The sequence below is a fragment of the Epinephelus lanceolatus genome, chromosome 17, assembly GCF_041903045.1.
Source record: "Epinephelus lanceolatus isolate andai-2023 chromosome 17, ASM4190304v1, whole genome shotgun sequence".
Lineage (NCBI taxonomy): Eukaryota > Metazoa > Chordata > Actinopteri > Perciformes > Serranidae > Epinephelus > Epinephelus lanceolatus.
The window spans coordinates 29,680,845-29,825,023 of record NC_135750.1 but is presented as its reverse complement, the minus strand read 5'-3'; the positions used below and the strand labels follow the sequence as shown (position 1 = coordinate 29,825,023).

The 144,179-nt window shown below is 41.0% G+C and overlaps 1 protein-coding gene and 1 long non-coding RNA gene across 2 annotated transcripts; both read left to right on the top strand.

The window, feature by feature from the left end:
- The first annotated feature begins 15,529 nt into the window (after positions 1-15,529).
- Positions 15,530-16,645, top strand: LOC144458395 (uncharacterized). Its single transcript, XR_013487886.1, has 2 exons — positions 15,530-15,718; positions 16,205-16,645. It is a non-coding gene; the product is annotated as an uncharacterized LOC144458395 (long non-coding RNA).
- Positions 16,646-40,148: 23,503 nt separating this feature from the next.
- wdr11 (WD repeat domain 11) lies at positions 40,149-107,331 on the top strand. Its single transcript, XM_078176163.1, has 29 exons — positions 40,149-40,359; positions 41,435-41,546; positions 44,735-44,888; positions 45,095-45,268; positions 45,614-45,815; positions 53,387-53,552; positions 57,529-57,631; positions 58,294-58,492; positions 59,550-59,650; positions 63,057-63,233; positions 70,562-70,646; positions 76,501-76,607; positions 80,067-80,142; positions 82,660-82,768; positions 83,546-83,667; positions 85,896-86,043; positions 88,397-88,503; positions 88,797-88,911; positions 91,827-91,998; positions 92,226-92,334; positions 96,292-96,354; positions 96,682-96,747; positions 98,025-98,214; positions 100,096-100,191; positions 101,563-101,728; positions 102,113-102,210; positions 102,550-102,695; positions 103,494-103,576; positions 105,252-107,331. Exons 1-29 carry the CDS (start codon positions 40,274-40,276, stop codon positions 105,449-105,451), a joined length of 3,732 nt encoding a protein of 1,243 aa, XP_078032289.1. The 5' UTR covers positions 40,149-40,273; the 3' UTR covers positions 105,452-107,331.
- Positions 107,332-144,179: the final 36,848 nt, after the last annotated feature.

Sequence of the window (144,179 nt, the reverse complement as noted above, 5' to 3'; positions counted from 1 at the left end):
GGTTTGAATTGGTTTTTTGGCATTTTTTGGGTAAATAAAACCTTATTTTTCCAACCAAATCCTGTTTTCCTCATTGCTTCACTGCTTGGTCCCTGACAACTGTGTTGGATTTTTCAAAACAGAGGTACAAAAGTAATCCCTCCCAGTCATCACTTGTGACCCACTAGAAGTGTGTGGCTGTATGTTTTCTGCAAGGAGCCTGCCCTCTGCAGTATTTTCAAATGTTTTTGTTCTGCTATGTTCAGGATGTTCCTGAGTTGCTACCTTGGGGCAGTGGTGTGTAGCCCCCAGCCAATAAGAGCGTGCAGGTGAGGTCAGGACTTCATGAAAAGGTAGAAACCAGTTGTCAGACAGTAAGTAGCATGCATCCCAGAGGGGGGTCAATCCTTTGCTCTTGTGTTCCCCTGTTTTATATTGCACATAAAGTGAACCTGAGAAAGATGTTCCTCAGCTATGTTTTCACTTAATATGATGTGGTTTAGGTGAGGAGACTAAAAGCATGACTGTGAGAATAATTGTACTAGTACAGGTCTTTGTCTAAATATAGCTGCTCTTTCTGTTAGGAGAACTATTAAGGAGAACAACGAACACGTAACCAATTAAGGAATGAAAAAAGGGCTTACTAAGTTTTAAAAAGGAGGTCTAGCACTATGTTTAATGAACACATTAAGGTTAGGAGCGAGGTCAAAGGTCAGGTTAAGGTGAGGTATCTATAACAACTGACTAATTTCAGCTCCGAACAGGTTGAGGTTTGAAAAAACAACCTGGAAAGTGGGTTTAAAACCTTTATATGCAATCTTACAAATCAGTTTTGATACATTTGTGGCTCATTGTCTGATATGTCTTATGTATTGACATGCAGAGTAAACCACCCAAAGCTATTTTAGGGACAGAGAGTGACAAGAAAGGGGCATGAACACAGTAGAGAGGCTGATGTGTTTCACAAAATATTGATTTGAGGAACATAGAACCTTGGAAAAATGGGACCCTGGGAACATAGGAACCTTTGTCATGTTCCCATCATGTGCCAGATACGCTCCCCAAGACGAAGCTATGAAAATCACCAACACAATGCTGGAAAAGAAATGCAAATCTAGCAAGGCGAAACTCCAAACACAATGAATCCAGGGTTGGCTTTCACATTCACTGCACAGCATACCTCTAACATACCTAAAATAGAAAGTATGCAAATAATTGGTAATAACGTTGTGTATCTTGTCTTTTTAAAATTTATATTTTCCTTGTAGATCACTTTTTTTTTTCATCTATTAAGGGTGTTTTATTCTGTTTTTAAAAGGTGATTATAATGTTGTTGTGCATACCATACATTTATGGTAATTTTGACAGACTTTTACTAAAACTTGCACTGACCTGCACCTCACTGTGTGCTCATTGTCAAAGTCAGAATCATGTTTAGGAACTTAAACATGCTCATTTTGCAACCTAGAATTCCACCCACATGGCACCATATTGGTCAGATGCATATCAGTATTTAGAATGTGTATGTTTGTTTATAATGTGATAGTATTGATCTCAGTAGAGCACAAACTTAATTCATATTCAGCAGCAGTAATACAGTGATGCAACTGAAAAATGTTGTGATTTAAAGACATTTTGTGCATTTTTTTTCTTTTGTAGGAAAAGTCATTGGACATCAAATATTTGGTAAGTGTTACAACCAAGATTTCAGCTCTCTATTCTACATGACCCTGAGATACTCAAACACCAAACAGCATGCTTTGAGTTGTACACTTTTCTTTTCTTTTTCATCATGCAGGAAGTCAAACAACATTTTGCTGAGGAAATGATCCACATTTGTGTAACTGTTCATCTTGCTGACACTGATGATTTATTTAGGAGCTGCATTTCAAAACGACATATCTGCCAATGTGAAATCAACTCAGCTGACAGCACAAAATTGTAAATTATCAGTCTAGAGGGAGAAAATGATAGCAGGTAATTTCTATCTGCATTTGACATATGGTCGGCACCTCTACTGGCTGGATCATCTAGTGTATATTTTTCAGATACTGAGTGATCAGGTAACTCAATTTTAGAATAGATCATTTAGTAAGATGAGTCATTTTTGTAGACAGGATCTCTCTCAGATCAGTCTCTTTAAATCTGTGTTGAGGCTAAAGTTTAATCAACACTACTGAAAGATGGACTTATCTGCTATCTGCAGACCTGCAGGATGAAGGTGCCCCAGAGAGGAGGCATTTATCTCAGCTCCACCAACCTCTCCATCTAAACACCATGACTGATGACTCCTCTTTCTGATTCTCTGTTTGTGGTGTGTGCGTACGTCTTGTGCTTTCATGTAAATATGAAACACTACAGGAGATTTTCACATTGATGTGATGTGGCAGATCTTTTGAAATCTCCAACAGAATACAGATGCTTGTACATCTCTGTGCATCAGAGAATAAAAGGGCTGAAGTGTGCGGGAGAAAACCCCAGTGTGGAATAAATAAATATTTCATGATAACCAAGCGTTATGGGCAAACATAAACAGGCTGGCAGACCTGACTGTTAATGCAGAGGTGGATTCTGGGAGTCCATACAAACCCATAAAGGCAATTCAATCCTGAACACCTATAGTGATTGTGCAGATACTGTATGTTAAATCAAAATTCAAATCGTCATAGAAGCACAAGGTAGCAGAATTGACTGTCAGATGTATCTCCTTTTATATTCAGCTGAGACATCTGCAGTCATCCACATGCGACATGCACTGTGGGGAAATTGAAACAAAAATGCCCTTTCCAATATCAGCTCAAAATAAAAGAATTTTTCTATGCACCAGAAGTTAATGTTGTAAGTTTTTTAGGAGCATGTATTGGCAGAGATGGTATATGGTATTCATAACTATGTTTTCATTTATTTATATTCACCTGAAAATGAGAATCAGTATTTTTTGTTTCTTTAAGCCCAGTTTAGACAAATAATTCATGACGAGACTAAACCGTTTTAGAACTTTGCAGAAAAAAGTTGCAGCGGTGTGAACTGGCCGGTCTGAGCTTGACTCAAGCCGGCTGATGGCGTCACCTGCGACTCAACTGGTCAAATCGTTGATGTAAAGCAAGTCACCTGTTTCAACATCGGCTGGTCCTCTCTCATGGAGTTTGCCATTTTGTTCCACAGTAGCCCAGAATGGACAAACCAAACACTGGCTCTAGATAGGACCATTTGTGTTTTCACGTTTTTTGCATTTTTATGTCAGTCAAGTAGTTCTCCTAAACACTTAGCACATTGGAGAAGTTTCAATTCTGCAACCTCACTGCTAGATTTCACTAAATCCTACACACAAGACCTTTAAAACAATTTGCTCACATTCCCGTATGTACATGGTAAGAGTTACTGGTTGCTGTAAATGTTCTTCCTGCCCATACTGGCTGTATAAAGATCCCATCCTAACATGATTTAAATGTAAGTGATGGGAGACAAATTCCACAGTCCCTGCCCCCTACACTATAAGATATTGTCACACATCAACGTTTATATTCACAGCCCTTTTGCTGTTTTCATTTATAAATCTGATATTCAAAGTAAAGTAAAGTAAAATACGGGATCCCCTAAAACATTCAGGTGCCTGTCTGTAAGAGGCTTTATGGCAAAAGCTCTGAAAATTATTCTGTTCCAGATGAATGAATCAGGCAACTGTGGAAACCACAGAATTACCTGTCAACCCATTAACAGACACACTGACTCTGAGGATACAATATGCAAGTCTCTGTGCATGCATACGCATACAGTATGCATACATTTGGCCGAATGTGCACTCACGCATGTCTGTGTCTTTTTGTCCACCTGCCAGTCTGCCAGTGGGCAGGGGAGACCTACAAGGAATGAGAAATCGAAGGTGAAAAGAATAACTAGTTTGTTATGAGCAGCACCATCTGCCTCTTAAAAGCAGAGAAACATCAATAATTCAACAGGTACAATCGCTCATCCCAGGTTACAAACCTGTGTGTCTGGTTGAATCTCTGCTTTACAACATCCTGCCTCTGTCTCTTTCACTAGCACACTGAGCACTGAGCACCCTCACAAACAACATACTTTTACCAATTCTTGAGCACATCTTTTCCTGTATCATGACCCTAATCACAGCTTATGTGATGGATGCTGTCACATCCACTTGTTGCAACATAACATCATGTTGGATTTACACTGAAAACTACCAATCATGTTTCAAGATTATAGGTATTTGTGAATGAACTGCATGGAAAAAAAACAGCAGAAAGACAGTCTAGCTTTATGTTTAGTGTGGTTCAGTTGCTTGAACATCTTCATTTCACTTTCATCAATTTTGCTTTTTTCTTTCAGCCTCTCTCTAGGTATCTGCTTGGCTGGCTCACTGTTGGTTTAGTGTTTTATTATGAAGACTGCTAAGGCACTTTGGTGTAATAACAATCTGTTACATCTTAAAAGAATAGCTTGACGGTTTGGGAAATGCGCTAATTGGCTTTTTCTTGCCAAGGGTTAGATGAGAGGAGTGATGGAGCTTCCATCACTGTGTTTTAAATATAAAGCTACAGGCAGTCAGTTAGCTTAGCTTTGAAGAGTGGAAATGAGTGAGAACAGCTAGCTTGAATCTGTGTGACAGTAACAAAATCCAACGACCAGCCCTCTTAAGATCACTGATTACGTAACATGTTATATATTTAATTTGACCCATTAAAAAAAAAAGAAGAAAAAAAAGAAGAAAATGTAAAAATGTAATTTTGTAATGTAATGAAATAATGTGTAGTGTAGGTGGGGTCTTATTGGGAGGTTATGTTCCAAACTATTTCTTGGCAGGATACAGTGACTTCCTGGAGTCTTGGCTGGTTCCCTGCTAACCGCAGGATGACGACATGACTTAAAGGGATAGTGCACCCAAAAATGAAAATTCAGCCATTACCTACTCACCCATATGCCAATGGAGGCCCTGGTGAAGTTTTAGAGTCCTCACATCCCTTGCGGAGATCGGCGGGGGGGAACGGCTAGCACACCTAATGGCAGAAAAAGTTGTTTCGTCATATGATCTCTGTTTTTAGCCTCACTGTAGCCTGTAGCTCTGACTGCTTCTCTGTGCTCCGTGCTCACGTGTGCGCGCTCAGGGTGATCGGTGATGCACGGTCTCTGAATAGCAGCAGTCTCGTCAGTACTGATGTCCAGATTCTCAAGTGCAGGCATCGCCAATTCCCAGTCTGAGCAGCAAAGACTTTCCTCACCCGTTGGCATTGCTTTGCATTTGAAACAACTACACCACCAGGTTTCCAGTGCTCGACTCCGGTATTCTGCGGCTGGCTGAGGGTTAGGCTCATGAGCTGCGGCGGCTGCTTCATCCAGTAGCCTGAGTTCCGCGTCTGTATACTCGGACTCAAACAAATACGGCTCAAGTCTTCAGACATGTTGGGCTGTCCTTTGCTAAAAGACCGTAGTGCAAATTATCTTTTAGCTACTGTGGTTACTGCTGTCTCCCCCTGCGGTGCACGTGTCACGTGATGTAAACACGGGTGAGCAAAGCTCATGCTTTCACTGGTCTCGCGCAGGTGCGCACACGTGAACGCGGAGCACAGAGAAGCAGTCAGAGCTGCAGGCTACAGTGAGGCTAAAAACAGAGTTCATATGACGTTTTTCGAAACAACTTTTTATGTCGGGGCTTCAGGACACTTGGATCACTACGGATGAGCATGTTGGAGATACTTTGTGGATTCAATTTTGTGTTCTTGGACGCTAGTCTGGGGTGCCGTCTGCCATTAGGTGTGCTGGCCGCTCCCCCCACTGATCTCCGCAAGGGATGTGAGGACTCTAAAACTTCACCAGGGCCTCCATTGGCATATGGGTGAGTAGATAATGGCTGAATTTTCATTTTTGGGTGCACTATCCCTTTAAGCTGGTTGATTCCAGCCTGGTCTCACTCCCAAGGCGTCAACGACAGCTAGGCCAATAGCTGTCGGCGTCTTATTCTGATGCACAAGACACCTTTTAGTTTCTTTATGTGTTCAGCCAACTCTGATGTAAACCCATCTGTGCCATTATCAGACATTCAGAACAATGGACACAGTGTAAAGAGTGCAAAAGTCAGCTGAAGGCAAAAGAAACTGCATCAAAGAACAAATGGCGATGAAGGCGCACTGTTGACCCACTACGAAATAAGGTGAGAGATGCTCACCTACATTAGCTTGGTGTGTCAGGGCCCTTAGGTAGATGGATGGGTTCAAACAGGCACAGGACTTTGACCCAGGACATTGGTGTGTGTGTCCCGTGTGAGACTAAAAATCAACCCTAAGCTATTTTGCTATATCAGTTGCTTGTCATGTCAGTCAACTAGCATAAGCAGTGTAACCACAATCTTTTCCTAACTATAATCAAAAAGTTTAGTTACCTAAACCTAACCGCTGACCTCCTGCATCAAGGTTATAATATGATAGCTTTATGTTTAGTGGACAGGATGCAGTTAGTTTATCTTAGCACAAAGACTGGGAAAGGTGGGTACCAGATAGCTGAATTTTCTAACCATTGAGAAGTTGCCAGAAAAACACGTTTAGTGTGTTAGAATGGCACCAATCTATTTTAAAAAATGTCAAACTATTCTTTTCAATAAATTCTCCTAAAAATTTACAGGTTTAATTTGTCACATGCTTATTTAATATGTGCAGTGAAATGCAGGGTGGCATTCTCTTGATGCTCTGAAATAAAACACTACACTTAGCCCACTCCTACACCTGTGGGTTGAGACAGTAGAAGTAATGATAGTGTAATGGTGAAAAGGTGAAATAACCTCTATGTCAGACTTCATCAGTGCACTCATAATAGGTCTGAGATGAGACTTTGGGCCTGTAGAAACGGTTTAAAAGGTTTTCAATCACTGATACAATACACCAGGCATTGGTGTTTGGTACTATACTGCTTTGATGAGGGAAATTTATGTGTCTAAAGCTGCTAAACTCCCACGGCCAGTGAGGCAGCGAAAACAAATACATCTTCTAACTGAAGAACTGATTTGTGGCCGCTCAAAGCAACAGTGGGTCCTATCATATCCTTGAAATGACAATGACTGCTGCAACTTCTTACACCGAAGTCACCCAGATTTATGCTCACTAAGAAACGTGGAGCACGTACAGCATTCATGCAACTGTCACTTTTTCTTATAAGATAAAAAGCCAATGGGAAAGGCGATCATAAATTCAACCAACCTTGGAAAAAGTTGAGCTGAGAGGCTACAAAAAAACATCATGATGAAGAATCTGCTGTGTGTTTAATGGTCCTGGCTCATGAAGCATGACTAGAAAGAGCCTAAAAAGAGATTTTGATTTGTACTGTATTTTAATAAACCAGAAAAAGTCTTGTGCACAGTACAAAGCCTAATCTTGCCTGAGGCACAAAAAATTGTCTCAAAATGTTTGTCCCTGAAAGAAAGTGCCTCATTTCAGCCTGCCAGCTCCACTGCCCCAAGGCTCCCCGAAGCTCTGTCTCTTTCACGCTTCCTCTCAGGAAACATCAGACCTCACTGGCAAAGGTAAATATCACATTAAGGAATGCACCTATATATATTTCAAAAATTATTTAAATGATGAATTATGGATAACTGGTGTTTGTTTTTTCAGTCACTGCTGCTGGTGGTGTGTACCTTTCAACACAAAGCAGCAAAAGAGAAAAGCAAAGACAGCATTCAAGAAATATATCTTCAGATCATCGATGAAGCTACACATCAGTTCTAAACAGATATGTCTTGAGCAAAGGGACTCAGCAGACAGGATAAATATTTAAACTGTCTCTCTCCTTTCCTTATTTATTCATTTTATCCATTTAATTGGCTTTCAGTCCCTTTTCCTGGTTCCAGTTGATGAATCACAGATGAATCGCAGTCTGTTTCTCTTCCCTCTGAAGAGCTTGTGAAATAAAGTTTGTCAAGGAATTTTCAGCCTGTTCTCCCACTAAGCAGGCCATGGTTTTCTCCAATTGTTCACATTTTCAAAAACTTTTCATGTCTTCTTGTGAGCAGTGGCTATAAGTGTCAGTCTGGGATTTTCCTTATTACACAACTGTTGTTTGTTTGTTTTTTCCTTAACAATAGCTGCGCAAACTGTGATAGAAATGATGTCTTTGTATGCATGAGAAACCAACTTAGAGATACAGGAAGTCTAAGTTTTTAAACCAGCAACCTTATGAGCAAGAGTTCAAAGATTAAATTGCCTTCTCACGTCAAAAAAGATAATTGCATCTTCTCTGCATCATTCAGGTGGAAGAACTGTATAAGGTTTGTTTGCATTGGGCCTTTTTATACACAAAAATGATATTCATGAAATCTCTAATTGCCTCGCTTAGTTAATTGTATACACACAGACACAGACAGATTCTCTCACACACACAGACGTAAAAGCAGTCGGCCAGCCCTCTGAAGTGGAGATGATGTGTGAATCTGGGGCATGAACTGACTGATGTTCAGTGCTGATGGGCATTGGCACCGCCACTCTGCCAAGCCCACAAGGCGCCCGGCACAGGAGAGGGGCTACAGCTGGCCTGGATAAGATTCTCCATCAAGAGCGACAGCAACCTGGCTTCAGTGGGAGTAGGAACACATGGGCCATCCAGGGACACTTTGAGGATGCTGATGCTGCTGTCTTTTACTCTGTGAAATACTCTGTGAAAAATGGCTTTCACTTTGTGAACACTACAACCTGGGAATTGGGTAAGGACATAGGAGAGGAAGGTTTACTGCAAGTTAAAAGACAAAAATAAAATAAGTTGCAAGCCTTGAGAAGAGAGAAATCCAAATCAGAGAGTTGGTCTGGACCAAATTGTCAGCAGAGATTATATGATTGGATATTGCATGGAGGATTACAGTCTGCCCAATACATTTGATGACAACTGATACTGTATGATATTAATTCAGCATCTGAGAACAACTCATGTGGTGTGTGGGGATCACAGATTTATGCCAACAATGGAAACAAGCCAATAATAGATGAGTTCACAGTGAGGCTGTTTGTCTCTGTTTTTTGTTATACTGTTCAGAGGGTTAAATAATTTAAATATATGAGAACCCAGCAGGTTTAGCGTCAATAGATGCATGCCTGAAAGACAGTTTTGTGAAAGGTTGTTGTGTGTGGTTGTTTGTCAATCAGTTAATCTGCTCCAGCTACCCACATGTTGCTTTTAAGATGGGTACTACTTCCCCAACTCTTTGTACTGCCCATGTCCTCTCTATTAAAGCAATTTCCTGGCCCACACAATTAATCCATTGTGAGCTCCCTCTTTCTTTCCACTCCTGTTCAGTGCTGTCATTCCTGTCCTCTTTGTTACAGATGTACACTCAAAGGTACTTGTAGAACCGTTGCTCTTCCAGACTCTACCCTTGATGGTAATAAATGAGGCCCCAAGAAAATGCAGGTCCCAACAATTTCCTGTCTGCTTACAACAGCTCATGAAATGGCAGTAGTCAGCAGCATGCAGGTTTTCATCCTAAACCTGCACAGCTTTTTTTGTTACCAATTGGGACCTGCAGTGCAAGGTATAAACAAACATATATTTTATCACCTTTTGAATTGATGTGCTAAATGAACTGTGTAGCAAACAGTTGTTCATTTACCCACCTAGACATGGATCAACATTTTTTTCACTCTCTTTTGTCTCTTTAGCAGCTAAAAGCTCCACTTTGTGCTCTAGCTAGTTGTCATCTTCCTGCTGGAAACAATGAGAGATGATGAGAGCTGTGAGACTGAAAGTGGCAGACGGTATAACTGAAACAAATTGGTTAAATACACTAAAACACGCCGAAGAGCTGAGAGGAACTGCATAGTCAGGTAATCAGGCACATGCACAGATAGACCCCAGGTGGTGCTCAAGCACCTGCCTTTTTGTCCTCTGACTAGAGGCATTTCTTTTCTATTTATTTTTCTAATAAAATGTTTTTAGTTTTTACATATGGTCCATGGCATCAATTCTCCATTGTTGTAACGCCTGACAACCGCATCTGAGTCTTAATTTTGCCAGACCGCAAGAGCCTCTGTCCCTCCCTCATCCACGTCCCTTGCCACAGTCACTACAGTTGACACGCTTAAATCAAGTGCCCTACAGAGCAGCATCCAGCCTAATTTAGGCAATAATCCACCATTAAACTTAACAAGTAAGCTAGCCTGGCGTAAAATCACACCGTTTCCCTATGACTCTCTGGCTGATTCCAGTTCACCAACTGACCGGTGTGAGTGGAGACAGACGCCCAATAGCTTTCTTGCCTTTACATGTCTTTAAAAAACAAAACTCAACTTGAAATAATGTTAAGATTTCCCACACTGCAGCTATGATTAATCATTTAGATAAATCTAAAAAATCTAAAATGGGGTTTGGTGTTGCACATGCTTTCTGCCAAAAGCGCAGAGGAGGAGAGGAGGAGCGTGAAGCTGCAGCCGCTGTAGGCTGTATTAGTATTAGTAGCCTACATGACTATTTAATGAAATTACAGTGGTTTTCTCATATACACAAACTTTATTGTTTACAAAGTCTTGGTCGGTGGATAAAATTTAAAAAATGTAAATTTAATTTTATTTCTGAACCAACAGGAAATAAAGCGTTTAGCTGGATCGCAGGTTAAATAAAAGGGTTCTGAGGGAAAGTAACATCAAATAACAACAGGTCTGAAGAAAAGAACCATGTTTGTAGGAAGCTGAATTTGATGTGAATGCACCAAACTACTCCCCAAAAGACTCTTTTCTCTTTAGCACTCTATTAACTTCATATCTAATTGAAGAACTTTGAGGTAGAATTCATCCTCCATCGTTGGTGCTTCAGAGCAGCTTCTACTCTGTACATCCAGATGCATTTAAACCTCACTACAGAACACGGTCCCTCATTTATACACAGTAAAATGTGTGTTGACTCAGCAGACAACATAAATTAAGACAAATTGATCTCCAGGGGAATAAGTATTTAAAAGCAGTACAGAATGCCAGAGAGTGTTACTGCATAATATTCTGTTATATTTTCATTTTGATTTGTCACCTGCAGCCTGAATTTTGTTTGCCTTTACATAAATAAGTACATTTCCACCATAAACTGATGCTAATTTTGATCATATGAACTGTTGCTTGAAAATATGTTGACAAGAGACAATTTTCACATACAAGCAGCGATATGATCCACTCTTGATTTGAAACATATTTCTTATAGCTGCTTTAAATGAACACAACAGATAACACTGACTCTGTTCCTCTGTTGCTGAACTTGTATAAATATGACCATGAAGCACCAACTCACAGGCTATATAAAAAGAGCCTGTGACTCCTGTGTACATTTGGGTGATGGAAACGTGGATCACAGGTGTCTCCCCATTCATCACTTATAAGTGCCATTAAGGGAGGGACTGTTGTGCACCTACTGGGCAGCTTTCAGGTATGAGGTATGAAACAGAGGAAGTGACATTGCTGGAAAAAAGTTGTCAGACCAAGTTCACAGTATATCTTCTCCTGGAAAGGTGAAAAAGTTGAGAAATAATTCTTTCCATCCGTTGGACTGACTTGACCCCTCTCGATGTCCGTGGGGCAATAAAACATATTGCCTTTGATTTACAAAGTTAGAGGACTTTGGCCGCTTCAATCATACAGCAAGTCAAAATAAAAACTCTTGACAAGCTATGCCTCCCACACAGGAAGGTCAATTGGCATGAAAACTGGTGCTCTTAACAAGCTCTTCTTGCACTACAAATTTTCCCCAGAGTACATGAGACTGGACTTAATGAAATGCTGTTTCCCCAGCGTTTTGCAATACACACAAAATTTGGAGACAACTGTTATTATTACCAATTAATTGCGCATTAATTGTGGGGGAGCATGTCTACTTGTTGCCTTGGTTACTGTATTAGTGGTAATGAGCTGCAGTTCCACTCCATCAGCCTCCCTGTTGTTGCTCCACTGTAATGGTATTCCTTACAATGGCGTTTAGAAAAATACCATTTCCACCGTGCTTAACCTTTAAGAAGGTTACTGTAGAGTAATAGGCTATGAGACATCAAACCTGCTCTGAATGAATGTCTCTTAATTTGCTTGCCTCAGTCCATTTCCTAATGGAGAGGGCTTTGTTAGCTGTAGAGTATTCTTTCCTTTTGCTTAGCAAACAGGAAGAGATAGGTTTGTTTATCCAGTCATTTCCATTTAGGCCAGCTTGCCTCTCATCCATCTGAGAGGCTTTGTGAAGAACGAGTGAATGATGATGCCTCCAGGCTGGTCGATGGGGCTCTGGCTGCTGAGAGCACCTATGTTCATTATCATACAAAGCAGAAGAAGTATTGGCTCTACACTCAGGCTCAGGGTTTTTACTGCTTATGAGGCTTCATTAAATATGTATGAATCATAACAGTGATTTACAGATGATTTCCTGTCTATGAATCTTCTTTGTACTATGTCATCTGGCAAGTGAAACAACTCCTCTGCTAATCAGTATGAAAAACATGTTACTTTTTTTAGCACCTTGTAGCCTCATTGTCTTCCTTGTAACATCTCCCACATAAATGCATCCTCAAAGGTGCCCGTTTAAGAATGTGCTAGATATACTTCCAAGCACGGATATCAAACTAAGGTTTGCCTTGTTTTGTTTTTTCTGTCATCATTCTGATTTTGAAGGGATGTATGAATACTACATCTGTGTGTTTTGTATTTAAATATCTACTAAAGGTGCTCCAACTCCCCCGTTTAATCAACACTAATTGAGGCCAATTACATTCCAGGCTGTATGGGTGCATGGCTATAAACACATCTGTGGAGCATCCAAGCACCAGTAAACAGGGTGGCCTATGGCAAACATGGGTGGCATACAGTAGTATTGCAACAATCAAGATGCAGCTGCAAATATACAGCAACATGTTTTTTTTCTGAAGCACATCCATCAAAGCACTTGGGAGGAAGAGGAACAGAGAGTGTGTTTTTGAATACACCCTCATGACATGCTAAAACATATTTAGGTGAATAAGCAAGGGTGTATTGTGAGACAATGGGCCCCTGAGCACAGAAATGCAAAGGGCCCCACCACCTCAGGAGCAAGACAGACACACTTTGTGGTGGTTTTGTATTTTTTTTTTTTTTTTTTTTTGTAATCATTACACATCTTTTTGCGCTTTTGTGTCTCTGTGTGGTTGTTCTGTGTGTCTTTTAGGTAATTTTGTGACTTTTTGTCTCTTTGTATCACTTTGTGATCATTTTGAGTCTCTTCCTGGTCAGCTCTTTGACATTTGACATTTTGCAAGTACAGGCAGGGGGCCCCCCTGACATTTTTGGCCCCAGTGCCTGTCCCGATAGCCCCGTTCAGTAATCCATCCATGTAATAAGTAGTAAAAAAAAATTGTTAAACCTAACTCTACCTGCCACCTTTCCATCCAGCAATATTAAGTCCCTGATCTGGATGCCAGTGCAGAGCCTGTCCAGGTTCACAGCTACACTCAGTACAAACACCTCAGCGATATTTCTTGTGAGTTCACACTCATCAGTGTGTATTGCTAATCTTCTTATTCCACTGCCAGTCGGATTACCTGACTGCTGATATGTTGAATAAACCTCCGTGTGTTTTCCCTCTCCTTCTTCCCTCGAGCTCTCTTATCTTGTGAGTGTGTCCGGACAGAAGATGCAGCCAGTAATCATTTAGTTGCAGCTGGTAGCACAGCAAAAATTGCACCATATCCAGAAATTCCATCTCATACCCACCATGAATACTATCTGAAGACATTCACCAACACATTCTGCTCCTCCTCTTGTCTGCCTGAGAAGCTTTGTTTGCTTTGAGTGAGACATTCCTGCAAAAACCGATAATGCATAACAATTACACACACTTCACAGGGATGGATAATCTCCTACATCATACAGTGCTGTGTTTGTTCTTTAAATGAAGCATGCATGCATAATTTGGAACAGGATATTTCTGATGACTTTAACCTTGTGGTGTTAATTATTGCAAAGCCTTGTAGAGTACAACAAATGGCCTCTCACAGCTGTTCTGTAATGTCTGTCTTTGTGTCTGCTCGGTGAGCAACAGTTGCGAGTGGCTGATTGGAAGACAACACTCTCAGAGTGTGTTGCAAACTGGCAAGGACACAGCCCTTCATCAGTATCCCCTGTCAAATATGCATGTATCTACTTACACACATGCACAACAGCAAGCTGGCCTTGTTCCGTTGTCTCACTCTGCATCTAGTATCAGCCTTGAAAATGCATTCAACCCAGCCCCAGCGACTGCATTGAACAAAATGTTTTTTTTGCTAATTTTCTTTTTTCTGTTCTGTTTGGTACTATGGCTAAATTGCTTGCTCATTAGAAGAGATGCGGCCACACAGTGTCCTAAGTCCATCCTGTTCCCCTATGTATGGAAAACGACTCTACTATTAAAAGGGAAAATCATTAAGGGTAGCCATTAGTGAGCGTACAGTGGGGACACATAAAAAGCAAAATAGCACCACACATTCTGGCAGAGACAGACAGTTTCAGTATTACATTATTCTCTCTAGCATCTGGATGGCGGAATTAACATTTGTTTTCCACCGAGGGACACCAGCTTTATCGCAAACACAAAATTCTGGCATTGGTACTCAAAAATAAGGACTTGGCCATATGCATAAGTGATGACAGAAACATGTGTCTTTGTTTTTAGCAGCAATTAGAGCAATGCTTGAAACAGAAATGTCATTAAATATGAGGTGCTTTTCCCATTGGATGCTTCAGCTGGCAAGACATATTGGACTACTGTAAGTGTAGGTGTGCATAGATGATAAAAGGAAGATTTTCAGTCTGACTGGCCAAAAAACAAGGCAAGAATCTGCAGGCATTGTAGCGGCACTGTGAGGCTGTGATTTGCATAGCAATACTAACATGCTGATTTTGATATCGTATAATGTTTATATCATGTTCACCATCCTAGTTTAGCATGTTAGCATGCTAAATTTACAGCTGACAGTAATGGGAATGTCATTAGTTTTGCAGTTAAAGTATTGATGAGGGAGCTAATTTAAAAGCAGCCTGGTCTCAAAGAAACACCTTGAATGACCGTGATCTCTCAACACCGCATTACATAGTGACATGTAATTTGTTAAATTTACATCCTGGGCACAATGGAAACAATAGAAAGTCAATTAGGATCCTTTGTCATAGTGGACACACAAACTCTCTGGAAAACTTGACACCTCAGAGAGAATAAAGAGCGAGAAAGTCCACATAGTGAAGAAGTCGGGGTGGATGGGTCAAACAAACACAGGACTTTCAGCCAGGAGACTGCTGTTTGTGTCCTGTGTGAAACCAAAAGCCAGTGTTGATTTATTTTAATTTACGTACCTATGTACTTGACATAGTTACGTGAAGCAGTTACTAGGGGTGTAATATGACATCAGTGTCATCAATGCAAAGTAAAACAATCGATCCATATCGTCATCTTTAGGATACGCTTTTATTTTGAAAGTCTGTGTCACTGTCAAACAGTGGTAGGTAGACGGCAAGCAGCCAAGACAAAGACGATGAGGACATTATTTACTCGGGAATAAATCAGCAGCGTGGAAATATATGGACTTTGGAAAAAATACAGATCACAGAGAGCATGGTGTGTGTAAACAATGCTGGTCAGGTATCTCATCCTGCTAACTTCTCGCTACAGCAACATTAGCTGGTCAGTTTCAACAATGTTCAGCTGAAAAACTGTGCATGCAGTCTGAAATTCAACTGTGATATTCTGTCGGGAGATGCAGTGACTTAAACCATTGGTGAGTGAGAAAAATAAAAACGTAAAATGTAATCTGTTAAGCTATAAGCAGAGGAAAAAATTCTGCTAGCCCCAAGGCCAATTTATGCGATGTAAACATGCTAAAGCTAATAGTGGCTGACTAGCAAAAAACAATTGTTCTGTCTCTGAACCTTGACAGTTATTACTGAGCTGAATTTGATACTTTTGTTAAATGATGTTACTCCATGTTTTATGGCTGTTGGGAGAAGTTTGCCTTCAGGGCTTTAAGCCAGATTGACCTGAGGTTTCATGAAAAAAATGTGCCCTGCCATGTGCTGTTTTATTTGTGTTAGTGGAGTCAGTTTGAAGCAAACTTCATTGCACTTTAGCAGTTACAGTTACTGTTGGGAATAGAATGATGTTATGTGTTTTACTATAAGTTGTGTTTCACTATATAAGTTTTAGATGTGTGAACAATGAGAATACTGAGATGATTTCAGCTGATCTGAATGTGTTTGCTTTGCAGAAGTGGCGAAGTACAGGAGAGGAAGAGACATGAAGTCTGAGGAGCACATACCGCAATGCTTAGATAATTAGTTTCATATATGGTAAAAAGAATAGAAAGTGATATACAGATAGTAAGGTACAGCACGTGTAGGGAGTTGTGTTGTTCTCTTGTCTTTCAAAACAGGAACCACGCCCCCACCGCCAGCGGGAAGGAGTCAGATTAACACGAGGCAGGGGCGTGGTGTGGTGAAGGAGGAAGTGGAACTGCCATTGAGAAGAGGACAACGCCTTGCGTGCACAATGACACTCTGTTACGCTCAAATATACTGGGTCAGGGAAAGGACAGGAGGTCAGCCTTCGTGAACTGACACACCTTTGTTGTTCGTCAGGGACGTGAAGTTGAGACCCAGAGCTCTGTAATTTTATTCCTTTACTGCTTAATAAACTACATTAACTGAGACCGAATATCTTCTCCTATTGCTTCATTAAAGAACACGCAGGACTGAGCTCACACATAGCACATTAGAGAGTAGGATGAGACTCTTAGTCCATCATTACTTATATTATTTATGTGTTGTTTTTATCTTTTATTGCCAAAAGCAAAAAAGAAAGGGGTGGCAGCTTCTTCTTTAACTGTGTTAAATGGGCAAAGAATACTGTCACATGATCACAGGCCCCTAAATCACATCAAATCAAAATCGTATCGTGGCAGACATGGTAATATCGGCAAATATTGTAGCATTGTCCAAAGAACTGATATCATATCATGATGAAATTGGTGATTTACACCCCTGGTAGATACTGTATGTTCTGTAGTAACGTGCACATTATTATTTTAACCAAAACTACAGTCTCCTCCTAAACCTAATCCTTAACCTAACCAAACTGCAACTGTGCCACGATGTTAACCATGTGTTTAAAACTGCGACCATTCATAACTGACTTTCTATTGTCATTGTTTCCATGGTGCCTACACATAATTTTAACTCATTACAGTACATGCCACCACCACATAGGTGTTAAGAGGTTGAGGTCATTTCATGTATTTCTGTGAGATCAGATTGATGAAAAGTCAGATCACCAAAGTGATTACACTTCATCCTGAGGGGGTCAATCAGTCCAGTGGTTGTTGAGACATTTCACTCAAAAACACAATGGTCAACCTCATGGTGCCACTAAAGGAAAAGTCAGGTGATCACCAAAGTTTGTAAACACAATCCTCCTCTGGGAACCTCAAATGATCTCTACCATATTTTGTATCCATACAGTAGATGTTGAGATATTTCACAGGATAAGTAAAAACTTTGATCTGCTAGAGGCACTAGAATGAAAGGTTGTTGAGATATTTGGAAAAAAGCAGAACAGCAACATCAGTTCACGCTTATGATGGCTTTGTAGCTGAAATGCATCTATTCCTGTTCATTTTGCTCACATCAAATGAATAAATTTATCTTTGAGTGCCAGTGTTCTGTTGTTTTTTGGATCCTTGCCACAACTATGAACCTCTATATATTGTTTAAGATTTTTACAGTTGTGTGTGCTGCTGTTTTTCATCATGTTGAGATATTTGGGCCAAAGTGGTATACCGACCGAACGACTGCACTGAACAAGCAACAGTCCCATCCCTAGAGCCTTGCCGCTAACATGGCTTTTCAGTTAATAATGTGTCGTCTTTTTAGGCCAGCTGCAGTGAGGACAGATCCATGTCTTTGTGAACTTTAACGACTCCTTCCCCACCCACTGAGTGACTAAAAGGTCAGTGCTGCTTCCCCCATCGACACCAGTTAGGCATCCAACTCAGCTGAACTCACTGTGATATCCCTGCTGCAAACTGGTCCTTAATAAGTTCCAAAGCTCACTTTAATAAGCACTTCACTGGGATGAAAGTCAAACACATAATAACTGATGTATACAGTATGGTTAGCTTAGGGGGAAATGTTTTCTTTGCTGCGGCTAATCATCAGTCTCATGCACATTTAAACAGCACTGCTTCATGTTTGCCCATCTAAATGTTCAGTTTGTTCATCTTTCCCTGACAGCTATTTAAAATTGCAAACTTTCCTGAATGACAGCGGTTGTGCAATAAAAAATTCAGATAAAAGTGAAAATTTGCCATATTTCTAGCATGGAAATGGGTTCTACTAACAGCTACACTGCATTCAGGGAGAAAATAAGGCTTATTTGTGTTAATTTCTACTGACAGTGTCAGCCAAGCATCATCTTTTAGAAGGTTATGCACCCTTGTTAATATATCTATGAAACTACACAAAATCAGGATATCCTTGACAAACAATCTATGTACTAAGGCTAGTACGAATTTTGTGATTTACTGGAAATGTACACAGCCAAAATGTTTTTCTCATTATTTATTCCAGTGATATTTTCTCCATAGTCAAGTTTTGAAAGTGTAGATGTCAGTGACCTCTTGAGGTGCACACAAGATCAAATTTCAATGTGCTTCAGCAGCAATACACAGCAAACTGTATAGAAAGTACATCAGCAACATGGCTGAGTTGGGTGTCATGTTTTATGCAACACTCCTGAAAAGAAAATACTTATATAAATAATAAAAACATTTTGGTAGGGTGAGAGATGGTGAAAGCAGGAGGGAGGGAGGAGGAGTCAGCAGAAATTTGCCTTGTTTTGACAGCACTTCAACCTGAAGGTAAGGGTGGATTATGAGACGATGGGCTCCTTGGCCCAGACATGCAGAAGACCCCACCACCTCTTCCCCACAGGAACAAGACACATAGACTTCATAGTCATTTAGCCTCTCTTTACTGTTGCTTTGCATCATGTAGTCATGTCACATCTCTCTGTGGTTTTGTGTCTGTTTGCAGCCATTTTGAGTCTCTTTGTAGATATTTTGCATCTCTGTTGTCATTTTGAGTCTCTCTGTGGTCATTTTATGTCTCTTTTTAGTTCTCATCGAAGGCATTTTGTGTCTTTGTAGTAATTCGGAGTCTCTTTGTAGGCATTTTGAGTCTCTTTGTGGTCATTTGGTGTTTCTTTGTGGTCATTTTGAGTCTCTTCCTAGTCATTTGTGTCTCCTTGCGATCATTTGTGTCTTTGTAGTCTTTTGTTTTTTCTTTGAAGTCATTTTGAGTTTTTTTGTAGTTGCTTTTCATCTCTTTGTAGTTGTTTTGTGTCTCTTTTTGATTGTTTTGCCCCTTTCTGTAGTTGATGTGAGTCTTGTGTCTTGTGTTTTGTGGCTCTTTGTGGTCTTTCTGTGTCTCTCTGTGGTCATGTGGTTTTGAGTCTTTTCCTGGTTGGTATGTGTCTCTTCAAGTACTGTTTTGCAGGTGAGTTGTAGGGGGGCCCTGACACTTTGGGCACATGGGCCTGTGCCTGGTAGGCCCCTTCAGTCATCCATCCATGCCTGAAGGTGCTAAAAATGTACATCTTTAGTGTCCAATATCCGTCTCCAAGGCAGTTGATAGTACATTACAATATTACAGTACAATGTGCTACAAAAAAACTAGTTTGAACAATGTGTGAGTCCAAACAGTCACTTTAGAGCTGCCTTAGTAGCCTACAGATTTATTAAAGAATGTATGCATTCTTTGATTAATTACACATAGACAGCCTTCACACAAACACCTCACTGACTATAAAATTAAAGACCGCCTACAGTACATACACACCTCATATTAATTAGTCTCCCACCTGATCACAAAGTCATCAAGCCCCCGAACAGGTGACAGTGTGACAGGTGATGAAGGGCTGCAGCACACAAATTGCTTCCTGAACTGCTGTACCAGACATAAGCTGCAATCAAAGTGTTTGCAAAGCTAAATAAATCCATTACATGTTCAGAGAAAACACACAGCTCTTATTTTCCTGCACATCTGATGAAAATGCAGATCTGTTCAGCATGTTCTGCAGTCCTACAAAACACTCTGATGTTTAATACTGTTGGGTTGTCAACAACACATTTGGGGATCCACACCACTCTTAAATTTTGAGCAAAGGAGCCACTATTTTTATTTTATCTTGATATTTAAGACCATGTTGAGGTTTAAAGTTTGAGGTTTAAAGTTTAAGCCAAGTTCTTCTGCACTGCTAAGCATTCTGCCACCTTAGCGTTCCCCCTCTGTGTGGGTCAGGCCTCAGTTCCCTGCCTCGTAGGGACGTGATCAAACTTCGCCTTTGTCTTTTCCACTCTGTTGCACTTTATCTCACTAACCTCCGCTCTCCTGCCACCCTGGTGTCTCTTCTCCTCCCCTCCCTCCTTGTCACTGCCTTGAGATCACTGCAGTGGAACCTGCTCTCATCTTAGCACTGAGGTGGGGATGATTGATTACCCATCAGCACCCAGACTCATCTACTCTTACCATCACTGCTGTGCTGCCGCTGCTCGTTTTTTAAGGGCTAGCATTGGTTAGGCAGGTCACCAGAGCCAAAAACAAGGGTGTGACAGACTTCACAGATTTCATTCCAGTGTTGTAAAAACGCTCTAATCTTGGTTGTTACTCTAACCGATTTCACCTCTTGGCTCTCCAAGAGTTGAATGACCTCCCCGCTCTAGTACTGTAAGAAGGATCAAAGTCATTTTTCATCTTCCACAACAGGTAGGTAAGTCATCTTTTAGTCATGAATATTTCACACTTTCTTATGCCATTGGAATATCACCTCTGTTCTGCCTCTTATGACTCTCTTTAAAATTTACTCTAATTTAAAATTACTCCCTCTTTAATCAGGTATTCTGTTTCTTTTCGCAGTACTTACCTCATCATGATAGCTTTTTGGGATTTCATAATAAATACTGATAACAGTACGACCTTGACGCCGGAATTGTTTATGTGCAGTATTGGTGTGTGGGAGGAAGAAATAAGCTGTGATATGATACAGATCTGACTGAAATTATTGTGTGAGTGTTGAGTGCTTGAGGGATGAATACTGTTTGTTGTGTGAATAAATAAAGTGGCTGTTGTGGAGCTGAATTTAAAGTCTGATGACTGATCATTAACTTTGAAGGATCAAGGCATTATGCTGTGATATAAGCCATTTTTACACTGCCTGTTCAAGGCAGGAATATTGTGCTGTCACGCCTCTGAGCCAGGAACAGAGGTAGTACCAGTCCTGAAATGAGGTGTACGTGTAAAACGTAAAACAGAAAAGATGTGACCATGGGTGGAATGGATGTGACGTGTTGATTACATAGTTTGTTGGTGACCCACAGAAGGAAATTTAAAAAGTAGCTGTTTGCAGTTAGCGGCTAACTCAAAGAAGAAGCGCAACGTTCATAAATGTCCACAAATCGGGAAACAATGAGAATTGGGAGCTTTCAGCCGCTATACAACCGAGAAGGGAAATGATTGCGACTGATATGTTATGCCATTGTTGTTGTTTAGAAAGCGCTGCTAACGCATATTATATGTTATACCAGAGGCCAATGCTATTGTGTCACATGTCACGCCCATCATGCCTCTTTTGATTGCAGGATGCTGCAAGTGTATAAACACACACTGGAGCAGAATGATGCCACCAACGTGGTTCTGTGTAAAAATGCAAAGGGGGCATAAACACGGGACTTTGCAGCCCTGTAGCACAATTTCTGTGTGAAAAGTGTGTAGTGTAACAACATGGTGGGCAGACAGAGGATGTTTGACATTAATCTTGGAAGGTTTTTTTTCTTTGTGGCCATTGCCAATGTTTTAAAAAAAAATTGCTTTCTACAATGTGTGTGCATGGCTGCTACAGATGTTTAGGGGTTAAGGAAAGATTCTGATTTTGGCAGTGCACTAAATACAAAGTATGGTTACAGCAAAAATGTTAAAAGCAGGTCTGGGATGGGAGGCAAACTCCTGTCCCCTTCATGAAAGTCAGATATGCTACTGTACATGCCCACCAGGCACTCTGACCTCCAAAACTTTATAATCCGATTTGCTACATTAAGGGCACACTACCTCCTGTGTTGGCACCGAGGATATGGTACTTAATCCTAGCGATACTGGGCCAGTGAGATTGTGTGTACAGATATGGTCTTTCTGTTATAGAGCTTGCAGTTTGAGACTGTAGTCCCAAGAAAAATGACAAGATCAGCCAAGCCCAAAACAACATATGTTACATTCAAGTGACAAAGTTCTCAGCCACAGTGAGAATTTTGACTTTTGTCCATAGAGCAAAGGATGATATCAGGTGACATTATTACTGAACAACAAAGTCTGGAGGATGTTGTTGTAGATGGACAGTTCTGGACCTAGCACTTTCAGGGCCCTGAACAGCCCCCACCACTCCATGTGGCACCCTAGACGGATACTTACGTTGCCTAAGATCTTCTACTGTGGATGGACAGAAAAACAATATGTAAGACTTTACCACAGGACATCACCCACTGTTAGTGCTTTGTTTCCTACAGCTAACGTTGGTTTCTTCCGCAGTCATTCCCAAACATTAACCATGTTAACGATGTTCATATTTTTACCCAAACCACAATGTTTCTCCAAGCCTTACCAAGTTGTTTTAATGCCTAAACTTAATTAAATCTTAACCATAGTGCTGTCACATAATAAAACATTTTTATTTTTCAATGCTGGTTTGTTACTGTTTTTTGAGAGACAAATTATATCATACCACAGATGGAAGCATACGATTATGAAATGCTTGTTCTAAAAGGCTGTTAAAATTGTGTGTTTTTTTAAATTTAATGTGGAGGACTTGTTGGGCAGCTTCAAGTTGAACTTCTTTAATATTTGAGCATAATAAAGATGGCGGTAAAGATAAATACCTTAAAAATATGTGACACAATATAGGCTTTTGTAATAACTTTAGAAAAAAAATTATTTGCCCTGTTTCTTTGTAATTTTGATATACTTTTCTCATTAATTCAGAAAAACAAACTATTTTTCATATAAACTTTTCTCATCATTCAAAGATAATGATTTTGTAAATTCAGGAAAAAGGGGGAGCACATTTTTTCCCTTAAGGGAATACATTAGGCTTCTCTACTTTTCTATCTTAAGATATCTTTTTTTACGTGAATGATTAGATAATTCTGTTGCTGCCAGCCATGCACAGTATAGAGGTTAAAGCAGAGGTTTAATATTAATAATATCAACAGTTGAGTCAGAGAATACAAAGCTCACTGTGTCATAAGCATATAGAGATGGCCAGCCTGTAGGAGAATTAAGGTCTTATCCAGTCAGGGATCAAATGTGCAATAGTCCAGAATGGTTACAAACATTCTCCATTTTCTATCTGTCCATACTGTAATGCATTCAGCCTTCCAGCTCTTCTCATCCTGATTTGACCTGGCAAAGACAACATGTCTGCTCTGACAGGGAAAAGCACAAAACAGAGGAGTTACACAAACAACCTGAGGTGAAAATTTACTTTTACCTTAGGGACTGTAAACAAAATTTTCACTGTTCATCTCTGTTTATTTCTAGTGGCCTTTGCCTGTCTTTGCCACAGATATTGTTATTTTACTCGCTGGCATAGACACACATACACAATCCCACTTGCACCAAGGCATTGGTCAATTAACATTGAGCTGTCATGCATCCTTGCTTTTGGAAAGTAATCTTGCTTAATTGAAACTGGGATAATTAGCACACAATTCATCCCTGGTCCAAGATGGAGTGCCTCTAATTCAAGCCTCATACATGCACCAGTGACCACATGAGTGCACATAATGTGTGCGTATATGTGCATAGCCGCAGATACATGCACAATTAAGGGGTGCACAGGTGAGTTCAGCCGTAACTCTTTATGGTTTATAGGCTGGCTGAATTTACGTTGGAAGTGGGAGAGAGTGGAGTATGGAGAGTGCAGCAGTGCCTCGCTGTGCAGCTAAGTTGTGATAATGAGCATCTGAGCTTACTGTGGATTTCTAGCATTTTTTCCCTCCTTTGCAGGCATCAACCTTGAGCTTCGTTCATTCTCTTTGCGCTCCTCCCTGACTTTCTGCCTTCCATTGCACTTTCACTCCCTTCATTATATTTAGTCTTGATTCAACTGAGCATCAAATCAATATTCTTTATTATTATAAAGCCCACACGATCAATAGCGCCAAAGCGTTGGAATGCAATGAGATGTCACTGAAATAAATAAAAGCATTTCTCCCTTTTTCTTTACGTCTCTCTCTTTCTTTTTGCTGTCTTTGTGTCACCACGTATCTGACAATGATTTAAGTGTATCCCTGGCAACCGGGTCTTTATTGTTGCCATTATGGTTGCCAAGGATGTACTTATTCACTTTCTTTGTGGCGCATGAGAGAAACTAAATCTATAAAATGTCAGTTTATATGAAGTTCATACCTGAGCCGAATAACACAGTTAGAAGGTCAGATAAACTCATATGAGTGCAAGTACATTAATCAAGAATGTGTGTGTGCCCAAGGCTTTTAATGAATGTAATGTTAGGAAACCCAGGGTACAAAGTTTGGATCATAGAAAAATATGCTAGTGATTAACTAATATGATTTGCATGACTGTGAGACTTTTAAAGCTCATCATGTTGTTGGAGATTTGTAGGCTTCATCATCACGTTAAGCTGGTGAAATACTTTCAGAACTGCTCTCAAGGCCTTTACACCATCCCCACGCAACTCTTCCTCGGTGTAACTAATAGGCTGTGAAGCCTCATCTGTCCTGCATGTTGAATATAGTCTTACTGTTTTATTGACACATCACACACCCAAGGTTTAATTCATTTTGTTTATACTCCTCTTGGGAAAAGCTCGTCTTTTTTAACGGCATTCTGTGTCTGACCGTTTCATCACCTTGTCATTTATTAGACCTTAATAAAACATCAAGAGGGAGGCCACAGCAAGACAAGTAATGAGTAATGCTGACAGCCACATCAGCATATGTGGTTTGTGTTGATGAGGCATCGAGCGTGGCCACCACTTATGGTTCTCTCGGGGTCAGGTTTATGTGACAGTATTAGCGTTACATTAAATATTCCTCCTAAGGTTGCTGGGAAATGAAGCTGACAAATGTTGGTTTAAGGTATAAGTGCAATGCATGATTATTATTTGTCTGGGTTTTTTTTTCCTTTGGTGCATTAATTTTCATCACACCGTTTCTCATTGCTGAGTGCTTAGAGGTTTATTGACTCATTCCCTCTAATATTCAAATGGTTTGAGTCTTTAGATAATGGTTCAGAGAGGGCCTAATGGCCAGTGTAATGCATATTTTAACTAAGCTCTATCCCACTCATATCTCTACTATTAGGAAAGAGAATGTCTGTGCATACAGAAAAACTAGAAGGCTTCTCAAATGTCTAATAATGACAGTCCTCAGTTGCTTCCAACACATTAATGTTAGAGAATGATGTGTGAAAACCAGAAGGAAAAAACTTATGTTGGCCCAGATCTCTTTTGATTGTGAAGGACATATGATTTATGATTTGTACATATGATATGTGACATATGATTTATTTGTACATATGATACGTGACATATGATTTATAACATTTTCATTCTCATCAAACCACCATTGAGCCCTCGTGTCATGCAAGAATCTACATTTTTGAAAATGTTTCTCAATTTGTTGATTCAGTTTTTTGATATGATTTTTCTAGCTCAGTCGCCAGAATAAAATGTTGGCATTGTACATTTCTGCACACTATGTACTTAATACATTTTCACGCTAAACATATCAACATTTTGAAATTGACAAATTTCAGATTACATGAATTTGAGATAAGTTTTTTATCAGGAGAATGTAAGAGATGGTAGATGGTGTGACACGCTGTTTGAGACAAGCAAAAGTGGGTGTTTTTTACCGAGATTGGGACATTTCTAGCCAAGTTTGCAGCGACAAAAGTGGATATTTTTTAACGAGAGGTCAGGACATTTTTGACTGTGTCTATAGAGACAAAGTCGACTATTTCCTGAAAAGAGGTCAGGACATTTCCAACTGTGTTTATAGCAACAAATGCATTTTTTTACGAGAGGTTGGGACATTGCAAGCCATGTTTGTAGCAACAAAAGTATGTATTTTTTAACGAGAGGTCAGGACATTTTCAGCCATGTTTGTAGAGACAAAGCTTTGTATATTTTAATCAGAGGTCAGGACATTTCCAACTGTGTTAGTGGCAGCAATTTTTTTTTTTTTCTTACAAGAAGTTGGCTCATTGCCAGCTTTGTTTGTAGTGACAAAAATGGGTATTTTCTAATGAGAGGTTGGGATATTTCCAGCCCAGTTTGTAGTGACAAAAGAAAGTTTTTGTTTTTTTTTACCAGAATGTAGCACATTTCCAGCCATGTTCCTGACAACAACACTGGATATTTTTGAGTGAGAGGTTGCAACATTTTCAGCCTTGTTTGTGTCAACCAAACCAGGTTTTTTTTTTTTTTAAGATATTTTTTGGGGGGCATTTTTAAGCCTTTAATTGATAGGACAGACAAGTGTGAAAGGGGGAGAGAGAGAGGGAGTGACATGCAGCAAAGGGCCACAGGCTGGATTTGAACCCGGGCCGCTGCGGCAACAGCCTTGTACATGGGGCGCCTGCTCTACCACTAAGCCACCGACGCCCCCAAACCAGGTATTTTAAGCAATGATGTTTTACTAACCCTTACCAGCTAATTTTTGTGTCTAAACATAATCACACATTAAACACATCAATGTCAAAACTGAAAGATTGAAAATTGAAACTTTTTGAAAGGTTTTAACATATCTGCTACATATGAAACATACAAATATAACATATCCGTAGTCTGCAGAAATGTGCATTGCCAACATTTATTTTGGAGATTGGGTTGTATTTGTCATCTATCTGTACACACATTCAAATGTTTACATAAAAATCTCACCTCAAGGTCCATTTAGTATCTGAGCTTTTGATCATATCATTTGAGCTTCATGAGCTGCCTCCATCTACTCAGTTGTCATGGAAATGTAAATATGAATACTAAAAGTCTCATAAGTGCTTAGAAATGTTTTTTAAGGTCAAGAAAGAACATTGAAACTCAGCATTGAAATGTGTATTTCAAATGTATTTTGTCTTCCTGTGCGAAAAACACAATAATATGAATCCATTCGCACTATCCTACAAAAGTGCTTTCATTTTTACCTCCTCCTTTGCACTCAGATGTGACACTTTTATTGCTCCACAAAAATACCATACTAATACACGGCCTTCATTTGCACTCAGTTGATGAAAATCACCTTTCTGTATGGGTCATTTTGGACAACTCTGCGGGTAGAATATATGCATGCAGTGCAGGGGGAGCATCCGCTCTTTAGTCTTTAGTAAAATGATGATGCTCTGCAATGAAGCTCATTATACATACATATATTGCCAGCCAAAGGCTATACTCAAGCCTTTTTCACTGTAGTGGTGGTGAAATGGATATTCAGTATTCACATGCAATCAGATGGTAATTCCCAGAGGCCATCAACTCCATCATTTTCTATAGGTACAAGGTTATAATGTTTGTTATAACCCTCATGTCATTATATCCCGTTTATGTCCTCCATGTCACTCAAGAGTCTTCTGTATTTATGATAAACAGAATGTGTCCATTATATGCCATTTTTCCCAGTGTGAAGAAATTATACAGCCTGAGCATAAAATGATGAGTCATTCTGGTGTTGCAAGCCAGCAATTTAGAATCAATTTCATGCCAGCAGAAGTAATAGAAACAGTGCTGCCAGTTACACAGATGACAATGCCTTTACTATACGACTCATTCAGGCTTTCATTAATATTCATATGGCAGATGTTCAATTGCCTGGGTGATGAAAGTAAATCAGGGATATCTCGTGGGGATCTCTCTTCTCAAAGTGTGACATCATAACTCATTCTGACATCTAGTGCTGTAACCATCAAGTGAGACTGTTTGAAATATGGAAGAGAGCTGTTAACACATTCTGGAGGCAGGATTCAAAAGGCCGGTCCGTTCGTGTGGATCTGACATGCTTCATGAGCAACGGAAGGTCTAATCTGGTGATGAAAACTTTGAAAGAAAACATTTTGGCTTTTTTTCCTACTACCTTAAACTTTTCAAGTGAGTGAAGACGTGACACAGTAAAACATTAACTTCAAACCCCCATACGGAGTGCTATGGTTTTAGAGAAATCAATGAGAATTTCATGGGCCTGTTGCCTCTGTTTCATCTTCCCCTTGCCCACTGTGCTCACACAGGGAATTCTGCGGATGTGAAGATCAAGAAGATGGCAGGCAGGATGGCAGAAATGAGAGCACACAGACTTGCAGGGAGCTTGTCATTAATTCTCTGTTTTCTGTGTAACATAAATACACACATAGAGGGGCTGGATTTTGTTTTGTGTCAGTTTAAAGTTTGGAGACCTGATGAGGACTGTGATGATAAGGGAGCCACATAAGCCTTGGCTTTTTGGCTCTGACAGCACATCTGTATTAATCTTTCAGTGTGTTTCAACACATATTATTTTCATTTCATGTTTTGGTTTTCCTTTTTCAATATTGTGCAAAATATATTACACACTGTGCAGTTGGAAACTCCCAATTCTAACGGTGGCAAGTCATAAGTAGGCCTAAGTCTTTTAGTTTTAGATCCTAAACAAGTCATAATTCAGTCTTTACCAAATGTAATGCCATTTTAATGACAGGGAAATAATAATTTAAATATTCCAAGTTGTTGTAGGCATTCAGCTAACTGTGTCTCTGAGTGTAATTTTTTGATCCACGGATTTGCATTCTGCAATTTGTTGTTGATCACCACATACTCTTTGTCTGCTAATAAGATTATCTTTGGTGTCATTTTTTCCAACTAGCAGTGAGTAATGTAACATTAGTTTCTCTCCTGCGACTTGATTGGATGCTGTCAGATTGGTTCAAACAAAGTGGATCTGGGGGATTAAAGGATAACTTCGGTGTGATGACGTCACACAGCCCAGAGGTAAGGGAAACACTTAGTATGCTATTTACAGAGATAGCACTGGCGATCTGAATGGGTCAGTGGCGAAAAAAAGCACTTTTAATGCGCAAACTTATACGGGACACATTTGCCCCCGTTACCGTTTTAGCTCGTTTCGTGGCTCCCGGTTGCATCCGCCTCCCTCAATACTGAACCAATTTTAAAACGAGCTGTACCCATGAGTCATACGCGCACATGGGGAAATAGGGCCCAGGTTGAAAAATACCAAAGTCATCCTTTAAGTGTCAACTTGCTGGGAATAATTAGCGTTAATGTTAGTTGATTCAAAAAATGAAAGGATATGAATTAATTTGTAGCCCCCATTAGTAACATTAGTTTTAATCTTTTGGTTTGGGGAAAGGTATCAACTATTTTCAAGTCCAAGTTAAGTCCCAGGTCATTGGAGCTAAAGCCTCAGTCAAGTTGCAAGTCTATCTGAGTCTATAGTCATGAAATTTGTGACACCAGTCACAATCGAGTCAGAGTCAGGTGACCTGAGTCCCCACCTCTGCCCAATTCACAGCATTGTTATTGTGAAATTTCTCTCTCATTGATGGGCACCTAGGTATTTTCTGCTTGACAGCAGAGAGTGAGAATGATGGGTAATGGTACAATAAGTGCTACAACTACAAGAGCACACTGAGACCTCTCAAGGGACAAATGAGAATTGTTTCCACTAACACTCTACAATACATATAATGGCAATATATATTCAACATTGCGCATGGCCCCTTACCAACAATTAAAATATCAATTAATAGAAGGGGAAAGCTATATCAGAGAGAGCAATATCTTTCTATAGATTGATGATATTAGCTTCCATTAAACATACCAGATCGGTAGCAGTGGAACCCTTGAGTTAACGAATGCACAATGGTATGTTTTGTTACTCATAAATTCCTTTTAATGTTACATAATCCCCCATTAAAGATTCATGATATCCTTTAACTGAAACTACAGTATGGGAATCCACAAAAGCGGCAACATTTATTTAACATCTTATATTCATCATGAGCAAATGTTTGTATATTATTCCCTGTGGGGAACATCATAGAGTCTGTGCAAATAAATAAAGAATGCATGCAGTATAATCAATAAAATATTTCAGCGTGCTCATAAACACATCTGAAGTAAGGGTGGATATACAGATGGGTAGTGGAAATAATGGGGATATTTCACACGGCTGACGGCCAGCAGTCAAGTGCACTCAGAGCACTCTGGCTCTAATTGGGTTTTTACGTGACCCAAAGTGTGATTATCCCTGCTCTCCATTTTCATTACAGAACCTTCATTACACATCACTGCCCAAGCCCCTTGGCCACACAGCCACAGAAACTTAAAGGCAGTTGGAAGAAAAACAAGAGAGAGAGAAATAAAGGACTGATTTATTACCTTTCACTCTGTCACATAATGCCTGTCCTGAGAGGGTAGCCTGACTAAATGCTTTCTTTCATCATGGAACAGGGGAGACCTGAGGTAAGTGAGTGACTGGAGGAGAAAGTTGTGCATCTAGCAAGCTTAAGACCTGAATGTTTTTTACTCAGGAGTTGCTCTTGACCCAAACAGAGCTAAAAGCACAGTGAATATCTCACTTGTCAAGTGGCCAGACTGATCCCTTAAGAAAAACATTTCATCCATTTTTTGAAATGCCCAATAACAACATTGTTTTTACACAAAATAAACAGAATATGATGTGTTGAATAATGAGCTACAGAGGGCTTTTTTTTCTTTGGATAGAGGCAGGCTAGCTTTCTCCCCTTGCCTCCATTTGCTTTTTCAAGCTAAGCTAATGAGCTGCTTGCTGCAGCCTTATGTTGAGTGTTGTGCATGAGAGTGGTGTCAGTCTTTTCATCTGCATCTCAGCTCGTGGGCAAATAAGCATGTATCCCCAAATTTAGCCAAGACATTTTTGTGCCTAAATGTAACAAAACTTGATGGTTTGTTTTGGAAGGCGCTGACAAGTAAGTCATTTTGTCGACACTGGCATCAGAAAACGACTGTCAGTGTCTCTCTAGAAGGCCATTATAAAGAGTGTATTTTGTCATTTATTTGGTAGACTTATTGGTCCAGAAGCCCAATTCTGGTGAGATGCTGTTGTCACTCTGCGTTATTATATCGGTCTTAACAACTCAATTACACAATGGTATGTCAGGCCTGTGTTTTTATAGGTTTGTTTTGTAGTCTTTCTACCCCCTACTGGTCAAGAATAACCCAATACAGCTACAATTTAGTTTAAAGGAATGGTTCACCACTAAAATTGATAATTTGTATGTCAGTTACTCACCCTGTGTTAAATTGAACTCATAAGGAACCCTTTTTTCTCACATGCCTCCATGGTGAATGAAAAACAAAAAACAAAAAAATTTCTCGATGAATTGAAATCTTAGGGGTCTGTGTTCAACAACAGCAAAGCTATTGAAAATCATCCATCTACAAACTCTCACACAACTCGTACAGTATAATCCAAGTCTCATTGATCCAGTCGTATGCTCAGTGCTTCGAACAAATGCATTTTTGCTAAAGCCTTACTTTTAAAAACCCTTCTGTATGAACAGTCTCACACACAGATGAGAAGCATGTTTGAAGTCTGCTCATGCAACCCATTAAAATCCCAACTCCTGTTTGGCCAGAAGTTTTGTTGTCACTCACCCACGTCTGTCACTTCCTGGCAAATAAATGAGCCGGGAGGTGTGATTTCAATGGAAAGCAGGAGCCCAGGCGTGCTACTCTTCCAATATACGTGCATGAAAATGCAGAGATGGGACCAAGTCACACATGTGCAAGTCTCAAGTAAGTCTCAAGTCTTAACCTTCAAGTCTCAAGTAAGTCCCAAGTCATTTTTTCTTGGGCAAGTCAAGTCAAGTCACAGGTTATGTCAAGTCAAGTCAAGTCAAGTCAAGTCAAGTCCTGTAATAGGTCAAATCAAGTCAAGTCAAGTCACAGGTTATGTCAAGTCAAGTCAAGTCCTGTAATAGGTCAAGTCAAGTCACCTTATTATTGTAATTTTACCTGCAGAATCTGATCTTAATAAAGTGAAAAGACAAGATATAAGTAACTGTCAGTAAACATTGACTTCATCGCTGCAATGTTTACTTTGCAGGGACGACCCCCATGCGTGTGTGCACGCGCACACACACACACACACACACACACACACACACAAACCAAGGCAGCGGCCAAAATCACCCATTTAGCTCATTTAACCCTGTGTTGCTCGTTCATAAAACGTTCAACCGGTCTTGTGATGAACCGGTCGGAATGTTCGCTCATGTTTTCTGGGGTTAATGTTAGCAAATAAATTAAAAAACAAGTTCAACCAAACCGACCCACCACCCCACCCCACCCCCGTATCGTATCAAGCTAACGTTAGCTAACTAAGGACTAACCAGATAATATTAGCTAATTGACAAGCACTTACTGGGCAGAATGGCTCTTCAAATGACGAACAAAGTTTGGAGTTGTTGCCTGGCTGTCCGAGATGTTTGTGCTGCATGTCTTGCACTGTGCTGTTCGTCTTTTGCCATCATAATGGTAATTCCAAAAGCCAAAGACGATGACTCTCGGTACCCCTCCCGCTGACATGTTCATGCCTATCTGATATAAGAGGGCCTGTCTCTCCAATAAACACGTAAGGTACGTAGAGAGGGCATGACTGATTGACAAGGTAGTGATCCAGTCATGACAACGCCATTCTCAGCCTGCGCTCCTACCGGGTAATCAACATTATTTTCTAAATTAATTTATTAATTTCATATTCTAACCGAAAACATGATGTGAATAACACTCAAGTCATTCAAGTCAACGTGTCTCAAGTCAAGTCAAGTCCCGAGTCTTTAAAGGGTCAGTGAGTAAAATGGGTTGAAAACAGTGACATCAGTGGTCAAATTCTAGATTGCAGGGCTCACTTGCTCACCCCTCCCGTCGGGTAAATGACGGTGACCTCGTAGGGACAAAAAGCCTTGCGCACGAGTTTTTCAGGAGTAGGTCTATCTAGCCATGAGGTGAATGTTTATTTAGAAATCTAAGCCATGTTACGATATTGTAATGAATCACTCACGAGCAGGAGACCAGAGGAGCGTTCGGGAAAAAGGCCAGTTTATTTGAGCACTCCAAAAACTCCGGTAACACTCCAGGGGGTAAAAGACTCCGTCCCAAACTCTGACTCTTCTGGCGTAACAGACACACTCCATAACTTTACACACACACTCGTTTACCATAGCGAGTGGGGACCCCCCTCCCCTCTCTGCTCCACCAATCTCCAGCCTGCACACTGACTGACAGCGTAGCCGGTAAACAGAGCTCAGCTGTTTATTTAGCCTAGCGATATCTCCGGACTATAGTAGCTGCCATGGATGACTTTGAACGCGATTCTGAAGAGTTTCTTGTAGCGGACACAGACCCAGAGCCATACCTGTTTGAGCCAGAGCATACAGATGAGGAACTCCATGTGTTTGATGCTGAGCAGGCAAGAAGAGAGGCTGAATGCACAGAAACTGCTACCATTGTTGGGGAGATATATCATCAGGAGGAAAAGGGCCGCAGAGAGTGCATCACAGGGAGTGAAGCTGCGTCTTCTTTTCCTCGCAGATGACGGTTCGGGTTCATTCTCTCCTGTTGCGTGGTAAGTGTGGTCAATTTGCAAACTTTATAACTAAAAAAACTTTTCACTACTCTCTATCGACGAATTACTAACACTCTCTGCTGTTTCCTCCTTCTTCTTCCTTCCTTCCGCTGTCTTCGTTGGTTTATTTATACACGCGAAACGCGTTCTCTGGCTGGCTTATATAAAAGCATAATTATAAGGCTACAAAAACCAAACGAATTTTATTTTATAGATTATACACTTGTATAAACATATTAATGGGTAGAATATTCAGATTCAGATTCAGATTGACAATAAACCATGCCAAATATTACACACTGGCCCTTTAACTTCCAAGTCTGAGTCAAGTCTCAAGTCTTTTATTGTTTGTCAAGTAAAGTCACAAGTCATCAAAACAGCGACTCGAGTTGACTCGAGTCCAAGTCACAATGACTCGAGTCCCCATTTCTGTGAAAATGTATGCAAAGTACAGAGCATACGACCTGATGAATGAGACTTGGATTTTACTGCAGAAGTTGTGTGAGAGTTTGTAAATGCATGTTTTGATATAGTTTTGCTGCTGTTAAATGTGGCCCCCTTTTATCTCTATCTTACTATATATAATGACGAAAACTCTGTCTGTGGGTGTGGGTGTGTGTGTGTGTGTGTGTGTCTGTTCCACGTTTTTCTCCTCACTGACTTGGTCAATCCATGTGAAATTTGGCACAGTGGTAGAGGGTCATGGGAGGATGCGAATGAAGCAATATTCAATTGGCCAAAGGGGGGTGCTATAGCAACCGATGGAAATTGTAATCTTTGAATGGGCATATCTCATACCCCATATGTTGTAGAGACATGGAACTTTGCACAGTGATGCCTCTCCTCATGACGAACAAATTTGCCTCAAGAAACCATAACTTCTGGTTATATAGATTTTCCGCCATTTTGAATTTTTTGAAAAACACTTAAAATCGATCTCTTCCTAGGAAGTTTGACCGATCTGCATGAAACTCAGTAAACATAATCTGGGGACCAATATCTAAAGTTCCCTCTTGGCAAAAGTTGGAAAACTTACTAAAACTGAGCTTCTATAAGGCAATGACTTTAACTATCTGCCTTTCAACGTACTACCACAACTACTAATGTACAGTTTTAGCCCACTAACTATCCCACTGTTGGCAATGGTACTACTGTACTTTCAATAAAGCAATCGTATTATCAAATTCACAAAAACTCTGTCTGAATACATTGCTCTTCTTAATGGCTTCAGTTGACTATTTAACCTGCAATTTCCTATGACCTGTATCCCGAACACACACCATGTGAAACTGTACGTGGGCAACTGTGCACTCAATGGGTATGGACTAGTTCATCAAGAATTTTCTGTTTTGGGATATTTCGTCACCATGGACACATGCAAAAAAAACTGTTTTTTTGGGGGTTTTTTTTCTCACAAATTCAAGGTAACATGGGGTGGGTAACTGAAATAAAAATCATTAAAAAGTCATTTAGGGAGTGAAATATTCCTTTAAAACAAACCTTGCATACAACTGTTGAAATAAAATCAAATATGATATGTAATGTATGTTGATGTCAAGATGTAACAAACTGCTACAAATAGTGAGTTGAATTAAGTTATCATAATCAAGTGTAAATCAGGCTCAGAGTCTGAACAAGGTAGCTACACTGACAGCTACACTTAAACAGTAGACTGATGTCCCTCAAGGAATGCTCTATAATAGAAGCCCGGAAGAGTTAGTTTGACGTAAATAATGGATAGAAAATAGTAAAAAGTGACACAAAACATGGGCTGACATTGGTCCTCAGACAGAGCTGAACCACAGATGTCATGTTTGCTGTATATGTTTTCAGACCAATAGCTGACCAGGACAACCCAGACCCATCAGTCTTAAATGGGCACTTTGACATTTTGGGAAATATGGTAGTGGTCTCATGCATTCAGATAAGAGGATCAATATGAATTTTATTTTTCACTGCACCCACTGGCAAAGAAAGAAAGGTTTTGTTTTCATCAAACAAGTATTGAAAAAATATATTCCTATAGACTTGTTTTAAGTCTTTCATCCATACTGCCAAATGTATCAGTTAAAAAAAATAAATGTGGAAATGCATAAGGAAAATCCATTAGACGATGTTCTCTCATATTCCATCTTAATTAAATATCTTTCATGCAAATATTTTTACCATAATGCCTCTAAATATTTACATTTTGACAGAATACCTCTTCTTCATTTTATATAACTGAAGATAAAATGCCCGAAACACTGTACTTTTAAATTGCTGAAAGAGATTTAGTATGCCGCTGTTGAAGCTGCAGCAGGTTGTATCACATTTATCAACAATGTGTTTGAGTCATTACCTGTCAAAATGAGATCCACATCTTTGGTAATCTTGATGTGGAAAACAGATATACATCCGACTAAAGTTTCAAAGATGTGTGCCTCAGGGAAGAGTGAGAAATAGTATCAAACTGTAACTCTGTATCAGCTCAGTGGTGTTCAACAGCAAGCCTGCCGTAATTATGATGAATGGGACAGAGTCTGTGTGTGTACATTGAATGTGCAGAAAACCATGACCGGCAGATAATGTTGACAGAGGTGAGATGCAATCTTGAGTCAATCGACTGACAATTAACATGCAAATCAGAAAAGAGCTGCAGGGAATTCTTCAAAAAAAAAATCCAATAACCAGACATCAAACATGTTCATTTGTTCCATCTGCCACAAAGGCAATATAAGATGATCAGAATTTTTTTCCTCTGTACCTGGATCTGTATATTGGACTTAGCTCACAACGTATCTAGAGCATGAGAATCATTTTGAAAAGTTAAATATGTAAAAATTAACAGTTCAGTTTACTTTCCTGATTTCACTCCATAACACAGATTGTAAATGTAGTTTATGTGTGGATGTTCTGTGACAGCCCCCACGGCAACACAGCCTGAAATAACAACTTTTCTCATTCTGTTATATAATGAAAAACACCATTATCAGTGCTGCATTTGCAACCAGTGAACCATGAGCGAAGAAACTGTTAACCTGAACGTTTTCTGATTGTAAAAGCTTTTGACTCTGTAACATATTTTTTCACCTCCCATGTCAGGGTCTCTACTACAATGCCTCTACAAATGAGAGAAATGTGCTTCATTGTTAGCACAGTGGGTGCTTGTCTTGTTCAATAAGTCACAGTCAGTGGGGGGAAAGAAGATATATCTCTCTTAAAGGCCATCTTTAGTTTTCATCAGTCAAATGCTGTTATCTACCAGTCAATGAAAACTCTTCCTGAAAGGCACTCAATTATGACAGAAAAACTCTTTGCCCATATTCTGATTTATTTATTTTTCTGCACTTTCGGTTCCTCATTAGGACATGTCTTATGTGACTCTATATTTCCATTGTGTTGCACTGCAAGCTCTGCCTCAATTTACCAGAAGAGAAAATCTCGAACTTGAAGGCTAACTTCTTCCAGACTGTCAGTCTGCCATTATCTAGGAACATGACCTATTTTTGCTGTTTAATAGTGGGAGTTATGCATGACAGAACTCAAAATCTGACTGCAGCAATAAGTTTGAATATGTGTGATATAGGCTGTGCAGGAGATGAAAGAATTTCATCAAAAATCATCCAGGACAGGTGTTCGTCCCCCAGAGACATGACTGTCTGTTTCACAATATCAACCAGTGTGCCAGCTTGTGTCACTGCAGGGTGGAAGTGCCATGAAACAAAAGCCAGCAAGATTCGGACGGTTTGAAGTGCCAACATTTATTATATTTAAGTTGCACAGCTGTGGTGGCCTAAAGCTATTCGCTGCTCTCCCTTGTGTGCTGCTTGCAAGCCCATCAGATCAGAATATGACATCATCACCCTCCTGAGGGACAGTGCTCCTTGCAGCATAGCCTCTCTGAACCATGTGTGGTCTCTCCAGTATTTCAGACTCCAATGAACCCAGTGGGCATAAGATCATCAGTGTCTGATGGCAATCACACAGGGGGTAAATTATAATGATGGCTAGCTGCTGGGGCAATTGGTTATAATTAGAGGTTTTTAAACAGTTACCAAGCCATAACTCCATTTCAAATGATGGGATAAACCACACTAATTGAGTCAATGACTCATTTCTGGTGATAGAAAACCTTTTTTTTTCAGGATTCAAAGACATTAAGCTGTAGTTTGCGAATGAAATGGCTTAGATGATACTTCAAATAACAAATTTATTTTATGTATCTATTTTGGATTTAATTGGAGACATTTAATTTAAACCAAACTGACTCAAAGAAAAATCAAACATTGCTTAAAGGCCTAGTGTGTAAGATTTGGGTGATTTAGTGGCATCAAGTGGTGAGGACTGCAGATTGCGACCAGCTGAAACGTCTCCTAGTTAGAATTTCTTCAGCATTCATTGTTCAGGAGGTTTTTTACCATGAGCCGAATTGTCCACAGAAGTCTCTACCCCTCTTAAACAAAAGGACCAATAGTTTTGATCTAAAACTGAAGAAATCACTGAATAAACTAAAACACAGAATAAAGCACTTTCACATTACAAATCAATGTTTCTCCAATGCTGTTTGGCATATTGGAGACAAGCCGCTATCCAGCACCTGCTAATGTGAGCTAGCTTTTTTTGTCAGATAACTTAAGATGAGAAGAGGTTCTGAAGGTTTTACTAAATTACTAAATTATCTGCAGAGGTCTCCCCCTCTACAAAATAAACAAACCTGGTGATTCAAACCAGTAAAATTACTGAATAAAGCAGTTTTATGTTGATTTGAAATTTTTTTTTAAGTTTCTTCGACACTTTCCTCATGGTGGGGCTAATAACTATGGTGGCCGATGCAAAAATTCAAATGGCTCTATCTAGAGCCAGTGTTTGGTTTGTTCAATCTGGGCCATAGTCAATAAAAGAGTCAATAAATAAATTCATATGCCATTAAATTGCACCAAAATGCATAAAAAAATAAATGTAGGCATTAATTAACAGATAAAATGCGTCTTTTCTTTGTACATTTACATTCCCGCAGTACTTGCGGAGAGTCATGATGACTGACCAAGAAAAGATGCAAAAGCGACTGGAAAAAGACGCGCTAAAAAGTAAGGAGAAGTAAACTGAAACCATGGAGACACAACTACGCAGATTTGTAGTGGACTCTCCACAAGCACTGCGGCATTTGGACCAGAATGAAAACAAATGTGTGTGAATGCGAACCTTAAGAACTGAAATGTACCAATTTCGCACCCCAGGTGTGGACCAAGACAGCACAGTAATATGTGTGAAAGCACCATAGTTGGGTTAAGCCATGGGTTAGCTTAGCTAACCTGTGCTAGTGGAAATGAAACCCCCAAGAGCTGAGCGTTAGCAAACTTACAGATGCTTGTGCTCCTCTGACTTTCCTCCCCTCCATACGTTGCATCCGCAGTGGATGCTGTGTATGAAGAAATTAAGTCAAGAAATCTTGAACGGATGCAAGAAAAAACATCACATTTCAGTATTTCATACTTACTCCAACTCCTCCAACCTGTCTGCTGCCTCTCTGAGAAGCTCAGAGACCGAAGATACAGCGGCCCCAGCCATCACAGTCCACTGAGGTTTCCTCTAAGCTGGCTGTGACTGTGGGGAGCAAGGCATGTATAGTAGATCCATGCACTCAGGTGTCAGTCAACCAATAGGCAAAAAGTTCACCCCATGACACACTTTGGACAGCCCCCTCATTTGCATTTACATTTCTTCATGCCTTTCTGCATGCATGAAGAAATGTAAATGTGAAAAGAATTCAGGAAGGAATGTAAATGTATAAATTGTATTAAATGTCTGAAGGAATGTAAATGTACAAAGAATGTGTGAAGGAGTGTAAATGTATGAAGCAGTGTAAATGTATAAAGAATGAGTGAAGGAATGTAAATGTTAAAATGTACGTAGGAATGTAAATGTACAAAGAATGTGTGAGGGAATGTACATGTAAAAAGAAAACACGCATTTTATTAGTTAATTAATGCCTACATTTATTTTTATTTTTTTGGTGCAATTTAATGGCATATGAATTTATTTATTGACTTGTTTATTTATTTATATATTTATTTTTAGTTTTGACAGTTCTGGTCCTCCATACTGGTCAGCATAGTATACTCCAAAGTTAGATTATATTCCATTTCTGTTAGTATATCCTCCTAAATCCTAAACACTGGACCTTTAAGGATGGAACAATAACAGTTCCCAAGATCTTAAATAAGAATTTATGTGTACTCTCTTGTCCCTTATTGAAGTCTATATTACCAAAAACAAGCACAGCAAAATATTAAAATCCAATACCATTTTTTACTTTTACAGTGGTTAAACTGTTATGGCACTAATGAGTGTTAAAGAAATATTAAATTCATATAAAATGATATGATAACCCTTTATTTTCACGTGTCTTCTAAAAAAACAAAAGGAAATAAAACGTGTGCAGCATCTGTTAAAAGATGTGGAGCTTCGTTTGTGGAACCTTATTTCGCTGGGTTTTGTTCCCACACGGCGTCCCATTTACAAGCACCGTTTTACTTCCTGTTAGAATTGTCCACAGAGCCGTATCACCGAAGCTAAATAACTGTAGCAGCTTTTCGTCAACAAATGTTAATGTAGCGTAAATACCGACCAACAATAATGATTCCGTACACTGTTAACATCAAGCTCGCGGCTCGGACGTTGACTGGCACTCTCAATTTGCAGAATAAAACCGCAGTAGATTGGTGAGTACTGCACCTCTGCCGTTAGCATCATTTTGTAGCTTGTTTATTTATCGTCAGTCTATACACGAATGACAGACGATGTTTATGTTGCATTGTGTCCGCGTTTTATTATATTGTTCTCTTTCATTGCTGCCTGAAAGATGGCGGCGACAATTGATGCTGTTAATGTAGATTTGTCTCAACAAAACAAAGAAACATATTTGGTGTCTTGTGTCATGTGATGTGATGTGATGTGATGTGACAGTTTGCTGGGCCTGATGTTCATTAACCCTTTTCTTCCCATAATAGTCCTGCAGAGACTAGAACTGCAACGTTACCTACTTTAAGTTAATGCATTGCCTGGTCTGTGATAAATAGAAATATGACTGTTTTCAACAATGGTTGGACAATTGTCAAGTTTAATTCCACCTAACGTCCAGGAAGCTGGCAGTCATTCATTTATTACATTTTGCAATGACTGATAATCGGATATCCAAGACTTCACTGTGTGAGTTTAAACATTCTGCATATTATTTACCTCAAACAGACAGCATGTTACTGATGTGTTAGGTAAGTAATTATATTTGTTAGTGCAGTCTTTATTTGACAGCTACTCTTTTTTCCCCTGCCAATATTCCCCTGTTTTGGTTTGCAGTTACACACTTCCTAAAGCTGACTGTGAGTTGTATCGTCCTGTTGGATCAGGAGTAACTAATTGAAAATCTGTGTTTACAAAAAAACGCTTCAGTTTATATTTCAGTTGTAAATTTTGATGTGGAATTGAGTTGTGATTTTTGTGCAGTCTGGATTTCTTGTGGCCAAGATGCATGCAGACATTGTATGCTCAATGAAAGATGAATATAGATGTAGACATGGAGTAGATCGATGATCACTGATGGTGGCTCGTAAAATAAAATGTGAAATTCACATGTCAAAATGTGCTTTATGTGGTCTCAATGTCCCACTTACAAACCATCTCTTTTAATCCGAAGTGGAAAGAACTTTCCGCTCCCTCACACTTGTCTCATCGTTCACTTTCCTCTTTATCTGTTATCCTCCTCACGCTATCATTCTCTCTGGCTGTGATTTACTGTAGGGGTTGGCAGGGGCTGATAGCTCAGGGATGTCACTCCAGTATTCTCATCATCGATCCAAAGACTGCTCAGACCATCCAGGTGTTGGAGAGGCACAAAGCCAATGTGGTCAAGGTGAGTGTCCTAAGTCAACTTGTTTTACATCCTGTTCATTGTTTATGTCTCATAGTAGGGCTGCGACTATTTTCATTTTTTTGATTGCTCTGTTGTTATTTTCTGAATTAAAATATTAATTTTTTTAGTCTTTAAAATGTCAAAACTTGTGAAAAATGCCACCACAATCTCCCACAGCCCAAAATGATTTCTAACCATCCAAACTAAAAGGAATCTCATTGACTATCAAAGAAACAAGAAAAGCAAATTTTCCCATTTGAGAAGCTGAAATAGGAAATGTTTGGCATGTTTGCATAAATAAATGGGTGGAACAATCAATAAATTGCCAAAAAAAACTGGTGCCAAGTAATTTTCTTTTGAATGACTAATCAATGAATTGACTAATGTTTGCAGCTGTGCTCCACAGACTGCAAAATAGAATATGATACGTGTTTATAAATAAGTCTGTAAGAATAAAAAGGCCACAGAGAAATTACTGTCTACTTAGTGTGGATTATTTTGTTTTTAAGTTAAAGAATTAATGCGACAGTTTGGTCTGATTAAAGTAAACAGTAATACATTTGATAAAGAAACTATGTTGTTTCACTTCCTTTTAACTTTTTTATTTCTCCTGATTCTTGGAAGCAAAAACACAAGTCTTTCATCATGATTTCAGAAGAAGAATCTTATCATCATGTAGCACTGTGGGCATCTAAAAATTTGCATAAATGGAGAGAAATTAATTGGAAAAATCTAATTCTTTTATTACACCTTACATAAAAAGCAAGCAACTTTTAAGGCAACAGGTATGCTGAAGGCAATGTGATCATAGATGCAAATCATGCACTTATCTGCTGGAGTGGCCCCAAAAATAGATCCATTCTAGGATAGAGTGAATTCAATATTGAATGTGGTATTAGGATGTGTAATCTCCAAGAAGTGTTCTTTTTTATACCTGGGCTGTGTAATGTAAGTGGTGCTGAAGGAAGATAATTACTTGGTTAGAATCCTGCTCAAGGCCGGAAGGAAGGCCATTACAAGAAACCACCCAAATAGTGGTTAGATATAGAACAGGAAATGTTTGGGATGAAAAAATCTACTTATTCTCTAACAATGAAAGACAATTAGTTTGACAGGTAATGGCAAAAAAGGTGATTAGGTTTAAAAATAAAGACATTGGCACTATATATTTTATTGACAATAATGTAAACGTGCAAATGTTTAAGTAAGCAAATATTACTGTGTATTGCATGATACCAGTAAACTCTAACTCCCTCTTTAAACTTACAAGCCAGCGTATGTGAAGTATTTTTAGCAATGCACCTACTGTTTGTCACACTATGTCCTTTGCATACCTGCCAGTTTCGTGCAGACTGTTTGCTTCCCTGGTGAACCACAAACACAAACCTGCTGATTGAGTAATGTTTCATCACCCACTATTGATGTTAGCATTTTGTAACCTTGAGCTAAGTTGTTTTCATCCCTCCCTGGCAGACACATTCAGCTGTGTAAGCCAACACCAGCTACACTGATAAAGGTTGCTTCTGCATTGACAGATAGTCCTATTGTGCGTGTGCGTTAGCGTATGTGTGTATATATATATGTTTGTGTGTTTTGTAGAAGGGTAAATAATGGCCAATAAATTCTGCGGTGATTATCAGTGCCTGGGCTCAATCCGAAGCTTTCATTCCTCACTCCAAAGCACACTTTAATCTTGTAAAGCACCACAGCCACAGCAGCATGCCATCCCTCACCACCCAGCGCCACACAAGAAAGCTAGCTGAATAGAATAAAAAAAAAAAGAAAGAAGTAGCCACAGTAAAGAGTGTGTCTATTCGGGAACAAATACACATACATAATCAATTATTTAAACACCAGCTTGTTCATAGAATCATTTGTCTTAAGTATAGAGCCTGCATTGGCTGCATTTCAGTGTCGTGTGTTTCCTGTTGGATCTGCATCTTTTTTTCTCCAGTTTTCTTCTGTTTCAGATGGCAAGATGTGAAAGTCGTGCAATGTTTCCATAGCGACTGCCAGATACTCAAGGTTTATTCATTGTAATTCAACAACACAGGGTTGCACAACGAAATGCAAGTTGTCCCTTTGTGTGACACAGGGAAAATAAAACACCTATTTTTAATGGTGGAGTACAGAGGATGAGTGGAGCAGTCTTACAGCCTCAGCAAAACAATCCCTCTGAAGTCTCTTGGTACAGCAGCTGAACTTGTGCTTAGCCTGCCAGACTGCAGCAGTGTGAACAGTAGGACTGTGCCCAACTCAGAATTTTGTCAGTTGAAATGGATTTGGCTGTTTAATGCGAACATTTGACTATTCGTTCCTTTTCTCATACAGACTATCAAGCAGCACTTTATTGAACTGCCAGTTTTTTAAACGGGGTTTGGCAGGACGTTCAGGGTGACTGCGAGCCAAGTTATCCCTCCACGGCAAGCCAAGTTAGCCCTCCGAGTTAATGTGTGCTAACTACGCTAAAGAGGGGTCGGACACGTGCTACAGTAGTTTTTGTCGACGTTAGATATCAAACTAAAGGCAAATACTGTATTGTATTATGTTGCAGTGATGATCCTCCTCGACTTTTAAGTGGAGGATAGAGATCTTCTCCGTAGTAGGTAACGTTATCTTGGAACCTGGCCAGGCAAAGCCTCTCTTCCTCCAAGCAGCTGCCTCCATTTCACTCAGACTCACCCTGGGTCTGGGTCCGCAGCTGTCTCTACCTGTCACAGACATCTTCATCGAGCGGGCTGGACGAATTGATGTAATGTAATGTAATTACCTTGAGCAGCTTGAAAGTGAGGAGTGCTGACTTTGCTGACATCTGGGGACCAAAATGTCCCCAGAACTACACTGCAAATTGACAACCCCCCACTAAAAAAAGACTGTTCCCAGACGACCAAGGGGTCTTAAATCTTTGGCGCCTTTTATGCTACCTCTTGAAGGTGGGAATATCACGCTGTTCTGTTCTGGTGCGATCTCTGTGTAAAAAGGGCTTTTGACTTTCAGGGGACAGCCCTAGTGAACAGGCTGTTTTGTCTCTTAATATCCTTTGGGCTCTCTGCAGGCACCTCACCTCGCCAATGGTCAGCAGTGATGTTCTGGGCAGAGACCTCCTGTACTGGACCGTGCACAAACTATGCCACTTTGTAATGTTTACAGTCAGGATACTCAGTCATCATGTGTTTTGTGTTTTGTAGGTGAAATGGTCGAGGGAAAACTACTACCACAACGTGAGCTCTCCCTACTGTCTGCGGCTGGCTTCAGGAGATGCCTCGGGGAAGATCATAGTGTGGGATGTGGTCAGTGGCACTGCCCATTGTGAGATCCAGGAGCATTCCAAACCTATCCAGGGTAAGAGATCTTCCAAGACCCCCCTCCCCATGTACGCACTGAGCAGCACTGCCAAGGAGAAACTTGGAACTGTTGCTCCGTTGTTGGCTATTTGTTTTCATTAAGATGCTCTTACCATCATTCTCTGTCTTTCCTTCTGGCACTTACTACGCCTCCATTCTCTCCATTCCCACATCCTCCTCTCTGTCTTGCTCTTTCTCTGCCAGACTTGGAGTGGTTATGGAATCAGGATGCGTCTCGTGATCTGCTGTTAGCCGTCCACCCTCCCAACTACATTGTTCTGTGGAACGGAGACACAGGAACCAAGCTGTGGAAGAAGAGCTATGCTGAGAACATCCTCTCCTTTTCTTTTGACCCCTTTGACCCCTCCAACATGGCGTGTAGGTGAACAACATCTTGTCCAAACAATCTGACTCAGCCTAAGTTTATTCACCAGTTCATTTTTTTCATTTTCTTGCCCACACATACACGTCTCTATATTGCACTGCAGCTACTGAATTTACGATTCACCACTGTGCCACCTTTAGAGACTGGCGTGGCTTCTAGTCTTGCTGACTGTTGGTAACATCTTGTTTTCCATGCTGTACTTTTATTGAAAAAGCAGAGATAATGGGAAATGTATATTTTCTCAAGTGACAGATGCACTGTTAACACAAACCTGACACTCTGACAAGCTTATGCATCTTTATAATGTTTTTTTTTTTTTTTTTAATCTTTCTTGGCAGTGCTGACCAGCGAAGGAATAGTCTTTATCACAGACTTTACCCACTCCAAACCACCGGGCAGCGCTGGCAAGAAGGTCTACATTGCCAGCCCCCATGCAAGCCCTGCCCACACCAAACCTGCCCCTGCTGCTGCTCCAGCACCTACTGGTGCCAAGAAGGCTCTCAACAAGGTCAAAGTGCTCATCACCAATGAAAAACCCACGTAAGAGCCACCAAATTAGAATTAACTTTCAAAACTGTGGTTTAGAATGTTTAAATGAATCTATTTCATATTTTAAACCATTTTTTTTTTAAAAAATCTGTCTGTCAGACTCTTGCCCAAGTATCAGTCAATCTCTCACAACCTGGTCTGCGGAGTGTTTCCCACAGAGTGGAAACATGCAAAAATCTGCCCCATTCCTAAAGATGCTAAAATATCTTTCACTGCAAGCAACAGTCGTCCAATTAGCTTATTCTCCTCTTTAAGTAAAATTTTAGAAAGAGTTGTTAGTGACCACATTTGGAAATATATGGAATCTAATAACCTTTTGACCCGTGCTCAACATGCATATCGTAAAAATCATTCTACTGAAACTGCATTGATAGATATGACAGATGAGTGGCTAAGTGCCCTTGATCAAGGTAAACTAGTGTCCTTATTACTTCTTGATTTTACTGCAGCATTCGATTTGATAGATCACACTATTCTACTGAAAAAGTTGACTCATTATGGTTTCAGTGAGAATGCTATCAATTGGATGAGTTCCTACTTAAATGGTAGAAAGGAATCCATCTATGTTAATGGCTCCTTTTCTTCCCCACGTACACTTACATGTGGTATTCCTCAAGGGAGTTGCCTAGGGCCATTATTGTTTATTATATACACGAATGATTTTCCCTTAGTGTTAGCCAACTCAAATGCACATATGTTTGCGGATGATACAACCATCACTGCAGCAGCAGACTCACAAACTCGGTTGTATGAATATTTGTCTAATGATTTTAAATCCGTTATCAAATGGGTGGAAAATAATAAATTAGTGTTAAATGTAATTAAAACAAAGTATATGATTATATGCACTACACGAAAGAGGAGGAAATTGAAGCCATGGCACTTAACATATGGCAGTGTTCACATCGAAGAGGCTACAGAAGTAAAGTTATTGGGGGTCAAAATACAAAACAATCTCTCTTGGGCAGCTCATATTACTGATCTTTCTAAAAGAGTGATGAAAATGGCAGGAATGATTGGACGAATTGTAAAGTTTTTATCTAAAGACACTCTTAAGGTAATATGTCATAGTCTAATCTATAGTCACATTAGTTATTGCTGTGCAGTGTGGGGTAATGCAGCTCTGAGAGATATGAGGAGGCTGCAGATTACATTAAACAAGGCAGCTAGAATGGTCTTAAGATGTGGGTTTGAAAAAGCAGTAAGTGAACTTCATGCTATGATGGGATGGCCCACAGTAGTAGAGCATGTGAGACAACATTCTATTGCACTAATTTCAAAGATTCAAAAGTTTAGCAAGCCAGTGAGTATCAAGGACAAGTTGTTATTAGTGCGTGAAAAACATCAAGTCAACGTTAGAATAAGAGATAAAAATCATTATGTATTACCAAAAATAAAAACTGAAATGGGAAGGCGGACTTTCATTTTCAGAACCATTAAATTATGGAATTCATTACAATAATTACTCAGGAGTGGTTTGGCAGTTGGATTGTTGACTGTAGGATTTGTATTTGTATTTTAAATGTTGTTATTATCACAATATTATATTGCAAGTAGGTTTGCACAGTAGTGGTATTTCTGTGAATGAATATCTCATTCACATGAATATTTCATTTCATACATGCATTTGTTTGAATGAATGTGTGTATATATGTAGACATATATGGTACTCAAATTGTGCTAATGTATTTTGGCTGAGTGTGTGTGTGTGTGTGTGTGTGGGTGCGTGTGTGTGTGTGTGTGTGGGTGCGTGTGTGTGTGTGTGTGTGCGTGAGTGAGTGAATCTATATATGTATATGATTATATGTTTAAGTGTTATGATTAGTGTATGTTTAATTGTTTTTAATCTTGATGTGGACTCTTGGAAGATTAGCCAATGACTAAAAGAGATCCACATAAAATCAGATCAAATCAAATAAGTAAGGTCCCTTAAAGTTCTGCTCCAGCAGCTGGTATTGAAAGGCATTGCTCAGGATCACCTCAATGGAGTTTTATTCAGACAGTTTCAAGTGTTCATTTTGTCAAACAGTATTTTAGGCTTAGGGCATCTTCAGATACAAAGTGTATTTATGTGCCCTCGACCTGTAGTGAATCTGCACCTGTCAGCATATGTTAGTGATGTTATGTCCTCTGCTGCTGGACAACATATTCAGGCACAAAACATGTCCTGTTTGTGTGCATAAAAGATGCAGTCTAGAGAGCACAATGCCATGGCATTTGTTTTGAATTAGTTCTCAACAGGTTGAGTCAGCCTGTCTGCATCTCGGTTTGTTGAAATGCCAATTATACAGTTCTCTTCTCTCCCTGTAACTCGTGCTGTTCTTGTCATTTTTTCAGCAACTTAACTGACCAGTTGAAAGTGAATCGTGACAGCTTGTCTGTTTGGGAGGAGATAGATATGACAGAAAGACAAAACTATTTATCACACCCAAGGCATCTATTGGAAATTATGTTTTTATAGCAGGCACCAATGTGAGAAAATAATATGGATTTTGGATAGAAGAGCTTTTTTGGTCATTTCATCTAAGTGTAGAGTTTTGTGTTCAGCTTGCTTTTTTCCATCAAAATTTTAGAGTGATCGATTTGACCAGGTTAAGATTATAGCTCTTTGGGGCTGAAATTGTCACATCAACTATCTAAAGGTCTGCTGATAAATTAAGGCAGTTTGACAGATTTATAGAGGCAAAGTCCCTCCCTGTCCAGTGTCTTCTGTTTGACCTCATTTCAATTGTTTGCAGTAGTCAACAGCAAGAGATGTATCATTTTGTTATTCTGTTTGAATTGTGCCATATAGTGTATGTCAATTTAAAAGATAATCAAGACATTATATGTGTAATTCAAATGGGGTCAAAATATACTTTGTCTCTTGCCGTGATTACCGTATATATACATTTTTTTTCCAAAATTGAGGCCTCATGCAGCAACATTGTCCTAAATTTCTCTTATACGTTCTCTCAATTTTCAGTTCAGAGAAAAATAAGATAACTAAACTGCAGATGCACCAAATGGTTAATCAAAAAAACGCTAAGTAAATGGAATTTTCTCGTGTCAGTCCTGGAGTTACAGGAAAATCAAAAACACAGCAATGCCATTCAGGAACTCAACACAGGTTATTGGGAGAAATGGACCAAAAGTATTTCTAAAGCCCATAGATTTAATAATCCAATTATGATAATTACTCTAAAACATATAGTAATCTGAATTTGATTCTATGATATGCGTTTATATTTAGAGTTTAAACTTGTGTTTCCTTGCATTGGACAAACAATCTGTGCACTGTGACAACAAGATGTCTTTTGTTATCTTGGTAAGAATGCTCTTGAATCTTCTCTTGAATTTTCTCTGACTGAAGAGAAGAAAAAAAATGTTTTTGAGTCACAGAAATCAATGGGTATTAACAAAATAAGAACAAATCCTGGATACAAACAAAAATAAGAGGATTTAAAAAAAAAAAAAGTCTCTTTCTGTATGAGTGTCTCGGGATAGTCCCCAAAAGATAGAGGGATAGATTTTGTTATTGTCCTTGTCCAAGGAAATTTGTTGCCACAGTCAGTACAGAGCCTCACATTAAGGGAGGGAAGGATTTAGCCTCTTTAATATGTTTTGTGACCCCACATCTTTTTAACACTGCAGTTCACAATAAGTATCGACTATCCTCATTTTTATGCCATTAAGTGACAAACTTGTGAAATTGTGCGAGACATTACTTTTCAAAAAAGTTGCAGCGGATCAGGAACCAAAGGCTTGTTTGATGTGCTGGCAGCTTCCTGCCTGAGCGGTTGTGACTGTCAGATGGGCTTATTTATAGCTGCAGCACCCCGGCCTCTGTCCACCTACTCAACCAGCTCTAATAACAAACACTCCATTAATCTTACTCGTCTTTATTCTCTGTCTCTCTCTCGACTCTCTCATTGTGTCCGTTTCAGTCTTTGTGTCTTCTGTTGGTGTTTGACACCTTCTTCACTCACCTTTCACGCCGCTTGTAATTGCTCTGGAAAATGCTGTATTCCATCAGTCTGCTTTTGTCTGCGTGTCAGTTTTTGGGTGTTTATCATGTTCAGTGTAACAGTATCTCTCCTCTCTGGCTCTGTCTGCCTTTGGTTGATAGATGGGGGGTTTAAACACGAGTCTGCTCTCTCAGACTGTTATCAGAAGCATGTTGAATATAGTAATATATCATGAACATTAGTGTCTCATCAGGCATCCATTAATCTGTTTGCTAGCCAGCAGAGATTTGGCCCCTTCATCACGGTAATAGACATTGGCTTCACACTCACACTCAAGCACGCCTGTTAATAAACAAACACACATGGACAAACTATTGATATTTTTGAATGGTCAGATATGTATTATCTGTTTATTTATTAACGTTTATCCTTAAGATTTCAGTCGCCCTTGGTTACCGTGGTAACAGCACGTCAGGTTTAATTCTAAAGGTCTCAGGGGGCAGCAAACACTCCTTTAGCAGCTAGTTAGCTGTTTGTTCAACAGAAGAGCTGCTGTTGAACCTGTCTGCGGTGTAACCAAACAAACTCATGTTGCTTCAATAAAGAAGTCAGTATAATCAACATTTTTTCATCAATTCCTGCCGCATGCAGCAAGAGTAGTTTTCCACACAGCAGGGCACAATCAAGTTGTTTACTCTGTTGAGCAGTTATAGGTGTGCATCACGTTGCCTCTGACTCTCCCATCTAACTGCTCACTGTAGCTGATCTAGTTTAATCTGCTGACAATAAACTGCAGAAAATGACAGAGGTCATGTTTTTTGCTCGCATAAAAATGTACTAACCACAGTGACAAATAAACTGTATTTCCTGTGATTGCGTCTTAAAAAAGCCACCTTGTGTTTCGCCAGTCGAACACCTTTAATGTGAAGCGGCAGTAGGATGTTCTGTTTGCATTAGCACAAACCTCATACACCTCTGACATGGTGTTGAGAGAGTTAACACTAAAGAGTGAATAAGTCATTATAACCTTGGTAACAACATGCATTGTTTCCTGTGAAACTTAAGCGCAACGCTTTTGTATTGCTCCTGTTTTTCACGGGGTTAAGTTTAAGATCTAAGACTTTTTTATGCACTCAAAAGATATACAGTGGCACCTGGTGTGTCTTCAGCTGCTGTAGCACATCTGCTTCTTGGGTTCGATGTATTGCTTGTTCAGAGATGTTCTTCTGCATACCTTGGTTGTAACGAGTGGCTATTTGAGTACTTGTGACCTTTTTATCATCTTCAACAAGTCACTTTTGCCTTTTTTCAGACCATCCTCTGTAAACCCTAGACATGGTTGTACGTGAAAGTTTCTGAAATACTCAGTCTGGCAACAACAACCATGCCACCTTCAAAGTCACTTAAATCACCTTTCTTCCCCATTCTAGTTCTCGGTTTGAACTTCAGCAGGTTGTCTTGACCATGTCTACATGCCTAAATGTATTGAGTTGCTGCCAAGTGATTGGCTGATTCACTATTTGTATTGACGAGCAGTTGAACAGGTGTACCTAATAAAGTGGCCGGTGAGTGTATTTCTGTCACGTGGCATATCAGCAACTAAACAGCATCATCACTACACAGGTGTGCCTTCGGATGGTCACAATTTTTATGACGTAACACAGTTCCACCCATGTCACATGTTTTGAGGGAGCGTGCCATTGGCATGCTGACTGCAAGAATGTCCACTAGAGTTGTCGCCCGTGCATTGAATGTTCATTTCACTGCCAGGAACTGTCTCCAATGTCATTTTTGAGATGTTGGCAGATTTTCAGCGATCTGGAGTTCAAGAAGGGCACGACCAACTGAAGTAGGCAAAGTTTATTGAGTTTTTAGATGTTGGGTTGATTTTTGAGATTAAGATGTTAAGTTTCATCTCTTTTTTTGTCCCCACTGCCATTTCCAGCTGCTGATGGTCTCCTCTTAGCCAAGTCTGGTGGGCCTCAGTTATAAAACCTCATTATGCACACATTTGGTGCTCATGTGCAAATCCAAGCCAGAGTCGTGATTTATGCACCCCTGTCTGCCAGTATCAAGTTGATTCAAGTGAATTTATTCTGTGTTGTCTAGAAATCAGAAGCTGAAGCTGAAGTCACTACATAATGTATAAACACCGTATTTGATTTTAATATCCTCTGGGTCATTTATGTTTATTCAACATGATTAAACAATAGGAGATTGGAAGTTCTGCGAAAACCTCAGTCCTCTGATGCTTCCTGTGCTATCAAATACACTTTGTCTGATTCACACTTTGTGTGTGCACATATGTGCACGAAGCAATGTATAACTATGCATTATGCACAGATGGCTGCAACCTTCATGCCTAATTCACAGCAAAGAGAAAGAGAGATGTAAGGAACGTGTCATGTTTTGGAGATTGTACAGCTGAATATTTTGTGAGGGTTTGAGGTTACAGGACTTTTTCTTCTTTTTCTTCTGTTTTTCCCTTTTTCTCTCTGAAGCTCCGTCGCTTTCTTTCTTTTGCATCTAAGACGCAGAATTCTCTTTCACTGTTTCTTTCTGATGTTTTGCCTTTGGTGACTCAGACAGTTCAGCCTGTATCTCTGCCTCGCCTGACTTCAGTAAGCTGGTAACTGTGATTTAGCTCAGCAGCTCCTAAAGGTTCCCCCATAGGGTCCATTTTATCTGTTGCGCTTTCCCCAAGATGATAATGATCTCCATTGTGTTATAAAGTTTGTCTCCCCTTTATTTGATCTCACGGTGACCTAATGGGATGAAGCTGTAGGAATGAGATATGGTCATGGGTCTGCTCATAAATTCTGTGAAAATCAGCCCTCGGTTTCTTCCTGATGGAACCGCTAGGTATTTGTGGCTGCTTTGTTGTCATGTGGAGAGATCTAACCTGGCTGCTGCCATGAATTATAGTGTTTGTATTTAATTTAAACACACATGAAAGAACTTCAAGCAAACAAACTTAGTTGTACATTTTTAGCACACTCAGAATAATGGAAGGGATTTTTGTCTGACGTTGCCAATAGCTGCTTAATTCATCAGCCTCCCATCATTAGGCCAAATTCACTTTTAAGTTCTCCTTCATTTGCTTTTGACTCACAGAGGCCACACCAGTAATAACTAATTTATTCAGCCTTCTGTATGGGAAGACATGAATAAAGATCAAATTGATCTTAGAAATGAGACAGCTTTTATTAAACTTGTTTTAAGACCTCCTCGTCCATCATCACATTGGTGTATTTGCATATTTCATATGCGTGTGTTGTTACAGCAGAGTCTTATTATATCTTTGGTGATGTGTCTGCTGAATATGATTCCAATACATTCTGTAAACTAGAGCTTCATTTCTAGTCATTAAAATGTAGATTTTGCATCTTCAGACATGTCTACTTTGCAGTGTATTGAGTTTAAAACAATATGCAAACAGTGGGCAAATGTAGGAATACATGAATTTATCAATGAATAAATAAATAAATGTGCCCTGGCTTTTTTTTTTTTGGGCACATGCCAAAAATATTCAAGTTCAAATCTTGACATTGATATTCATTTCCTTTTTCTACTCTGTGTGCATTCCTGTCCTTCCTCTTCTTTGTGGCGCTGTAGTGCGGAGGCGGTGACGTTGAACGACTGTCTGCAGCTGTCCTACCTGCCATCCAAGAGGAACCACATGCTGCTGCTTTATCCCCGAGAGATCCTCATCCTGGATCTGGAGCTTAGTCAGACAGTGGGTGTGGTGGCCATTGAGCGCTCTGGGGTGCCGTTTATTCAGGTGAGACCGGCATACATTTAGAGCAAAACCTGTGTAATAGGGAACTCTGTGAAGCTTGATGGAATCAAAGTTTGTCTAAATCTCAAACCCGAAAAGAGTTCACCTAGTTTTTTGGTGGAAAGAAGGTGGGTAAATTTAAAATTGCATCAATTTTTCAAGGTCAGAATTCTGTCAGCTCTCTGTCCTTTTTTGGAACAGGTTGGCGTGTGATGGAGAGACATTTCCGCTCACATTTGGAAAGTACATATTAAGACAAAATGTTTGCACTGACATCTAGATTTGTCTGGGTGAGATAAATGAAGGTTGGCTGCTCTGTCTTGCTCTAACATGCTCCATTTTTCCCTCCACTCAAACAAACCCAGTGCAGTCTCTACATTTATTGCACTAATTGAAGGGCTCCACAAAAACTTGAAATTTTAGGCCTCAGTGCAGGTGACAGCTGTAGTCAGAGTCAATTTGTTTTAATGTCCTCCTGTCCATGAGTATGTTATATTGGGAAAGCGATATCTAAGGAACGCCTGGAGAGAATTTCTTCAGATTTGGCATGAACATCCATTTGGACTCAAGGATGAACACTTGCACGATATAAGCACTCGTGCACCAATTCAACAGCTGAGAGTTGTACAGATAGCTGCGAGCGAGAAACAAAACATCAGGAGAGGGAATGTAGCAAGCACAGAGCCATCAGGCACGCAAGTGTGTCTGCTTGGCAAGTGCTGGCTGGCATACACACCCCTACAGGTTCATTCTGCTCTCAAAGATTTGTACGCACGAATCAATCAAACCAAGGGAGGTGCTAGCCCTCTTGTGATTGGTCACTTACAATGTGATCCCACGCACACACACTTGATGTACCTGTAAGAGCTATTGTTACAGGAAGCCTAGAGTTGGGCTGCCACCAGAAGAAGAAGAGGGTTTCTGTCTTTATTGAAAATGTAGCGGAACATAGCACCGTAAATAAAGGAATGTATACGTTTCTCTCATCTGGTCTGCTGGGATATATGCAATGCTTTTGAAATCATAGTAATTTCATACTGGCCTATCCTCATGAACGCAAGGTAGCCTAGTCCTTAGTCAATTTCACTGTGACATTATAGTGTTCTTTTTTATTGAACACTCAGTGTAGTATTTTAGTCAGATGCTGAATTGGTGACACTAATCTTGGGTGTCCACCTTTAAACTGTGCTGAATTTATAGATCTTCTGCGCTGCTTTGTTGAAGATATGTGTGAAGCATCCATGTTTTAGAATTTGTAGCGTCTTCGCAAAAACAGCCATATTGGAAGTATTGTCAACTATCATGGCTACAACTGTGTTCTGTGCTGTTCCTCTGGTTCTTCACCACAAGCTCATTGGTTTTGCTGATATTGAACTTTGGGTGATTGTTGTTGCACCATGTGACAAAGCTCTCTCAGTCCTCTCTACTACTATGTAAATGTAGTCTCTCGGTAAGGACAGCATGTTTTTCACTGGAAATTATTCTGTGGAATTGTACATGTTAATATAGTCATAATTTTCTTTAAATTAAAGTCTTCAATACTTTTATTATACGAGTCCTGACAGACATGAATATAAACTGTTAGACAGGTAGGTGAGGGTTTATAACCGCAAGGCGGTAATTCTAGTTTTTATATGGATGATTCTTCCAGGAAGCCAATTCCCCCTGCCGGGAATGATAAAGTTCGCTACTTTTCTTCCTCCCTCTCAGCACTCACCTCATCAAGGTCTTACGACTGCACAACAGAGCTGTGCAGTCCTTAGCTACAGCAAAGAAATCTCACCAGCCTACATATTGTCTGACTTATTGTTCCTTTCTGTCGTCACTTTCAACAGCACCGTTGACCTTTAGGTGCCAATTCCCTTCTTTTGGAGTCTGGATTTCTAATTGGAAATTGATGAATGCTGTGGGGGTATTAGATAGAGGATTTGTCACGGCTGCAGAGCCAGTAATGGAACAGAAACTGTCTCTTAATGCCGCTCTGTTCACTCTGCTCTCACTCCCAGCTCTGTGTCTGTCTGTGAACGAATGACCATTGTGGAGGCTTGTCATTACACTGAGTAGTTCTCATGATTTTCACAGTGATGTTTCTACTCTATTTGAACCATGACATGCCCTTTGAATATATATATATAACCTTGAAATGTGCCTGTATGCACATGCATGGACCAGTGAAATGTTCCTCAGTTTATGACTACAGTCAGTTGACATTTTCCGTGCATGTGTAATTGTGTTCTGTTCTATATTTTATTGAACTTCCATAAATCATACTTACTTTGGGTTGTCAGTGATCTTGTTCTAATAAATGTATACATGGTTAAACAGAACAAAGGTGGAGAACAAGTCTTTGTAGTCAAGGAGTAAGTCCTAAAGTCACAGAGCAGCAGTAGGGGGGTATTACTCAGCCGCCCAGGCTCTGTCCAGCCAACGCCTCCCTTCTCTAAGTGTTATAAAGTGCTTGTCACACAGCCAATTTGCATGACTGATGACACGGCTTCAGCAAAAGTCCAGGATGGAGTGTAGAAGCTCCAAGAGCCAAGGAAAGACAGGGAAATATAGATACATTTATACTACACATGGTCAGACTTGGCACATACACAGTGTACACAGAGTTGCCAATTAATCAGGTACACAGTCAGTGGCTGTACATCTAATGCAATTATGGGGTGCCGATCGGGATTTAAAATGATTAGTTAAAAAAGAAACACAAAAAATGATAAACGGAAAATGCCATATAATCAATAAAACTGTACGCTGCAACTCCCTCTTCAACTCAAAATCTGTTTCACTGAAATCTGATAATATACTGAACTTTTTTCACCTTAATAATGTTGCTCAGTGTAATCGATCTTGTACACACAGGCATCTCAGAATGGATGCCCTATGCTTGTTTCATCCATTGAGAGTGCACTGAGCCAGAATACTTTCATTATCACGTGCGCATAATGAATAATATTGTTTTTTATTCTGTCTAAAGCTGAAACACTTAATCGATTAGTCGTCAACAATAAAAAAGTCAACTTTTCAAGTTAAATTACCAAAGGTTCCCAGGACCCAGCTTCTCCATTTTGAGCATTTTTTATATCCTTACTGGAAATTTAATCTCTTCTGGTTTTGGACTGTTTGTTGGACAAAAGATGCAGTATGAATATGTCACCTTGGGCATTGGGAAGTTCTGATGGACATTCTTGTTATCACCGAACAATTAAATTAGCGTTTAAAACAGATAATCAGAAGATTAATCAATGATCAAAATAGGTGTTAGTCGCAGCCATAGATTGTATATTAAGATGAACAATGCGTCTCTGCTTCCTTTTACTGTACAAAAATGAGACCAAAACATCCTGAATACAGATGCTGCCATCTTATGCTTTTGGAGCCAGAGTTTGCACAGCAGAGATCAGAAAGTGAAGCCGTGGTATCGAGTACTAATTGGTATACACAGCTGTCAGTCATGATGTTAGACCCCCTTATTGTAGCATCAAATAACAAAATAAAACCAAACATATCAGATAAATGAACAGTGTGATAAATAAGAATTACCTAAAATAACAGAAAGTATTGTTGGGAAAAATGTGGCCCATGTACCATCCACTAACATTAAGGGGGCAGGGTTTATGACCTATACTGCAGCCAGCCACCAGGGGGCCATTAAGATGTGTTGGCTTCACTTTTGCAGAGCTGTCATGTCATCCATCTTTATTATACAGTCATTGGTTGCAACTCTAATTGTAATTATGTGTGATGAGCAACAAATAAAAGTCTACTAGTCTTTTTCAAACTGACGTAAGGGCTTATAGCTTGATTCATCTTTTGTTTACATATGTGTTTGTACTTAGTTACAAAATTACACTCATACACATTGATGCAGAGCTAAGAGAAAACGTCAGTACCAGCTGTTTAATACCAAGTCTTTAAAAGACTGACACAGATAGTCACTTGTTTCCCTCACTCTCTCTCTCTCTCTCTCTCTGTGTAGGTGATTCCCTGCGCTCAGCGGGATGCCCTCTACTGTCTCCATGAGAATGGGTGTATCACACTCCGAGTGTGTCGCTCCACTACCACTCCAGAGGAAGCAGCAGGTATGAAACCTCTTCAGAGACACACACACACGTACAGTACATGCTAGCTGTATTATAAAAAAACACTGTCACTCCTGTGGTATCTCCCAGTCATCATCTATTCAGCCAAACTGCACTGCAGTCAGCCTGTAGCCTTCCTCTCTGCACCAGTGGGCATTTAGCCCCTTGCTGTCTCATTTATCTTTGGCTTAGTGTTATAGGCCAATGGGAGTCCATTGTTGCAGAATCTCTCTTCCTCACTTCTTGCTATCTCTTCCATGCTTCTCATTTTTCTTTTTTCCTACCATTTCCTTTTGTGAGTCATTTATTCGCTTATTTCCTGTCTTCTTTTCTTATCTCCTTAAATCCTTCCGCATATCTCTCTGCTCTGCTTCTCTTCTGTCCTCTCACGCTTACTCAAAAATTGTCTCCACCGGCCTCTCAATCTCACTTTCTCCCTTTATTATCCTCTTCCCTTCTTCTTTTTGCTTTTACTCCCTTTATTATTAACATTTAATCAATGTCCTTTTCCATATTTTCTCCCTTTTTGTTCTTCCGTGTTCACCATTTTGCTCCGACACAACTGTTCTTTTTTATCCACTCCCCCACCCTCTCATGCTGTCTCTCCCTACCTTTTCACCACCCTTATCTCCTTCGATTTCTTAACTTTCTTTCTCCCTCAGACCCAGAGCAGAATGTCTACGAGCTCATGTATGACCTGCGTTCTCAGTGTGATGCCATCCGAGTCACCAAGACAGTTCGGCCATATCGCATGGTCATCTGCCCTGTTAATGAAAACAACGCTGGGCTAATGGTCAGCGATGGGAGAGTCATGCTGTGGGAGCTCAAAGCCCACACAGGCAGGGCTGCTATCAATCCAAGGTACACACAGAGACACACACAGATAATTCTGCAAAGCCACAGTTTTTTTAGGTGGTGGCTGAAATAGCAGGGAGAGGTAACGGTTAAAAGTTTGAATACTTTGTAAAGTGACTTAAACTGACTTTAAACGAAATAATCCTCTGACCTAAATTTAGTCTTCTTAGTGAGTAGCGCAGGTGGGGGGCGCACAGAGTTAAGCTATCATGATGAGCCCTGCTTCCCTTTGATGGAGCACTCCCTTGCTGCTGTCGAGGAGACAGTTTTGTATTTCTCTCTTAAGTTGGCTTCCCGTGTGAGGCAGAGAGAGGTTTGTCTGCCTGTGAGCAGCCAAAACCAAAATTTATTTTGGGCAAACAAGATAAATCCGCAGCACTGAATTAAACAGGGATGGCATGCTTTTGCTTTTTGCTTCTTTGTGATGAATTATCTTATTCTAGTCTTGTTTGAATTTATTTGCTCTGTAGATTCAGACAGCTTGCTTTCTATTTTGGGACTTTTGAAATGTTGACAATTATCTTTCGAGCTACAGTAAATTGATAATCCGATGCTTCTTTGTGGTTGCTTTAACATTCCTGTGCTGAGTGTTTTCAAACAAATCCTGAAAAGATGGATTGGCCCAGGTTTGATATACTGACATGAATTATTACATTTTCACTGTGAGGTTGTGTCACGACGTGCCGAGCTTGTAGAGATAAATTAAAATGAGTTATTTAGAGTAGAACATTTCACTCTGCTGTACCTGTTCAATTATAGGTCAAGCCCCGAGTGTATTAACTCCATCACAGTTTGCAGCAGTCATGAAAATGAATTTTCTCTGAATCATCTCTATTTTGTATTGAGCGGCATCTAATCAATACGAGGAATCAGTAGACATGTCATCCCCGCTGAATTCCGCTGTCTCCCTCTGGTCAAGTAATTTATTGAAAGGCGGATCACATTCATCATTTGAATAAGCAGTATTCATTTATTACTCCCCATTCACTTGGTTTCAATAACGGATGTGTGCCGTGTTTTCAAAATGAATTTAATTAATAATCTCTCTCCCCTTCTGTGTCAGCTCGGGTCTTTCGCCGCTCTACTCCCCAGTGTCATTTTGTGGAGCGCCTCTGGGTCCAAACCAGAAAAGGATTCAAGATCTCTCACTTAACAGCATGATTGGTACGACTGCACACAACGCCATCAACACCATCTAGCAAGCACCAGACACGTTGGGGTCTACAACACCACCAAGTCTGGTGTTTCCAAGGCTAAATGTCACATACAGTGGATAGAAAATAATTACAATCACCTTCAAAGATTTTACATGTTGCCGTGTTGCAGTGTTTTAAATATCATATGTTATGTCGGGACTTGTTTTGTCTTGATCCAAATGGACATCATGCCCTATAAATGCAGTGGAATCCTTTTAATTAGAAGAAGAGTGCAAGAGAGCAATGTCTGACCGCCAAAACGATCCAGAGTATTACGGTACTATGCACCTGTGACATCTGGAGGCTTTTTGTGCAACTGAATGGCTCCATTCACATGAAGGTTATCGATTAGAGTAGATAAAAAAAGGTATCAAATTAGGCACTCCATTGCTATTGGTATGTCTTTCAGCGTACTGGTATTGACACAAGTAGCATATTTTTTTTAAACAATATCCACTCCTAGCTTCAACCCTTTTTTTTGATTTTGTTGTTTTTGCAGATCTCTTTAGGTTGTTGCAGTTGTTTATTTTTTATTAATGTTAGAAGATTTTCATAATGAGTTTTTCACTTTGAAATGGCTGAGTGTGTGTAGATTAGTAGGAAAAATTAATGCATTTATTGCATTTTAATTTCAAGGTGTAGGTCAACATAATGTGAAAATTGTTCAAGGGAGTGTATTAATTTTCTATCCACTGTATATAATTTTCACTTTTTTCATCTTCTGAAGAAGGACGACTTTCATTTTTGACAGAAAATGTGAAAACTAAAAAGAATGAAGGAGATTTAGTTATGTGTGTCTGTGTGTGTACATGTTCTGTGTGTGAGTGTTTGTGTGCACCGGGCCCTCTTATATCTTTTATTGTACCTTGGTTAGTTGTGTGGGCCTCAGGGCACCCCTTCACTTTCTGCCTTAATGTGTGACTGCTGGTTTCTCCTCCGCGCACAACACAGGCCAGCGTTACTCCCCAGTCTGAGCACAGTCCCGTGGGTGCTTGGTCCTTCCTCTCTTTCACTTCTGTGACTTTACCATCTCATCGTTTTGCTTATGATGTATTTCTATCTCTCTGTATCTCTCTGGTCTTCTCCACTCACCCTCTCTTTCTCTCCTCCCTGTTGATTTAGAACAGAGCTGCCTGTCAAAAGATGAATATGGGTATAAAATAGTAATGAGATGCAGGACTCTTTTTTTTTCTTTTGTTCTTTTTGTTTTTTTTCATGTTTGTCAGTTGTATTCGGTGAGAGTCAAACTGCCAGAGAGCAGAGGGCCTTAGGGAGGTGGAGCAGTAGTAGTTATGCTGGCATAAGAGGGGAGGATTTTGCTGTCTTTCCCCTCAAACTCTTACACACACACACGCACACACAGATTGGAGCTAGCTACTGCCTAGAGGAATAGCTCTGTCTGACAGTTGCTGACTAAAGCTCTTGTTATGAGGGAACGTCACTGGCCTGCAGGTTGCTAAAATTTTGTGAAAAGCAAGCTTGTTGTTAAAATCTGATGCTGATTAGCTGACAAAAGAAGGGCATCAGAGGGATAACGGCAAACTGATCATCTATCATCTCTATGGGCAAAAGCTGCCACCTAGAAAACAGCAATCGCCTTGATTGCATATTTTTATTTGCTGCATTTAGAAATCTGCTGTATGTATGGTTTGTTTTTATTGATGTATGGTTTGTTTGGAGTTATGCCCTCATGCTCCTATTTTATTATGTCTTCAAGCTGCAATGATGCTCATTTAGAGAGACATTAAATTTCCAATGTATAGAAGGCTGATATGGTGCATGAGATGAAAACCAAATGGATTTTTCAACCATTGCCAATTATAACTCCAAGGCTATTGCATATAGCTCTGCAGCAAATACACAAAAGGAAATGATTGCCCATTTAGAACATATAAAATGTAGTCATTAATTCTCTGATTGTGAAAAGCATTGCCATCAAAATCCATGCCTCAGTAAGAAATAATGTGTTTAGGTCTTTGAAAATATTAAAGTACCTGCGGCGTAAATTTATGGTGAAAACTGGCATTGCATTTTACGACTGTCTGGTTTGGGAAATATAATGAAATCAGCAAAAAAGATTTATGTTGAGGAAGCATGTAGATAATCCAGTGTAAAACATGGTTCTGTGGCTTAATTGTCTCACCTCACCACTAAATCCTCTTAATCGTTAAAACTGCCCGACTGACCTTAATGAAACAAACAATATTGGTTGTTTTCTTCCTGCTACAGCTGCAAGCAAATTGCATGAGCTTTTTCACTTCAGCCAAAGAACAGCTTTGGATTAGATCGGTAAAGCCAAGTTGAAAGTTTTATTTGTGCTAATGAGCTCTGTTACAAATTGCTGTCTAGAATTGTGGGAAAAAAAGTAGAGATAACCTCTCAGTTCTCTCCAAGCTCCAAAGATTAGATTTATTCCAGCACGTTCCGACTTACGCCTCTGTCAGCGCACAAATGACACTGAGCCACTCGATGCAGGATGACTCACACCTGCACAAAATCAGGACACTGTCTGTCTCATGTATATGCAGCCTCATTTTGAGCTGCAGCAGGAGCTACTTTGGGATGCCGTTCAATAGTTGATGTTGCTGTCGGTACGTCGGATAGCTTCAGTTGGCAGTTTGTTTGTTTGTGTCTTAAGCATTGCTTCATTTGCTTGCGTTTGATTTTGTCTGACACCTTTGTTTATTGTAAGGCATAGCGCTGCAGGTATGCCAGCTTTTAAATAAATTGTCTGATTGTTCTCTGTTCAAATAGTGTAACCCATTCCTAATGCACATTTTTGCAAACAAGTGAACACGTCCTGTCACAGACAAATAAACTGCTGCCAGTGGTTTTAATGAGATGTCCATGCCGGTGGTTGCTTCAGAGTAGCTGTCTAAATCCTGTCCAAACCCTCTTCTGCAAACATTTACAGACTGAAACTACTCCAAAAATATTATAAAAAAAATAAAGTAGAGCACTGTATGAAAAGTTGTAGAGAACCATTAAAGTAAAGCTGTGATGCAGGCCATATTTTCTTCATGCAGACTTACTCGGCTGCCAGACTTATCGTCTAAATTGGATCAGCTTGACTAATTTTGTGTATGCCTTAATGCTATATTGGACACACTTGTATCAACACACACACAATATTAAATGACTTGAATCAGGGAAATTTCTAATTGGAGCTTCAGTCTCCTAATTTTCATCAGGTCGTAATTTTGATTTATTGCAGATTGTATGCCCTGGCTTAAGATGCAGAAAAAATGGAAAAAAAAGGCGCATCGTCATTTCTCGTGTTCTTGTAGCAATGCTAAGCATGCTAGATTTATCATGTTTAAAATTATTAAATTTCTCCATTAATTAAGTGGCAACTGTTTTGGTTTCATCTCCAGGTGAGACCTTGATAGCTGGTGAGGCTCCTCCTCCCTCATCCAACCAGCAAGAGGTCCAGTTGAAGTTCTTGCTCACTGGCTTGCTGTCTGGTCTGCCACTGCCACCATTTTCCATCCGCATGTGTCCACCTCTGACCACCAAGAACATCAACCACTACCAACCCCTGCTGGCTACGGGTAGGTGCAGTAATAATACACCATTAACACATGTGAACACACAAAACTCTATACAAAGTTCACTGATAGGGTGGAGGGTTTTATTCCCAAATGAAAGTTCTTCTCCACTAAATTCTGCAAGTTCTGATCTGTGTAAAGCAGCTGTGATCTGTACCACAGAGAAAATACTGTAGAGTATTCTGAAATGTAACAAATGATAAGAAGCGCAGCATCATTATTTCACATCAGGGCTTCTCAGAGTCTGAACCAAGGTCTGCTTTTAAATTAGTTTCCGTGTAATCTGGAGGTAACACTATGTTGTTTTGTTTCATCACGACTTGTTCCTGTTCAGATTAAAACCAGTTGCATCAGTGCTGCAGTTCATAGAGACACCCAAAAATGAACTGCTTTTATGTTTTTGCGACTTTTTTTGTGTCACAGCCTTGTCAAGGAGTAGTTTTACTGAATATTAGTAAAGTTTCTTGGATGCTATGCCCTGCTCACTCAGATATTACATACTATCATATGAGTGTTTCTTTGTGTTCTGATTGTGGGGTGTATTTCTGTGTATCCGTCATGTTGGAAATCATCTGTTTGTTCACACTGAAGCATGCGCTCTGTCTCAGTGGTCGTCATTCATCATGTCATCCCTGCAACAACTACAGATTTAGGGTTTGAGAAGAAGAAACTTGTCTGGTTTGATTTATGAAATGTTGCTGCCCAGTGATGAGAGCAAAAAACATCCATTGAGTGAGGAGTGCTTTAGAGGGCATAGGGCTGGATGATTATGCAGCTGCAGCTACACATTTTAATTGCTTGTGTGTCCAGGGCCTTTATCAACTTCCATCTGTGGTTTGGGTCTGAAAAATAAGACATAATAAGCACTGAAAATGAATAGCAGGAAAGCAAGACCTTAAACATTGGTTCATCACAAAACAGGAAATTAACAGCTACTGACATGAAGGCCAGTAGATCTTTACCTCAGAACAGCAACACAATTATCAAATATTTTCATTAATTTGCTCTGCCTAAGGGACCTGTCAGATGAATCTTTGCAGCATCTCTATGTCAGCAATTCCCAGTATTACTCCAACTAGGTTTTAATTGAAATGTTGTTTTACTATTCTCTTTGTAGGCCAATTACTGTAATTTAGGTTGCTGCAAAACATTTTTTTAAGTTGCAAAGTGTTCTTAAACTTGCTGACACTTTTGTTGAACCCAACCTAATCTTTGAATTAAAAAATGAAGCGATTTCTCAAATGAATTGCACACATCAGTATGTCTGACTACACAAATCATTGCTGTGGATTTGACTTGTTTGAGACAGAAAGTGAGTGAGTAGCAGTCCATCGAATCTGACTGTGTGAGCTCGGCAAATGATGCAAAATGCATATGCTTAATCTGAAATATCAGCCTCTGTTATTACTCCCCAAAGACAGCTAATAGATGAGCAGGAGAGAGAGAGAAAGTTTGGATTTATTTGTTTTAGATCAGCCATTTTATTCAAAAGCTACCCTATCTTCCCCACAGTAATGATGCATAAAATTATGAGAGTCTCAATTTGAATGGGAAATTAAGAGCAGAATCGTGTATGTAATGTGTCTCTGTTGTTGTCTGTCTGTCGATGCCTTTGTGTGTGTCTGTCTGTGCGCGCACAGACTCCTGCCTGAGCACCAAATTCCATTTAAAGCCCTGGCGTACTGCTGTTCTCTGCCCAACGCAGCAAACCTTCAGTTTAGTTGTCAAGCTGAAAAATAGGCTACGTTCAGTCCCCTGACATAGCCCACATAAATTAATCATACCTCAAAGATACATTGCCTCCCACAGACCCGCAGACAAGCAGATGAATAATAACACCTTCAACCTACACATCTTACAGCCATTTGCACTGGGTGTCTTTGTCACTTTCATATGTGTGTCACGTCCACAGTGGTGGGACACAGAGATCTCTTAAGTTCACGACACATTAAGACTTAATGACTGCAATAGTTCTAAAAGGCCTAAAGGGCTGACCACTGCTGTTCACCATCTGTTAGTTATTGGATTGTCCATGGTGTGTTTGTTTAAAGTGAAAGGGCATCTGTAGGTAAAAAAAAGCCCAACAACAACCACTATTCTTTCAAAAGCAGCCATTTCAAAAACACTTCTCAGTCAGAGACCTGTCATTTTTTTCCCAATCAGTGCATGAATTCTGGAGCGGCTGCAGTAGGAGCCCATCACGCCGCAGATGGTGTGGGGTTGACTTGGCACAGTTGGTTCCCAGTGGCGTTCTGAATCTAAAACTAGAGCAGGGCGATTGAGTTTTCTATGCACATCATTTGTCAGGTCCCCATAGTCAGCTTGCAGAGTCAAGTAGTTAAACAGTCTCTAGCTGCATTATTGAAATGTGCCTTTTGTTCCACTTCCTGTGAGCCGGCTTGTGAATAGTAAGTTTCAGGGATTGGATAATTGCATTTGGGATTTAGATAGAGGGCACATCTCTGCTGAAAGGTGGAGGCAATGTCCAGGCAATTCAGCGCTAAAGTATGTTTAATTGATACATCATTTATAGCCAATTTCTTGTACTAGCACAATTATGAATGATACATATGCTATTGCAACAAAGTAGATGTTTCAGTGACAGAAATTGCTACATTTGGAGTCTTTAAAGGTACACTATGTGGGATTTTCCTTAAAAAAATATCTTTAGAGACCCTGCCCTCTGCCTGTATTTTTGTATTTGCTTTTAATTTTGCTGTGTTAAGACCCTTTCCCACCAGATAAAAAACCAATAGCACCCACCAGCATCTAGGTTTTGTATCTAATGGGAAAGGTCACAATTGGCATTCACTCGCAGGACAAATGACTCTGCAGTAGTCAGGGGTATTCATTGGATTAACCTCTGTATGGCAGTGATGACAATACAACATCTGAGTCGCTGCTCTAATTTTAGCCACACAAAATAGTGTCCTTCTCGGTCTAAGCAGCGCTCAAACATCCTTCAAAATGTAGTTGGCATCAAGATTGAGAGAGATTTTCAATACGAAGAAAAACGTGAAAATAACCATCATAACATTTCACTGGTCTCCACACAGCTTTCTACTGTTTACTAACCTGTTTTCCAGCCCGTTTTTAACATTGAACGTAACAACACAAAAAACAAACACAAAAACAGGAAGGTGTACTTGTCTACTACAGAACCTTGTACACAGCTCTGATCTACTGGCAATGGGAAAGTAGGCTATTGCCTATTTTTAACAGGTTTTCCCACGTTCCTAGACACAGCACACACAGGAAAGGCAAGGACCAGGTGGAAGACTGTACACAGCATGCATCCAAGAGGAAGACAGAAAAATTGCATACATAGCCCTGAAAGACATAAATATAGCCAGGCAGAATGCCATGCAGAGTTAATCTGGGGTTGGTTTTCACTTTCATTTCAGCTGGCGATATTGTTTTCAGACAGTAGCCATCAGTTCCTGCATACAGTAGTAGTATACCTTTAATTCTGGTACTTGGCCTCACTGTCATGCTATATAAATTGAATACATTCCTGGCTTCCAATTGCAATTGTCACCTCCTCAGTAATGATGCCAAGGTTGGGACTGGGACAGGTGTTCTGGCAGGCGTTGGCATCTGTCACCTCTCTTGTTTACCAAGAGCCAGAGAATACACCTGATCGCTAAATCCAGAGCGATCCGTGGATGAGTGCTTGGCAGATACAGCTCAGTCCCTTTTTTTGGCCTCTGTTCCAGTGTGCATTAGGTTTCCTCCCTAACGTGTAGTTGAGTTAAAAGGGGGACTCATTGAGTCTCAGTGATGCGACACCAGTCAGAGGAACAGCCAAGGGAAACCGTTTTTTACACCTTCCACTAGGTGCAAATAAAGCAAGCGATGAGCTCACTGCTGATGGTGTGAAAGCACTGGGGGTTGAAATTGCCAGCCAGTTTCATTACAGTTAGACAGAAGGCAGAGTTTCCCGTCTCTGTTTTCTCTATTTCGTCTCTCACTTCCCCACTCTGTCAGTCTTTTGTGCTCCTTGCCTCCAAAGGGAAGGTTACCGAAGCTGTACAGCTGACCTAGCTACCCACAAGCAATGCTGTCTGGTCTCCTGTCTAAAAAGCTGTAATCTTTGTGAGACCTGACAGCTCCGTTACAGATAGGTACAAGGCCCAGAGCCTTCCTTTCAGTGACACATACACAAACACTGACAAGCTGACATCCATTCCTAATCATCTGCGGGTGGCGTGCCTAATTTATTAATCCGTACTTGCCTGACAGCTATTCTTTGCTACATTGTTTGGATCTGCAAAATGAAGCAGCATCAAGGGTAAAATAAAGTATCAACACAGCAAAAACATAAATTTGTGAATTGCAAAATGTGAGACCTAGGTGCAGATATGAAGGCAGCCACTGAGGCATGCACCTCGCAAAGCAAAACAATTATCAGATGGACTGATTTTCATTCTCAGCTCTAGTGGTCTGTCAAAGGAAGAAACAGGTATAGTTGCAGTTTATGAAAGAGCCTTTTCAAGCCACCAGTTATTTGTTAAGTTAGGTTCAACTCAGGATAGTTCAGTTCTGCCATCACTCAGCTGTGCATGCTGTTGAAAAATATTAGATTTAGGATTGGTATCAAATTTAATTTTAATGTGATAGAAAGATTCCTACCATTTGGACAAGACAGTCATATGATTGGGGATATGAGATGGTACATCAGATGGCGTGTATAGGAAACAAACAGTATTGCAATCAGTTGCAGACTTTTATGTGCTTTATTACTATTGAACAAGTACGGCAGAGATAGAGAATCATAATGCCTCACCAGGTGTGCAGTAAGTTGTTGAATATATTGGAATTATAGAAACAATCAAATCATCTTCTCAGGGTATTATGATGAAGCAGAGTTTTTATTATGGTATGGAAGGTTAGCATGATTCAGTTTCAAGCATGTTTGCTAAAGTGTGTTGATAGTACTGGCCAAAAGACAAGTTTGAGGTTTTGTAGAAATACACTTATTTACTGTCTTGCCAAGAGTTGGATGGGAGCACTGACACCACTGTCATGTGTGTATGGTAAATATAAAGCAACAATCTTAAGGTAAGCTAAGCTGGTTAGCTTAGCTTTGCATAAAGTCTGGAAACAGTAGGACACAGCTAATCTGTCATAAGATAACAATGTCACCTACTAGCATCTATATGCTCACTAATAGATTTTTTGGCTGAAAGTCGTCACTTCCTTCAGTCTTGTCACTACTGTGATTTTGCCAAACAACCAGCAGAAACTCGGGATAGGTAAAGAAATACTCTAGCACAAAACCCCTCGTGAAACCATAGCTTTTATACTTAGTCTATAACATTTTAAATTGTGAGCTTTATAGGTAGGCAGGTTTTGTATCTTTTGGACAAACCAGGCTAGCTGTTTTCCCTTGTTTTGACTCTTAATGCTAAGCTAAGCTAGGCTAAGCTAAGCTAAGCTAAGCTAAGAAAAGCAATGAGCTGCAGACTGTAGCATCACATTTATCAGCTAGATATGAGAGTGGTATCATTATTCTTGTCTGACTTTTGGCAAGAAAGAAAGTGAAAGATAAATGCAGTTGTTTTAGAACCTGATTTATCATCAAACCAGTTTTGCTAACTCAAAACAGCAAAAATGTTTCAACACTTGCTGAATGAGCGGAATGATCAAAGTGACGGATAACTGTTTTGTCTTTGAAAAGAACTGATTCAGGGAAAACTAATTAACTGCCAACCACTGATTAACATCCACAACAACACACTTAAAGACTGCGTCTTTTCCACTGGTCTGTCTGAGTCACACCATCTCCCCTGAATTAGGCTTTTGATTCTTACGTCCTATGTTGTGGGTTAAAAGGCAGTTTTCTATTTGCTGCCATATTTGAAGTATCTGTCCCAGACTCAAGGCAATCAAGGCTCTGCAACATTTTCCAGACCATATGGAGAGGCAGCGTCTTCTTGATCATCTTGATTAAAGTAAACGAATGTTGGCTGTGAGGCAACTCAGGGATAGGCGTATCTATGTTTATCTCCATCCACCCACATCCCGTTTGCCTGACTTCCTGTTGAAACATCCTGCAGTCCTACACCACACGCCATCTATCAGCTGCACAGGGAGCAGGAGGGGAGGACATGCACACAGATGCCTATGCGACACTGCCTATCACCACCTCCAGATGTTGTGTCAGCATGTGGTCGTCTCGCTAAAGGCCAGTGCAGACTGAGTGGTCCTTTCCATAGAGACTGGGCACATCAGCGTAGCTCCATCACACTCAGGATAATTAAAGAAGTTAATGTGTTCCTGCACCTGCTTGTGTTCACCACAAAAATAAAACAAAATTAAAGTGTTAAACACATTCCAGACGTCGTGAGAATGGACTTTTGATTTGCTTTCACATCTGTTGCAGTTTTTTTTTTTCTTCTTTGCAATGCTTCAGAATTGAGTAATTATTTTAATTGCTGCATCTTTCAGCTTCCTTACTTAGGTTATAACCTCAATTGCTTTGTGCTTTTTACAACTGCTTGTTTCCTCCACTAATGTAAAATTAGCCCATGGCATTCTATAAAACTATGAAAAGGCTGCTGTAATCATTTACCATAATGTAAATAGAATGTCAGCTTTTTATGGTTTAAAGCTGAAAGTGCAAATAAGGGATTTTTCTGCTTGTTTTGTTAAAATATTAGAATATACATTAGACATAATCACCAATACAAATTAGTGCACAATACACATTATATAAATACCTCAGAGCTAAAATGTGTTATCACTCGCTCAAATCCTCAGATGTGAAATTATGCAAAATCTTAATTACCAGGATACTCTTGAGTAAAGCACAAAGATGAATTTCAACCAGGCTCTCGCTAAAAACACCCCCCTGCATATACTAAAAAAGTTGACTTTTGAGCTGATTTGAACTTATTATTAGTTAGAAACTTTCCCCCAATTGGTAAACATAAGAAATAACTTTAAAGTAGATTTTGGTTTGAACAAATGTGAAGAAAACAAACCTCAGAGTTTCTGATCAGGGTGTCAAATGTCACCTGCTGTATTTAATCAGGTGATGTTTGGGGAGAGATGGAGCTGTTGCGCTATTTTCCCAGCAGCAGATGAAACAGTGCAATGTTCTCAGGCAGTGAGCTGAGTGACACAAGGTTTGATGTGCTGCCTGGATCCACACCCACTGCAGTGACAGGGAACACACAGGGGTGTCACACTGACACACCGTCTCTCTGATCCTGCTGGAGGGTAGATGGTGCTAAGATAAGTAAGTGTACGCCTTGTGACCTCTCGTCTTCTTGTGTCAGCCTGTCTCGTATTTCTTATGTGCTGCTCTTTTTTTTTTTTCTTCTCAGGCACCAGTAATGGGTCTGTACTGGTCTATAACCTGACCAGTGGTCTTCTCCACAAAGAACTCAGTGTCCACTCTTGTGAAGTCAGGTAAGATTTCTTATCTTCGTACAGCAGAGCAGAACGTTTCCATGATCAGGATTCAGTTCCCACTGATGAACAAGAATATGCACTCATGCACTTTGGATGAAATATCTGTAAAATGATGCGCTGGATGAACCCCAGTGGCCGGTCAAATCAGCTCGAGGCAGATTGATTTTCTCTTGATTGTTTTCAGGCTCATTACAGTCTGCAGAGGCAATTGGCAATCACATAATTAGAGTGCCTTGTCAGCTTGTGTTCCTTAGCTTGCTTTATGGGGGCTTATCTCAACATCAGCTGAGTATGGTAGTCTGGACTCAAACGACAGCCACAAGAGCACAATAAAAAGAATCCAGGCATAGTGTGATAAAGTGAATATCATCTCCATATTTACATGGTAAGCATACTGTATAATGCACTGTGCAATGTAAAAGAAATCACAATTTTGGTTTCGCTCATTTGATAGAAATTCAAATGCCAAGCTGGTAGTCGCTTTGCTATTATACACAAATGAAATCATGAAGGCCACAAACGCTTTATGTTGCTAAGTGACATTCTGGTTACCTATGATGTACAGTTGTGAAGGTAACAGAAAAATCCTGGCATCACAAACTATGTAATCAAGCCAGAGCATGTATTTATAAGATGACAGTCTCGAGGAGCTGACGAAAATACTGCAGAGCTGCCTTGGTACGTTCATCCCACCAAGTAACTGAATGGTGAGTTTGTTTCCTGAAGTGTGGGTGATCGCAGAGGGAGCTTAGATGCACTTGAAAAATGGGAGCAGCTTTGCGTTGCATGCAAATCAGTTTCTCACAACAACCCAATAAATGGCATTACAAGGCCTATATTTCCCTCTGTATGTGTGTGTGTGTGTGTGTGTGTGTGTGTGTGTGTGTGTGTGTGTGTGTTTATTTGGGGTACAGAGAAGAAGACTGTGTTAAATCAGTGAAGTCCAATGTTGCATATCTACCCAAAGCTGCTGATGTAACACTTAGACACAGTAAGTGAGTAAGTCAAGTGTTGTATTTGTCTAGTTAACAGGGACAAATAGAAGAAATCACTTGTTTCTGACCTCCACAAGGGCAGCAACAGAACTTCAAGATCTTGTTTACCGAGCTCAGTGATACACTTTTCTCACAGGAGACATTTTGACTTGACAAACACGTCTAACTAATAGCATTAATGTCGGGCTCTGGTATTGTGCATGCTGGCTCACTGGAACACCTGAGCATAACAGAGCCATCATTATGATATTAGTTACACCTGTGTTTTTCCTGCTATGACAAGTCAAAATGTCTGCTGGGAGCAAGGTCTATTGATTTCAGGCTGAAATGCATGCTGCATATTAATATCACTTTCCATTGTCATTATTTTTTTTTTTTTTTTTTTTTTGTGGTGGAAAAGGAGCCAAATGTTCAGACTTCTCCTTCAATGTTCCTTTAACCTTTAAACACTATTCCCTCAAGTCTATGTAACTAATTAATGAACCTGTCAATAACACATCAGAGGGGTCATTAAGGGAAGGGCAGAATTCTATATTAGGAAACTTTCTTTTTCAGCTCATAACCAAGCATTTAAAAATAGAAATTAAAAACAGGAGTAGTGGGAAAGCATTTAAGAGTTGTTGATGATTATTATTGTCATTATGGGAGCTGATGACATGAATACCAACACAATTAAAGGGATAGTTTGTTTGAAGTGGGGCTTTATTGGTTACTTATCCATAGTCAGTGTGTTACATACAGTAGATGGTGGTTGGCATGCTCCCACTTGAGAGAAGCAGACAGGAGTACTGCCACAGAAGCTAAGCAATGTATTGCTGTGGAAGGGCCTTGGCAGCAAAACGTATTTTAGCCACGACCTAAAGAAAATCAGTTTCTGTCTAAGTGGAAGCTATATTTAGAATATTTACACTGCTTAATCTTGCTTCAGACAGCACATCTATGGTAGAGGAAGTGTAGAGCTAATGAAATGGGCTGTCAGACGGCAAGGTAAAGCAGTGGAAATGTTGTCAAGATAGCATCCACTTAAACTGATATTGATTTTTTTGTTTGAGGTAGGCCTTTTTTTAAGTGGCTAAAATATGTTTTGCTGAAAACTCCCATCCACAGCAGTGCATTGCTGAGCTTCTGTGGCGGTACTCCCGTGTGATTCTCCAAATTAGGAGAGTGCTGACTGCCATCTGCTGTATGTAATACACCGACTTTGAATAAGTATCTCACACAACCCTACTTCAAAAAAATCTGGACTATCCCTTTAAGAGCTATTTGGTTAGAAAACACTCATACATTTCAATCTGATACAGATTTAGGCCATTAAAAAGATATATTGCAGAGATTCTATTGAATACCTGTTGTGATGCATCATGTCCTGCCTAAATGCCATGGCCTTGTGCGTAAACACCCCATACTCAGTCGATGATTCATTTTTAAGTATTTGTTTCTGTTGTTGCCCTTGATGCCAGCTGGCAAGAGTGATTGTGATTGTGAGAAGAATATCTTAATTCCCTGGGATCACTAAAAGTTTTGAACAAGTGTTACCATAGGCATAACAGGGAAATCCAAGGGAGGGTATGCAGTCTCCTATGTCTCTGTATGTGCTCAGAAAAAGCTATTTAAAAACCCGCAGTTAATTTAATTTGGTTATTGTCTCCTACAATTATGCATTCATTTGGTTTTTGTCTTCTATATTTATGGATAATTTGATTTTTAGAACTTTGAGATAGCCTTACTCAGCATCCCATATCCAGCTGCTCTTTTTATAGAAGAACACCACTCAGTATTTTACTCATTTAGTATACAACATTAACATCAAGTCGGAATTTAGGCTATTTATTTTAATTAGGAGTAAAACTGGTCTATTCAAGATAAATTGTAGTGATGTGCTCAACTTGAATCTAGTGTCGTTGCAGTGTGGTTTTGTTACACATTAAACTTGTTTGTCCCGCTGTGTTTCTGCACAGTTTATGGGTTAATTATAGTCTGTGAGGCAGTCTGCACTGAAAAGTGACGAACGTCAGTACGCCGCACCACCTTCTGAGTGCTCTGCACTGCAACACCCAAACACCAACAAAGAGCAGGCTGCGCTTCATTAGTTAGTATTCTCTAATGAGCAGCAAAACTATTTCACCAGGATTAATTAAGCAAGAGATTGAATCAATTAATGCTGTTAAAAGATTGATTGGGAGCAAACACCATCCGTTCAAGCAGAGCCAGGCTCTCTTTAATGAGAGAAGTTGGTGTCCACAAATGCAATACACCAACAAACTTTAATGAGCTACGCAACACAAGCATAAGCATCTTGACATTTCTGTAGCTAACGCTGCCTGTGAATATGTGTTGATTAAAGTAAATGATGAGATGAGGTATTAGTGTTTTTTTCTGCCTGGTTTCTGGTGTCAGTTTGTTGCTGTGAATTTACTCATGACACTCAGCAGCTGACTCTTGATCTGCTTGTCAGCTCCTACTTAACACTACTGCACTTTGTGCTCACACACTGCATAACAACATTTAACACACTTACACGCACACACTGCTTTAGTGTGTTATTGGTGCAAAATCAAGACCATACTGACTTTTAAGGTACAAAGCATATATATATATGTACACAGTATAACACCAAGTCAGTTACAGGGCAATAAACAGGAGTATCAGTCTGTCAGTTTAGGAAGCACAAGTGATTGTGAATCAGTTCCACCTGCTGTGGTGCAAATGAAAGTGACAACAGGTGCAATGAAGAGGCAAAAGGGAATGGTTTTGCATGTGGTGGTCACAGATAGTTGCTCTCTCCTTATCCTTCCTGCCTGATTCTTCTCTAGTTTTGTGTTCTGCTAGTGTCCTTGTCACTACTGGTAGCATGAGACGGTACCTGCAGCCCACTCAAGTTGCACAGGTAGTCCAGCTCCTCCAGGATGGCACATCTACTGGTACCAGAAACAGACTCCATAGGGTGGCATGAGGGCCCGACATCTTCGAGTGGGACCTGTGTTTAGGGCCCAGCACTGTGAGAGAGAACACCAGAGCTTGCAGGTCGCCATTGGCACCCTGTTCTCTTCACAGATGAGAGCAGGTTCACATTGAGTACATGTGACAGGCATGAAGAGTCTGGAGACACCGTGATGAACATTATGCTGCCTGTAACATCATCCAGCATGACCAGTTTGGCGGTGAGTTAGTGATGGTCCGGAGAGACAAACCCTTGGAGGGTCATACAGACTTCCATGTCACAGCCAACGGTACCCTGACTGCTGTTAGGTAGCGGGATGAACTCCTCAGAGCAATTGTCAGACCTTATGCTGGTGCAGGACAATGCCCATTCTCATGTGGCCAGGGTGTGTAGGCAGTTCCTGGATGAGGACGGCATTGATGCCATTGAGTGGTCATCTCCTTCCCTTGACCTAAATCCAATTAAGCACCTACTGGATGTCATGTATCGGTGCATCTGACGCCACCAAAAACCACCACAGACTGTCCAGGAGCTCACTGATGCCCTGATACAGGTCTAGGAGGAGATCCCCCAGGACACTATCTGCCGACTCATCAGGAGCATGCCCAGATGTTGTCAGGAGTGCAAAGAGGCACACTGGAGCCATACACACTACTGAGTCACATTATGAGATGCCGTTATAGAATTCACGTAAATTGGATAAGCCTGTGATTTCATTTTTTAACTTTGATTTTCAGTGTGATTTTCAATCCAGCCTTCAGTGGCTTGATGATTCTGGTTTCCACCTTTTTTATCAAGATCTGATGTGTGATTTAAGTGTATCGTTATTTTTTTTTGAGCAGTGTATATATAAAATAGCATACCAAACAAAGATAAGATAATAGTCATAATAATTTGAATTAACATTTTTGCACTTCCTGTCATCTAAATGAATATAATTACCAGATTAAATATGGAAAAAAGAAAGGAAAAAAGGAGAAAAAATAAATAATAATACATACATACATACGTAGATATATACATACATACAAACATTTAAAGATAAGTAGTTGGTAGCTGATAATAAGTGAGTAGTAAAATAAATAAATGAATAAGGTCCTGGCAGGGCTTGAGGGCTGTCTATTCAGTGGTTTAAGTGATATGGTGTTGGGGGCAATGATGTCACTGACAACAGAGGAAGATTGTTACGGAATGAGAATATGTCTGTGTGTGTGTGTGTGTGTGTATGAATGTGTTGGGTTTATGTCAGACAAATGCACTCAGGGAACCTCTCATGTTTTTTAATAGTCCATCATTAAATGTACAGAATGGACAAAAATGTACAAATAATAAAAACGATAACACAGTCATGCATAAACCCATTCAAACAGACATTCACATCCCAGAAGTGCCATCACATCAGGGCTTTCTCTTGAAAACTCCACCACGAGATTTCCTCTCTTCCTGTAAGGGCTCCTATAGAGCACCGCTGTTATTTCCAGTGCTGTGACGTACAACATTAGGATCAAAGCTGTGTATTTTCCGTGGTGGAGAGAGCAGAGGTGCTTTATGGAAATGAGCCCAGCAGTCCTTGCCCGAGCACAGCCATGCCAAACGAGGCCTTGCTACTTAGCATCTCATTTACATTTAGTGGGGAAATCGACTAATTAATCATGTGGCTATTTACCATCTCATTACCGTGGAGTTGGTGCTCCCTGAGCTGGGCCCACTTCTCAAAAAATACTCATATCTCACACTCGCTGGCTTGATTTGCTGTGCATTTTTTACACCTTCCGAATGGATTTTGTAGAAGTTGCAGGCATCTCATTTACCTTACTAAGATTTGGCAGCGACACTGCAAGTATTATTAATACTATTAATAACTATTAATACTATTAATCTAACTAAAACTTGTGTGTGTGTGCTTCTTCCATAGGGGGATTGAGTGGGTGAGTCTTTCCAGTTTCCTATCTTTTGCCACTTCTGCTCCCAACAACATGGGCCTGGTGCGAAATGAACTGCAGCATGTGGATCTGCCGACAGGTAAGAAGCTTGCACAAACACACACACACACACACACGCACACACACACACACATTATGACCTGTACCTAAGGCTACCAACCAGCACTTTTATATTGTCGTTTGTTGTTGAGGTTTCTATTTTGTTCAAGGTTCCTGCAGCCTTAACAACAAAGAAAATAGACACTTCAGACTCTCGCTCTGTGACTCTCTGTATATTTGTCTCTCTGTGTCTATGTGATCCTCTAAGAGACTCTTCTTGTTCTCCTCCAGGGGATACTAACACACTCCTCCAAATTAGGTCCGAACTAAACAGTGTAAGGGTAACACCAAGGGATGCTTAGCTTTGAGAGAAAATGAGATCCTATCACGAGTTCCTGCAGAGCAACTTATATCCCTGCCTGAGCCCATTGAAGGGTCTATGGAATTACTGCACCAGCAGTGTCCATTGTGTATTTTGACCTCCTCCAGGGGGTGGAAAGAGTGAAAGAATTCAAAAGCATTCTGACGGTGAAGTAATGAGTGGTTAGGAAGAGATGGTTTCAGTGGGAAAAAAAACATTGTCTTTTACTTTAGATTAACAGTATATGAGTACTAATATGTGTTCAATCTTGGACATAAATAATTGATGAGCACTTTCTTAATCATTTGCAGAAGTCTTTCCTGTTTTTGTCATGTGTGTCTGCTTCTTAGATTTTAAACTTTGGCTTTAGAAATTTGCATGGGCACATGAAAAAATATGGTCACTATAATTGGTTGAGTCACAGAGCTCGTATCCTGGATTCATTCAGAACAACGACGAGGGTAAGTCACTTCTTTAATGGCTCTCTCTAAAGCACTGAAGTCGTCAAAGTTAACAGTGCACGGCATTAGCTTTGGTTACAGGCCAGTACACTTTCCAACACACATAGTCTCAAAGGAAGGCTATTATGCTTTTCCTTATTTTTAGTCATAAAGAATTTTACAATGTTGGATGTTCACTTCAAGTGTGGCCAAAGTTTGAAATAATACGTTTAATGTATGTAAAGTAACCTCATGCTACAGGCTGTTCTGAACACTCTGTTTCCAATGTTCTTTCTATTTTGGCTACAAGATGACATAAGCTTATGATGGATGTCTTTATATGATCATCTGCTCTTGGAACACCACTGCAAGTGTTTTATGTAGCCTTGCCATGCTAACGTCAGAGAAACATGCAATCTTGGTTGCCGACGTTGTTAATTTTCCCTGATTTCAGATCACATTTAGAAGCTTTTATTGGTGATTTGTCACAGTAGAAAGTGCAGCTATACTCTGTTACAGTCATTGCCCTGGCTGCAATGACAGTGCAGAGATACTGAGATACAGAAGACCCAGAAACACGTACCAATCACAGCAGACTGGGCTTTTTCAGGAGGAGGGCTTAAAGAGGCAGGTACTAAAACCAAGTATTTTTAGGTAGAGGGTGAATACAGGTGTTTCAGAACAGACAGTTTAGGGAAAATAAAATGTTTTAGGTAGAGGGGAAAATAAAGTGTTTTTTGACTATTAAAGCATGTTAATAGTTCTAGTAGTAACCCAAAATACAAGTATGAACCTGAAAATTAGCATAAGAGGTCCCATAAGAGTTCCCCTTTAATTGTTTTTCTTGTGAGTTCTCCAAGGTGTCCTTGACAGCAAAAAAGTAGCTGCAAGTAGTCCACAGGACGGTGGGGATCTCAATGTCATGCCTCACAACAATGATCCACCCACGTTTCTGTGTGTGTGTGTTTGCTTCATCACAGCATTTTCGGAAATACGCTTTCTTTAGCCGTCCCTACAAGGAGTTAGATGAAAAAGATCAATATCAATTTAATCTGTGTGTGTTCTGCACAGAGATACAATAGGTCTGGGACATGTTTAGCCTAGCATATCACCGAGATGAAAAGAGAAGTTAGGGGAAACAGCTTGCTAAGTACCATCAAAAAAAATATGCCTTTCAGGAACTCTCAAGATGTCTTATTTATAGTTTGCAACTTGTGCTACATTTAGACATAAAAAGAAAAATTTTTGTCATTTAATATCATATAATGCTTTACAGAGGAAATCAGCTGTGAGGTGTAGATTTTCAGCCTGCTTACTTCAGCTGCAGGTTTGATCTTACAGTGTATTTCATGTATTGTTTTAATGTTAGATATTAAAATGACAATTCTACCATCCAGCATTTTAAGTGCTGCTACACCTGGACATCCTGGACCAGATTCAGTCTGCAGGCAGATTTGCATAATTTTGTGCCTGTTACTTGAGCTTAGTCTCATTTATCTCACTTATTCAGGGTAAGCGAGCCTATTTTTGCATAAACAAGTCCTTAAATAGAACAGCACCAAAGTACTTAAATATTCTGTACTTCAACTGACAGGCTAATCCACCAAGGCAGACACCTTCTGCCCTTTACATCTGGAACATTTTCTGGTAAGATTTGAGACTCTAGGATGAAAAATCATCTTTTTCGCTCATCTTTCTCAATTGTGGTGATACCTGGTCTCTGCAGAAATGATAGCAGCTGCTCTGAATGGACATATTGTTTATTTATGAGATGACTTTTTGTGTGCTGCAATAACTGGGGGAATTTGGTGTTGAGAAGTGGTCAACTCAGTTTGCATTGCCTCACATGCAGATGATGTACTGATGATAATTACATTTCTATTTATACATGCATGATCCTGGTAGGTGTTATTAGTATTGCACTTTGAGGTATCTTTCCAGATCATGAGATTCTGACATTGCCATGAGGAAGCACACCACTTTGAATACAGCAGTTGAAGAAAACGTGACCCCATTTGTGTCTTTATTGCTGTATTCAGGACGTTGAGACGTGTGTGTGTGATGACACATATGATTAGAGCCTGTAGGCTGATGATCTGAAGAGGGGGATAATTGACACTCTGGAAACAAAAGAGGAAATGATGAAGGGGGCACAATTAGCCTCTCGTGCACCACAGGTCACCCGAGTTTTCTCTACACCATATGCATAGCTATTTTATTCCCTCTGGTACACACCAACTGTCATCTCAACAAAACTATTGGAGGTCACCCCCCTTCGCCCCAAACCACTACAGACAGCTCTGTCACTTGTACATTTTAAGCAGGCCACCGTCTGATGTGTCCTCAGCAAAAATCAGATCAGCACTTCCTCAGGCAAATATGATAGGATACACCTGAAGGGTATTCTTGTTTTGTTTAAAGGGGCACCTTGATGCTCTGCATAATGTCGCCTACGGTGGGTGGAAAGTTTTCGAATGAAAGGCAGAGATTAGAGCAGGTGGTAAGAGTAAGTTGTCGGCAGTTTGCTCTCCCTGCTCCGGCGAAAGAGATGAAACCAGGACACCCTGTCTGTAAAGTGAAATGAGATCAATCAGTCTCGACACAGGTGTAAGGAAAGATAGCGTCTTCTGCTTTCCATCATCACCTCATCTCCCTCACAAACTCACTTTTCTCTCTCTGTGTCTGTTGTGTTTTCCAGGCAGATGCTTTGCATTCAGAGGCGAGCGAGGAAATGATGAGCCTCCCATTGAGATGATTAAAGTGTCTCATCTCAAGTGAGTAGCCCGCTCTCCCCACCACCAACAAAACCAAAAACCACCATCACCATAGTCTCTCATGCTTTTACCTGAGACACACACACTTAAACATGAGCTGCACATTTACATAGAAACAATTTACACCAGCGCACATGCCTTCACCTTACCTGCCTGGAGCAATCTCACCTTTCTCTATCTCCTTCTGTCAGTGAACATATAATTCCATATTTATTGAAAAGGTGGGTGTCTTTTGCTTCCTTTTTCTAAGGTGTTGTAATAACCAGACCTGAATCCCAAAGCACATCTTCAGTAAGACCTGACAGCACAGATCTACCATCAGTTGTGTTTTTTTCAATATTATTGTCCCCTAAAACCGTTACAAAGTCATGTTGTGCAGTGTTTTGGATTATCCATGATTTATCATTGCTGCATCTGGTAACAGGATTGTGATATTCAGAAAAATAAAAGAGCATGCATTTATAGTCATCACACTTTTTTTTTTTTTTTTTTTTTTTTTTTTGAGAAATGAAACTATGCATAAGGTTATCAGACAGCAGCTGTCGTCTGCACACCCCACTCCGCTTGACGTGACGGGAAATTCTGCTTTCATTTCAAGGGCACCGTACTTTGACAATGCCAAGCTACCTTGCAGAGTCCTAGCCTAGTGTATACATTATGATTATATTATTAATTTAAAGATGTATTATACTGGAAAGGGACACCTTTGATTATTCTGCCTACGTTGGGTAGTCCTGCATTTTTGCTCTTTTGCTGATAGCAACAAGTGTTCCCTCCAGAGTGAAAAGCGTGGGCTGCTCTGGAGGCAGTAAATACAGGGGTCAGTACAGGAGCCGTGGCCATGAAAATATAATGTATGATATCGCATACAAGCTGCTTAAGTGCAGATAATTAACTACCCTCACAAATGAAACGTAGAATTCATCAGTGATAAATGGCACTATTAGCCAGTTCATTGCACTCAGGGGTCTTGCTGCTACAGCCTTGCTTGGTCTTGTAAAGTGTGAGCTAATGTTTACAAACCTGAGGTAAATATTGCTGTGTAATAAGACATTAGCGTGTCAGTTTGCTGACTGTTCTCCACTTGAGCTATCTGAGCGTTTTAGTGGAATGCACAACAGTAGGTTTAGTATTTTAGCTTTTAGTATTATTCTAGAAATTGTCACTTGTGGCTGCAGTGAAAGTTGCATAGTATTGCTTTAGTTTTGTAAGATGAGCAGTATAATACATTATGTGCTACACTCCACACACACACCACATCATGGAGTAAAAGGAGGTGAAAAAATAAGGAGGTTCTGGACAGTGCTTCATATCTGTCTTTTTTTTTTTTTTTTTAAAAATCTATATCATCTTATTTATTTCAACCAGGCTGCCACAGATCATAATCTTATGATAGCATAGGCCTGGGGAGGTTGTAGGATCAGGGAGAGAGAGGGTAACATGCTTTCACACACATACACTGAGAAGCTGCCCAGTGCTGCAGTGTTTTTGTTTGCTCTGTTGAATTCTGTTTCTCCTCTACAGCAGCTGAAGGTTAAGATATTTGTTACTGAGCAATCGCGTGGTAGCTTTTTAAGAAGGGAAGCTTCTCACTTGGCCAGATCTTTTTCCCAGGTGTTTGGAGATTCATACTGCCTAACTAAATATTTAGTTCATACGTGCAAGAAAATGCATGTAAACACTGCTAATTTTGATTTGATTTGATATAATTTCACTTTATCAGAATGTTTTCTCTTTCCAGGATGTACACTGTTTCACTGAAATACACAAATAGAAAAATACGAAACAACAAAACCAAAAATACAGACACTACATATCACATCAGACATTACGAAGAGTGGATGCAGCACAAACTGTTGAATCATTCCCTATTCTGTGTTTGACCCAAGCATCCCCAATAGTTTGACAAATTTTGAAAGTCAAACACTCAATTTACTGCATTCTGGTGAATTTATATGCACCAATTTGTGCCTTTTCTGCATCATTTTAAGAGGGAAATTTCTTTTATTTTGTCAAAATAAATTTTCCCTGCTACTTTCATGTTTTTATTGAGCGGTACAAATGCACAATGCTGTAAATATTATGGTGAATGTGTCTTCTGTGCCCCCCCTGAAATCTATGCCTCTTTCTCAACCTGTTCAATCGAGCCTGTGGGACTCTAAATAGTCTGTGTGGTGGCACTGATGTTCCTCAAATAAAACGTGACAACGTGTGAGAATACTTTCTTTTAGTATATTTAGTTTGAAACCCTGTCTCAAACATTTAACCCCTCAGTCTTTGAGCAGATCTGTACCTGTCTAACTAGTCTAGCTTAAAGCCAAAAAGAGAGACAACTGTACTGACTGTATTTGTTATATATATCTCGCTGTAAACAGTTGTGTGCCAAGGATACACCACAGTAAGGTTTAAGACATAACAACAACAACAACAACAACAACAAACCTTACAGTGGGGTTTTGGGCAGTGTATGTTATGAGATGTAATGTGTATGTGTGTGTGTTTGGTGTCCATCCTCAGACAGTACCTGGTGGTGGTGTTCAGAGACAAACCCCTGGAGCTGTGGGACATCAGGACAGGGACGCTTCTCAGGGAGATGGCTAAGAACTTTCCCACTGTGACTGCATTGGTACTGAAAAAAACTACATACTAATAAAAAACACATCTTTACTGATCATTAATTCTAAAGTACTAGTGAAACACGAGGAAAAAGATGCAACAAATAATGTGGAAATGTAACAGAAATGACATGTGTTCCCCAAAAGCTGTTAAGGTATGTTCATGTTAATTCACAGCTGTATATCTAAACATCTCCAGTTTAAGTATTTACTTTAACAAAACACTGTCAGTGCTGTAGTAGCATCGATTGTTGACTCTTCCCTGCGTTAATAGTCTCTACTTTTTGACCCCTTTCCCTTCTTGTGTTTGTGTGGGCCATTTGAAAGATTAGTCTGAAATTTTTCCCCAAGCTCAGCAAAGAACAGTGGCTTCATTAGGCCAGAGCAATGCTCATAAAAGAAGAGTTATGCTGGACAAACTTTACAGTGGGGCTGTAAAATCCTCCACAGCGCAAATAAAAAACGCCAGTATCCTTAATAATACATGCTGGCCTCCCCCAGCCCCATATTGCTGTCTCATTTCCATATTGATTACAACCTTGAGTCAACCAGACTGCAGCCACAGCGCTCCAGCAGTTAGATAGGGAGGCTGGGGGGAAAACAGCTCTCCTGCGTGCCTTAGTTTCATTTATGTGAGCATCTACTATATGTGCAAACTGTCTCTTCCCTTTTCTCCTGTCTTTGTCTTTCTGCTTTTTGCTGTTATGCGGGCAAATGTGTTTATATCTGGGTCTTAGTCTAGGGCTGCTGCTGTAGCTGAAACTCTGTGTGTTTGTGTGTGTATACAGGAGTGGTCCCCGTCCCACAACTTGAAGAGTCTGAAGAAGAAGCAGATGGCAGCGAGGGAGGCCATAGCTCGCCAAACAGTGTCAGATGCCGAGCAGAGTAGTGTTGAATCTTCTGTCATCAGGTCAGCGTTATAAAACTTCAGAATTTTGTTCCTGGAATCTGTTTACCAGGATAGAAAGCCCTGAGGCAGAGATAGAGCTCTTATGAGAGGAACTGAAATCAGATAAAAAAAAGACACTGTGGGAGACCGCAATTATGACACTATAATTCGAATGTTTTTAATTTAACAGTTAATCATTCCAAATACAAAACTATTTCTCTGTCCCTTATCGTGTTTAATTGATTATCTGATTGCATAAGGTAACAGTCCAGTATTAATTTTCAGCCACAGAAAAACTTAGATCAGCGCGCCTTGACTGACATACCTCCACACTCCTGTCAGATAAACTCAAGTAACCCTAGGAAGCCATCTAACATAACCTTTTGTCCATTACTTTAATCTAACTATTTCAACATTTTGTCCATTACTTTAAGCTAGCTTGTTCAACCTTTTGTCCATTACTTTAAGCCAACTATTTCAACCTTTTGGCCATTAATTTAAGCCAACTATTTCAACCTTTTGGCCATTACTTTAAGCCAACTATTTCAACCTTTTGGCCATTAATTTAAGCCAACTATTTCAACCTTTTGGCCATTAATTTAAGCTAACTATTCCAACCTTTTGGCCATTAATTTAAGCCAACTATTTCAACCTTTTGGCCATTACTTTAAGCCAACTATTTCAACCTTTTGGCCATTACTTTAAGCTAACTATTCCAACCTTTTGGCCATTAATTTAAGCCAACTATTTCAACCTTTTGGCCATTAATTTAAGCCAACTATTTCAACCTTTTGGCCATTACTTTAAGCCAACTATTTCAACCTTTTGGCCATTGTTTCAAGCTAGCTATTTTAGCCATTTATCCATTCTTTGAGCTTAATTTGAAGACCTCTCTTGTCACTTGCTAACTTGTTCTAACACATTCAATTGCAACACATAATGAAAAAAAGTAAAGCTTTAAAGGGGAACTAAACCCCCCTCTCTGGGCATTACTCTGCCCACAGCTTGATTTAAAAAAATTCAGAAAAGATAGGCGGAGCTGAGGGAGGGAGGAAGGGGTGGGGGGGCAGGCGTGTGGCTGAGGAAGGGGGCGGAGTGAACATTGTCCCTCGCTGCGGGGAGAGAGGAGAGGGCTTCCCCGGAGGTCAGGCCTCTTTACCCGGTCCCTCTCCTCCACACTTAGACTTATTTTCATTGTGCCGATGGTGGCTTGGAAAACCGCCCCTAACTGTGTCACACGGGCAGAAGGGAAGGCGGCCGGAGCTCGGCCAGTCCCCTTCTCCACACTTTGACTTATTTTATCCTACTTGGTTCTATTTCTCCCTCTCTGGGAGTCTGGGCTCACCGCGCAGCAGCCCACCTCATCCGTCCATCCATCCACCCCTCCCTCCCTCGCGGCCCCGCACATATACCCCCGAGGCTTGGCTCTCTCTCACCGCGCAGCGGCCCTCCACATCCTTCCCTCGCCGCCCCGCACATATACCCCGAGGCTCAGCGCCTCTCCTTGACCAACTAACCTAAATACTATAAACACACTACTAACTGTAAACCTACACTAAAATACACTATGCTAACAATACAGTTTGACAAATTACTAGCTATTCTCTCTGCTCTACTACTCTCTCTGCTCTGATCCAACCTACTCGCTATCAGTTTGATAACTGCGCTGCGGACAGAATGGTTTTATAGTAAGGGGAGGAGTAAAGGGAGGAGGGCAGGCTTTAGCGTGGATGGTTAGTGACGTCATTCGCCTCGAAAAAGAATCATTCGCCTCCAATGTAATATAATGTAAATTCAAATGCAGTAACCAGGTTTCAAGCTGTAGAGGGCACTCCATAGCACATTTTTAAAACAAAATGTAGATTTTCAACAGTTTGCACTAAACTGTCAAGATTTTGAGCAGGATCAGTCAGTAACACTACTATACAACCAGAAACAATGATTATCAGCTGAAAAAAATGGTTTTAGGGTTTAGTTACTCTTTAAAGTAAAGTAAAGCTGACTTAATATGGTTGTATTTTTTAAATGAAATGATAATTTCTGTTTTGTTTTGTTTTTTTGTTTTTGTTTTTTTGTTTGGTTTTGGTTTTTGAATTACTCAAACTTCTTTGCAATTCCCCCCTAAGGTATAAGTACTCCAATTTGGGAATAAGTGGCTTAGAAGAGCTGCAGAATACCAAGATATCCTAGTCCAGCTAAAAAATGTCACATTGGAAAGAGTGCAAACATGACATATTTCTCTACTACAGTCTCCTCCAGGATGCAGAGAGCAAGTCAGAGACCAGCCAGGCCATCTCAGCCAGGGAGCATTTTGTATTCACTGACACAGACGGGCAGGTCTACCACATCACCGTAGAGGGCAACACAGTCAAAGATGGTGCACGAATTCCCCCTGATGTGAGTCCAGAGACTGTGTCTTTTTTATGTCTTCACTACATCAAGGTCATCCTCACTGATCCTTGCACAGAGTTATTCCCACTCATTTCATATATTTTACTCTCCATTCAGGTTCATGTTTTGTTAAACCTTCCGGTATACAAAGATCTAAATCTGTCTTTTCATTGCCCTGTTAACTTTCTGTGCACATCAGTGTGCCTCCTATCACTACCTCTACCTCTGACTTTCTCCTTTCCTCTCTCTGCAAATTTAGTTATCTGTCAAATCTATTAATCAATACTTTCTCTCAGTATTGTAACCTACACTGTCCCTTACACTGGATTTCACTTTTATTCATCACATCCATCATTGTGCAGTCACTTTTTTTTTTTTTAAGATAGAAAACTGATAAGCTTCCTTTTTCGGTCTCTCGGTTCCTTTGTTATTGCTCTGGCTTTGTCTCTCTTATGTTTAAAGGTTAAATCTTTCTGTGCAACCTGTGCTATTCTTTCTCAATGTCAAAGAGAATGAAAAGAAGAGAGCAAAGTGTTTCACATCAATTACTTCCCTGTTTTTGTGCTCAAACATCTGCATTGTGTCAACATTTTACCTCGTTTTGGAGCTCAAAAGAAACATGGTGGTTAGCCAGTGTCTGCACAACATCCTCTTTTGTTTAGTAAAAGCTATTACTCCCCTTCTATGTCTTACGTCCTTCAGGGGGTTTTTTTCATGGAGCTTGTGTGCCAGATGATATACATGCTGGCTCCACAACAAGAAGTGTTCAACCTAATGTGCTACAGCTTTTAAAGCTTTATGTTTTTGTTGCCAGATTAAACCCATTTTTTTGCTAGAGAACAACAGCCAAGAGAATGTGTGTGATTTTGAGTGTGTCATCAGTGTGTCATCAGTTTGTCCCAGATAGTGTATTGCACGTGTTCTCTTCACTGGTTCAGAGTGTGACTCAGGCTCAGGAGAAGAGTTACTGTATAAACCTGTAAACCATCTGATGTTAACCCAGCTATTAATTCACTGTGACAGCAACATGATACACAGAAACAAGCCATTACTTTAGACAGGATTTCTTTTCCGCTGGATGACTGCAGGATGCGGTGATAAAATAGCAGCAGGATGTTTTGGTTACTTCATAAGTCAACATGTCACCACCAACAAAGAACCGTTTGATAGTTGATTTAAGAAAGGTGTTTAGTTGCCCGAGCATCTGTTTTCCCCAGAGTAACATGAAATTGAAGCTATTGTTTGAGAAGTCCTCTGGAAGACTTTCTCTTCAGGAACTTTCTTGGACTCATTATCTAGTTGTGACTCCTAATTTTGTTGAGCTGAGTCAAGCTATAGAGTAGATAGCACCTTCTGTTGTTTGTCTTTGATTGCACACATCTTCTGTCAGTAAACACAAAGCGATTTCACTCATTATCACTAACACTTTCTTATCATTTGAGATGGCAAAATTCATCTTGCTCCATACAGCATTTCTAAAGGAAAGCCCCCATAGTATATCAGATTCTAAAGTCCATTCCTGAGTAGCAGATTGTTAGACAGCCTGTGTTTTGCCCGCTCACTCCTTGGATCTATTCACAACACGCAGACAGAAACTGGAGGTTTACCTGGGGATTTTAAAGCCTTATCTTCGTGGCGGCTACAGATTCATTGCTCGAAGATTTGCATACCCCAAAGGTTTTACAGTCCTTTCAGGATGATAGAAGATCTTCAAATCTCTGTCAGGAAACTGACAGAAACTCTCCTAAATAAAGTTTTGTCCTATCATCCCCTCTGCATGCACACTGAAGGTGAGCCGACAGTAAATGTCTTCCCAGCAGCACTCTGTCTTGTGGCGCAGCCTTACTTTAACTCAGCTGATGTGCTTGTTTACCACTCGGCCAGATAATATGATGTTTTATAGTTGAGGGAAAGGCATTTTTATGTTGTTGGGATTACAATTTTTAACTACACATTGGAACGCTGTATTAAAGAGGAGCCTTGTTACCATCATTCACAACATCATTTATTTTATGTCTATCCTCTAATTATGTGGAGAGTGATCATGGACTTGTGATGATTTTTAATTAGGTACTTGAAGAGTGCAACGATGCTCATAGGTGACCCTGGTAATAATAATGAAATTCTAAAATTTTGTGTTTGTAAATATTGGAAAATAATCCACAAAGTCAAAAAAAGTCAAAAAAATCAAGCCATACAGCCTAAACTGTTAGTTACATGTTTAGGTTAACTTAAGTAACAGTTTTCATATACATGACTTAATTCGGAATTCTTAGGCGGGGGACAAATACGCAGCTCTCTCTCCATATTTTTCGTTTCGCTCCTCTCACTGAATATGTGCATTCGTCCTGTGTTGCAGGGCAGTATGGGTAGTATTGCCTGCATCGCCTGGAAAGGTGACACCCTGGTGCTTGGAGACGTTGACGGCAATCTCAATTTCTGGGACCTCAAAGCTCGTTTGTCCAGGTAAAATATACACAAGTTTTAGGCCACTTACTACACTGTACCTACAGTATATTACATCACTACCTTCAGTTCTCCAAAGCATTTCTTTGTGCTCCTTTTGGGTTTTTACATATTCATTCCATATTGATTCTTATTTTAAATACATTTTTTATGAGACCAAAAGAAACCCTGCCCAGAATGGTCATGGATTGATTGTCTCTGCTGGTGTTTCTCATTTGTTAATACCAACGGTAAAGAAATGACTGTGGGGTAGCAAAGAAAAAATCAATGGCTAATGCTGTTGATGCTTTCAGGGGAATACCGACACATCGAGGCTGGGTGAAGAAGATCCGCTTTGCTCCGGGGAAGGGCAACCAAAAGCTGCTGGTCATGTACACAGATGGAGCAGAAGTCTGGGACACCAAAGAGGTGAGGCTCCACACCAGCCCTTGGCAGTCACCGTTGATATTATACAGTACAGGCCAAAAGTTTGGACACACCTTCTCATTCAATGCGTTTTCTTTATTTTCATGACTATTTACATTGTAGATTCTCACTGAAGGCATCAAAACTATGAATGAACACATGTGGAGTTATGTACTTAACAAAAAAAGGTGAAATAACTGAAAACATGTTTTATATTCTAGTTTCTTCAAAATAGCCACCCTTTGCTCTGATTACTGCTTTGCACACTCTTGGCATTCTCTCCATGAGCTTCAAGAGGTAGTCACCTGAAATGGTTTTCCAACAGTCTTGAAGGAGTTCCCAGAGGTGTTTAGCACTTGTTGGCCCCTTTGCCTTCACTCTGCGGTCCAGCTCACCCCAAACCATCTCAATTGGGTTCAGGTCCGGTGACTGTGGAGGCCAGGTCATCTGCCGCAGCACTCCATCACTCTCCTTCTTGGTCAAATAGCCCTTACACAGCCTGGAGGTGTGTTTGGGGTCATTGTCCTCTTGAAAAATAAATGATCGTCCAACTAAACGCAAACCGGATGGGATGGCATGTCGCTGCAGGATGCTGTGGTAGCCATGCTGGTTCAGTGTACCTTCAATTTTGAATAAATCCCCAACAGTGTCACCAGCAAAACACCCCCACACCATCACACCTCCTCCTCCATGCTTCACAGTGGGAACCAGGCATGTGGAATCCATCCGTTCACCTTTTCTGCGTCTCACAAAGACACGGCGGTTGGAACCAAAGATCTCAAATTTGGACTCATCAGACCAAAGCACAGATTTCCACTGGTCTAATGTCCATTCCTTGTGTTTCTTGGCCCAAACAAATCTCTTCTGCTTGTTGCCTCTCCTTAGCAGTGGTTTCCTAGCAGCTATTTGACCATGAAGGCCTGATTCGCGCAGTCTCCTCTTAACAGTTGTTCTAGAGATGGGTCTGCTGCTAGAACTCTGTGTGGCATTCATCTGGTCTCTGATCTGAGCTGCTGTTAACTTGCGATTTCTGAGGCTGGTGACTCGGATGAGCTTATCCTCAGAAGCAGAGGTGACTCTTGGTCTTCCTTTCCTGGGTGGGTCCTCATGTGTGCCAGTTTCGTTGTAGCGCTTGATGGTTTTTGCGACTCCACTTGGGGACACATTTAAAGTTTTTGCAATTTTCCGGACTGACTGACCTTCATTTCTTAAAGTAATGATGGCCACTCGTTTTTCTTTAGTTAGCTGATTGGTTCTTGCCATAATATGAATTTTAACAGTTGTCCAATAGGGCTGTCGGCTGTGTATTAACCTGACTTCTGCACAACACAACTGATGGTCCCAACCCCATTGATAAAGCAAGAAATTCCACTAATTAACCCTGATAAGGCACACCTGTGAAGTGGAAACCATTTCAGGTGACTACCTCTTGAAGCTCATGGAGAGAATGGAGAGCAAAGGGTGGCTATTTTGAAGAAACTAGAATATAAAACATGTTTTCAGTTATTTCACCTTTTTTTGTTAAGTACATAACTCCACATGTGTTCATTCATAGTTTTGATGCCTTCAGTGAGAATCTACAATGTAAATAGTCATGAAAATAAAGAAAACGCATTGAATGAGAAGGTGTGTCCAAACTTTTGGCCTGTACTGTACATGCGGCAAACTTGATTAGTTTGTTTTAACACATTATAAACTCCAGCACGCACCACCTGACTGGGCTGCATAAGTCATATAAAAGTAAAGAATCTGCAACGGTCTGCAAGTTCGTAGCAGTGGTTTACATTTAAACAGATTTACTGTGGCAGAATTAATGTGTCTCCACAGCACTGTAATCACTGAAGCACTACAATATTGTGGCGGGGTATATTTAACTAATGTCCTCAAACTAATGCTGTGGTAATCGCGTATCCGCTGTAATTGTCCTGTTATATTAAAGAATCATTACAGTGCAGTGTACACATACAGAAGCCCTAAAAGCTTTCCACTGGCATACATAAGCACAACCATAGCAGGATGGATGATCCTCATTCCTGTAAGCGACATGCATCCTTGCTTCCTCTTTAACTTTGTTTACTGAAGTCATCGTCATCATCCAGAAGGTCCTCTCTCTGCGCTGTCGTCATTTCACCTCATCTAAGAATCCTTCAGGCTAGTTTGCGCTCCAATTCATCATTTGATCTAATGTCATAGACTGGACTTTTTTTGTTTATCTGTATCCACACCATAATGTTTGTTAGCTTACCCAGCAGCAGTGTGTTAAAAATTGAAAAGCAGATGGATTTGGACACCGATAGATGCTGTGGTGTATTACGCAGCGTGGGGCAGAGGGAGAGGGTCCCAATGGAGCACTATTGTCTGGGTAGAGAAAGGTGTTTTCTTGAGGGTAGCTGAGATAAGACACAGTTTTCAGTCCCCAATCGTAAAAGCCAGACAACAGATGGATTAAGCTGCTGAGGGAGGCAAGCAACGGCTATGGGGCTGAAAAGAAAAGGAGAGAGAGAGAGAGGGAGGGAGGAGCAGGAGAGAATGAGGGAGGGAAGGAAGAGCAGGAGAGATCTCCGAAATGCTTCAGCGCTCTGCTGACAGGTGGGTTGCACGGACTCCCATACAGCCCCATAAAAAGCCAGAGAGAAAAGGTTTTTGTAGAACACCTTCTGAAAAGGCTGCTTTTCCACTGAGTCTTCCATTCTGTATCCTGCTGTACTCAACATAAATTAGTTTACAGTAGCGCCCATCCTCCTGTTTCCGAGCCAACAGGCTTTTTATTGAATCCAAAATTCATCCCGTCTTGTGACTTTGTCCCTTTGACTTTTGCAGAGAAGTTGTTTTCCCATTGTCTCCTTTGAGTATTTGCAGATGCTTTAAAAGAAGTATTTAGGTGACAGTTATAGATGAACTGCCCTCCTCTCTTGCAGGTCCAAATGGTGAGCAGCATGCGGATTGGCCGCAATGTGAACTACCGCATTCTAGACATTGACTGGTGCACGTCAGACAAGGTTGTGTTGGCCTCTGACGACGGCTGTATCCGAGTGCTGGAGATGGCCATGAAATCTGCCAGCTACCGCATGGATGAGCAAGACCTGACTGGTAAGCCAGGGAACGAAGAGTGAGGGGCAGCTTGCAAATTTTAGGATGTTGTAGAAGGGAAATGGATTTGATAAAGGCTTTATGCTTAAGAAGTTATATGCACTTTAAAAATCTATCCAGTAACACAACAATGGACACAATGACATGTAATGTGATACTACTCACAGTGGCATTAGCAGCCATGGCCTAATATTGTGTTGTGTCTGATGTGTGGGGAATATGTTCAGATCCAGTATGGTGTCCCTACCTGCTGGTTCCCCGAGCTGCCCTCACTCTCAAGGCTTTCCTTCTGCTGCAGCCCTGGTCAGGAACCTTCACCATGGACATCACTCAAGTGTAAGTCTCAACTCTGATTAAGCTGATGTTAATGTGTCCGCTCTAAAATAATCCCCTGTTGTTGGTGCATGGCAGTGAAGCGTCACTACTCTGCACCTGTAAAACATGTGTGCAGCATTCTGTTCTTTCCCACACAATGGCAGTACAGCATTTGCTATGAGATGGGCTAGATGCTACTGTACAAACAGGAGGAACATGCAAACGCGACTACTGCAGTCAAAAAGTTTTGCATGGAACTTCCCAAAAAAAGAATTGAGGTGCAGTGCAGTTGTGCTTTGATGGAAATAAGAAACCAGTCAAATGCAACCCCACAGTTTATTTGTTGAAGCTTGAATCAGAGTCATTTAGGGTCTTTGTGTGTGTGCGGGGGCTGGGGGGAATCATCAAAGAATCATCAAATATTTCCCTGCTAATACTGAATAGTATTTTTGCTTGAAATGCCCATTTCTGCTAAGGTCAATTTCAAATTTTCAACTTCACCTGACCTGCATAGAACAACCAGTCAAAAACTCACATGAAAACTGAATACCCAGAGAAAATGCAATACCACACTCAAGGACCAAAGTCAAAAATCTGAATCATGACCTTGTTAAGGTGTTTATAAAATGATTATAAAAATCACTGCATCACCAAACTTTTTTACTGCTCGAGATGCCCCTGAGCAGGTCTTCAAAATCAGTGTCAGGGCTGACCAATGCGTTTTTTAAAATTATTTGTAACAGCCTCATAAAGTCATATCCAATTCCAATCCTCAGTTTATTGTAGCAAATTGTAGTTCGGTACACCAGCTATAAAAACAAACACAAAAAAAAATACTGGCACATAGAGTGTGTGTATCCCAAAAGCAAGCTGTTGCAAGCAAGTATGCAGAGCAGCACATTGAAAGGGGCCAGTAATTTCACTTATAGATATCCACACGGCCTGCATCAATGATTGAGCAGAGCTGCTTTAGGTTTAATTGCATTTGAACTTGCGTGCAATGCTTTGTTAAACATGGGGATGAAGACTGGCTGTGAATCAATTGTTAAACATACAGTACAGGCCAAAAGTTTGGACACACCTTCTCATTCAATGTGTTTTCTTTATTTTCATGACTATTTACATTGTAGATTCTCACTGAAGGCATCAAAACTATGAATGAACACATGTGGAGTTATGTACTTAACAAAAAAAGGTGAAATAACTGAAAACATGTTTTATATTCTAGTTTCTTCAAAATAGCCACCCTTTGCTCTGATTACTGCTTTGCACACTCTTGGCATTCTCTCCATGAGCTTCAAGAGGTAGTCACCTGAAATGGTTTCCACTTCACAGGTGTGCCTTACCAGGGTTAATTAGTGGAATTTCTTGTTTTATCAATGGGGTTGGGACCATCAGTTGTGTTGTGCAGAAGTCAGGTTAATACACAGCCGACAGCCCTATTGGACAACTGTTAAAATTCATATTATGGCAAGAACCAATCAGCTAACTAAAGAAAAACGAGTGGCCATCATTACTTTAAGAAATGAAGGTCAGTCAGTCTGGAAAATTGCAAAAACTTTAAATGTGTCCCCAAGTGGAGTCGCAAAAACCATCAAGCGCTACAACAAAACTGGCACACATGAGGACCGACCCAGGAAAGGAAGACCAAGAGTCACCTCTGCTTCTGAGGATAAGTTCATCCAAGTCACCAGCCTCAGAAATCGCAAGTTGACAGCAGCTCAGATCAGAGACCAGATGAATGCCACACAGAGTTCTAGCAGCAGACCCATCTCTAGAACAACTGTTAAGAGGAGACTGCGCGAATCAGGCCTTCATGGTCAAATAGCTGCTAGGAAACCACTGCTAAGGAGAGGCAACAAGCAGAAGAGATTTGTTTGGGCCAAGAAACACAAGGAATGGACATTAGACCAGTGGAAATCTGTGCTTTGGTCTGATGAGTCCAAATTTGAGATCTTTGGTTCCAACCGCCATGTCTTTGTGAGACGCAGAAAAGGTGAACGGATGGATTCCACATGCCTGGTTCCCACTGTGAAGCATGGAGGAGGAGGTGTGATGGTGTGGGGGTGTTTTGCTGGTGACACTGTTGGGGATTTATTCAAAATTGAAGGCACACTGAACCAGCATGGCTACCACAGCATCCTGCAGCGACATGCCATCCCATCCGGTTTGCGTTTAGTTGGACGATCATTTATTTTTCAAGAGGACAATGACCCCAAACACACCTCCAGGCTGTGTAAGGGCTATTTGACCAAGAAGGAGAGTGATGGAGTGCTGCGGCAAATGACCTGGCCTCCACAGTCACCGGACCTGAACCCAATCGAGATGGTTTGGGGTGAGCTGGACCGCAGAGTGAAGGCAAAGGGGCCAACAAGTGCTAAACACCTCTGGGAACTCCTTCAAGACTGTTGGAAAACCATTTCAGGTGACTACCTCTTGAAGCTCATGGAGAGAATGCCAAGAGTGTGCAAAGCAGTAATCAGAGCAAAGGGTGGCTATTTTGAAGAAACTAGAATATAAAACATGTTTTCAGTTATTTCACCTTTTTTTGTTAAGTACATAACTCCACATGTGTTCATTCATAGTTTTGATGCCTTCAGTGAGAATCTACAATGTAAATAGTCATGAAAATAAAGAAAACGCATTGAATGAGAAGGTGTGTCCAAACTTTTGGCCTGTACTGTACTTACAACAGCAGTTACAGACTGACCTCCTCTCACTACATACAGTATGTCATCAAATCTCAATAAAGCTGCCAATATATCTTTATCTATATATGTTTTGCTCTATTGGTTTTAATTGACACTAATGTTCTTTTTGTTTGATTTTGTTGTTATGTACTTTTTACAAGGTTTTCTTTTAAGGAAGACAGAGAAACATTTTCTGTAGTCGCCTATCCTGTTATGGGTGGCGGTGGGGGCTGTAGCCTATCTCAGCTGACACTGGGCGAGAGGCAGGGTACACCCTGGACAGGTCACCAGACTATCACTGGGCTGACATATGAACAGACAACTATTCACACCTACGGACAATTTAGAGTCACCATTTAACCTGAATGTCCTTGGACTGTGGGAGGAAGCCGGAGTACCAGGAGAAAACTCACACTGCCACGGCGAGAACATGTAAACTCAGTAGGGGTCCCTCACCCTGGGTTCGAACCAGGAACCCTGTTGCTGTGAGGCGACAATGTTTACTACCACACCACCGTGCCACCCCACAAATCTAATGTCAACCTATTTTCAAGATTTGTTTCATCAGAAACAAGTCTTGCTCTTGATCAAAACTCGATAGTGCCATCTCCCTTGAATATAGTTCTATTTGAATTTGAGGCTTTTAGTTAAATTTAAAGTTACAGACTAGATTTAGTTGTGAGCAGGAATGGTCTAAAGCTGTTTGTGTTTATCAGTATATGAAATAGAAAGTTATTTGTAAGTAATGAGATTTGAAAGATTGAGTTCTTAAAAGTCAGGATCAATAAAACAATAAGACTTGCCTTGATGCATTTTTCTTTACCGCCATGTCATCCTCCAACCACCCAAGCGTTCACTTTATTACCTTCATAAAAAAACACAGCCAATTTGCCAGTGTAAGCAACTTTTCTTTGTAAACAAGTCAACATGGGAGCCAGTGGAGGCCTCCCTTAGAGAGGAGTATTACTTGTGTTTTTTCAAAGAGCTACATCTGTGTTCAGCTATCGCCTGATGTAATTATGCCCTGTTTAACTGAAAACCTCAGTGTGACACTGCTTTTTTCCATTAAACACACACAGCTGCCTTATCATAAGTCAGGCGGATATATTAGCAGCGCTCGCAGTGTGCTACCTGACCTCAGCATAAATGTTCGAATAGAGTTATCTGTTATTGCCTGACGCCAAAGATCGACTGCTCTTACCAAGCAGGATCTCACCTTCCCATTTTAATATCAGGACAGGTTTTATTTCAGGGAGCTGTTTGACTGAGTTTGATCCCTCTCTTTCAGAGACTACAATGAAAAAGACGAGATAAAAGGCCTGATCCAGGAGCAGCTCAACTCCCTGTCTAAGTGAGTTATTACACTGCCTAATGATAATGTTTACACACTGTAGCTCAAAATAGAATAATTATATTTATGTCATGATGCAAACGGCAACAATCAGATGCATGTGAATGTACGTGTATGCGCCAAGTGTCAGTTTTTGTTTACGCTGTTTTGCCCTGCAGTCAGAGTCCCAGGATCTTTGTGTTTAGACAGCAGGCCCAAAGAGCATGTAGTCTGTGGGTTGACAGATAAGAGGAATCTCCCATAGCTGCCACACTGGGCCTGCTGTGTTTGAGAAGTGTAATTGGCTCTGGCTGTGTTCTGATTGTCTGTCTCTGATTGGCTCCCCAGTGATATGAAGAGTGTGCTACAGGACCCGGAGCTCAGCCTGCTGCAGCGCTGCCTCCTGGTGTCACGGTGAGTCAAAACTCAGCATGGAGTCACCACTGTTTGTTGTCTGCACATATTGTACTGTGTCCGTTATGGTGTACCAGTAACATGATTATTTTAACATTCAGACTCCATACCTATGTCAAAGACTGAACATGAACACATGGAATTCTAAGTGACGGAGCTCTAACAGAAGTCTAGTTTCTGTTAGCAGTAAAATAGTAAATAGCAAACAAACTATTCTGGAAGTGAGATGACACTCTTTCCCTCTATCATCATAAGAGAATACTGAAACTGTAAACACAGAGCACATGTTAAACGTTGAGTCAATAAGTGTTTCTTTCTGCTCATGTTTTCCAGTCTGTTTGTATGAACGTTAAGTTTAGGGGTTAGAGTGGGTCTATTTGTTCCAGTGATCTGAAGCCGAACTGAGTTTGCAATCAAGCTACTTGTTAGTCTCGTTGTTGTTCACTGATTGATCCCAATGTAATTAAACCGAGCAAGACGTAATTAGATGGCTCAGGAGTGATTTCTCTACAAAAGTCTGTGCTCAGTGTTAGACTGGCTACATTTTCACAGTCGTTATGTGTGGAATATTACTTAATTATTTATTTTTTACATTTTGCTGAATTCAGAAATAAATAATGTACTTGGAAAAGATAAACAAGATGATGTAATATTATGAGACATTTATAACAAATTATCTGCGTAAATATCAGGATGTGTTTTTGCTGTAACTGTACAGCCGTGATTTATCCACGATTAAAACATGACATGAGAGCTGGTGTCAGCAACTCTGATCGCATCTCTGCTCCAGTTCTCATTTCCCTCGAGCATCTGACAAATCTAGAGCAGCCAGTCTGAGTGGAAATGTAATATCATCCCACAGTTTGCATCCTGTTATTAAAACCGTGATTTACCTGGAAAGTCCCCAAGACCCTTTATTTACCACGAGTACTATGACTGTGCTCACACTGAGAGCTCGCATTATGTCTCCACATCCGGCCGGCCAAGTTTCCTTGCCATTGTTAATGTGGCAAGGTAACCTAGCAACAGCTGTGTGCCTGTGCAGATATGTTTAAAAGAGGCTGAGGGAAGTAAACGGTGGAAGAAAAGGCAGAAGGATGTGGAGAGGGGGTGGAGGGGAGCTGGGAGAGAGAGGCGTGGGCAGGAACTATGGTCATTAGTGAGCAAACTACTAGAAGAACCACGCAGCGTGTTGGTTCAGACTGCAGAACGTGACTAACCTCCAGACAGAACATTATCCACTCTGGGCCCAGCTGATGCATTGTGGTAAACCACAGGCTGTTCGGGGATGAGTCAGATCTTCACTTCTGGACAGTGGCGTCCCACTACCTCCAATCGTTCGCCCAGGCTCGTCAGCTGAGTGTGTCCACTACAGAGGGTCAGGCCCAAAGTGAAGGAACCCAGCAGTCACCTCAGAACCACCTGGACATCTGCCATGACGTCCTGTGTGAGAGCTCTTACTTCCAGGTCAGTGAAACAACAGGAGTGTTTGCCTGTTTTTGTTGCTTTTTCTGTCTTTGGTGAAAAGAGACAACAGAGACAAATACATGATCACAGCAGTCAGCATTTCAAAACTCCCTTAGGAGTCATCCAGAGACATTTACTAACGGGCCAAGCACAAACAAACTCCTGCCAGGCTGCTCCTTGTCATCTACAGTGGCAACATCATCACCCGGTCACACAGTACATTCCATTATCAATGACATTGTGTATCCTATCTGTTGTCTCACTAAGCTGCGGTCTTAAAGGGAAGCAACTCACACTTTAAAGCCTTTGAGGTCAAACCTATCTTTCACTTCGCCTTCACTGCATTTAATTCCCCCATCATTTCCTCCAATGATTCTAGCCCACACTAGGACACGCTCAATTAAAAAAAAAAAAAAAAAAAAAAACCCTCTTGTTTGCACCGTGTCATTGCTCGGATCAGTGCGTCTTGCTGATGGCTCTTATAAACAATACCTTGAATCTCCAACTTAATTATCGACCCAGTTTGCTCTGAAGAGTGTTAGAAAAGTTTCTTCTGAAGATACCCATTGATTGGTCCTCCTGTGCTGTGTCTACTCGCATCACTCTGTTGGTCAACATGGCGGCCACGCAGCCCATTTAAAAAAAATGCCACAGCAAATGTGAAGGTGTTTCATTCAAGGTTTATTTCTTTGTTTTGCAGTCGTGATGCACCCACACATTGTTTTTGTGTCCAGGCTGCAAAAAAATACTTTTGTGGACTTTAGGAAAAGTTTGAAGAAGTAAAGTAATTAAAAAGTTGGCACACTGTGCAAGTGAAGACAGAGATTCTTTGGTGGGTCTGGTCTTCTTCCCCTACGAGGCTACATCAATATAACCAGGGAGGCAGAGGAGAGGAGAGAATGAGTACCTTCTCTGATGAAAGATGATTAGAAAAATGTCAAGTAGCTTTTAGCTAGCATTAAGGCTTGAAGTAGCAGAATGTAAATGGACTGTTTAATTTCAGTCGGTACATGTCCCACTGAAAAGTCTCAAATAAGCCTGTAATTTTTTTTCTTTTTTTTTTAATGCATTATGCACTATTCTGTTTTTGTGAAAGTTCTCCTCCCTGTTAATGAGGGGCCACACAGTGATTACAAAGTTAAGACTTCCAAAGTGCTGCCCAGACGGTCTGCGGATACATTTGGATCCTGTTGTCATAAAACAGCTTCAGTGGTAGCAGCCTGACTGTAATTACTAATATCCAGGGCTCCAATACAGAGCATACAGTTACTAAACTCATTTGCTATCTCTGTGAGGATTTATGCCCACGGCTGTGACTCACATGGAAGAATTCATCACAAGAAAGTGCAAGAAAAAAGAGTTAGATATAGACACACACACAGACACACATACAGCCCATGTAACTAATTTTCTACTATGCTGTTATCTCTCCCCTCATTGTGTCGTTCTCCCCCTGTAGACCTCATATAAAACTGATGAGCCCTCATACTTTGAAATATCGGTTGCAGGTTTCATGATTCATACCTATCATTTGCTCACTGTGGAAAAAAAAGATCTGATCTCCCATCAGGGAACATGCAATGAAATAATGAGGGAAAAGGCACCAATAAGTATGTGAGGCTGTGGCACCAGAAACACTGTGAAAACTCCTGAATATTTTAAGGACTTTATAATTACGCTCTCCATCTCTGCACTCTGCATTTCTATAATTGTCCTCCATATAGTTTTTGCTCATTGTTAATCATGTTCAATAATCTATCCATCGTTGTCTCTCTCCCAGACACATGCACACGGTTTGAACATGAATTTGTGGAAGTAGTATATAAAAAGAAATAAATAAGAAATAAGCTAACATGTGACTTTACCTTCACTGCTCAACAGAAGTTCCAGTTGGATCGGGTTCACCTGCAGGAGTTGAAGCGCTCCAGTTATGAACACACCAAGAAATGTGCTGACCAGCTCCTCCTGCTGGGTCAGGTAGGTATTACACTACTCATACTGCTGACACTGTCTGTGAATAGGCTGCAGACACGTTGCATTCAAGAACATAAAGATAAGAGTTCCTCCTCTGATGTATATGTATTTAGAGATACAGAATGACCTAGGAAGTTCAAAAAATAAATGTGACACAAACTCTACAGCCGCATGATAGGCAAAACAAACAAAAAAATCATATTGCAGTCATATTTTTGATATGAGTTGCGGTTTTAATAGGAATGGTCATTTTTGCAATTTTCACTTAAAAAAAAAAAAAATGGAAATAATAATGATATAATTTTTGTTGAGTTTGTACCAAACAACTATGTTCCCTTAAGTCTGGAATCTGATTTGTAGGCCGAGGCATCTCCGTAGAACCACAGTGCTTCATTTATAATGTTTTGTTGTGACACATTTTACCTTTATCACAAAAACTGCAGCTCCTGCGATTTAGATATCGCACTTGGCCATATTGTGATTTTGATAATAGGTCTTATTTGCTTTAAACATCTAATTCCATTCATCCATCTTTTAATTTGTTTTTGTCAGAATGAGTCAAGCTCCTCTACGCTTCTGATGTTTCAGATCTTTTAACCAACCACTGAACACAACGCTGTCTTCCTACTTTATACTTGTACTTACCTGTTGGCAAAATTTAGATTAACCTAAGTCACTCTAATAACCATGATCCTACATAAAACATACCTCCACATGGGACCACATATATACTAATCTTTATACTTAGCTGTAATCCTTGAATAAGAAAAATAGAATTTGTCCAAAAATCAGTCTTAAATAACTTCAAAAGGGCATAAAAAGCATTAACTTTACATGCCTGATTCCTGTATACATCCTGGCAATCTCTTTCCTTCTGTCCTACTTACAGCTATCAGACCATATACTACCCTTTTCTCTCACATGCTCGCTAACACCTTCACACTCCGTAGCGGTCATACGTGCATATTGCCATAATGGTAAATAGGTCATATTGGTGCTGTGGAGCCTAATGAAGCAAGATGGACGGTAAGTGCTGCCTCTCTCTTCCCTGGCGTCTCAGCCTGTGGGGATTGAAGTCACCTCTCTCCCCTCTCAATGTCACCACTCTCCCTCTAATCACAGGCTGCAATCAGCAGGCTGTGTTGGAGGTGCAATCCGCCAATAGGCAGACAGGCAGAGGCCAGCTTGGGCCGACCCCAGCGCGAGGTTGAGCCTTCATCTACACCAGATGAGAAGCCAGATAATAAACATAATTTCCCCTTGTTACTCTGTCTTGTCCAGCTCGCACGGTGGTTACTCGACTGAGCTGCTGATGCCTTGTTTCTCTCCTCTACTTCAGTCATTACATTCTCATCTCTCTGTTGTCATTCTCAGACGGACCGAGCGGTGCAGTTACTGTTGGAGACGAGCGCAGACAACAGCAGCTACTACTGCGATTCGCTCAAGGCCTGCCTAGTGACCACCATCACCTCCTCAGGCCCCTCACAGTCCACCATCAAACTAGTGGCCACCAACATGATCGCCAACGGCAAGCTAGCAGGTATTGTTGCTGTGTGTTGGTCGGATAGCAGTTAGCGATCATCTCCAGTCTTGTTTTAATAAGTATGAGCAGCATTCGTTGAGTGTGGGTGTCTGCAGCTTTGAAAGGGTCTTAATATATCTTTAAATAATTCGTTCTTAAGGCCTTTCCCTGAACTAGACACCTTTTAAATTTGATGTTTTATAAAGGTTTTGCAAAGGTGTAGAGTCTTTAAAGATTAAAATTCAGAAGTGGACTCGAATCACACATTCCATAATGAGTGGGGTTTCTGCCCGCGGATTCCCAGTGTGTAAAGAAATCATCACACTGGTGCCTGGGCAGAGTTTGCTAGCGATAGGCTATCATTTCTCCATGTACAATTTCTCTCCTTTTGCTGTCTGTCAGAGGGAGTACAGCTGCTGTGTTTGATTGACAAGGCGGCGGATGCTTGCCGATACTTGCAGACCTACGGGGAGTGGAACCGGGCCGCCTGGCTGGCTAAGGTAACTCAGCATGACGGCGTCCATCAACAGGAAACATCAGATTCCATGTAATATTTGGATAGTTTGTGAATGTGTGGGCTTGTGGGTGGGTGTGTGGACTGTGTGTGTGTATGTGTAGTTTTCATATTTTCTATTGCTAAGTGTAGAGTAGATGATACTTTTTATGCTTTTTACTTATTCTCTCTCTTAATTTTTTTAAATGAAAATCATTTTGAATATTTGTTACTAACATTTTTATCTAGGAAACACAACACTATGTTCTTACACTTCAGATTTTCAAGGAAAGCCCCTTGGAAGCGGTCGGAGTTTCAGTGTCTTGTGTGCTGTGTGTGTCTCCAGGTGCGTCTTAACCCAGCGGAGAGCTCAGATGTGCTGAAGCGCTGGGCAGAGCACCTGTGCTCCCCACAGGTCAACCAGAAGTCCAAAGCCATCCTGGTGCTGCTTTCCCTGGGCTGCTTTTACAAAGTGGGAGAGATGCTTCACAAGTAAGAGCCAGGATTGATGCTGATGTTATGAGGATTTAGGAGTATATGTTGGTGGAAATGGAATATAGTATAATTAGTATGTTTTTGTGTATGTAATCACCTGAAAATAAGAATCTTAGTGTTTTTGTTACTTTAAAATGAGCCATTTCTTTTATGGAGATCGCCTTGTCGCACTGCCATGTTTCTACAGTAGTCCAGAACAAGCAGACCAAAAACTGGCTCCAGATCAGGCCATTCATACCGTAGCAGATGTAGTTGGAAGGCCATCCGCAATGAGTAGCTTCAGAAAAACATTGATTTACTCAGTGTTTTTACAGGGTTAAATCACCAGGTCCATTTGTTTTGGAGTGGAGGAGACCTCTGCTGATAATTTAGCTCACGGTAAAAAACAGTAAAAAAAAACCCTCCCAAATTGAAGATTCTCATTTTAACTTTAACTCTTTATAAAATGTATTACCCTTGTGACTTTTTTCTGCACGATCCTCCCCCCTTGCTCTTTCATTCCCCATTATAAAAACCTGAGTGTATGGCACATTGCATGGTATGGTCTGACCCCATATCTTTTACCTCATCATTGATTCGCTGTTAGTCTACTCGCTCTCTTCTTTGACAGCTCGTGTTATGAGATGCCTCTGGCAGTAGAAGCTCTTGCAGAGAATTAGAGCGACATCGGGACAACAGGGCTGATGTATGCTTTAGGATCACAGACATCAAGGCGGGGATGAGGCTGGTTTCTGACAATAGCTCTCACCTCCTTCTGCCTGTGTCTTTCTCTTCCCTCCTCTATCTCCTGGGCAGTATGAGGCACTTTGATCGCGCCGCCCTCTTCATCGAAGCCTGTCTGAAGTATGGGGTGATGGAGGCCAACGACTCTTCCAATATCCTTTTTGAAAGCCCATTACTGCACTCTGGGGGCCATTTAGAACTAGAGTTAGCTCCCCCTGCTAACCCTGTCCATCTTTACTACAGACGCGCACTGGGTAGCAGAGAGCTTTTTCACAATGAAGGACAATTTAAATGCTCCACGGAGCATATCCTATCACACTTTGATCACAGAGTTAGTGATGCCGCAGACTCATAACGAACTTTTAGGACCCAGACTTTGAAAAAAGTACTCCATTTTAGTTTTTTTTTGTCACGGTTGTCAATGTGTTTGCTGTGTAACTGAAAGGACAGGGCATAGTGTCCCACTGTCACTGTGACACAACTGAGATGAACTTGTGACTCCTCCACAGAATAAGGAATTAACTTTATGGGCAGCAGATACATCACTTTTACCAGCAAGTCACCTTTTCATTAGCCACATTGTTATTGCACGACTTGTAGAGAATGTGTTTCTTCATTTTTATCTTGTATAACCCCTCATTTAGCAATAAACACGAAAAAGTCAACAGAGAAAAAGAAAAGAAAGAATGATATTCAGTATAAAATAATATTTAATCCAGACTGTAATTATTATGAGTACAGCAAACTGAAGGCATCCCCCTTTGGCTGGTTCATTGGTTTGAACTGGCTTGCTGCCACTTAGTGATTTATGATATATGGAGTCCAGACCAGGAGGGAGCAGACTAAACTTGTGTGGGGCTGAGCCATCCTTCAAGAAGTCAAAATATCTCATTTTCAGTTTAGTGAGCGTATAACGTCATATCCACGTTTTTTTTCTTTTTGTTATACATGTATGTTTCCAGAAATACAGGTGACCGATTTATCGCAAAACCAGCACAAATAGGGACCAAACACAAACTCAAGTGCAATCTGTGGGCTCCAGCGTTCCTGTGTTTGTCCAACTAATCTCTGCAATTTTGCTGACCATCGATCATGAGGCTGAAAACACTCAGGTGCCCCAGCGAAGATTTACCCAACAGTCCTGCAATAAATCCTCCCCTGATGAAGGTGATGATGTCCAGTTTGTTTCAAAGTTGATTTAGAGAGGTGTCGATCCAATGTTAAAGTCATTTTGGAGTCTGTAGTTTGTAATATATCTAATAGTATTGCGTTATACTGCAAAGTGTTTGTAGGATTGAGCCACCCCTTTCAGCTCAATCCAAGCAGGTCTATTTGGAGCCAGGAAAGTGCCACACAAGCACTGCCAGAACTTATTGCAACTGATTATATGGTAGTGTTGGTGCTGAACTGGCAGGAAAATAGGGCTCAGAGTGTCAGATCTGGTGAGTGCAAACATCACTGTATTTGTGTCATATCATTTTTTTTTTCTTTTTCACCAAACCACTCAGTGATCCCTTTTATCCTACATGGAAGCACCTGCATTCATCATGTTTCCTCACTCAGTTATTCAAATGTCTCCTTTAATTTGTCACCTGCTCTGGTGATGGTAATCATGTTTTGATTGGATTAACACTAGCTGTCACTTTAAAAATGATTGTGTTGCACCTTTTAATGTTTTAGGATGTGATCATCTAGTGTGCGGTACTTTCAGATCACTGCACTGACAGTTGAAGAGTGACACTTTTGAGTGATGACAGCTTTCATTGACTCACTGTATTTTTTATGTCCCATGAACAGTTTTAAGTTCTCCTTGACCTGTGTTTGCACATAAACTCATCAAGGCTGCATTTTTGGATTATGCACGGCTGCTGCGCTCACTGGGCCTGCGGGAAGGCGCCGCTTTGTGGGCATCACGGGCCGGCAGCGCTGGCGAGCAGCTGATGGAAGAGCTGTTCCAGGGAGAAGGAAATGCTTCAGAAGCCATTCTTGGCGAGGATGAAGTGGAGCTGGGCCAGGAGAGCACCGAGTGACCTCAGAAGACGGGAGGTTTGGAAGGGAACAGGTGACATGCTCTTTGGTGCAAATCAAGGAGTTGGCCACTCGTTCTAACTTCAATAAAGTGACCATTGTGAATTAACTTTGTGTCGGCGTCCAGGGGAATCATGGTCATCATCTCCACATCATGAGAAGAGGAGAAGGAGTTTCCTCCATGTGAAGCTGTCAGTCCGTCACTGGAGTCCGCCTGTGTCTGTGACTGTAACGACTGTATCATTTCTTAATGTTTGGTATGACCAGTGTGTGTTTGTGTGCATATGTGTATGCATGTAACAGCCCCAGAAGAAACACACTTTGTCCCGACTCCCTCAACAAGTGAAGTGATACATTGTATTTGTCGGTTGATGAATTTAACTCATTAGATCTTTTTTTTATTTTTTTTTTATGGTTTCTTGTTAAGCTTTATTTTGTGTGCCTGTATTAATAACTTCAAAGTACTGTTGTAGCGCTACAGGTTTAATATGCCTTTTTGCTGCTGAGATTAAATGTAACAGAATTAATTTATCCCAAAAATAACACATTCCCTATTTGGTTTTGAAAATGCACTGCCCTTGTAAAAGACCCATTTGTATCCCACGAGTAAATTCCAAAATTGTATTTTTGCACTCTTGATTTTACCAAAAATCACCACATTGTTTTAACAATAATTGATCCTCCTTGTAACAGGGACAAAACCTTGCTATAGACAGACACATAGCAGACTGGGTGTAATATCCACAGCAGGTGGTGCTGTGTAATTGACTGACCAAAGCTACTGCACCAGCCTCTGCAGCTGTAAGTGTTGGATGATCGCTGTAAAAATTAGTTAGCCAGGCCACCCTGCACTTATTAGACACTTATTAGTGTATTATCTCCCTGCACACACAGAGGGAAGAGGAATCTGACCGCTGCCACCTGAGTGATACAATTTAATTAGTTTGTTTAAAGTTCAGTTCAGTTAAATAGATGCTGGTCGCTTGTTAATCTGTTCCATTGATCCAAATGGAATTTTTAATTTCCTACTTTTGTGGGGATGAGAGGATACGCTGCTCCCTGTATACTTTGATGTTTGCATAATGAGGGTGTTCTCTGGTGTGTGTGTATTACAGGAAGAGCTGTCAAAACGTGTCGTAACTCATTTTAATCAGACTTGATGGATCATTTATACACAAACAATAATCTGTGCTGCTCCCACTGTTGCTCATCACAATCACAAAGCCTGACACACAGTTTAGGAAACAGTTTAGACTTGCTGCCATATCTCCTCCGCTCTGCTCGGCTTCTGCCTCACGTTTACATAGTAAATACCTACTGATCGTCAAAATCATCTGTGTGACAATGCAAAGACTTTCGTGATTGTGCGTTTGATTGCCTCGTGATGTGTTTAGTTGTCCTGAAACGAGACTGTAACTCCATCCACAGGACCTTTTAGTGTGCTATTGTGTTTCATAAACACGTCAGTGCTGTTTCTCTTCTGTGTTACAGTTAACCCCTAGGTGGTGTCACTATGGCAACCCAGGCCTATTTTAAGGGGCTACATGTTGTTCCTGTAGATCCATTTCACTATGCTCCGCTAACATACTGTAGGATCTCATAGAGTCAGCACTGAGTCACACAACCCAGCAGATAATCAGCTGTAGTTTACCTGATGCTGTGTATCTTCCTCCAATCGTATCATGCAGTATTGTGGAAGCAACATGTACTGTACTGCCTCTTTATCTCTTTTGTACTTCGAACTAAACAAAGTTTAGCCTTTTTTCATTGTTCTGTGTTAATTGTTTATACAGTGATCCTGATGCTTTAAGCTGTATTACAAGAGAAGAAAAGATATATGTATATATGGATGGCAATAAAATCAATATTATTAACTTTAAAACATCTCAGTGTGTTGTTTCCTGTCTAAAGATGTTGACACAAGAGGGCGCTCTCAGCCCTCAATAGTCAGCAAAGTGGCTGTGGCTCTTACATGTTTTAATGGCCACCACTTTGTGAGAAAAGACCTGTTATAGCAAGTGCTCTTTGCAATTATCCTCTTTTAATTTCAACCCAGGTAGATTGAATTTGAATGTTCGTCCATTTATCAAACTGTCTTGAAAGTGAATTGGTTCCTGCATGAGTCGCTTCCGCCATTAATTACTTCTTTTCTGCTCAGAAGGAGGGCCAACAGCTGGCTCCAGCTCGCTGCCCAGGTCTAACCGTTCTCACTCTTTTCTTCGCCTCGGATTTATTCATTGATGTGTGTTCTGTTTCTCCTCTCCCTCTCTCTCTCTCTCTCTCTCTCTCTCCTGCAAAAAGCAGAGCACAAAGAGAAGAAAAAGTCTGAAACAGAAGGCCACACAAATGACTTGATTGTGTTGCTTTAATGGCTTAATGAATAACTGCCGGAGAGCCGATCCAGCCGTTACAGCCGGGCCATCAGTATGCAGGGCCTCACTGCGGGATTTCTATTCTGTCCCACTGCTTATACTTTAGGCTACCACCCAGCTAGCCAAATGGTTCTGATAACAACTCCCATCTAGCCATCCTCAGTTGTCACTCCCCTTCTCCACCTTATATGTACTTTATCCCTCTTTTTTCTATGTCTTTGCTTTCCTTCCACCTAAAGAAAGCAGACGTACACCATGCCAACTCATGTTCTTGCTGCACCCCACCTCCTCTGATTTCCTGGAAGCCCTGTTTCCATCTGCTGCTTGGCTTTCACCTCTCCCCCTCCTGAAATAAAGATTCAAAGTGGTGTCAGAAACACAAGATTAAGTGAACTTGGATCCAGAGCTGTGAGGAGCACTTATGTTCATTTCACAGATGGAAATCACTGGCCTTCACTGTTTCACGCTGCATACGGTCGAGAATTAACAGCCGGCTCCAAATCAATCGTACACGGTAGTCTCGCTGCCACGCATTCTCAATCATCCATGTAAGAAGCCATCGAAGCAGGCCTTCATGTGCAGCAAGCAGAGGCAGGGCCAACGCTGCACAGTCTGTGTGGTAGAGACGGTGAAGTACAGCAGGTCATCCAGTTCCCATGAGCATGTTCTCCTCTGGTGCTGACAGATAGCTTTATCCAGGATGGGCAGGTCCGTGCCTGCTAGCACTACTTACTGAAAACCCACCGTGTCTTCCTCTGCATTTGTGTTGTTTTCCACTTTGTTTTTCTGCTCCTCACTGAGGGTTACCACTGAGTTCATTCCTCATTTGCTCTGTAATTATCCCACCTTCCACTGTTTTCTCAACACCCTCCCCAGACATTTGGAGCATTCTTTAGGCAGCTCACACCCCAGGTAGTGGAATTATTTTGGGTTGGGTGCCTGCAGCGTTTATGAGGATAATTATTTGTCTTGGTATGTTGATTGCTGTTTCACTCTTGTCCTTTTGACCCGTGTTGAAAATAAGGTAAACCTGAACTGCATCATATTTAATGTTTCTTCTCCACATCGCTGTATGTGTGGCTCACTTTTCTCACCTTTCTCCACACTGTTACAGTTTCCTACTTCCAGTCCGCTCAACAGGGAATCTGATCTACACATGTAAAGGTCATATCTGTTCCTCTCACCCCCGCATCACCTCCCCTCGCCCGCATCTAGGAGTGTCGCCTGCTGTGGAAGTAACCCACAGGCCTGATCTCATCTGATATGCGCAGCCAGCCACTCCTCACATTGGTAAGTTATGATTTCCCTCCCTCGTTTCTTCCTCTGCTATTGGTCAAGCTCCCTGTCCCCCCTGATGCTTGCAGACTCTTGGTTGTACTTGGCAGTACCGCTGGGGCCCTTGCTGGAGGCTCCAGGTGATGTTTATTTTAAAGGTATTCAGGCCCCCAGCTTTATCTGATTCCATTTAGATGAATGTCACAGTGTTCAGCAGACCATGGCCTCGCCTCGCCACAACACCACACTGCTCCCATTTACGAGTGGCAGGAGCGCGAGAGAGGAAAGTGTGGGTCGAGGGGCTAGGCAGGGGGCAGCATAGGGGTAACAACAGGATCTATGAAACATTACCACGCGATGACAAACTCTTACCGAGCCCCGGTAATGACTTGCGGACAGGATAAGCTTTTAAAAAGCTCCGGCTATCTCTAAAACAACTCTTTTGTGGCTTCCACGCGTGCATGTTGCGGCCAGGGCTTGTTATTTACAAAAGCAAAGAGGAATCAATGAGTGCATTGTGTCAGGAGCGTGGGGCTGCCTCTGTCAATTACTGCAGTGTGGTCTTCAGCTCCTGCACAGGCTTTTACATGATTCTACTCTACTAATCCTCAGAGAATGATCAGGGTTATTCGAGTGAGAAAGAGACAAATGATTTGCTTAAAGGGTAAGACTCGCACAGACAGTTGCATGTCCAGACTTTATTAGACTGACAGACTTATTGCTCTAGGGGGAAATTTCCAAACTGGGAGCAGGAAGTTTATCTGATGATATTAATGCCACATATAATAGGAAATCCTCACTGCTATGTCAACAACGTGTAAAAGACACAGCTGAAAGACCTCTTCCCAAACTGTTGTTGACAAAGCTTAAACCACATCCAGACCCTCTGGTGACTGTGTGTTTTTACGTGTAGACAGCAGACACTGCAGGGAGATCCTGTCAATAAACTTACAATTATCTAAACAATAAGGTGGCGAGAGATGAAGAAGGAAGAAATGCATAACCAAACAGCCCACATATAAGGCAAGAGATAACGTTAAACCAGGTCTATTGTATTCAGACACGAGAGGACGCCAAGGGACCCAGAAATCCAAGCTATGCCTCTGTTCTATCCCAAAATGTGTGTGTTTTACGTGTTTCAATGGCGGGCCATGAGGTAACAGAGATGCCACAGATGCCCTTACTACAGTGAGGCCCTCCCCGGGCTAATTGCCACTGTCCTTTGGGAGATTAGAGCAGGGGAAGGCAGGGATGATTATGAAGGAAATGGCCTCTTATAAGCCGCTGTACGCTTGGCCAGCCGGGCCCAGGGCTGCACAGACGAGGGGTATTCCCTTTCATCGGCGGACAGTGGGAGCCAGCAGAGGATGTAAAGGATACCTGTGCTGCAGCTGACCCACTTCCTGTATTGTTGCTTGTGCATGTATGTGTGTTTGTCTGAGGCCTGTATATGTGCCTGTGTATCCATGAATATATGTCCCAGTTTAACTGCCCTGGCCTCTTTCCTGTGAGCGCAGAGAGACTATCCTGCTGAGCCTGAGTCTCTCGCAGAGCAGCGTGTTTTCGTTTCTAGTCAAGCGGAGTATGTGTGTTTCCTCTCTGTGTAGTCCAACCGGACACACTAGGCCTGTGTGTGAGAGCGGGGCCGCGGGGGGACGCTGGAGGCTCAGGAGCGGCAGGCTGTTTTGCTGCGGCCCGTGCAGGCCTTCACTCCTGGGGATAAGCACGTGCTACTCTGCCAAGAGAGAACCCGGTCCAGGCTCAGTCTCTCTCCGGTGATTTTCAAAGGAAAACATCCGCTACGCTGTTAAGCTGAGATGACAATCAATCAAACAATAGTCATATCTGCAGTGTGGGGTGCAAAGCCATAAGCTTTGTTTTATGGCTGCGGTTCCTGACTTTGTGCTATTGAGACAAGCTCTGTGTCCCAGTTGTATTTTAGAAATTCTAACCATGCCAGGAGTGTATAGAGGAAGGACAAAGAATTTTTGAGTGTGTGCGGTGTTGATGGACAATGGTATCCCACAATGCAACATACCACAGAAAGGGAGGGTTGTTTCGAGCTGCTGGAAGTAAAAATGTGGAAGAGGTGTCATAATTTCAGTAACTGCACAAGACACAAGAATTAAATCTACAGAAAACCACATACTAGCTGATGTTTATCATATTTGAAATAAACAATGCACTGGTTCACAGATGTTTGATTAAAGTTTGTTGGTGCAAAAGCAGACTTTTACTGTTCTCTACAGACCTACCAAAGTGATGCACTGCCAACATTAGCAGAGGTGGGACCAAGTCGTTTTTTATAAGTCATAAGTAAGTAACAAGTCTTTGCACTCATGGGCCAAGTCAAGTCCAAAGTCAAGACTGACAACTCTTAAATCAAGTCCCAAGTCCTACATTCAAAGTCTGTTTTTTTACAGAATGTAATGCCATTTTAACAACAGAATAATAATAATGATTCATTTATTTATTTGTTACAACAAATGCCACTGAACTTAATCATGAAAATGGAGTGCTTGCATTGCACTTTCATGGCATATGTCACTATTAACCACAACAGAATGAATTTTGTATGTTTTTGTCCTGCCTTTTTGTGTTTATCACATCTCATATTGAAAAAATGTCCATGTTGAAATTTTCTCTTTCCAAATTTGAACAGTAAGACATTTTCTGTCAGCCTATTCTTCCTTTAGATATTGTATGCTGTTGCATTTTTTATGTCTAATAAAAATAAAAAGAGACAAAGCCATCCTTTGATTCAGAAAATGAAGGGATTTGTGCCGCACTTTAATGGTTGGGCTTTGGCAAAGGTATCAAGTATTTTCACGTAAAAAGGTTCAAGTTCAAGTGAAGCCACGAGTCATTCTATTTTGGTTTTGTCAAGTCAAGTCTAAAGTCATTGAATCTGTGACTCAAGTCTGACTCAAGTCCAAGTCAAGTGACTCAAGGCCACATCTCTGAAAATGAGTAAGTGTAGATGCGAGTCACAAATTTGATGAATTTTGATTGAACTTGACTAGGTCAAAGAAGAACTGCAACTTCACTTGGACTTAAACTCCAATGACTCATGAAACAGTTCATTTCCTGAATCAACTAACATTACGCTATTTATATCCTGCAAGTTGAACTTAAAGATCTGCTTTGTTTAAACTAATCTGACAGCATCCAGAACACGTTGGAAGAAATGATACAAAAGATAGTTGTTTTTTTTTTTTTTTTTTTCGTGTAGGACTACATGGTGGTCAACAAAAGACATAAAAAAAAAGAAAAAAAAAAGAAAAATTGCAGAATGCGTAAATGTGCAGGTCAAACATAACAAATAGCAACGCAACAACATCCTATACACTAAATGACCTTTTTTAGGACACAAAACTCAAAGTTTAGGATTTGGCACTTGTCAGCCTTGACTTTGGACTTAATATGGGACTTGCCTGTCCTGTCTTGGGACCTGACTCAGGAAATGAGTGCTAAGACTTGAGACTTACTTGTGATTTGCAAACAATGACTTGTCTTCACCTCTGGTATTGTGTACTTTAGCATTAGTATGGGACTGATAGCTTTATTATAATTCCACTAGGGGGCGGCAGAGGTCTGGAGAACAGAGGTGTGACGTGTCTGATGGTGAGTGTCTTCCTCCTCAAGTCCAACTCCCAATTTCAGGTTTGGGGATGTAAGATATTCCGCAGCAGTTCACAGATAGATTAGATATTGGAATAGCTCGTTCTGTAGATGCAACTAATTAAGATGAAATAATGTATCTTCTTAATGATCCGATTCAAACTACTTGTTATCTACTCTGCAGTTTAGTGGCAATTTATGTCACAGCATCCTCCCTATTGATATGAATTCTGCATGAATTTCTGTAAACTCTATAATTCATCTCATTAATTCAGTCAGTCCATGTGTGATTTTTGTTTTTCCCTAGGAAACTAACAAGGCCTCAGAATCTTTGTCTGCATCCCATTGAACAGAGTCACATTCCAGTGTGTCTGCTGTGCGTTTATCTGTGGCTGAGGTGTGTGTTAGTGGGTCATGCATTGAGTGAGCCAACCAGAAGTCGCAGGTCCATTTCATAACAGCTCACTGTGTTTGTGCATGACGGCGCCATGTTCCCTCTATCACCGAGACAATCTGACACCAGCGCTGCTGCCTGTTGCCTAATCTGGGAATCAGCATTGCAGCTATTCCTTATAGCCTCTGCTCACTTAGTTCTCTGTGTGGGGAAACCTCCTCTCGGATGTGCCAAGCTAACACTTGTGATAAATATTTGGAGGTCACCGTTCACTGACGCTCCTTCTTGATCTCTCTGAGGAGACTTTGAGTGATATTTGATGCAACACAGCTGGGAGAAATGCTGGCACACTGGAACTGTATTACATCAGACTAGACAGAAGTGTAGCAGACAGGGAGAAGAAAGAGAGGCAGACGGGAAGGATTGAAAGGTTAAAGTGATGAGGAGAGAGTGCGGAGAAAAGCAGGATGACAGAAGAAGTTGAAGGAAGGGTGGATGAGGGAGGGGCAGGGTGCTGACAGTGTTTTGTTGGAGTTATGTAGATGTAATCCCTTCTGATGGGCAGGTCAAGCCGCCTGCCGAATGCAGAGGCACCGGCCAGCCGTGAGGGAGCGTGCACATGCAGTCACACACACACGAGTGCAAGAAGCATGCTGTGTGTGTTTGTGCAGGTCTGTGTGCGTGTGTGTCCGTTGAGCCCTCTTGTTGCAATCTGGCAAGGCCCATGAAAGGGGGGAACAAAGGGTAGATTTTCTTTTTCTTTAAGCGGCGAGGGCCGGCCGAAGAGGAAAGAGAGATGGATCTTCTCCAAATGCCACCATGGGCGCACTAATGCCTGCTTTGTTCGCCACGGTAATTCTATTATGGTAATGGGGGATGAATCCCAGCTTTCTTGCCCTTCTTGCTCCATCCCAGTTCCAAGTCTCTTGTCCCCACACCCCCACCAGAGAGCTTCCGGCACAAGAACACAACAGTTAAATGGCCCCTAGAGGCCCCTGAGAGATTAGTCCTACTGTTGCATAGATGTAGTGAGATGTGCAATAGCTCTTTTTATTTCCTCTGTCACTAATATTATCTTTGTCACAAGTAATTTAAAAGTATCATGACAGCATTGTGAGCTTCTATTCTTCACATTTATCTAAAGGTCATTGTTTGCAAATCAACAGCAGATGACATAATGATACAATAATGATGTTCTGCCTCAGTAAGGTAAACAATAGGGAGAAAATAGCATGAGAGATTTGGAAAGATTTGGAAATCATCCATGACACTACTTTGCCATTGTGCCATCCTCTGGGACTCGGTGTGCCTTGCATGATGCCATGCAGGGAGAAGAATGCGGGTGGCTGTCACAGGAGACCCTTGGGGCATGCAGTGACTCGATAAATATCCAGTAATGTTCACTCCACTGGGACTGGCTTCTCTCTCCTTTGGGCAACACTTCACCGCTTTACCCAGCGGCCCCTAGAGAGCCCCTAATCCCTCCAGCCTGGGAACAACTCCAACATGCAGTCCCTTAAAATGCCTTGGTTTGTGCATTATGAGAGGCTATGAATTACACTTATAGGGACGTATGGAGGGAAAACATGGCAACTGGCAAACATGGCAGTGATAAATCTGAAATAATGAAACAGGGCTATAAGTGGAACCAGGAGGGCTTCGCTGACCCAAAATCACGGTAACTCGATAGGCCTCCAGAGCTGCTGGAGGCAGGACTTGCTAGTAAAGCCCAGCTGGACCTGTGGGTACCTAACCATTGTACAATATGGAGCTCATTGGAGCCCTGGGAGATCTGAGGAGGGTCACATTCCTGGCCTTCAGACGGACCCTAGGAGAGATGGTCGGGCTGCATGTCAGACAAGGTGTTGCTGAAAGTGAAATCCTTGGCGTGGCTTTTGCTATCTCTTTATTTTTATTCCTCGGACAAAGAGTTATGGTCCTATCAAAAGTTAAGTGATGGGAGTTAGAGGTAGAGCTAACTAATGACAAGCTGTTTAGCTTTGATCTCTGGTAAGTTATTGCTCCAGACAGGATGAATAAATGACTAAACCAAGACAAATATCCTGCTGTCTTCCTGCTCAGAATCCTCATTCCCCTGTCTGTCTCTTCATTCATTAATATACAGGAAAACCAAATAAAGAGCCCCCTTTTTTAACTGTGTAGACATAACTGCCTGTTGTAATTCCCTGTGTGTGTCACAGCTTTGCGTGTATCCTGAGCCCAGTGTATATGAGGGGCCTCACTACTGTGCGGCCATAAAGGGTAGCCTGTGCACATGAGCGATGGAGCCCCGCTGCCTCAGACTGAGGCGTAGTTGCTTTTTCATTCTGAAAGCGATATAAATTCCCAGCCGGTAATATAACATGTTTGGGTTGGTTGGTGTGTGCAGAAGTGTGTGTGAGGAGGAAAAGAGGGCATGTGCGTAGTGTGTGTCAGAGAGAAAAAGGGTAGTGCAGGGCAGAGAATGAATAGCTCTGTCACAGAAAGGCCAGCTAATAAAGTAGGTAGTTGAGGGAGGGGGGTAAAAAGAATGCATCTCGTCTTTCGATCCCTTCGCCGTGGGTTGTCATTGAGGGTGAATAAGTTTTACGCCGAGGCGAATGCAACCAATAAAGCACCATCCAGTGGTCAGGCCATTCCCACCATTACCCCCCCTGCCTGCCAGTAGAAATTGCATTGGCTATGGTTTAAGAGACGCATGTGGCTCAAGTTTCAACCCCTTTGAAATTTTCATCGTCAATAAATTGCTAGATCAAGCAGATTAGTTAAGTGTATTTTGGCTCCTTTTCACAGCTGGGTGACCTTTGTGTGTGTGTGTGTGGGGGTGTGTGTGTGTGTGTGTGTGTGTGTGAAATGCAGAGGTGGTTATTCTTGGACTTCACTTTAGCTTTTCCAGCGCTCTGACCCTTACATGTTGAGCGACGTGACAAAAAAAAAAGCGAATTACTTGGAAATTTAACTTTAGAAACACTTGCACATTGTTTTTACAGTGGTGTGTCCTCCTGTAGGCGACATAGGTGGCCACCTGGTGGGGGGAGCGGGAGATGCCGAGATTACATAGGGAGTACAAACATAAGGGAGTGTAGGCCTATGTAGGGTATGTAGAGCAAGAAAAAAATAAAAAGGCAAGGAAGGGTGCGGTACAAAAAAAAGATGAAGTTTGCCAATTTGCACAAACTATATATACTATTATTGTTAATAAGGAGATAATTATAATAATCATTTTAGCGGTGGTGGTTGTTGGGTGGGTGGTATAAGGGGGAGCTGAATGTGCCAGGTCTGGCACTGGTTCTTTTCATCTCTCTCTCAGCAGAAAAGTATATGCTGTCAATTGAAACGATTAGTGGTGTAGTATTTCACTTTTTCTCTGAGGTCGCTAGTATTTCATAATAGCTTGCTATTTGTCTTGTTTTCTGCTCTAGGCAGAGTCTTGCATCAGAATCTATGTGAAAAAGTATTTTATCTTGAAATGCTATAATCTCAACATTTGTCACAGCAAGTCTGTGCGATGCAACTGTCATCAGATGGATTGGGTGTGCTTTAACACTACTGTTAAAGCCTACTAATACCATATTGAACAAGCACAATGCATCACTGTTAAAGAGCCTTTTGCACGGTATTCGCTTGACTGATATCTATGTTTGACCCTGTCTCAGTCTAACACTTTTGACGTTCACAGAGAAACCTTCTCCATCAGGCTAACAGCTCCACTTTATTCAAACCAGGGTAACAGCTCAATCTGTTCAGCCTTGCGTCTTTTCCCAGGCCTTTTTTTTGGAGGAAGGGAAGAAAAGGGAGGTGTTTGGGATGATAACCCCTCTCCATCACTTTGACACTGGGAAAAGAGCAGTGCAGTCTCTGGATAGAGCTGTGGCCCAGCGGAGTGGTCACCCCCAGCTAGGAGCTGGAGGAGGGAGTTGGAGAGCAAGGGCAGAAATGCAGGGCAGCAGGGTGGGAGTTGGGGGATTGATAAATAGAGTGAATGATAGAGGTCTAGCTGAGAGTTATCTGTTTGGTCATAAGTTTGACAGAGTCTTTCTGTCTCTCACAATCACTCACCCTGTCATGTGATATCAGTTCTGCTGTGGCGCCAACTTGTTATCAGGCCCACAGAGGCTGATAGGTTTGTGCACATTTGGGCTATCATTAATGTGCATTACTACATACCTACTGTATGACTCCACTGGGCTCCACAGATAAGGCTAGGCTATAAGCTGACGTTTTTTAATGTTTATCAGCTTTCCACCCACTGTTGATAGGAATAACATACAGTGCAAACGCATGGATGGATACTTGGGTCACATGCAGCTACTCTTATATATGGGAGTGCTAACAGGGAAAGGACAGACTCCCACTGAGCTTGCTGCTGCACAAATAAACATCAGTCCAGATCTGTAAAGGTGGGGAGAAACACCATCTGTCACCATACTGCATCACCCCCCATCACAGAAGGAGGTAGAGAGGAAGGGAGACGAGGAAGGATGGAGGGAGGTGTGAGCTTTAATGGAACCCAGGCAGTTGCATGATAGATAACAAATTTCACAATGGGGAATGAGGGAATACCATAATGCGAAGCAGCCATGTGAGGGGGGAGCAGTGTGCAGCTGCACTGACCAGTACAGCCACAGCATTACACACACAGCCACTGCTGCTCCGACTCTGCAGCAGCAGCAGCAGCAGGGACAACAACTGAGAATTCTCTTATGCAACAGTGTGTTGGAGGCTTTCACTCTTTGCGTGTTGGAGCACGGTACACGCTACAGTAACAGCCCTACCTGGCAATTAATTTTACTGTATGCTTCTGGTAGCTCCTTGCTCAAAGCCATAGTAACGCAGTGTATTGGTAAAATATTTATAGCAACCCCAAAGCTAGGTTTAAATGCCACATTGTTTACAAGCGAATGCTGTTCTCAGCACATTTCATGCGGGAACAGGTGAGCCCATGCCATCGTGGGGCAACATAATTGTGGGAACGTTGGGTTTACATAAGGGATTGAGCAAGGCTTCTGTCGAAACGAGCTGTCGTGATTTCACACTTTGCTTCACGATGCCAATAAAATTATTTTTTGCAGATGTCTCTCTGGTTTTGTTTTTAAGCCTTTACTGGACAAGAAAAAGCAAAGAAATAAACCATAAATAGACATAAAGTCACTTTGTATACATTTTTTTGTGCTTCTTTTCATCATGGTGAAAAATGATTCTTCTTAATGCATCATGTTAATTTCTGGAAAACATTTCAAAATTACAGAGCGCTCAAAACAACTGCAGTATTTTGCTCCATTGGCGGAAAAAATAAGGTTTTGGAAAAAAAAAATCCTCCCCATCTTGGAAACCAGCTCTCAGAAATGCATGTCTAATGTGTTGCCATGTAAATTTTGACAAATGAACAGAGACGTGAAGGTTTAAAGAGTCTTAGGATCTATACACTACACAGCTGGTTGGGCTTGTTTGCAGATGTAGCATGCAGGCTGCACTCCATGGCCTTCTCTGCTGTCCATGCAATGCACAACTGAAATGTCACAAGAAGAGTTGGGACGGATTAAGCTCCTTTTCAAATTAAACAAGTCATCCTTTTCCACTTCTCAATCAACGTGTGTGTCTCCTTGCGAACGTACAGGCTATTAATCAAAGCTAACATAAATAAGTTGTGATGGCGGGAAGTGGAATGGTCTGCGTGAGTGCTGGCACCGAGTTCTGAGAGCCAGATAAACAAATGATAAGAGGGGGAACCAGACAAACATGGCAGTCCCAGACGTGACCACTTCTTCTGGGTACAGACCTACTAACATCTCCTATATGATCACTGCTCTCATTTTTTCTGCCGGCTAATGCTTCGCGCCATTTGAAGTCCCCATTGTGCCAAGGCAGTGCTGACATACAAAGATGGATGTATTTTTACACTCATATACCACCAGCCCCAAAACTTCCCCTGAAAATGTTTTGTTAGAGGTAAACTAGTCAGCATGTGTGTTTTTGAAACCCACACCAGTGAGAAAAGACTGAGTGATGTGTTCCAAAGGACTGGATAAATATTTAATATTCCAAAGCCAGGCCACACCAAAAGATCACAACGACCATGCTGAAAGATCACAATGAAACAGCAATGCACACAAAGTCTAAATAAAGACAAAATATCTACATTTATTTTATTAAGGTCGTGATTTTTTCCCCCAATTTGTTCCTTGGGTTTGGATTCGTCAGTTGTCAACTTCAAAGCCTTGGCATCGCAGCCAACCACTTGGAGAACAAAAGAGTCTCTGCATGTTGTCATTCTAGAGCTGAGTTCGCTGCCCAGCTCTTGTGTTTTTAGAGATATTATTATTTTATTTGAAAGCCTGTGCAGTGTATATTTTCTCTCTGGGCTCAAACCTTGCTGTTCTTCCTGGATCTTGAGCCGCTCTTCTGCTCCCTGCTCCTGTTTGCTTTCCCCTGGCTCGCTTCAGTTCCTCGCGTCATGGGCCAGTGATGCTCTTACATGGGACACACACCCACTTTTCATCTTCTTAACTTCTCTCTTGATTCTCAAGAGTGTGTTTGTTATCATTAACTAACCTTCCAAACAGGAGGACACGATCCTTTGTGAGCTTCTCTTTGTGTCACTTATTTAGCAGCATTTCATACCTTGTTATTCTAAATTGGAAGTTTGTTGTGTAATACATTTTAACACCTCACCCGTGAATGCCCCCCGCCACCACCAACTATATTAGTGCCAAATGTGTTTCTGCAAACGTGTACATCTATAGCATGAACGTGTTCGAACGTGGAGGTCTTTGCTTCTTTGTTCATGTCTGTGTATCTGCTGCGGTCTGTCTGTCATAGCTTGGGAATCGGGGGTCAGCACATGCTTTTAATCAGGCAACCTCTGGCTTTGCCAGACGACTGTACACTGTTCCCCCACCTCTGTTTCTCCCTCAGTCCTTCCCTTTCTCCTCTCTAACATTTTCTCTCAGTGCTGCAGGAGAGATGGCTCACTGGCTCCACACAGTGGTGGTGATGAAGCTCATACAAGTCACAGAACTCAGTATATCTTCATTTGTTTTACTGGAATACTACTTAACACACTTACTCAAATGCTTATGTACAGTTTTGAGTTACTTTAATGTTACTTGACTAGTTTTCATTTCTTGCTGCTTCATAGTTTGGCTCCACTACTGTTCAGGGGGAGATATTGTACCTTTTACTCTACAGCATTTACTCCCCAGAACTTTTCAGATCAATGCAGTACCAACAATGTAACAATATTAAAGATTAAAACAGTGGTTCCCAACCTTTTTGGCTTGTAACCATTTACAAATAAGCAATGTATGGTTGGTTAGTAGCTCCACCAAGGGGTGATCCCCCTCTGAACTTCTCAGATGGTTTCATTTAAATGACTGTGTGAGGCTCACTGAGGTCAAACTTTCTATTATTTCACATAAGAAGCAAAGATTTGATAAAATTCCAAAAGTAAATTCTATAAAATCATTTTCTTCTCTACCCAATTAATCACCTCATTACCCCTCAGGTTTGACCCCTCTGATTCGAAACACTAGACTATAACGAACTACTATATAAAAGTAGCTACTCCTTGATTGCAACAATGATATGCTGCTTATGCTCTGAGGCATCGGTATTAACAATCTATCAGGGCCATAAAATGTCAGTCACATGGGCCATTTTTCAACAGAAAAAGTATTTTTAATACTATAAAGGTAGTGACAGTGAAAAAAAAAACAATCCCAGATTTATCCACTTGGTGTTTCACCTCGCTATATTTGTGGGTTTTTGTCGGTTTGTTTGTTTGTTTTTTGTGTCCTTGTTTTCATGGCTTCCTCTGTGATGGGTGCTGCTTGCCGTTTGGTGCCTGGTGCTAACCCTTTTATGGATCCCATCTTCCCCTGTGCACTGTGGCCAGGAATGTCTCAACCAAAGCAAGTTAAGAAGAAAACGAGAAAATCTGGACAGAAGGCAGAGTCACTGCAGATCAATAACGCACCACACACTTCTAATTGGTCATACGTGTACGAGTTTATACATTGTTGTTGGTTTTTTTGTTTAGTAGTTTGTTTTTAAGATTATAAATGAGTACTTCCTCCGCTGTTATTCAAATGTAATGGCTTACTTCTTTCTTTCTTCCTTGAATTAAAAACTTAGATCACTCCCAGGACCTAAAAACTAATTTGCTCTTGTTATGTTTCATCTTGGAAAAATGGAAATGAATAGTTTCAAAATTTAATGGAAAACCACCCTCTAATGCAATGACTGTGTGAAACTAGTAAAACATATTCTCTTATTTCTGTAAAGTGATCCATTTGTAATAATCTTTTTTATGATATCATATTACAAATTCCATCTTTACCAATTTGGCTTGCTCTATAATCTTAATTTTCTTGTCTTCACTTTAATCCTTTCCCTGATGAATTTTCCTTTCATTTCCTGCTGCTTTCAGCCTGTCTCGCCTCCTTACCCTGGTTTTTCCCCTTGTGTCTGTCAGGTGAGAGTAAATGACAGTTGGAGTGACAGGCTCATTAGGGCTTCATTACATGGCTGCTTGGACAGGAGGAGGAGAGAGGCCCAGGAGATGAGCTATAAAGCAGGACTGGCTGGCCGGGCGACCCCAGCAGGTCTGCAGCTTCAGCTTCATAGATGGCCCCTGGGGTGGAAAGCGCACCTGGGCCAGGTGAGCTCTGCCATGAGGAAGGGCACTGGGTGCAGTCTCCAGAGAGAGCAGGGGCGGATTCCTTACATTCAGCCCAGGAGGTAACCCTAAGGCACTGCTTCATACACACACACAATGCACAATACACTGACATGCACATACATATACCCACACACACACACACACACACACACACACCTTGTCTGCCAATGGTGTTACAGCAAGTTTAGACTTTTCAACAGGTCTACTCACCTAAAAGAAAACAGAGCAAAGAGTGAAATTACTTTTCCAAGCTTGAATAATGAGAATTAAGACAAGGCACAAGTCGTGACATGAGCTCCTCGCATTAGATGTTTCTCCTTGAACTGTACCACACCTATGAATCCTGTCAGTCGTCGAGACTTGAAAAGTCAGAGCCGATTGTTCTGCAGTTGGATTTGAGTTTAACGCCTGGCAACAAATGTCAGTTTGTTTTCTTGGGGAGCAACTGAGAAACGTATCTGCGGTGATTAAGGCATCGAGGAACCATTATGTAGTTAAATTAAGTGGTTAAATGGAGACCAGGTTGCCAGTCGTTTTTGAAAGATTTGAGGGTAGAGATCGGGTAACAGCTCTAAATAAAGTAAAGACTTTGGTCAAACAATGTTTACACATGATTCATAATGTTTAAAGGATTAGTTTTTTAGGAATTTAGCAACATCATTAAAATACAGTTATGTAGGCCACTTTAAGCTGATATTAAAATAGTTTCCACTGGTAATTTGGTGCAGTTTAAAGGTCTTTAACTAAATGAAACTAGCTGAAGGATAATCATGCTCCATGCTGCTGCTGTTTACTTCATTACTGGTTCTTCTAATCGCTGTAAATACTTCAGCCACTGTGCTAAACACTGATAGTGATGGTGTTTTGTGTCAAAATACAGGGAATTTTCTAGAAGCAGGTTTTAGCACCTGTCCCAGGCTCCTTGCACTTCCTTAATGGTGATAAATGAGCCAGGTTGAGTCTGCTGGGGTCTTACTGAAACAGGCTGCACCCAGAAGTGAGTGCCAGTGAAATATATCTTAATGAAGGGAATGTGGCTTCACTGGGACTTACAGCTGCCACAAGAATGTAAGTGCACGCTGTTAAATGTAGTGTGAGTGAATGGAAGAGTTTAGAATGGAAGAGGGTAGTGAGCGTGACGTTAGATTTGTGTTAATGTTGAGTAGCAAGTGTGTGTGTGTGTGTGTGTGCGTGTGTGTGTGTGTGTGTGTATGTGCATCTATGTATAAATCTTCCTTGACTGTGCTTTTCCTCTGCACTTTTTATTTTCCTAAGTGGTGTAGGCCGCGGCTATGATGTCACATTAAGCTCACAGGAATGCAAATGTGAAAAACTATATATTTAAATACTGTATCTCAGCCATAAACTTGGCTCCTTTCATTTTTGGACTCAGTTAAGTGACAGCATGATGAACACCCGAAGTGGCTGGGTCCATGATGAAATATTAAGGTCTTGTACTTGTTAGAGATTATTATTACATTTTTAATTCTTTAGGTTGCTAACTCATTAAAAAAAATCCTGCAGATATCTTATCTACAGATGTTTTTAAGCTGTGTTCTGTACCCATGGGTTTGTAAAGTCGACTTAGGCCTCTAATGGCTGAATTGCTGACAGGTTTAGGCGCCATAATGCCAAACACCAGATAGAAGCCAACATCGGTGACACAAGATGTCAAGGTAGTCCTTTGACTACTTTAAATCTCTTAAAGCTTGAGGATCGATACCATTGGCTAAGTTCAGTTTGGTAATATAATGCTGCTTTGCCTCTGCTGAGGGCTTTTCTTTATATGGACATTTGTCCTTTGCGCATACTTAATTCATTTCTGAACCAGTGACAAATAATGACAGCTACTGTAGCTACCATGGATGTAAAACAAGAACTGAATACAGCGTTGGAGGCGGGGCCCTGTTCATTCTTGTGAAAGTTGCTCAGTTGTGCATGCAGCCAGAAAAGTTCAGCTATTGCTTGTAGAATTACTGGCACTGCTTCTGCACTGTGTGGCCCATAGAGCAGGCCTCCACCAGCCAAGCTGGCTACTTCCAGTTTGGCGTTGTGCTAACTTGAATAGGTATAATTTGATTCAATCGTGCAGCTCTTCTCGCCATTCCAAATGTTATCGGACCAAACAAATCAAATTCTGATATAGAAACAAGTCGTTTCACTGGAGTTATGATGCTAAATAAAATTATCCACTGATTTTCAAACATCTCTTTCACCATGTAAGTCAATGGGAAAAGTCTTATTGGGCCTCATGACATTACAAGATGGAAATAATTCTACCTTTGGCACTATGAAATTTGGCTTCAAGGCCCAGTGCACTTCCTGAGGGCCTGGTAGCTACGTTATCCTAAAAAGATGGCGGCACCGTTCCAGAATGCTTGAAATTCCCATTCCCTCTTGTAATAACATGAGCAACAAACAGAAAATTTTACAAATGAATCAGTGTTTACTTACCTTTGAAGTTGTTTAAGAAGAAACACTGGGCAACGTTCGCGAACATTAGCTCATGTTAGCATTTTCTGGCTAGCTGCACTTCTTCAGACTACAGTGTTGGCCATTTTACTGAGCTAACAGTCCCTCGTCAGGTGTTAAGTCATGAAAATGTAGGTAAGCCGTTTCTGTTTGTTGTTGGTTGTTGCACATCTCAGTTAATGTTTTAGTCAGACTCATTACTGAACTCATTAAGAGATGAGATGGGTCTATCAGCTGTTAATCACTGGGGTCCTCATCAAAACAGGCGCAGGAGTGAGATACCTTTGTTAGAGTATCACTGATACCATGACTGCAGCTTCGTTGCAGTTTCCTGCGTACAGTTTTTGGGTTAACATTTATGATTCAGATATCAATTTACAAATATATGTGTTTTTTTTATGTTTACATTACAGAGAGCTGACTGACTCCACACAAAGCTCCTGTGTTGTACCCCTTTGCCTTAGACTGCATCACTTGATTTCCACTCATCATCGTAGAGAGATCCCATACAAAGTGAATCTGAGGTTTTTGGATTTATATCTAAACAGGAAGGCTGATCCCTCCAAAGAATTAAATGCGATTTGGCTCAGATTGCAGGCCAAAAATCATAGAGGAAATATGAACATACACAGAGTCTAAACCTCTACTTACAATCTCATCCCTTTTTTCTCTCTCTAACCACAGCTTCTCATTTCATTTTGCCAGTGAACACATAACCGCCCCGCATTGGTCTTTCCTTTATCCCCCTTCCTTTGGCTGCAGCGGTTTCCCATCCCTGTGCTCAGATGTGACCTTTCACCCCTGGCGGCATACTGACTCCTCAATGGCAGACATGCTGGTGTCTAACGCTCACCGCTCCACATATCAGTTTAAGACGCGGTCGTTTCCAACCGTCACTGTGGCTGACAGAAAAGAGGAGCGGGATGGAGATGGAGGATGGATGTGAGCATTGTCTTGGCCCCATACAAACTATTATTGACTTCACTTTTTCCCTGTCCTCCCTTTGCTTGGGAGACCAGCGGACGCCTCATCTCTTCCTGCTCTTTGCTCCTGCTCATTACTCTCCTATTCTTTATTTTTCTCTTTGCATGGAGTGGCTTTGGTGAGCCTGCACTGCCAGATGTGTTAAGGGAAAAGGAAGGAAAAAAGAATTGGCATTTGACAACTCAAAATTCACTGGTTGTTTTTTTATTATGCTTTTCATGATGTTTTTTTATATCAGATTAGAAAGTGGTTGGTTCATAAATTTCTCACAGTGGCCACATCCAATAACACACAGTATTCTTTCTGTGTCACTACTTCCCACGACTGAATACACAGAAGAGACTAAATTAAAAGCAGGCTGCAAAATAGGAAAGTATCAGGGACATCAAGCTGACATTCAAAACCCACGGCAGCCGCATCACTGGATATCATAGCTCTATTTGGTGAAATGATAATTATGATAATTGTTCTGTGAACTGTAGCAGTTTGGGGCTGTAATAGTCGCTCTCCCCACAACAGGAACTACTGGGATCTCTGCACCGGCTTGCCAAAACCACAGAGCTTACACAGCCCTGAGGATGACAAGACAGGGAGAAACGAAAGGGAAGGGGTGAGCCAAGCAAAGAATGAGGCACACTATAGGTTCCCATAAAGACTTTCATATGTCCCGTGCCCTGCATGTTTGATTTTCAGTGACTGCGGCATGGTTTGGCTGCCTCTCAAGGCAATCCAGGAATAATTTCCACGAGTAGAGGAGTAGATCTGTGACTATACAGATCATAGCACTCTGTTAGTCATATGTATCTCATTGATTCAAACGTTTCTTCCCTGTCATTTGAGTGTTTCAGTGAAAGGTTCAGTATCATGGCTGTAATTGACCTAAATATACAACCCTGTCAGTCAAATCAATTTCAAAACTTTAGTATTTTTATTGAAATCTCAAACAACCTGACTATTAATAAAAAAGACCCTAAAATATGAAAACATATTTGATAGTCATAGGTGAAATAAGAAATGTTTGACATATTTTTAAACTCACCTTAGATTGACTTTTATAGGTATCTCCAATTTAGACACTATACAAAGGATAAAGAAAGAAAGATGGTAGTTAAAACCCATATAAAATAGACTCCATTATTAGTATTTCCATCCAAAAACCACATTTTCTCATATAAATGCTTAACTGACATCTCACAAAATACCTGCAACATCAAGAAAAAACTGGAATTAAATATTATAATTACACATAATACACAGAGAGGCCTGTCCAGCTGTCATAAAGGATAGTCAGTTATGGAAAGAATTTGACTACAAATCAAAATTAGATATTTTAATACACCCCTCATTATTTCTACATATGTGAAAGAACCTTAGGTAGCCTTATGTTGGATACACCGTGGAAAAATAGGGACCACACACATATCATCTGGGATTGCCCGATACTTAAGGGTTCTGGAAAAGGATTTAGGGAGAAATCGACAAAATTATACAAGTGGATGTCCCCCTGGATCCATTATTATTATTCTTTTTCTTTAGTGATATATGGCACAGATCAGAAGTATTGTTGATACTTTTATTGATTGCCATGAAAGTGATAAATGTGAACTGGAAGGATGAAAAACCACCGACCGTAACTCAGTGGATGCAGAGACTGAAAGGGGGAATTTTTTAGAAAAGGTGAATACGAGTGTGTTACACTTACCTCAGAGTTTAACCAAGTGATGGGCTCTTGTAAGAAAACTTTATTGATGTACTTATATTGACTGGTATTACAATGGAGAACTGCCGAAATGCTATTTTTATTATTATCTGTGACTAACCCTGCTCTGCTGCAAATGCCTCTTTTCTATACATGTCTTTATTTCTCTATTTATTTGATTCAATTTGTTTTATGTTTTAATTTTGTATTTATTTCCTCCTTTTAATTATTTTATTATTATTATTATTATTATTATTATTATTATTATTAGTAGTAGTAGTAGTAGTAGTACTATTATTATTATGCTATTAACTCTAAACCCCTAACCCCAAAATTATTATTTGTTTCTATTTTTGTGAGATCCTATGTCAGAGAAGGCTCCGCTCTGTTAGAAAAAATGGAAAATTAAATAAAAAGTAAAAAAAAAATAAAAATACTTGAAATGGCATCTAGATCGCTTTATCCGGGCATCTGTAGCACTACCAGCCAACAAACTGTTTATATATCTTAACCGTTGATGCTAGTGTTATCTGTATTTTTAACATACAATAGGTCTGCCAGAAGTTATTGTTCTGCATTTTCCATTTCTTGTCTAGATCCTTTAAACTGCAGCGCTGAAAGACACTTGGTTTTCTGCCACCATGATGATTACAGAAAGTCATACAGAGGTCCAACAAAGTCCCAGAACTCTGTATTTAATGACCTGTTAATGGCACTTTCTCCGGTCTTTGCAGGACGTTTAATTGGTGCTTTCGTACTGGCAGTTGTGCTGATAAAGTCAACTTATAGTCATTGTTGGTTAAAAATATTCCGACAGTGTTAGCATCAGTTGTTTTTACACTTCTGTTTGTGTACAGATTCAATAAATAGCCTGCAACGTGTTAATTAGAGAGCCAGGCTAGCTGTTTCCCCCTGCTTCCTGTCTTTATGCTAAGCTAGGCTAATCTCCTCATATTGGGAAGAGTCATGCCAAGGAAAAGCGCTGTTAGCCATTAGGCAGGATTTCTGTCCACTGAGCTGAAACATTTGTTCTGCTGTGCATGCTCTCACATACACATACCCTTTGTGGTGCGCACAGTCATTATTAGGAGTTATATCGAGTTTTGTCTCCTTTCTCTCTAAATCCCCTCTTCATATCCAGTATCCTCTCTGTCTCTGGCTAGCGTCTTGTTTTTCCAGAGCTCTCCGTTAGCACTCTGAGCTGTCAGGGAATGACGCTGCACAGCTCTGCCAGGCAGAGGTGAAGATCAAGAAGTGAGATGAATCTCCTTCCTCTTCATCAACACCTCTGCTGATATATGTGGTGCTGCATCTGCATCCTGTGGAGGCACTGTTCTGCTTCCATTCATGGACTCTGTGGCTCAGATCTTACTGACACGTTACCTTGTATATCCTATGACATAATATCTGTCCTATTCATTTTAGTTTTCTTTTTTTTCCCCATTGTTTCCATAGTTTTTACTAGTAAATCTTCTGTGTTTGGTTTAGCCAATATTGGATGTGTCAGCACAGCGAGTGTCAAAGTCTAAACAAAGCTATTTGACAAAACAATAATCATTAACCTGATTCAATGAACCATGCCCACTTGGCTATTTTCAGATACTGGTCTGATTCACATATTCTCACCTGCATATGCACTCACACACACACACACACACACACACACAGTGAACAGGCATGTTGCCGGTGTCACACACTGGCACAGTCTCAGCTCTCAGGCATGATTCTATTTTCTACGTCTAATTTGGGATTTTCAGGCAGGATATGTGCGTGGACAATCTGCACATGTTGCCAGGTTTATGTCAAGATTTCCAGTGCTCCTGCGGTGTTAATGGCTGGGCTGTGAATCGTCACCATGGCAATGGTCAAACGTGGCCAGGTTGGTGACGTACACCGGTGAGTCCATCCAAGGGAAATAGCAAGTGTGTGTGTATTTTGAGGTGTGTTCAAAGTCCCCCCCGCCCTCCCTTCTTTCTGGTCCCTGAGAAGTGGGCAGCGGTGTGAACTGAGGGTCAGTGCCAGATTCTGTTTTCTTCATCCACACTGGAGGGCTTTGGTGGGGCAAACCTTGGCACCTCGCAGCTCTTGTTGAGTCCAGCACCCTGTCTTCTCTTAATCGTACTGGCACAACCTCATTTAGCAGGACTGATCCTCACCAGGGCAATGAGAGAGCTTAATTTAATCATTGTGTGACTGGTGTTGTGTGGGCACAACACAGATTTCAGAGACAGTATAATGTTGACGAGACACAGCTGCCTGCTGGACAATTTTGCGACTGAAAGGTTGCAAGTTCAGTCCAAACAAGATCCAGAATCCTTTTTTGTTGCCTCTGGGCCTTACAGTGAATTGAAACCAACCATCCATGAAAAAGTGCAAACCACTCAGCGGGAACTTTATTATTGTGAAAACAGTTTTACTTAATTGCTGTGACAAGGTTTGCACTGTCACGACAGCGGCCGCTCCACCTCTTTTTTTTCCCTTTCTACAAACACATCCATATGTGGGAATTGACGTCCTGTGATGTTTGCTTAAATCTTAATTCCCTCAGTTCCCCAGCTGGCCCGGCCCGGTCCAGGAACTGCAGCAGTCGTGCAGTCCTGCTGCACGACTGCTGCAGTTCCCGGTCCAGGAACTGCAGCAGTCGTGCAGCAGGGCCACGCTGCTGGAGGGCAGGAACTCGCCGAACAGGAGGGAGAGCTCCTAATTGGCCTGAATGGCTGCAATCAGAGCCAATAAGAGATAAGCGCTGGATTGCTCTCCAGATCGGCAGCGATAGCATTGTGCTGTGTGACCGGGCTATGATTGCTCTGTTGACCAAACAGAGAACAGGTGTGCAGGCTCTCTGCCGCTCAGGTGGCCTTCCCAGCAACCCCTGAACAAGCTACGCCACGGCTGGGCCTCACACACCCTGAGCAAACACACTGAACGCTTGGATTGCTTTACACTATATGCTTTTATACTTTGAGGAGAAAATCCATCTCTGTGTGACAGGCTTGTTTTGCGTGCTGTAGCTGGATAATCTACAGTATGGAGGAATGTATTCATAACTGTTGGAACAAAGGCACTCTTAACCTGTTTCCTTCACGTCTAATCGAGCTGTATTGACTTTAGTGATAGGGGGCTGGTTAGACGGATGTTGGAGGGTTGAACCAAGCGCAGTGCAATATATTAATGCTTCTTTTTTTTACCTACAAAGTGGCAGCTAGTGAATAGTATTTTCTTCTTTCCTGTGACTGCTCCGACTACTAATTACAAATCCCCTCTACCCGCACAGCCTCTACTGAAGCAAGTATTTTTATTTCACAAACAATATATATATTGTAAATGTTTGGCTCAGTTAACCAGTCTTTGTTTTGATTAGGAGCCATAAGTGTATAAATATGCCTATAACCTTCTTGGCAAGCAAACCGCTGACATTAATGGCTTCCAGACGGCAAAGGACCAATGAAGGAATGTTAACAAATTCACATTAAGTATTGTAAACAAAGGAAGAGAAAAGGGAAAAAGAATAAACTGTAATATCAAAACAAACATTTCTTCACTTGTTTCACTCGTAGGCTTCATTTTTCTGTTTGCTTAAGCACATAACAACTTTTCCATCAGTCATCTTAAAGGTCCAGTATGTAGGATTTAGGGGCATCTACTGGCAGAAAGGGTTTATAATATTCATAATTATGTTTTCTATAGTTCACCTAAAAATAAGAGTCGTTTTTTCGTTACCTTAGAATGAGCCATTTATGTCTTTCTTGGATAGCGTCATGTTGTTCCTGCAGTAGCCTAGAATGGACAAACCAAACACTGGCTTAAATGGGACCATTTGTGTTTTCACATCAGCCACCGTAATTCTCCTGCACACTTGGCAGATGGGAATAGTTTCAGATCCGCAACCTTACCACTAGATGCTACTACATCCTACACACTGGACCTCTGAAGGAACAGTGTGAAGGATTCAGGGGATTTAATGGCATCTAGTGGTGACAACTGCATGCTGCAACCATCTGAAATTTCTCCTGGTTAGAATTTCTTCAGTGTTCATTGTTCAGGAAGTTTTTACTAGGAGCCAAATTATCCACATAGGTCTCTTCCTTTTCAAATCAAATTGACCAGGTGATCACTTATATTTTCTGATAACTTAATGTGTCTTTATCTGCAGAGATCCCTGAAATAAACTATATAACAAATAATTTTTGTTTGATGTTTGATGTTGATGTTTTGTTGATGGTCTCATTACAGACGGGCTGCAAACTATGGTGGCCAGCAAAAAGATGTAAAGAAGCAAAGGTGCGAAGATGCAAAAATGCAAATGGCCCTATCAAAAGCCAGTGTTGATTTGTCTGTTCTGGGCTACTGTAAAAGTAACATGGACAAAGTAGACAAGGACCAGTTCCCTCAGCTCATTCTAATGCAACAAATACACAGCTATTCTTATTTTCAGGTAATTATATACTAAAGAAAACATACTTAGTTTATCAGATTTCTGCCAATGTATCCCCCTATATCCGGCACACTGTACCTTTAAACTGTTTGCATACATTACTGATTTTCAGAAAGTAGATATTGCTCATTAAAATGTGTGCACACAAAACACTAAAGTTGTTGCGTGTCAGTTCCCTCAAACTGTGCACAGTCCTCTGTTCCTGTGCTGTTTACATCTGAATTTGACTGAGTGAGTGTAACTTTTTCAATAAGAGAGGAAGGGGGTCTTTAAGAGGGGGATCACATCCTGTGCCAGAGCCTTGCACTCTGTTTCCAAAGCCAGCAGAAGTGATGGGTGTGCTGGGATAATGAGGGGGGTCAGTATCAGAGGGTGAAAGCATTTGGGGATAAGCCATGGCTAATGACGAGGAAGTCCGAGGTGGCTTTGATCTGCATGGGTCCTTTGGCACATCGAGGGAAAGCTGTATGCTATACCAAGGAGACCCCTAATCTTCTTAGGGATATGCTTAACATTCCTCTACTTTCGGGGACCAAAAAGAGTGCTCCATCTCTCCGTCTGTCCTTTTTATGGGCGCAATTCAAAACAGTCTACAGGCCTGCATCCTATTTCGCTGTTGGTTTTTAGGGAAAACCAGAGAGAGCTGTGGGTTGGCTGCTCGATAGAGGGAAGGCCTCTTTTGGTCGCAGTGTGGGATGGTTTCTACTAAGCTGTAACAGGTTTTTTTCGGTGGCTTTTGGGAAGATTTCCGCATCAATCACTGGCATCACATAGCTGAAGCTAATTCTACAGAGGAAATTTTGATTTCATTTTGGATGTGGAAGTCTTTTTCAAAGTGGCATCATCATCACTTCAGAATGATTGATTTCTCCTCATGTCTACTGGGATTAGTTTCTACAAAACCATTCTTTTTTTTTTTCTTTCTGCTGTGGTTGGAAGGTATTTATAGATGTGATATTTCCAATTACGCTGAATTGGCCTAGGAGTGACATTAAGCACTATTCTCTGAGGCGTTTTGAGAAAGGACAGAGCTGGAAATTACAATGGCCATGCCAGCCTGCTGCCTGTCTGCGTGCCAGTCAAGGAGAAAAACCCAAAAAGCAGCAACGAGGATGGAAAATATGGAACAGTCCTTTTCTCCCCTGGCTGGACTGGCACTGTGACTCACCAAACAACTGAAATGAGTTCAGCTCAGTTCGCAGCAGGACATGTTTTCTATAAACACTTTCCTCTTGTTTTTTTGGTTTTCTTACAACACCGCTTTTATTCTCACAATTCAGATTGGTTTTGTACAGTACTTGCATGTATAATGAGTGAGACGGACCAGACGGGCCTTCTCGTCAGGCAGTGATGCACCCAGAGACCCCTCTGTCCCGCTTACTGTTAGGCCAACAGAGCATTAGCCAGCCGAGGCCTGCGTGTCTGCAGGGGCTTAGGCCTGCCTTCATTCCCCGTTCTGCAGCCAAAGCCGACACCCCTCCAGGGCATGAGGAGAGAGGAATGCACTCCGACTCTCCACCCTCCTCTCCTCTCTCCCTCCAGAGGAGCAGGGATGGAGGCCCCTTTATGGAAAGCAACCAAGACCCCAGGCATCAGATCCCTCTGTTTTTCATCCTTCTCTTTACCTCCTCGCCCTTTGCTTGCTTTTTTCTCTCCTTTGTGCAAGGGGTTGTTTGCAGTGGTAGAATACACAGTGCGGTGTAGCCGCAGCCTTCCAGAGGGCTGCGGCGAGCTAGGCCGGGGCCCCTGATAAGGGCTGTGCTCGGCTGCTGTGAGGGCCATGAGAGCACAAACATTACACCACTGAGTAAACGGACCCTGGGGCCCACTGCTGAGCGCCTTTGTTATTGCGGCTCACATGCAGCTGGGTCAGAGCAGATAGAGAATGCAGCTCATATGGCTGGCTTATCACAAAATCCAATCCCGGACCTTGTGGTACAGCCTATTCTTGGAAGTGGTAGCCTGTTAACTCTCTGGTTGTTTTTCCTGCTTTTTTTTACTGGCTCTTTCAGGGATTTGATTCAAAGCTATTTATAAGTGCAGTTATAAAAGGGCATTTTAGGATAGTCCCTGCACCAGATGGCTATCTGTGCTGTTTGTTTAACTGTGATAAACTAGATCAATCATTTATGTTGAATATTTGCCTGTGATATTAATGTTTAATTAAAAAGGAAATGGCTCTCCTCAAATCTCTGTTAATCTCATCGAAACTAATGTTATCTTGCACTGCTGTGGGAAAAACACATCTCTGCCTCTGTGCAGATCAGATAATCTGTAGATGTCCTTGACTTGTTGAGTGGTTTTCTCTTTCAAAAGTGCAGGAAGTATAGGAAACTTTCCTCTGGCTCACTGTAAATTATATTTACAAATTATATTTCCTCACACTTATTTACAAAATCACTGGAGATTCCAGCACCATCTAGTGACAGAATAAAATCTGTGTATGCATCTGTGTTTACTGCTTCTTCCCTGTCTGTGACGCTCACCTCAGCATCTTCCTTCCGTGCTCCTGGAGATGCAGGATGGAAGAGGAAAGAGGAGACAGGGTGAGTTATAGCGGGAAACAGAGACTTAAGCAGTTGTCTAAACACTGTCAGCAGTGTTCCTGGGCTTTAGAGAGAGATCTCCTTGTGTTGCTGTGTGTTCTGTCTGAGGTGACACGCTGGGGGCTCTGGTTCCTGTCCTTAACCCTGGCTCTGGCTCTGCACCACTGCTGCTCATGTCCCACTTCGAATCTGAAAGAAGTAAGTAGCTCATTTGGGAAAATAAATGTGTTTCTTCATTTTCAATTCCTCATGTTTTTATAGTTTGGTATTCACAATCTTGGTTCATATCTGAGATTATCTCCTGCTGATTAGACAAGCATATGATTGCCCAAGCAACACATCTTGTAGACTACTCTGGAATTCATGAAGCGTGTTATTTTTCTTCCAAATGATGACTTTGCTGGAATTTGCCTTTAAGGACACAGGGCCAGCGACCCGAGTCACCGGCTCTGTATGCACATGCCAAACACGCAACTCCAGTTTCCTTGCAGCTCCAGTATTTTACTGGAAGTTTGGGTCACTCTGTCATTCCAACTTTCTCTGTTCTCGTACACAATCCGCAGCTCAGCGTCTCCATCCAGACTGTGCAGACAGAGCGTCTCACCTTGGTAAACCCAGGGCACTTAATGAAAACTGATGACAGATCAGTCATTAGCGCTGCACACCGCAGCCATTTATACTCTTTATCTGTCATATACAGGTGACCTTGGGATCCACGTGTATGTGTGTATGATGGTGCCCTTACAGGTGTGTTTGCACAGTAGAGCTGTTGAAGGCATAATTATGAATGTGTGCATTTGAATTCTCTGGTTGAAGAAAATACTTCATCAACCTTTATTTGACTTGGAAAGACAAGACGGTGTAAATAGATAAATAGACAAATAGATAAAGAAATAAATACATAAATAAATAAAAAATTCACTGTCAAACACTGTTAATAAAACAATGTGTTGAATATCTGGGTTCATTGCGGTTTTTGATGCCGTGTAGTTCTTATTTCTATGGATGACTGGCCAAACATAAAAAACATGTCATTCACCCCTGGACATTTTTGTCCATTTCCAAAATTCAAAACTCCCTCACAGACAAATGAAAGGTCACAAGGGGATGATTTTTTGCATGGGGTGTCATTCTGGGTGAAATTTCAAAATCCCAACTTTCAGCATGAAAATCCATTATTTATCCCAGCAGCAATAACAAATGGCTAAATGACAGGTGGACATTTTTGTCCACTTGAAGGGTCATGGATAGGATAAAAATGCATTACAGGGTCCAATAATGGATTTTCATGCTGAAAGTTGGGATTTTCAAATTTAACCCAAAATAACCCCCCCTTGCCAAAAATCACCCCCCTGTGACCTTTTGTTGGACACTACAAAAGTTTCTAGAAAATGGACATTTTTGTCCACTTGAAGGGTCATGGATGTAACTTTTTTGAAGGGTAACACAAGGGTTAAAAGCAGCTACAACTCTAAACCAGCCATAATCAATATTCTTATAATACCAATGGATATAATCACCTGACTCCTTAATTCACTCTAGCTCTACGGAGTATTTTAACGTCTTTCAGCATTTTGTTTTGGTTTTCCGGCCCACAAGTTTAAAGGGGAGTTATGCCCATTTTCAAAATCTATGAGTGGAGAGAGACTCTCACTGCAGCCTCTTTTATTTTGTTCCGAAAATGCCGGCACGCGGCCTCGTTCTGTGGACGATATATGAGTTGCAGACAAAGGAGGAAATACAGTGAGGGCTGGATGGAGCGGTGAGTGACAACAACCCCGACCACATGAAAGAGTATTGTTTGTGGTGGAAACACTAAGCAGACCTCCGGTCTACGTACCATGTCTGAAGGGTTACTTTTGGTTCCAAAAGTACCATACCGAAAGTGTTTAGTGGAAATTAAATTCAACACAAGACCAAATGAATGCTAATGTTGCTCCGTAGCCAATTGTTTGTTACCACTTTTGCCATATCATAAGCTTTATAAGGTGATAATAAGTCAATGTTGTTTTTACAGCTTTCTGCTGCTCCCTAGTGGCCAAACACACTCACATTTTTTTGCACAAATGCTGAACAATAACAAAGAATTTTATTGGCAAAAATACAAAAATAAAATGGAATAGACCAGTTGAAATAGACCAGAATGCAGCGCAGCCACAGTATGTTTTGTTTTTAAAGTTATGGGCACAACTGTAATTTTTTCTCAACTGGGAAAGCTCACCCTTTTACTGCTGCTATGCTTCATCACTACTGCTATTTCTGCCTACGTTTAAAAATTAAACCTTTTCAGAGACTTACTCAGTTTTTCATTCCCAGTAACTTTGTAAATAACAACCAGCAGCAGACGTAATGATGATGAGGCAGGGTGAAAGAAAGTGGGAGCGCTTAGAAAAGTTAATTGCAACACATCCCACATTGTGCTGAGAAAAAGATTGATTGCCTACAACACTTCAAGAGAGTCCAAGGATGGAATTTTCCTGTTAGGTGTGCGTCTCTATGCATGTCTGTGTACATTTTTATACATCCAGGAATATACTTTAGAAGCTGAAAGCCTAACGTGTCCCAACAAGCACAGAGTGAGCAAGATGAAAGGTAAATCATGACAATCTTTGAATTTGGTTAAGCATCCAGGAGGCTTGAGCAACTAGCTCTGCCTTGTAAAAAATGACTTTTAAGTTGGAGCAGTTTTATTTGTCATAAATAACACTTTAACAAGACACTGGGAGAAATCCAATACACATTCACTTGTAGTCTTTCGAAACAATAGTCTCAGCACAGTTTGTAATGTCAACATGAAACAGATTGAGTCAACTAGATACACTTGTTATTGTTTCCTGGTCAGAGTGGAGCTGGAGAAGAGCCAGAACTCTTTATAACCCGCAACAACATTTGCAAAACATTGTCTCAGTGATCTCTTGTTTTTGCCACTGACTTCTCCAGGCTCATTAACATGATTAATGGATATCTGAGAAGCTAATGGAAATGCAGTTGGATCCAAGCATAGCATTGGATTTCCACAGCTTTTTAATTTCTCATCACTCATTAAGAGAAAGTCATTCAAGTCTCTAGCTGAGGCATTAGCTTGAGTGTAATGGCTGTGACTCTCCTAGAGGGAGAGCGAGTTAAAGGTTTTCATAATGAGCTTTTCTGCCCTCTCATCGAAGAACCACCTCTACACTCATCCTGGGGATGCTTTTTTTTTAAATTTTCTTTTTAAAGAATTTAAGGTATCCCCCCCAAAACACCTGATCCTTGATGCATCACTAAAGCTGTATTTTTGGGAATGGGGTGGCATACACTGTGCCCTCTCTTGCCCCATACCAGAGAAAGTATTACTAACCTTATCCCCTCCTCCTTGTTGCTCTTCCTAATGGGGAATTTCATTTACCGGGGAAGTGATCCGTTTTGTCTGAGCATAAATTGCAGATAATTGTGCCATTTGGATGCCGGACAGCGGGGTCGCTAGACGAACAGTCAGGCTGGGTGAAAGTGGATGCCTGGGAGTTCACGGTTGGCTGAAGCTAAATGCACAGATACACGTGTGTGTATGTGTGGCTGCATGTTTTCACTTGGTGTGTACTCTGTGTGTACTCTGTGTGTGTGTGTGTGTGAGAGAGAGAGAGAGAGTGCTCCTCCCAGTGTTTGTTCTTCTATTCACAGTGGGTTTTAAAACAAGCTGGCCCTGGCTGAGCAGTATACTTTTTAACTGTATGTAATTGTCCTCTACAATAACAGCCACCATGTTTGCTCTGGCAGCACTCAGCGTACAGACTGTGTGAGAGGGGCTCGGGTCCAGCACTGTAAGGCCCATGTTTTATTTTCTTTCGGTATCTCACTTCACCATGGACTGCCAAGATCTGTGAGGGCAATGGGAGTGCATGGAGATATGTGTGAGGCGTTCCTGTATCCAAGCATTTTCCCACTCCAACATCCAACTCTTTCTCTCACAAATCATCAAGAATGACAGAGAGCAAACTCATTTTTCCCTCCTCTCACACTCTCTCTCTGTGACACAGTGGCTGGCACACATGCCAGCAAGAACAGGGTGAGGCGGTGCAGTGTTGTTTCCCCCTGAGGTGAGGTGACATCCCAGCACAAGCTCGGTCAGGTGCAGTTGTTGGAGGGCGGGTTAAGTGGTGCCCCGAGCCAGCACACAGAAGCTTAAGCTTTTGACTGACAGCTCTTTAAAGCTTATGCCCTGGAGGTGGTCCAGGTGTGAGAGAGAGGCAGAGCTTTAGCACACAGAGTCTGATTAGGAGCCTCTTCTTTAAGCGACCCAGTCAGGCTTATTGGAATGACATATGACTTATGACATACAGATAGACAGCTTGATTTATCAGCTTACAGATAACTCTCTGTGCTTTGGAAGTGCATTTGGCAGTTTCTACGGATGGGACAGCGTAATCACAAAGACATAAACATTATTTTAGGATAATTTTGGTGATATTCTATATTTTTGTTTTTCTTAACAAATCCCAGAAAAAGACCAGCACCAACATTGACTTGATCCAACAAACAGCAACTGCTTGTGCAGCCGAAGCCGTCTCTGTGCCATAGACCTTCATTTTTGTGTGTTTGCAAAAACTAACCACAGTCAGTGAACTGTAGTTCAGTGTAAATCAATCCCACGTTCGCCGCCCTGAGGGACCAAATTTACAGATGAAAGTAGTCCCCCAACAAATACATTATTTACTTCAACGTGCTCAACTGTTTTACAAAATAATGCAGCCTATTTTCTTTTTTTTAAAACAGAAACTATATATTCACAACCCTTTTTTAAAAATATACAGTACAGGCCAAAAGTTTGGACACACCTTCTCATTCAATGCGTTTTCTTTATTTTCATGACTATTTACATTGTAGATTCTCACTGAAGGCATCAAAACTATGAATGAACACATGTGGAGTTATGTACTTAACAAAAAAAGGTGAAATAACTGAAAACATGTTTTATATTCTAGTTTCTTCAAAATAGCCACCCTTTGCTCTGATTACTGCTTTGCACACTCTTGGCATTCTCGATGAGCTTCAAGAGGTAGTCACCTGAAATGGTTTTCCAACAGTCTTGAAGGAGTTCGCAGAGGTGTTTAGCACTTGTTGGCCCCTTTGCCTTCACTCTGCGGTCCAGCTCACCCCAAACCATCTCGATTGGGTTCAGGTCCGGTGACTGTGGAGGCCAGGTCATCTGCCGCAGCACTCCATCACTCTCCTTCTTGGTCAAATAGCCCTTACACAGCCTGGAGGTGTGTTTGGGGTCATTGTCCTGTTGAAAAATAAATGATCGTCCAACTAAACGCAAACCGGATGGGATGGCATGTCGCTGCAGGATGCTGTGGTAGCCATGCTGGTTCAGTGTGCCTTCAATTTTGAATAAATCCCCAACAGTGTCACCAGCAAAACACCCCCACACCATCACACCTCCTCCTCCTCCATGCTTCACAGTGGGAACCAGGCATGTGGAATCCATCCGTTCACCTTTTCTGCGTCTCACAAAGACACGGCGGTTGGAACCAAAGATCTCAAATTTGGACTCATCAGACCAAAGCACAGATTTCCACTGGTCTAATGTCCATTCCTTGTGTTTCTTGGCCCAAACAAATCTCTTCTGCTTGTTGCCTCTCCTTAGCAGTGGTTTCCTAGCAGCTATTTGACCATGAAGGCCTGATTTGCGCAGTCTCCTCTTAACAGTTGTTCTAGAGATGGGTCTGCTGCTAGAACTCTGTGTGGCATTCATCTGGTCTCTGATCTGAGCTGCTGTTAACTTGCGATTTCTGAGGCTGGTGACTTGGATGAACTTATCCTCAGAAGCAGAGGTGACTCTTGGTCTTCCTTTCCTGGGTCAGTCCTCATGTGTGCCAGTTTCGTTGTAGCGCTTGATGGTTTTTGCGACTCCACTTGGGGACACATTTAAAGTTTTTGCAATTTTCCGGACTGACTGACCTTCATTTCTTAAAGTAATGATGGCCACTGGTTTTTCTTTAGTTAGCTGATTGGTTCTTGCCATAATATGAATTTTAACAGTTGTCCAATAGGGCTGTCGGCTGTGTATTAACCTGACTTCTGCACAACACAACTGATGGTCCCAACCCCATTGATAAAGCAAGAAATTCCACTAATTAACCCTGATACACACACCTGTGAAGTGGAAACCATTTCAGGTGACTACCTCTTGAAGCTCATGGAGAGAATGCCAAGAGTGTGCAAAGCAGTAATCAGAGCATATAAAACATGTTTTCAGTTATTTCACCTTTTTTTGTTAAGTACATAACTCCACATGTGTTCATTCATAGTTTTGATGCCTTCAGTGAGAATCTACAATGTAAATAGTCATGAAAATAAGGAAAACGCATTGAATGAGAAGGTGTGTCCAAACTTTTGGCCTGTACTGTACATCATCAGTAGGAATGGGTGGGTTTGGGATTGAATGCAAAACAATAGGGAAGTCAGAAAGTTTGTTGACATTGACCAAAATTCAGAATCTTTACAAATTAACTTAACTAACTTTACTAAGGTAAATCAAAGTTTTATATAACTTGCATGTTATTTTTGTAGATTTTTTTTCTATTTATCTATCTAATTATGTCCTCACATTTGTGCCATGATAGAGAAGAGAAGGGAAAAAATGAGCAGCCTTCAAAATCCCCTGGAAGAATGCTGCATGCTGTAGCTAGCTAGCTAACCACCGTAGAGGCTTTGCAAGCTAATGTTAGCTACTGAAGTGTTTGCTGTTAGCCTACAAGCTAACCATAGGTTCCACCATAGACTATATAAAAATGGTTTCAACTAAAGTACTAGCTTCAAAATCACATCATGTAACCACGTATTTGAGTGAAGCTAGAAATCTTAAGCTGAAATATATGGTTTCCTTGTAGGCTAATTGCCAACATTCCAGTAGCTAACGTTAGTTTACAAGTAGGCTTACCTTGTTTGGGATGGGGACGTTGGTTAGGTAGCTAACTAGCTATTCACCTTATTTTCAAACTCGGTAGTAAATAGTGATCAACTTCCGTGTTTCTGTGTGTGACTTCCGGTCAGCCGCTTTCCCTTACCGAAGCTAACGGTGCAAGCTAATCTTTTTCAATATTCAATTGTTTAGTCAATCAGTTAGTTAGTTAGTTAGTCTGTAACTGTAACTGTGCCCACGTTTTCATTATCCGGTAATAGCCGGTAAAAATAATTCCCTCAACATGAATAAATCGCACGTCAATCAAAAACTATGAACCAAAAAAGCATAGTCTATCCCGAGTGAGACAAACTGCTTGATCCCCGTCTCCAGTGTACCAGCAGAGAACCTGCAGAACCGAATCAGTGAAAAAACACACCACGCTACACAGCCTCTCTACCTGAGTTGCTGAAGCTGTGGTTCGCACCCTCGACACACAGACACAGACACACAGACGGTGCTTCTGCATGCCAGCCAAACATGACGGTTAGCCCAGCTAATCTACAATAACCATGTTATTAATTACAAAACGTGCACACAGAAATAGAGTGCCCGGGCTGACGTCAAAACCCGGAAGTTTAGCATCACGCTGGTTCCCGGAAGAGAAAGTGAATGTGATTTTTGCATTGCGTTTTGGATTATGTCAGAAAATAAACTCCGTGGCTAACACAAGTTTATGATACTTACAGGTTTTGTTCAGCGAGCTAATCTTCACATATGAACACCTTTCTATATGTTATCCGTATCATTTGTTAAAATAAATGTTAAATAGCTCTACATTCCGACAGCCATCACTGATTTAGAGTTTATCCGTTACGCACAAAACATCTCTGGTTTCCCGTTTCCACTTCATTCAAAACCCCACAAATGAATCTTCTGTTTGTTTGGTGACCGCTGTATTTTTTTGTGTGTGCTTATGCGTTCCTTTGCCTCCAGTTTCATATCAAACCATTTACGCTTCACCTCTGACATGGTTCTTTGTACCATGGAGACAACATTAACAGCATCTGTTACCTCCCTCCACGCGTTCGCTTTGCCTGTCCCTGTCACACCACAACTAACTGAAGAAAACAAAATGTTTTTTCTTAAGTCCACTTCACCCAAAATTATTTAGATCTCCACTTCTGAAAAATTCTTTTTTCTTTCTCTCTCCTTCTTTCTTTGCGCCATGACTGACAGGTTGACTGGATGCACCTACACCTCCTTATATGGTGGTCATTGGCTATTCATGGGCGGGGATTTATGCTAATTGATGACCGGGAGCGCGCTGTCACTTTACGATGGATTGGCATTCATGATCATACACACATGTTTACGATCAAATCTGAGTTTCCAGCGGTGTTCCGGAATCCGGAGTAGGTTTTTAGTAGCGTAGGCTTTTATGTGCAAATCTACACACAGATTTACTAACTTTTCATGAATGAGACCCATTGTGTTTATAGACTTTACAAACATCAGATTAGTATAAACGGTGACGTAGTGACATGAAAAATGTGATATATATATACAGTACAGGCCAAAAGTTTGGACACACCTTCTCATTCAATGCGTTTTCTTTATTTTCATGACTATTTACATTGTAGATTCTCACTGAAGGCATCAAAACTATGAATGAACACATGTGGAGTTATGTACTTAACAAAAAAAGGTGAAATAACTGAAAACATGTTGTATATTCTAGTTTCTTCAAAATAGCCACCCTTTGCTCTGATTACTGCTTTGCACACTCTTGGCATTCTCTCGATGAGCTTCAAGAGGTAGTCACCTGAAATGGTTTTCCAACAGTCTTGAAGGAGTTCCCAGAGGTGTTTAGCAATTGTTGGCCCCTTTGCCTTCACTCTGCGGTCCAGCTCACCCCAAACCATCTCGATTGGGTTCAGGTCCGGTGACTGTGGAGGCCAGGTCATCTGCCACAGCACTCCATCACTCTCCTTCTTGGTCAAATAGCCCTTACACAGCCTGGAGGTGTGTTTGGGGTCATTGTCCTCTTGAAAAATAAATGATCGTCCAACTAAACGCAAACCGGATGGGATGGCATGTCGCTGCAGGATGCTGTGGTAGCCATGCTGGTTCAGTGTGCCTTCAATTTTGAATAAATCCCCAACAGTGTCACCAGCAAAACACCCCCACACCATCACACCTCCTCCTCCTCCATGCTTCACAGTGGGAACCAGGCATGTGGAATCCATCCGTTCACCTTTTCTGCGTCTCACAAAGACACGGCGGTTGGAACCAAAGATCTCAAATTTGGACTCATCAGACCAAAGCACAGATTTCCACTGGTCTAATGTCCATTCCTTGTGTTTCTTGGCCCAAACAAATCTCTTCTGCTTGTTGCCTCTCCTTAGCAGTGGTTTCCTAGCAGCTATTTGACCATGAAGGCCTGATTGGCGCAGTCTCCTCTTAACAGTTGTTCTAGAGATGGGTCTGCTGCTAGAACTCTGTGTGGCATTCATCTGGTCTCTGATCTGAGCTGCTGTTAACTTGCGATTTCTGAGGCTGGTGACTCGGATGAACTTATCCTCAGAAGCAGAGGTGACTCTTGGTCTTCCTTTCCTGGGTCGGTCCTCATGTGTGCCAGTTTCACTGTAGCACTTGATGGTTTTTGCGACTATACTTGGGGACACATTTAAAGTTTTTGCAATTTTCCGGACTGACTGACCTTCATTTCTTAAAGTAATGATGGCCACTGGTTTTTCTTTAGTTAGCTGATTGGTTCTTGCCATAATATGAATTTTAACAGTTGTCCAGTAGGGCTGTCGGCTGTGTATTAACCTGACTTCTGCACAACACAACTGATGGTCCCAACCCCATTGATAAAGCAAGAAATTCCACTAATTAACCCTGATAAGGCACACCTGTGAAGTGGAAACCATTTCAGGTGACTACCTCTTGAAGCTCATGGAGAGAATGCCAAGAGTGTGCAAAGCAGTAATCAGAGCAAAGGGTGGCTATTTTGAAGAAACCAGAATATACAACATGTTTTCAGTTATTTCACCTTTTTTTGTTAAGTACATAACTCCACATGTGTTCATTCATAGTTTTGATGCCTTCAGTGAGAATCTACAATGTAAATAGTCATGAAAATAAAGAAAACGCATTGAATGAGAAGGTGTGTCCAAACTTTTGGCCTGTACTGTATATAACTCAGTAAGGTAAACAACAAGGCGATTCCCTTTTACACAGTGGTCAAGAGTGCTGGACCGGAAGTGTCGCACAAAAAAAACAGAAGCTGGCTGCGTTCTGTTTTGCCTCCATGTTTCCGTGAAAAATAAGGTGAATAGCATATAGCATACTCCCTGGGGATTT

What these genes read in the sequence shown, in the direction of transcription:
- wdr11 (XM_078176163.1), top strand. Translation starts at nt 40,274, where the DNA reads ATGATTCCGTACACTGTTAACATCAAGCTCGCGGCTCGGACGTTGACT. An exon ending in GCATGTGGATCTGCCGACAG is followed by an intron (nt 76,608 to 80,066) that starts GTAAGAAGCTTG and finishes TGTGTTTTCCAG; the next exon opens with GCAGATGCTTTGCATTCAGA. An exon ending in CGCCAACGGCAAGCTAGCAG is followed by an intron (nt 101,729 to 102,112) that starts GTATTGTTGCTG and finishes GCTGTCTGTCAG; the next exon opens with AGGGAGTACAGCTGCTGTGT.